The following is a 121,896-nucleotide window of genomic DNA, read 5'->3' on the forward strand; positions in this document are numbered from 1 at the left end:
ACTCTCCAGTGAGCTGCTGCCTGTGATACGCATGGGGATGCCAGAGAGGGCACCGGGCAGCACAGGGCAAGGGCACAGTGTGCCCCTGGTGTTGGTGGCCGTGTGGGACACAAAGACAGGAATGCACAGGAAACAGCAGCAGCAGAAGGCTACAGGGAGATAAGTGCTACAGAGGAGTTTTATTTATTGCCTACAGCTGTCTTCCAGGGACTGGAAGGAGGTTCCCATGAACCAACAGAGCCCCTCCTCAGGCCACACGTCCTGGCTGCATGGAGCACCAGGAGCTCTGTGGAGCTCTCCCAAAGGGACGGAGCAGAAACCTTCAGTTTTGAAACTTCTATGTGCATATGCAAGGAGGTTTAGGGGATGAGGTCAAGAGCCTTCTGAGTTGTCAGATAGAAACTGCTAAGGCAGCCTAGCACCCACAGCCTGTGCTTGGCTTCTACTTCCCTTGGCAAGTTTCACAGCTGACAGAAATTAGGCTGTGCTAGAACACGACATGCCAGATCTCACATTAACAATATACTGTATTACCTACACACAAAAATATAGAATATGACAGACCTATGACAGACCACTAGGATGTTTTCAGTTCTTGCAATGACCTAGTTTCTGACTGTTAACAAAAGCAGACAATATCTATTTTAATCTGAAACAATGATTTTCATATCATACCTAAATAATTAATCACACAACAAAATTATCATCTAAACATATTCATCTACAAAGGTACATGCAGCCGTATATATAAAAGTGAAATGTAATTTTTTGTCTCTGTTCTTAAAAAAAAAAAATCCCTTTGATTAAACTGGAACAGAGGTTGTATAATTTTTTTTGTCAGTTTTCTATTTATAGCGAGGGCATCGGATAATGAGCAGAATATTCTTCTTTGTGAGTAAGGAAATCAGAATTTAGCCATGAAGGAATTAATATCTGTCTGTTTACATATAAATTATGCCCATACATAAATACTTAAATAGAACATTAGGGAGATGTCTGTTCCCATACAAGGCCACATATATACATATGGGTATGTATGTTAAAAATTCTTTAATGTGTTATTAAGCAACATCTGATTTCCGGATATGCTAACTCTGTAGAACTTGTGTACTCCAACAGCTGAATGGCTGTATCTAATCCTGATTATTCCTAATCTTAAATCAGAGGAAATCCTCCCCTCCCCTCTGCAATCACCTGATCTTGATTCCTGGATTACCTTATAAATACTTAATTGCTTATTAACATTAATCATCTCCTTCTTATCTCTATTCTGTATAAATAGGTTGTATCTTTCATTTTTTTTCAGTCCTAAGCATTGCTCTCTTGTGCTACTATATCTCCTAGGTCTTCAAGGTATACTCCAGAAGAAGAAACAGCTGGACTCATCTAATTTCTGAACGTTTTTCTCCTGCTCCAAATACAGAGCAGATACAACGTCACAGATGTGGGAGGACCTGCACCCACTCAGCATGCACACCACTGTGCTGATCTTCCTCACCCCTGAGCTGCTCTCTCTATGAGTAAATCAGTGCCTGGGACTGCTGCCGGGCACTGGAGCTGAAGTGTCTGTATTGCTAATTTGTTGAGGGAGTCTTTGGAAGAGTTTTCCCCAGGCACATCTCTCCCAAGCAATTTCCAGTCGTAGCTCAGGAACTGGTGAAGGCCAGCGACCATTTCCAACAGGGCGTGCATATGGCCACCCTCATTTAGAAAAAGGGCAAACACTAGCTGATTTTGTCAACCCCACAGAACTACTAGTTTGTTTAATTAATTGACTAGTGAACCCATTCCTTGATGATTGAAATGTGACCTCATTTTATTGTGAAAGCTGAGGATGCCTCCTAAAAGAAGTTCCACCCTAGGTCTGGTAGAAGGAATCCCAAGCTTCCCACAAGGCATGATCTCCAGGCAGACACCATCTCTTCCAAAGGCAGGCAGTAACAATGCTCCATGGTATCTGCATGGCAGAATGGTCCATTTTCCTGGGTAAACCAACAGAGAAGAAAGAACAAATAGAAAACTGAATACTGTGGGCAGTTCTGCCCCCTCACCTAGCTCAGAAAGGATACAAAAAGATGTCAGAGATGGCTGAAGTTATGAAACTGCTCCTATCTCATGAGTTTCTAAATACTCAAAGATAAAGCTGAGGATGAGGAGGAAGGTATAGAAGTCAGGAACAACACAGAAGAGGTGCACACAAAGTGACTGTGGATCAAGTGAAATTTCCAGGCAGCACTCTGAATATGAACAAAAGGAAGGATTATTTCAGATGGCTCATAGGAAACTGGAATTCATTGCCACAGGACATTGTGGTAGCCCAAAGTATAGATGGGTTCAAAAAGCAGCTAGGGAAGGTCCTAGAAAAAAGTTCATAAAAGGCTGTCAAACACCAAGTCCTGGATACAACTCTGGCTCTAAAATGCCAGTGGACAAGACCAGGAGAATATACGAAATATCACTATACGCTTTACGTGCTTTAGGGAATCATGCTGATTATCGCTGAGATTAGGATATTGGGCTTTATGTTTAAATTAGTAAAATCATTCTTATTTTCTATTCCCCAACAGAGTTCATTACTTAGTTAATTACAGAGTTAATTGTTAATTACTGCCAGGCCATAATTTGTGTTGCCCATTATATAATGACTTCCCACTGGCAGTTTCATAACCTGCCGGTCTGTTTTAATGAATTAATGCAATTACAAATTATAGTGCAAACACTATTTGCATATTTTTCCCATGACTCAAACATTTGCTCCTTAAACATGGTTAATCAGAAATGTATGTCTCCAGTCTATAATATAATCATCTCAGTCAATTAATGTTCATTACCTAGAGCTTAAACACAAATGAAAATTCAGGTTGGCCTTATCCAAAAAAATCTTTGGTTTGGATCTTTGCCTTATTTAAGCTACTAGATAACTTTGAGGAAGAATGATCGCACCCCGTCAGATATTGGGCTGTCAGATATCCAAGATGTGCACCTGAATACATCCTAGGGACAGTTTTAAAAGAGAGTAAAGCATCTTCGCCTGTTGTTAAAGGGATATATCATTATTACTGTAGCTCAGAGCTGGATTAACTTTGGATATACAAAAATAGCTTCAGCGGCTGTGTAAGGTTAGTTTTGACTTCGAAGATTAGTGTTTCACAGGAAGAAAAGATATTCTAATAGTCTCTACTCACAACCATGTCTCAGGAATTAATCATTCTGAAGTCAGGCCAACTAAGCTAATGAATCACTTCAGTAACAATGCTAAAAAAGCTTGACTTTATGTAGTTATGGACCCTATTTCTGCTAAATTAGACCCTTAGTAAGTGAGTTACGGAAGAACGTAGCAAGTAAGGGAGTTACATCAACATAGCAAGTTCTAGGCAGTCACACAAAGTTTCTGTATTTCGTATCCTGACAGACTACTCCGAACAGTCTTCCTATCCCATAAGCTGAGCAGTGAGAACAAGTTTGCCCTATTTTTTTCCATCTGTTCATCATACATATATTTTTCTTTTTTCATATTTTTCCTTTCTTCCTTAAAACCCTGGCAGAGCATACATGTTACTGAGTCCAACAAGAAAAGCACAACTATCTGAAAGGGTACACGGCAAAGCAGTTGTTTTTGCTTTGTAACCACCTGAGAGCTTGGCCAGTGAGCTTGTGCAGATCTGTACTTTTAAAGCATTTCCCCTTCTGTAGGATATAAGTTTAAAGTTTTTGAAGCTCTAAGTAATATTGCTGTCAGCACAACCTTAGACTTAGGTCTACAGCAGCTCTCAGTCAGCTGGGCTTTACTGTCTCAACTTTCTTTTAAACAAATCTGTGCAATTACTGATTCCTCAGCCCACAGTAGAATAGCCTGGGATGGACGCATAGAGTAGTTATAACATGTATTAGTGGAAGATACCTTGATGGAAGAAGTATTCTCCTGGTAAAAGGATAAAGAGCATCTTAAATGTAGTCCTGTGAGATTTTGGTTTCCAAATATGGCACGAAAAGAGTTCCTAGGAATGCTAGAAATGAGTCGTGTCGTTGTAACCGGTTCGTAGGATTCCTATACACAAAGATCACCCAGCACATGATATTTAAAAGCACAACAGTATTTATTGCTCTGTTATAGCCTTGCATAAGCAGTTACTAGCATAAGCAGCTACAGTTCCTAGCATGAGCAGTTACCAGCGTATTGTTTTCTCTTTGTGAGAGTCTTACCAATCCAACTAAGCCGGAGACGCCGCCGAGCAGGAGGATGATGATCAGCGGGGTCAGAGCAGAGAAGGGAGGTAGAAGCAGCACCTTCAGGGCGTCCCCTGTTGTTCGTAGAGTGTGCTCTGGGTCTTCTCTTCCCCTCTGCTCCGAGCCGCCTCTGTTTATCCCCTCAGCAGGTTCAGTGGCAGAGTACTGACCAGGTGTTGATGCACACGTGGCCAGCGCATGCAGCAAGGCCTGCCAAGTACGTGCCCTGCTGGCTAACAGCGGTTCCCAAATAGCAGCAACACACTGCTCAGTGACAACCCTCCTAGCTCCCCTCTCTGAGATAACAACCCTCCTAGCTCCCCTCTCCAAGGTCGCATTCTCACAGCTGTGTGCAGCTTGTAATTTCCCGCAGTGGCCCTACACGGACCATCACTGAAATCCCTCACACAGTCGTTTATTCCATTCTTGAGCTCATTTGTATATTAGTATCTTAAATAATCGTATTAGAAAAATATGTGTGTGCCAAATTCTGTGCCCACAGGTGCTGAGGGCAATGCAATTTACCACCAAGTGAGATAAAAATGCTGGCTAATTCAGAGATGGAGGGAAAACTGTGGAACTGGCAGAATTGCCAAAGAGGACAGCTAGCACAGAGTTACAAGAGGGCAGCAAGATGCACACTGTGTCTTGCAAACATGTGCAGATCTCCAAGCGTACTGCCTTGACATCCTAAAGGCATTAAGCTTTCAACTCCCTTGCATCTCCCTGCAGCACGTGCTTTTTTCTCCTCCCTTCGTCTTCCGTGCTGCGTAAATCAGTAGCCATCCGTAAGTGCTTGTGTGTAAATGAGTCTGTGCAGGTGGTGTGCTCAACAGCACAACCGAATCTTCTCAAATATGCAGTCACGGAAGACCTGTCTGTGGATAATTTTTCAGATCCTTTTTGTATCTCAAAAACCAAGTAAGAAGCCTTCCAGGTGGCATCTTGTAGACATATGAGTTTCTTCAAGGGGACTGGTGTAATGCAGAAGATGTAAGCAGGAAACTTAGAAGTTTTGCTAATGTGAATTTGAAAGTTGCTTTCCACATAATTTTTTTTAAAAGGAGAATTATCAGCAAATTTCATCACAACTCCAACCTCCTCTTGTAAATTAAAAAAAATGTTGAGGAAGGGTTTTCTGTTTGTTTTTTATGAAGGAGAGCTGATGACCAGCTTCAAGAGTATGTGAAAATCTGACACTACAGAAAGGGTAAGAGAGCAATTTCAAAGTTATGAAATATATTACTGCTCACCAGTTCCTTTCCTGTTGAAATTAACTATTTGGTAGTTGAAAAATCTAATTCCTGTAATATTTTCTTGCTACGTGAAACAATTATCAGGCAACAGCAGAACAAAAAGTTGTTTAACACTCCATTTGAAGAAAAAAATAATTGAAGTTGGCACTGATCAGTGTCACAAATGATGGAAAGATGTCTTTAAAAGAGAAGGTTTGGTGGCATTTCCTACTCTGGATCATCCTCTTCTCTGGAAGTTTGCTCTATCTCTGTACCTCTTTGACAGAGAAAGTTTTATCTCCAGCCCTTCCTTCCTTCAACCAGAGCTTTGAATTGTCCAAGAGGAGGACAGCTGTGGTCATACTTCGAAGGTCAGGGCATAATCTGTAATGCAGATCACATTTGATAGATGAATTGGTTCAGAAGTCAGGGGAACAATGGTACTTTATTTCATGAAAGTTTGCCACTAAGCACTTTGCTGTCTTTTATATGCATAGCAAGTGGTTGTCCCAAGTTTCATTTGCTTTGTGCTCTGTTGTGGTTTTGTTTGAGGTTTTAAGAGGACAGGAGAGTAGGTCTGCTGGTAGACTCCTCCTGGTTAGGTAGAGTTTTTTGGACAAAAGTGAATTGATTAGCAACTGTTACATAGCTTGCACATCGCTTTCATGAGGATGGCCTGCTGGTTTTTCAAAGAACAGACTTATTTGGTAAGTACAAGTGAAAGTCAGTAGGAAGAGTGTCCAATTTCATTTAACATAAAATCTAAGTAGGAAAGGGATAAAAGATTATTTAGCTTCTTCAAAGTATATTAGAGAAAGGCTCTTCACTTGCCTTGCCAAATCCCGGGGCAGACATATTGGAAGGCTGAGACAATAGCAGCATTGTTTGATAGAGTCCCTGGAGGGAAGGGACAATTAGCTTTACACAAAATTTGGAGGATGTCAGGAGTGCCCTGGGGTGGGGGAGGAAGGGGGAATGAGAGAGCAGCTTCATTTCAAAGAGTTTGATTTGCTCCCAGCCTACTTTCTTCTGTGTCAGCAGGGATTCAGCAGGAGCATTCATGCAGGAGAGAGCAGGTGACAGGGTGGCAGTGCTGTCACATCTCTGGCTGCCGTTGCACATAGCCCTCCCCACTGAACTCAATTTGTGGTGATAAAGTCATTTGTTAGGAAGATGTCAGATCCTATTTCAGGTTAGGCTCTACTTTGCCTATTTGTTAAAATAAAAATAATACTTTTTTTTTTAAAAAAAAAAGCAAAACTTTGTGATTCTTCCTGTGCTGTTCCTCACATTTAGTAGGAGCTCTCTACTGCAAGGCCATTTCATTATCCTTTTTCAGGTAGGTCCCTTACACCTCTTCTATAATGCCTGCAAAATATATGACAAGTTAGATTACTGATGTGCCGTGATCACTGTTATCTCACTGTCTCCTGATACCTTCTTATAAATCTTCATTCTTATTTTGAGTTGTAAACTTTTTACTGAAGTTACTCTTTGTTTTTCTCTTTTTGCATGAACACTTACACAAATAGACTTGACGCTTAGATGTCAGGTAGGAAAAAACCAAGCAAGAAAAAGAATTCACTCCAGATATTCTGATTCATCTATTCTCACCCTGCTCCACTCACTTTTTAAGCTCTAGGTCCCCTTGAATAAATGAAAGTTGTAGAAGACTCGCATGGCTACAGTTCAGCTTTCATGAACAGAGCCTGAAGGATGAATCAGCGCAGGAGGATGCAGGCTAAGTTGAAAATCTCTTCTGTTTTTAACAGACTGCTTTTTTTTTTTTTTTGACTGTAGAGATAATGAAGGGATAAAGCCTTTATCTTCTCCTTTCCTTATTTTTGCCATTTCCCTCCTCAGAGTTGCTGACTGGTTAGTTAAACAAAAGAAAAGAAAAAAAAAAGGAATCCTTTTTTCCTCAGACTTCCAGCTGTGTTAGTATATCTGTTATTTAGATGTTCCCAGGTCTGGCGCAGCACAATAGGATGGCTCTGCAGAGCTGTGTGAGACTTGTCTCCCCTTATTAAGTGTCAATTTATGGTTGAATAGCAGAGGAATTTATAAGCAGAGTTAGAGATCCAGACCTAGGAAGGCTATAATGAAGGGTAGAAAGTGTTCTTTATCTATATCTATTAAGGAGTTACAGAAAACTCCTCGTTGTGGTTTGGTTTCCATTTAATTTTCCTCTGAGGGCTCCACTATTAGCTGTTAAGTAGCATACACAGCATGTTACCAAACTGAAGTATGTAAATCCCAGTATTTGTCACCTATACTAACGAAATGACGTGCTGAGGGAGACAGTTCTCTAGGCTTCCTTGACGATTCCTCAGATTGGCAATGATTTTTTTTTTAGAAATGCAGTGAGAGTTGTAGTTAATAAACTTTGTGAAAAATCATTTCTCTAAAGTCTTTCATTAAGGCATGTTTTTATTCTCCTGATATGAAAAGGGAACAGTGAGGGAATCTGATTCCCAGGGGAGAGAGAATTTTTAACAGGCAGAATGGATTCCCCAAGTTTCATTTGGTTCTACATTTAATATTGTCAATGATTCACACAGTGATGCTGTGTATTTTTTTCTTTTACATCTTAATTTTGTTTCCCTAGAGTGAGGCTAATATTTTTCTAAGTACTGAAAGTAACTCACTAGTAGGATGCTAAGTGACAAGTAGCACTGCTACATAGTGTAGCATGTACAATTAGGAGAACATTGATCTTACCTTATGACCTTAGAGCAGTAATCAAGAAATTTAAAAAATAAACTGCTTAAGCCATAAAAAAAAAGCTTTTTTTCAGTCATGCAAGGACTCTTAAACTACTCTCATGAAGCACTCAAAATGAACACTTAATTGTGATGAACTTAGAGCAGTGAATTTACTTACTTTTAGTAACTAAAAGTATCTATTATGTTACACCTGATCTATAACATTGGAATACTTTCCTTTCTTAAAATTGAATTTTTTCTTCAAAACTGGTCAAATATTCACCCCAATTTTCTTGATGTAGGATATTTCTTTAATGTAATTCTAGTGATGTTCGCTCCAGTTCACTTAAGACATCTTGTGTTTGATATGTTTGTGTTTAGTGCACTGTAAATGTTAAAATTTTCTAAAATTTATATCATATTACTGGAAGTTTTACCTCTGATCATAATCTGATGTTACACTATCCCTATAGAGAAGCCAAAGAACTAGCAAATCAGAATTTCATAAATCAGTGGTGTAGAAGTTATAACAAAGTGTATACATATGTATACATTTTTTTTTTTAACGGAAAGGTGATGAAAGCTGCAGAAGCTTGTCAGATCTGTGATCCTCCTGGGCTTAATGCAAAACTGAACAATTTCTTAAATGTAAAATTCTACCCATGATGTGTTCAGATGTTCCCTTGGAGCAGCATTCAAACCTGATGTTTTATTTATTCAGATCTCTGTGATCTATAGTAAATCTTTAAATGTTCAGTTGTTTCAGCTTTGCTAATGAACTAATTAACCTCTGAATTTGTATAATCAAATTTAATTTGCTTAAATTTTTAAGGTTTTCGTTTACAAGAAAAAATAATCTAATCAATCAGCTACTAGGCTAAAAATAAAGTGATTGTAGTTCGCTTTCCAACTCAGGAATATAGCCATTAGCAACAACAAGAAATTACATTTTTTTAGTACACATCTCCTATCTGTAAAATTGGAAAAACACTTATTTTTCTTTCATGGCTTTCATAAGAAATAAAATTATTAATGGCTATGAGGCATTCCAATCCTGTGATGAGAAACATAAGGATACAAATCCGATATTAAACTGAACAATGCCAGGAGATGGGTCTGAACAGGGAAACTTACTCATCTACGCAAACGCTGAACCAGTTAGCTCTTTCCTCAGCGATTCTAGGGCACAGCTCAGAAGTTCGCAAATGGCGACACACTGTTTCCAGTTATGAGGTTGTATCTGGCCACTGTTTGAAATCTAGAGAGTTTAATAATACAGACCTTGGCTTGGCTATGCATTCTAGATGCTCTTCCTAAAGCAGGCCAGGATACTGTTGCCCCTTTTTGCAACAAAGGCACATTGTTGACTCATGTTCAACTTGGTGTCCACCAGCTCATTTACTGCCAAGCTGCTTTCCAGCTAGTCAGCCCCCAGCCTGTGCTGGTGCCTGTCCTGTTCCTTCCCAGGTGCAGGACTTGTCACTTCTCTTTGTGGAACTTAGAGGATGCCTCTCCGCCCATTTCTCCAGCCTGTCCAGGTCCCTCTGAATGGCAGTGTTAACTATTGGACCTACCAACCACTCCTCCTAGTTTTGGATTAAGAGCAAAGAAAAAGCTCTTACAATAGTCTCATATCTGAAATTCATCTTCACAAAGCTTCTCATTTCTCTAAGACAATTTTTAGTCTTTGTGCAAGCTCTTTCTTGGGTTTGTCTCAGAGAGAGAGTAGAGCAACCCAGCTCTCTTCCTGTGAAAACCCCTATCAAAGCTAGCATGACTTAAAAGGAGAAAAGGGATAGGGATAGATATTTTTGTTGTTTTTTCTTTATGTCTGTCCCCTTTTGTAGAATGCATCTCAAGTTTACAACTCCATCAATTCTGGGATACACTTCTAGAATGATTTGTTCTTCAAACAAGATTGTTGCAAGCTATAAATCTGTCTTAAAGGGTCTTTCGTTGCACAGAAGGGCTAACTGATGCCAGGAAATAAAAGCTTTTCTCTTAGTAACTCTCTCTTCAAAAGTAAAACAGAACTTTTGATAAAATCCTGCAGGCTCAAAGGAATTTAGTAGAGACTAAGGTATTGCAAAATATATTTGCAGTGTTTTTTTAGGTTTTCCTAGAAACAGTGTTTGAAGAGATGCTGGAAAAGGCAATAGCTATCTTCTATATATGGCAGGTTCTGAAGCAGTGAAGCCTATCAGTACATTTCAAAGGGCACTGCAAGCTGCTAAACAATGTCAGATATTTGAAGTATGCACTTAGACCAGGTAATTGTCACCTGGGAAAGGCATATGTTTCTAAAAAAGTAGCCAGTTGTGACTATTCACTGTGATGTTATAGTCTTGCATATGTATATAATAAGTTGAGCAGATCCAGCAAAGGGTCACTAAGATGATTAAGGGATTGCAGCACCCATCACAGAGGGAGAGGCTAAGAGAGCTGGGGCTGTTTAGCTTGGAGAAGGCTCTTCTCAGTGGTGTCCAGCGACAGGACAAGAAGCAACAAGCACAGATTGAAATACAGCAGATTGCATTTAAACATAAAAAAACACGTTTCTGCTGTGAGGGTGGCTGAACGCTGTCACAGGTTCCCCAGAGAGGTTGCAGAGTTTCTGTCCTTGGAGATATCAAAACCTGACTGGTTGCGCCCTAAGCACCCTGCTGTAAGTGACCCTGCTTTGAGTAGAGCTCAAAGGTGATCTCCAGAGGTCCCTTCCAAACTCAACCATTCTGTGACCCTGTTCAGGAACTGTTTTGTTGAATGAGGACTCAAGCACAGTTTTAAGGTACCATAAAGACCTCTTCTCATCAAGCTATAGAGCTACACTGTCTTACTTGAAAGGGAAGCTGAGCAGCAGATGCATCATGACAGAATGAAGTAAGAGATCTGTGATACTCTCTCACCCGAGTCTTTGTCTCATCATGCCGTTGTCACAGTGCAGAGCCTGCTGTGTCCACAGCAGCCTTCAACAGCTCTGTTCCTGCCTTATGAACTTGGCAAGCCAGGGACGGAATCAGACATGACAAGTGGGTTTTTCCCCTCTTTCCATGCAACTCACTCTCATTCACTTGCACAGTGAACCACAACCATGGGACTTACCCAGCTGAAAAATCATCTGTCTGTAAAAAAATATCTAGCTGAAAAAAAGGTACCTCAGCCATTCCCATTCCCCACGCCAGCTCCCAGAGAGGGAAGGCACCATTTCTGCCAGAATCAGCTTGAGGCAGAATACATTTTTTTCAGTGGCCCTTCCAGCTTAGTGAATGGCTCAAATTTTGATGTGTGAGAACGTATCCCTATATAAAGAGACTAGACATGGGAAAAGAACAAAGACCTACCTCTGAGACAGGTACCATGTCATCTAGGCTACATCCTCTTCTAAATTGTACTCTTATTTGTGAAAACAGACCTTCTAGGTCAGGACCAAAAGATGTTGGTGTCTTGCAAGAACCCAGCTACTTCCCATGTTGCAAGTACTGTAAATCTGATTATCTTTCAGAGGATTGTCAGTTTGTAATCTTTTACTGATGTTACACTTGATTATGCAAGGAAAAAAACTCTCACAGCAAATACAAACCCCATGTGTATCAGCAAATATCTTCTGCTTTTTCCAAGAATGTCTTATCCACTACTTGCTTTTTATCTCTTCACTGTTCCAGGCTGTAGAGTTCAGTTTTCATCTCTGTTATGAATGTTCTATCTCTTTACTTCTTTCCACGCTTTTTTAGCTTTGCCCCTTTCTTCAGAAGAAAGCAAGCTTGATAGGTTTTTAATAATGATCAAATCATCTCCTCTGCACTAACTATAACGCATGTATAATTAATGATAGAAGCAAAAGGTTGAGTAAACCAAAGGTCATGGCAATCGAGGCTGATTTAATTAGACAGTGTTGGTATGTTATTGTTCCCAATGCAGAAATCTAGGCTTAAAGGAAGATAATGCGTTCACGAAACTGGGCCACAGGAAATGATCATTCTTCCGTTACTTTTGGGTCTCCTGCAACTATTACTTTAATTAGGGTCACAAGCAGCCACTGCTAATAAATAACCTGAAAATTATATATTAATAGAGCTATGAATGTCCTTTCATCAAAATAATTTGCAAAATATTAGATTCTTCCACACTTAATTATTGGGTAAAATTTCCCAGTATGAATAATCAATCGTATGTGTAAGGGTGGAAAAATCTCTCCACTGATTTATGCATTTTCATCTCTTGGTAATAAGAGAGGAACAGGAAACTTGGCTCCATGTGTTTTGATAAATTAAAATAGAGCTAGTATTAGGAAGAATACTTTATCACATGAAAACTGAAGCAAGGTACTTAAAGAAACACACAAAAGGAGCAGCTTTCAGCTCCTTCGATGAAAGATGTGTTTCTGAAGTGAAGATAAACTGCTTGGGGAAAAGGACAGGGTTTAAAGTGAGAAGTTACACACTTGGCTACTTGAACACACATCCGTCTATATAAATTGCAGGATTGGTAGTCAGGAATAACTTCTTCAATACTTCCACTGCCTGCAGTGGAGTTTTTCTAGCAATGGATATAGCTCTGCACTTTAGTAGCCTATATTATTAAGCCTAATAACTTCAAAGCACTGATCAAATTATGCTAGTGCTCTGTTCCTGAGAGAGAAAAATGCCGAACACCTGGATGTTTTTTATATATTCACAGTTCATCACCCAGCTTTCCAGCTGCTGAGTGTCAGCCCTGCCTCCCTTCTTCCCCCATGTCCACCTGGCTCTGGCATGGAGTCCTCTCTTCAGTGGCTTCATTAACCAGTCAAATAGTGCCGGTGCTCACGCGACTCGGTCCTTCAGTGACTGTCAGATTTTTGACGCTCCAGTTTCTCTGCCCTCCTTTTCATCATCAGTAATTCTTCCCCAATGGCACAGAGAATCCTTGCTTCCATTGCCATTCTGTAGCTGATTTGTTTGCTTTTATTTTGAGTCTCAGACGTGCCTTCGTCACTTACACTCCAGAATCTGTTGGAAAAAGAGAGATCTTTCTCTTCCCACAGCAAACTGATCCTCCGCTTCCTAGCTCAGCTTTTACTTTGGCCAAGAAGCACCTCTTTTTCTCTTTTCATTCAGTGTTTTTTATCTCTGGCTGTTATCTGTCACTTTTTTTTTTTTTTTTGCATATCTAAAACATTAAATAAGTAGGATTTTCTAAGATCTCCATCCCATGCTTCCTTCCCCACTCACATTTTAACTTGTACTCTGTCTGCTTAATTGTTTTCCAAATTAGTTCTGATAGCAAGTACAATGGGACTTAAACTATACTGACTTTTAAAGAAAGTCAGAAAATAACTCAAAATCTATTAAAACACCGTGCTTCTATTTCCATTGCCTTTTCTTAAAAAAAAAAAAATATTTTAACGGGTATGGGAAATATGAAGGGAGACTCTCCTGTATGAAAGCAGTCTCCATTTGAATCCGCTTAGCTTTCAGCCACCTGCAATGGTTTACTTCTGCAGTTAATCTACGACTGAATTCTGATTGACTCAACCTGAAGTGGCAGAGGTAAGCCAGCAGCAAAACAAAAATATTTTGAGACAATATTTTTGAGCACTTTAAGCCTTGCTTATCAATTAAGGTTTCACTCTTAAAATTTGTGATTAACAGTAAAAGCGATGCTGAAAATGAGTGCTTGGAAATTATTATTCTAGTTGCATATTATTCTAATCCAGTGGAGATGCAGAGAAGCTCCTTCTAAATCATGTTAACTTCTCTACCTGTTTTTTCAGTATTCAATAGAATAAAGAAATACTGACCTAAATGACTGTAATTAGTTCTTGTGACTGGAGTAATGGTAGATGAAGAAACAAAGTAAATGTATAAACCAACTGTGGCTTACAACCCACAGACACATGAGGCAGGCACTTTCTCACTCTATGTCCCCAGCTCCAAGTAATCATTTCCTTTCTTCACCACTGTATACTTTGAAAAATGTTCTGTAATTTTTTCCTACCAGCTAACAATTCAATTTTTTGAGGCTGCAGTTCCCCGAGGAAACTAGTTCAAACTCCTTAAATCAAGCTGTTATGAGGAGCCAGACAGTTTGAGCTGATGAAAAGTGCATACAGAGTAATGCAATAAAACCCACAGACCAATCTCGGTCATAACAAAATAAAATTTATTCCTAATGTTAAGCTAACATTTTCTTATGGTTCTTATTCTTGAAAGCTATACATATTGATTTTAAAAGCATTAAAATGTTAATGGTTAACCAAGTATATGTCACTGAATTCCTAAAAAAGTATTTGAACATGACTGTGGTCCTTCTGAAATAATTGTTTAAGTCTGAAGATCTTGTGCAGTAACTCAGCTTTACCATAAATCCCTCATCCTGCACCAGACTTTGCTGTTGCTGTTGCTTTTGACGAGCATTAGACAAAAAGCTACATATTATTTTTCCTTTATAAAAGTACCACAACCACCACTCTGATAATTGTTCAGTAGAGGAGCATGCTGAAACTTTTCTGTTTGAACTGGACTGAACAGGAGTTGGAATCCTGGGATCAGAAGTAGAATAAACATTTAAAAACTTGTCCGCGAACTACCACTTTGCATAGTCAGCTGGACACAAAGAAACTGGAGCTCTTACTCCCTTCCTACTATCTTTTTTTTTCTTCAGTCATGGTGGAATGTAAAATATAGGAGCAATTCAGACCAGCAACCAATCAATTATTAATCTCTTTTTGGAGCTGGCTCTTACAAAAGGGGTCCTCATAGCAGAGACCTCCCCTTCCTCTCCTCCCACTAACCTCACTGGGAGGTCAAGAGCCAAAGGCCATGTCCATCCTGGTAAATAAAACCATACAGGGCTCATTTTCTGACCCTGTCACATCTATGCCATAGCCTGGCACATCTCACAACCACATAAGGCTTTAAACAGTTATCCCTGCAACCAGGCCAAAAGTGATCTGCATATTAGGGTTTGGCTTTGGCTTATGTGAGTTCCCCGACCACAGCCTGGTACCGATTGTTTCGGCGAGGCCTGGACGGCACAAAACCACTTCATGGACTGTGCACAGCCAGTCCTCTGGCATTTGCCCTGGCCCTGTTCACTTTGCCAATTCACATGTGGCCAAACAGTCTTCATATCCCTGAACAGCCAAATCAGCAGCAAGGACTCAGGCACAGGATTGTCCATCCATGAAACAAAACATGATGGGGGGAGCAGGCACATCGAGAGCAGTAGTCCAATATACTCTGCTTTATCAGGAGCAAAAATATTTGTCTTTTTCCTTGATGTAAAATCAATACCTGTGTGACACACACGTCACATGCTCATTCGCATTAAGAGGAAAGGCCATGATAACAACACTTTTTCTGGAGTTCTGCGCGTGGCCTTGCTCTAGAAAGCAGGATCTGCGCTGATTGAGAGGATTTGCAGCTTCCTCTTTGGCTTGGTCTTCCTGATCAACCCATCACCAGTTGATGCCATGGCAAGTTTCCAGATGCATACAACTCAGCTTAAACAATGAAAATAACCTGAACTTTCAAATTAGTGTATCTGAGCCACTGAACAAGGACAGGAATGATCAAGCATTTGAAGACGGCAAAGTAGCTACTCATTTGTAATTAAATGTAGTTTTGTAAAGGTGGTAAATATTGGTTTAGAAAAGGTGTGGAGAAGTCAACAGTTAAGGCTTGGCAGAGTGCTCTTACTGAGCCTGTAATAAAGGCTTGACTGAAATACAATTGACTTGGCTGCAACTAAATAAATGTCTAAAAAGGCATTTGTGATAAAATACTTCTCTCTGATTACCATATTGAATGTTCATGTGCTTAGATATCTGTCTAGGTTTGCAAATGGAATGTTCTTGAGAATCTTAAAATTTAAAGCTTCATAAAATGCTGCATGGTTTTCACAAGGCCACAAAATAAAGCAGAACAGCATATTTTGGCACAGCTTTTCCAAACTAACTTAAAAAAAAATTCACTTCCTTTCTTTGGCCCCACTGGCAAAAAGCAAATAAAATAGGAGGAAGACAGAAGAGAAATAGGAAACTTCTCTGTTACTAACATTTCCATTGGGTCATTAAAAAATTACAACAATCCCAAAGGGCAAAAAATGAGACTAATGGCTAAAAAACGAAAATAGAAAGTTCTGTAACTGCATACAGCCATTGCTAGGTAAGAGAGAGAGCAGTTTGGACCTTCATCAGGCATGACCAGTTCTGGGGGAAAGAAAACAGGAAACAGAAGAGTCTCACCAGGGTCCTTCTATAGCACATTTTGTATCAGTTTTGCTGCCAGCACGCAGGGAACTTAGCTTTGCAACTGCAGTAATTTTCCTTTGATTGAGTTTTACAGTACACTTGATGTGTTTAAAAAACAAAAAATGAAAAGGAAGTTAAATGGAATATATGGTAGTCACATGTTTTATCACCAGGCTTGAGACCGTTAGGGTATGTATGTACCGGCTATACACCTTCCAAAGCTGAAAGAGCAATCCTGTACGTTACTGCTCCTGAGACCACAGGTGGGAGGAGAAGCCGTAGGGAAAGGTCCACGGTGAGTCTGCAGTGCTGGGGGCAGCGAGGCGAGGGTGCTCTGCTGGGGAAGGGGAGCCAGGAGCCACGGGTGATGGCACGGCCCCTTCTTCGGTGCAGAAGCCTCACTGACAAGGGCGCAAAGCAAGTCGGTTGGTAGCAACCAAGGCCAGCCAAGAGTCCAGATGACCAGACAAGCCCATGGGGATGAGGCAGGTCCGAGGTAAAGTCTGTCACCAGTCAGGATCCAGATCAACAGGCAAGGCCACGGCTGCAGTGCAGCTGCAATGGAGCTTAAGTCAGGAAAAGAGTGAGAGACTCAGCTTAAAAACAGCTCCTGGGGGAAGGAGCAGCAGGCCCCCACTGAAGTTTCTTCTAGTTACCAGCTACGCTATCTCTGAGGCAAATCAGAGCCTAGGCAGCCAAAATCCCAGAAGAGGGGAATGCACAGAGAAGCAACCCCACCAGCCGTGTATACTGCTTCCACTCTCAAGTTTGGAAAAAACAGTTTGTTTCTGTCCTGCCTCCACCTACCACAGTTCCTTATCAAACATATTTCCATACTCTTGTAATCCCCTCTTTGCAGACAAGCATCTAAATATTTTTTTCTTTCTCCACTGTGTTCCCAGACCCTTTTGTCTCTTCCTTCTTTCAGTGTATCCTATTTGCCCTCTAACTTCCCACGCTTCCCCCATGGTTTTCTAGTCAGTCTCCCCCACGCATACTCCCAGTCCCAGCCCCTCACAACGAGTAGGAAAGATGCTGCTGCTTCCCACAGATCCATATGACAGCTCTTCCAGCCAACAGTAACCCTGGTCTTCATTAACTCATACTTCACATGTTGTAGATTACGCTATGCTGGCAAATAAACATGCTGATATGAGGTGAAATGCTCTTAGGCAGTGAGTCTCTGCCTCTGCTGCCCAATTTCTAGACATAGCTTTTTGCCCCTTGAACGGTCCTGATCTCAGGAGACCCTTCCTCTTAATCTATTTTTTTTTTCCTCATCCTGGCCTGGCATTTGTCTTTTTTTTCCACTTGACTCAGACAGCTTCTTCCTTCATGCTTCCAGGGTGTTAGCAGTAGGGTCACTAAAAGGACAAGAGGGAGAAATTCCTTATTCTTAGTTCCCAAATGAGAACCTGTTTGGGAAAAGGAGCAGCTAAAAGCATCCATGGAAAGTTTACCCTGAGATTCTGTAGCCTGAACAAGGAGGGGGAGTACGTATGGGAACTGTACTCACTTGCTGTAGAAGACCTGGTGCACGTAGGCTGCTTGGCATTCAGTATGGGAAGTGAATTGGGTTTTTGTTGGACTCAAGGCATTAGAGATTTTACCTGTTAAGAAAGTCTCTCAGTGCGTGCAAACTGTGGTTTGGCAAGGGCTTATAGCTCAGCCAGATCTAGTCAGAGTACCCACATGAACACACACAAAAAAGGCATTTTCCTGCCTTTACACCAGATTTGAAGTGCCTGCTCTAAACGTGGGACCACTAGATTATTTTAAAGAAAATAGTATCTTAGCATCGACCAAACATATTTTTAAAATATTTTTTTTCCTGGAAATGACTGGGAAAAAAACTTAAAATAGCCTATAACAGGAGGCATGGAAAATTTCATACCAAAGAGCTAGCTTGACAAAGATATAAGCAACTGGAAAATTGTCTTATAATGGGAAATTTTTAGACAATTTTAGTAATAGCTGACACAAACACACCTACCTATAACAAATAACAGGTCATGGAAATATTGCAGATAAACCTATACACAATCCCCAGAAATGCCTACTCATACCCCGATGAAGCTGGTAAGATTATTGAAGGAGCTGGCAACTGGGAGATGATACCGTCTGAAACAAAACATAGTGTGATCGACACACAACACCAAGAGGATAAACGTGGAAGGACGGGAAACGTGAGGCAACACGAAGCTGTTGGAGCAGAAGACTCTTTCTGTAGCATAAAATGAGGAAGTGTAATCTCTGGTCTGAGTAGCAATGGAGGTGGAATAGGAGCAACTACTCTCAGTCTAAAACCTCTGACTTTGGACCAGTTTCTGAAACCCAGGAACATGCTGGAGAAGGTGTTACCTGGAACCTCAGAAATTCCCTCCCTGACATCCATGTTTCAGATCCTTCTTTTCAAATGTTCAGTGAATATTTCCCACAGTTGGAGACACCATTACAGAACAGAAAACAGCGCTATTTACTGAATGTTTTTCTTTTTTTTTTTTACTGAAGCGAAAAAGCTTTAGTAGATCTCCCTAGAGAAACAATATATATAATGATTTTATGACATATTTTCATGAACTCTTCCAGAAATTATTTCTGATAGCAGCACAACACAAGCAGACTAAATATTTTGTTTTGCTTTGGGTGGAACATATAAAAAAATATGAAAAATTAGAAGTGCTTTTTCAAGCACTATTTTTCTTTTTTCAAAATATCTTCAGTGCTTTTTCTTTTTCAACAGGGATGGCAGGTCACTTTAACAGGTCACCCTAGGAAAAAATCTCATACCTCATGAAAATGCCTAGAACTGTTTAATCTGCATAGGAAGAAACAAATTTTCCACCAAGTTCTCAGGGGAAGCCCTATGAGCAAGCCCAGGGAAAAAAAAAAAGCTGAGAAATGGAAATAGAAAAGAATGTACAGTATTTTCACAGCCTTTCAAACTGTTTGCAGTTCAGTTATTTATTGAAATAGTTCCATTCTGCTTATGTTCTGTATATAACTTGTTTTATACAAACTTGCTATAAAATTAGATTATGTCATATGCTGAGGGTACACAAACAAAGCAAGTGGGTAGGTTGCATTTTCTGAAAAACTATCTCAGCACAAATACCAGGGACCAGGAAGGAACTCTTCCTCATCTATTAGAAATAAATTTAAAAATTAAGTGAGAAATCAAGTTCTGACCATGCTTTGGTTTTGTTTGTTTGTTTTTCAGAAAAGATCATGCATTCTCAAACTATTAGCAAAACACAGCTAGAGCTGTGTTAGGGTAATATAGGTATATATTGGGCTAGATTTATTTTTGTGAATACACACACACACACAGAGTGCACACTAAATTTTAGGTAATATAGTCAAACATTAGGAGTATTAGAAAAATGTGGCTACTTAAATCTCATCTGAGAAATATAAATGAAGTAACTCTCCAGGGCTGCGCCTAGGTAAGTCTAAGTGGAATGGCATCATTTGTTGACTCCCTGCACAAGGCTCTCTCCTCATCCTTCAAAATATTTCTCTGTCTGGCACAAAACTTTTCTCAGCTGAGTAGAGCACAGTATTTGAAGGCTCGAGAAGCTCTGTAGCTTCTTTAATCACACGCTAGGATGACACAGCAAAACTCTGTGTAAAGCTTTTTTTTTGTGAAAAAAAGGAATTAAAAAGCTATGCACACCAAGCATTTTAGCACTGGCCCTTAACTGCACTCAAAAAGTGCTGATAAATTCTTGGAAGTCTTACTGGAGCCTCAAAAATTAAATCCACCAAGAATGGGAAGCTGTGATGCAGGCAGGCATGCCAATGCCTCGTGATAGAAACCTATGTGAACTGGGCTCACTGCAGAGTAGGAAATGAGCGCTTCCAAAAGCCATCCTTTCCTCCTGCCGCATCTTCATCTTGGTCTCTTAAGAAAATGCACTTGCATTCACTATCCGTCTCTTTGCTCCCAAATAACTTTTGAACCCAATTTCAGCCAAATTCAACATAAAGGATCAAAAAATATGAAGTGCCATGAAAATCAGTGGTCGGGTAAAAGAGTCTGCTAATCAGTGTACCCCACCAGAGGAAAGATGCTGTGACTTCACCAGGTACTTACTGCTTGACTTACCAGTTGGCTAACCCTCAGCACAAGCGCCTGGCGAGCCTGTCCGCGTACACACTGCCAGGAACCATTTTGGTAGCGCACGTGGCAAGCAGGGACTGTTAGAGCCTACAGGCATGGGTAGAAAAAAAGACGTGGAACATGAATCCATAGGTGGCCAAGCTGTGTTAACCCTGCTGTTTCTAGAACAGTATGTGCTATACACACTTGGGTGAAGTATGTTCATGACGGTATGTGAACTACCATCTGGGGTGTTCTGTCTAGAAAAACGAAACTTTGGGATTAATAAAGTCTCATATGCCGGGAAAGGAACCTGACTGCGTGCAAGGCAAGCGGGAACCGACAAGCTCCGGACGAGCCATTTGTACAGCTAGCGGCCTGCCTGCTTTGGGCATGAGGGCAGCCCATCGTGGGACCCACCACCCACAGGTCACGGCTGCAGCGTGCCAACGTCTTGCAGCGCAAGAGCCTCTGCGCAAGAGCAAAGCCGCACCTGCCGCACCTTTCGGGGGTGGGCAGCAGCACAAGCGGGCTGGACGTCGGTCCTTGGGGCGTTCAAGCCGGACGCAACCGCAGGAGCCAAATGGCCTCCGCAGCGGCGAGGAGGATGAGATGGTCGGTGGGATGCGGCCAGCGGGGCCCGCCGGGCTGGCTCGCGAAGGAAGAGGCCCTCGACCTCTGCGAGCGGGCAGCCGAGGCGCTGTGAGGGCGGCTCGGGCCCCGGCGGGAGGGGATCGGAACGGACGAGCAGGGGCCTGCGGACCGACGAAGGCCAGGCCGGCGGGGCGGCGCGCAGCGGGCCGCTCGCAGGCACTGGGGCGCGGCGGGCGGCTGGCGGGCGGCACGGCACCGCCCCGCCCCGCCGGCTCGCGCTGCCCTCGAGCGCCCCCGCGCGCAGCCGCCGGGCGCCCGCCCGCCCGCGGGGAGGGCGGCGGGCAGGTGCGCGGCGGCTGCGGCGTGAGCCGGCGTTGGGGCCGTGTCTGCCCGCCGCCGCCGCCGCCAGCACCGCTTCCCTCCTGCCGCTGCGGCTCGCCGCCTCCTCCTCCTCCGCTCCGTCCTTGCAGCGGCTCGGGAAGGCAAAGCTCCCCCCCGCTCCCGCCGGGGGTGCCCGTCGGTGGGCGCGCGCCCCCAGCCCCTGCGCTCGCCTCCCCACCGCGGCAGCCGCAGGCGCAGCCCCGCTTAGCCCGGCCACCATGGCGCGCGGGAGGTAAGCGAGCTCCCTCCACCTCTCCTCCGCCGGGTCTCGCCCTCCCGCCGGCGCCGCACCTGCCAGGGCGCGCGGGGCTCGGCCGCAGGGCGGCTGCGGGGCGGGGGCGGCAGGCGGGTTTTTTCCCCGGTGCCGGAGGAAAAGTTGCTCTCGGGGGAGGCGAGGCGGCTCCGCATTGTTGTGTCTGGGCGCGGGTGCTTCCCTGCGGGCGGCGGCGTGGCGGGTGTACTTCCGGGTTCGCACCTTTTTCTCCCCCCCCCCCCCCCCCCCCGCCCCTCCTTCGCCGCCGCTGCCCTCGAGCGGAGCCGCCGCCGGCTCTCGGCTGTCAGCACCTGAGCCGCGGCTCCCAGTCCGCGACGCAGGGGTAGAAGAGGGTGGCAGTGTCGCTCCGCACGTCCAGCGCGAACGACGACAGCAGCTGTAGTAGGGGAAGGGCGAAGGGACGGGGGAACGGTTGGGCAGCAGCCGCGGGAACGCTGCGGCAGCCGGACGCCAGGGGGCGGCTCACTCTCTGCCGCCGGATGGCGGTGACCGCTCGGCAAGGCGGTGTGGCGGGGGCGGGCGGGGACCGGCCGCGGTTGGGGAGGAAGGGAAAGGCCGGGGAGCGAAGCGGACGGGACGGCGGCGCGGGACCCGCCGGGCGGCGCGTCCGCCGTGAGGCAGGCGGGGAGCGAAGGATGGGGCCGCGGCGGCGCGGCCCGAAGGGCGCGGGGTTTGACCGCCCTGTGGTAACTGCGGCGGGTGCGGAGGGGCCGGGGCGGGCGCCGCCGGCGGGTGTCACGCGCAGCGCCGTGTGCGCGGTGCGGGGGGTTTAAACGTGAGTGGTGGCGGGGCCGCCATTTTGAATGGTTCCCTGCCGCGCCGCAGGGAGCGCGGGGTCGCGGCCGGCCACGCTGCCCGCCCTCGGCGGCGGCCGCCCCGCGGGGAGAGGGCCGGGGCGGTGCGGGGGTGCGTCCCCGCCGGCGGGCCCTCCGGGTAACGGTCACGCGAAGCCGCACGGCTGGCTCCGAGGCGGAGTCGCCGGTGCCGACGGGACGCAGCGAGAGGGAGAACACGGAATAAAGTGCAGAAGTGCCTGCAAAACGCCTCGTTTCTCCTTGTCTGGTTTAACGGCGGAGGGGGGAGAGGCGGCGGGGCCGGTTTGGGCGGTGGGCGGAGGCTGGGGGGGGTGGGGAGTGGGTGTCCGCCCGCCGCGCTGGGAGGGACAATGGCAGCTGAGCCGGCGGCGGGGCTCCTTCTGGCCGCGTCTGGGTGGGCGTTTGTGGCCCAGCGCCGGTACCCTGAGTCGGCTTGCGGTGGTTAGACCGGTAAACCGTGCAGCGGATCAGATAAACGGCGAGTAAACTAGGAAATTAATTTAAGCGAACGTCTCAACAGCATACGTTGTCCAGGCTATTACAGAACGTGACATTGGCATATCTAAATAAATCTGAAAAACTCTAGGCTAATTTCAAATATCTCTTTTGCTTCAACACGAGGGAATTATCCATTTTAATCTGATAAACATGTTGCCTAAAGAGATTTGGTGCATTTACTTGTTTCTCTCTTAGCAGTTGTTAGCTTGTTAGTGGTTGTGAGTAAATTACGTATGATGTTCTTACAGTGATGGGATGAAATAGTAGTACACTCTGCCAGTTTGTTTACAGACTTTACCCTTTTTCCTTATGTAACTGGGTCTTGCTGTTCTTTGTAAACAGGCCGTACACAGGGCTGGGTTTTTTCCCCCATCTAGTAGCCTGTTTTGGAATTTCACATCTTGCATGAAAACACAATTAGTAATTGCAAGTACAGAGAAATGTCCTGTCATGAATGAGTCCTCAGAGACTAAGAAAATAATTATAATTGAATTTGGTTGTAGTTAATTTAGATATAGTTGTGTATAGTTGTAGTGGTATCTGGATATGATTTTCTACTGAAATGCAACAGTGTATGTTTACTTTTAGATTGGTACCTGTATGTTTTGCTTTACAAAACTAGAAGTCATTTATTTTTTTAAAACTCAGTTAAAAAAGAAAAAACTTAAAACTTCAGGGGAGACAACAATGACAAGCTGGTTTTGAAAACTGTCTATAAGATAGCGCAACTATGCCATAGTTCTTTAAAGAATGATTATGCTTTTTCCCCTTGGTATAGAGTAGTAAGAATCAATATTGAATTAAATTATGACCTTAATTATTAATACACCAGGAAGCCAAGTTTTCTTTGCTGTAGTGAAACGAATCATGTAGGTAATGGTAAAAGTAGTGATTATGGCTGGTGTTTGCTCTGTGTAATAGTTGCAAAAATGCAGCAGTAGTAAACACTGCCTGTGCACGTACGAGAAAAACAGCTGTCTTCTACTCTGGTTTTAAAATACATTCTGCAAAGGCCAGGTGCTGCCACCTCAGTTTTATTAAAAAAAAAATTTAATCTGCAAATGTTTTGGCTGGCATGTATTAAAAATTTCACAGGAGGAAAGATGCCGATAAATAAATGAAGAAGGGAGCCCCAAACCCTCTCCCTCCTAGGCCTGAGCAGCTGCTGCCTCGGCCACGGCTGGGGTGCAGCGGAGGGTCACGAGCGATGTTTCGGCTCGCACCCCCAGGCCCAGAAATGCACCTGAAAGCCCCAGCGGTTAAAATATTTTGTTCTCCTTTCCGTGGTCCGGTGGCAGTCCGTTGTTTGAATCGCAGCTCCAAACCCGCGGCAGGCGGCGTGGTGACCGAGCGCACGGACGAGGCTCCCGGCGAGCGGGGCGGGAGGGCGCTTCCGCAGGAGCCGTTTTGCCCCGCGGTGCGGTGCGGGGCAGGGCGGCGGGGCCCCCTGCGGCGGCGGGAGGCCCCGCTGATGGCCGGGCGCGGCGGGAGAGCGGCGGCCCCTCCTCCGCCCGGCCCGGCGCTGGCCGCGGTGCTGAACCCCGCCGGCCATGTTGGCCCCGCCGCTCGGCCGCGCGTCCGCGGCCCCGGCAGGGTCCGGTGTCCCGGGCGCGGCTGCAGGCCCCGCTTCCGTCCGTTCTCTGCCTCGTGTAGTTTCGCGTCGTTCACAAGGGGTGACGGTAGAGAAGCGCTGTCACCCAAAGCCTTTCTGCAATACGTTGTATCGCTGTGGCGTTGAACGCTGACAGTAAAACCAGTGACAGAAACACTGTAGCACGCTCGTCTGCAGGAAGAGAGCCTTTCCGGCAACAAAGATTTTTCGTAGACAACTTGCCAGGAATAATAATGTTACCTATATCAAATGGAAGTGGGGCTGAACCCGGCAGCTAGGCAGGAACTTGCTATTTGCTTTTTTTAACCACAGGTTCAGTTTATGAAAGGACATTGTGAAAGCCGATACCAAAACAGCATGTCATCAGCAAGAACGAAATAACCACTGATAGTATGGGGAAGGTTGAAGAAAAAACAGATATCCATTAGCAGCAATTCGAACGCAGACATGAGCTTTTTTCCTTTCTTCCTCTTTTTAAGAAAAGACAGTTAAATTTCAAAAGGTGTGCAATCTAGAAGATTTTTTTTTCTAAATTCACTTTAATGTGCTTCAGCATCTCTAGTACACTAAAAAAAAAAAAAGCTTTCTTTTCCACCACAGAGACAAGTGTTCATTTTCTGTAATTGCACGCTGGGTGTTTCAAATGCAGTTGCATAATAAAAAGCAAATATGCTTCTCTGGTTTGATGCATAGAGGCTAAAAAAAGACAAAACCAACCTGATGTGTTTGGTGTGGGAGGGTAACAATTGTAAAAAAATACAGACTTCTTCACATTCTGCTTCTAAAAATAGAATGAATTGATATGCAGGGTCTTCAAATTAAAGGTCAGAGGTGACAAACCAGGACAAAGGTCATGCAGCTCATTTTCAAGCAATCAGTTTCTAGTTTTTTCATGGTTGAACAAAAGCTTAATTATACAGAAAAGTGAGGACTGTAATATTTAACTAGTCAATTGTAACAGACAAATAAATAAGAGGTAGTTTCACAAAATTCCCTCTTTTCTTGAATGTGGTTGCAATATGGAATTTTTGATGCTAATGTTAATGGTTAAAAAATAGGTCTGTCTGAATTTAAGTGTTTAAATACATTTCTTAATTTAACATTTAATAATATATAACCTGTATTTGGTATTTATACTTGAGAACTAAGAAAAGAGTGTGTAGCCATTTTCTGCTTTTTCAGTGATCTTAGCAAACAAAAAAAAAAGAGATCTATCCTGATGATACAAACTATGATTTCAATGAAGTTAAATTGCAGGTTCATGCATTTTGGCATTCGTGCACATAATTATTTCTAGCAAAGCACTTTCCTTCCCCAAAATCCTACTTCCAGTCTGCAGTATACTCTGTGTCACTGTGCAGTAATTACACGAACCTAAAAACTGACTGTTTGACCAGTACATGTATGTCATTATCATTTTATTATATGCAGTGTAGTGTTCTCCCACTAATTAAGATTCAGGGTTCTTTACAACTTGAAGGGATTTTTAAAAAATGTTTTTATTAATAATATCCCATTTGCACTAAATTATCTTTTTATAAATATTCTAAAGTTATTTAATAAACATTCTATAGGTAACATTTGATAAATATTTAGACTGCATGCAGTATTGCAACACTTAAGGATAATGCCCGCAAATTATGTTAAAATTTGTGCAATCACTAGTGGTTTTTGTATTGCATCATAGGTTTTTGCTTTTCTCTCAGACACTGTGTCTCCTGTACCTATTTCAAATACTGATGTGTGCACTGATTTTAAAGATTTTAATCTTTCATTTTAGAGATGGTGAATTTTTTAGTTATATATCACTTATATTCCTGTGTAGTTTTTGCTGGTTTGAATTAATGACCTATCTGTACTAAAGTTTATTTAAAAAAATTACGATTACATTACTGTATCTGTTCAGTTGTTTTAAACAGTGGCTTGGTCAGAAGGTATGATATACAGGACTGCTGTCCACTCCAGTTAAAATGAGAAAAATGTCATACACCCTCTAGTATCCATACTTCTAGGAAAGTGAATATTGGTGTTTAAAATACAGACACTCATCTGTTGTGTTACTTTTATAACCTTTGATTTGATTGTTTTAATCCACAATATCCATAGCAGTATTGGGGGAGCATGTTACAAAATACAAATGATAAAAAAAATTTCCATCTTTATTAACGCTCTCAAGTAATAATCCAGGGATTAAAAAACAAACAAACAAACAAAAAACAACAAAAAAAACCCAAACATGAAAGAAGATTCTGGGTTTTGGAGGTAAATGGCATGTACAAATAAAACAAAAATTCTGTGCAAAGGAAAGGATATGTGAAAGCTGTATAAATTCCATGAAAACAAGTATTAGACTAATATAAAATATGTCAGAAAGGAGGTCTTAACAAACCATACTAAAGATGTTATAAAAACAAATAGAAATCTATAGAATATATTTTTTAAAATAAAAGTTGGTGTAGTGCCATCTCTTGTGAGGGGATGATGTTAAAGGCTTAATCAGTTAGAGTATTTTTATAACCTAAACAAAAGTTTTAAGTTATACCATTTGTTTATAGAACAGATATAATCTTGGCTTAATAATGGTTTTGCATTGAGGAAGAAGCATGTAAAAATCTGGATTGAAAATGTAAGATCTCTACATTGAATGTGAACAACACACGTTCAATTTAGTGTAATCAGGGAGAATGGAAAAAAAAAAGGATTTTTCTTTAAACTAAAAACTTAAATATTTAATTCACCTTATTGCCATAATGGTTCTTTCTTAATTTGGCCTTTAACATGTATCTTTTTAGGGCTTCATTTGGCATTGTTCTGTTTGCAAATAGTTTTCAAGTGGGGAAATAAAATCTTACAAGGTACAGATATAGATAGATAAGTAGATAGATATAGTTTCTCATAGAAATAAATAACTACAAAATAAATCCGTGATCAACCTCTGAAAAATATGTTGATCTGCCTATGATTTGAGAATTGTGACTTTTAAAGGTTTTTTCCTTACAAAGTACTGATACTAATTAGTTTAAAAAATACAAAGAAAAATCAGTCTGAAAACAAATGTAAGGAGATCCCAAGGTAGTTTTCTCATTGTTTCATTTTCTGTATAGCAAATCAATGTGTGGCAATTTCAATATGCCCATGCTAACACTAAACTGGGAACAAAATACTTAAAATATAAAGGAAGAAGAAAAATAGTAGTAGTAGAGGATGATGTTGTTTATTTATAAATTATGTATTTTTTTAAAAATCTTTTTTGAATCTTACAAAATATTGTTTGAAACATTTTACATTGCTTTTTATTAAATAACTATCATAGTTGCTTAATATATGTACATTCAAATGCAGACTATATGAAATTGCAGATTTTACTAAATCAGATACAGTAAATATGAGACTTGCGTATACTTAATTTCAGTCCTTAAAACAAAAATAATCTTTCAGGATTTTCCTTTGGTATATATTATTAAAGTTTTAACCTAAATAAATCCTAAGTAGTTTTTAATGCTAAAATAATTGTCGGCATTAATATAATAGTAGCAATTTATTTTGAAGAAAAAAATTGATCCTATTTAAATAATTTGCAGGCTTTCATTGGCTCCAATTCTGATACGGTGGGTTTTATTATTCCTTTTGTATCGCCCAAAAGAATCAGATTCCTAACAACGGTGGAAGCACATTTTACATTTCTCTGTTCCTGTTCCCACTGTAGTCAAATGGCATTCTTACAAGTAGTTAAAAGGTGCATGACTGGATGTTTGATTTTAAAAAATGTGTACTTCATTTCTTAAAAGCTAGGGTATGCTTAGCCTCTTTTTATGTTTGAGAAAAGCATACCTGGACTATTGCCAAGCTGTTTTATTTACTTCAAACTGTAATTGCCCTCCTTTGGATCAGTGACAAAATTGGGTGAAATTAGTAAAGAAAGACTTAATTTGGTAGTTGTTCAATTAATTTTCTTGAATCAGCATCTTTTGATGTTTTGGCATCTCACGTGCACTTGCTTTTAGCTCCACTTTGTAGAAAAATATTGTAATAGTGTAAGAAGAAAAATATGGGAGAAAAATCAAATAAAATTATGGCTAGACTAAGAATAAAATTGTGAGGGCTTTCAACTTTCCCCCCTTTGTAACTAGATAAGAACATTGACACCTGAGTGTATGTTTCAGGAAATTTTAATTTTTCTTATTTATGCATTTCAAACTAACTAAATTTTAGTGACTTGAAACAAAAAGAAAAAGAGAATTAAAACAATGAAAACATCTCAGGAGGAAATCCATTATTTAGAATTGCACATTAAGGAATCCATGTACATACTCTTAAAACAAGTTAATTCAGAGTATAAAACAACACTCAACTGTGATACTTGAAATAAAAATATTATGTGCATAATGCTTCTACCTGCAGTCAAGAACTGTAAATGAGAATAAAGTGTTAATTAATTTTTACTGACTAGTTCAAAAGATAGACAGTGAAGTTTGTTATTTACAGAGTGTGTTTTCTAAGTTAATATATTTGACTGATGTGTGTTTGTGTATGTATATGTTTAAAAAGCTGATGTTCTGTGCCCTTTCTATGCTTGGATTCTGTACATAGTTTTAAAATTTTGTATAAGCTTTGCAGCTCTCATATATTTAAGTCTTCACTCCTGATGAGTTAACTAAAAGAGGTTTTCCGCTCTTCCTTTGCATCCTTGTCATACTTGTTTGTTATGAAAAAAAGTATTGGTGGGTTTTGCTTTCTAGTTCTTCTGCACTCTGATCGTACTTAGGAGTATTCAGCATTCTTTAAAAAAAACCAACCTGTTAGCTTTACTCTGTGGAAGAAATCAGTCCCCTGGCTATGACTGACTGTGAAAGAAACAGGTTTAACTTCTGAATTTTTCCTTTCAGCTTATTTTTGGAGGAAAGTATATGATTTATTTAAATGTGGTAATTATGTATGTCTGCTTTATTTTCATCCAAGCAAATTATGTTTCTGAATCTTTTGGCAGCAAACTTGCTAATGAATTCAAAGCAATCCTTATCAAAGAGAATTATTCTCTTTTTAAAAGGTGTAAAATTACTATTATTTTCCACTGACCAGTAAATTGTCAAAAAATGAAGTATATAAGCAGTTAAGTAAGTTGAATTACAGAATGTGCTACCTGCAAAGAAAGGTGGATTACCTTTGTTGGATGTCTGTCGGTGTTTCTTTAACTGATGCTACTCTTTTCATGGTCTTTCCTGCCCTGCAATAATTCCATATGCTGTTTTGTTGCATTATTTTTGTGCCTACTGTTACAGTATCCTTCCACACACTGTGAATGCATAGTTAAAACAAGGATTGCTTTCAAAGCAAGCAGCTTTTTCTCTAAAAACATCTTGCTGCCTAGTAGATCATTTCTAAACAGGATCTACTTGGTTATGCGCAGTTAGAAAGTTCATGTAAATGCCAAGATCGTTTCAGAACTAACATGCCAAAATATTTTTGTTTTATTCAGCATAAGGAGGCATAGAAGAGTTCACCATGAGCCACTTCAGAGCCCAAACCTGCTTCCATTTAAGTCAGGGACTGATTTCTTATGGCTTTCAGTACAATGCAGTAAAATACATGCCAATTAGTTTCTCATTTAAACTATCTGGTTTAAATGAGTTCATGGAATGGGAATGCCCAGGCTTTTCTACGTCCCTTCTGCCAAGTTTTGTGTATCATATTGGGAAGCTTTTTATAATAACTACTTTATTAAAAAATTACATCTCTTTTTTTCTGCTTAATAATCTGGTCTGTTTATGCGACACTCTAAAATATGTGATGCTTAAAACTGTGTTACAAAATGGCGATACTTGAAACATGAATAACTTGAGCTTCTGCTGTATTCTGCTACAATTTTTAAGAACTGTACTTCCCCTTTGAGTCCTGACATCACTCCCCCAAATATTTATTTTTAATCCCTTCATAAACTGAAGCAGACTACGTGCCAAAGCTAAGAAGGGATCCTTTGCTCTATGCTTGCATATTTCATTATGTTGCATAAATAATGCAAGTAAATCCGAAAGACACAAAAGCCACATAGCCACAGGTTGGCAGAACAAAGAAGCGGACACAAGAGTTTGGGCTTCAGTGCTTGAAGGTGTAAAAGCAGAGCTAGGTTTAATACAAGGCAAAAGTCCACACAATTCCAAACGTAGTTACTATGAAAGAAGAGGAATTGAATCAGCTTGCCAGTGTTGTTGCACTGCATCCATCCCCTTTTCCGATTCCTGTTGGACAGGACTCAGGATAACTGACTGTAGGGGAAAAGGAGTTAGAGAAATTTGATTCTCATTTGTCTTTGGTCATTCTTCTTCTGGCTTTGCTCACTCCTAGTGGACTACCCCATTTTTTTTTTTCAGTAAGGGAGCAGGATAACTGTGAGGTTGTGCTCTTAAATTGGAAAAAGACAAATCTCAGATTTCTCTAAAAGAGAAGAGGATTGGGTTTATATCAGAACAGGAGGATAATGACATTCCTTGTTTGTTTGGGGTGGGTTTTAGTTAAAGTAGGTTATTCAAAAAACAGCAGAGGGTGACAAGAGGACAGGCTTGTAGCAGGTGAGTTTGTGCATGCTCGCTCCTATCTATTCATCTTTCATGTATTAAACAAACTGGACAGCCTAAGTAACAAGCGTACTCCAAAACCAAGGTCTTTTCCTTCATGCTTCCAACCATCTGTGGTACTCATTTTCTGTGATATTTTTATTGTCATTATACAAAATTAGCCAGGCCTTGCTCAGCTATATCAAAAGTACACCTTTCATGCAGTTTCAATCAAGTCAGACATCTATATTTCTACGACTAATTTTTTTTTTTTTTCAGATTGAGACCTAGAATTTAATAGTATTACATATTATGCTCTGCATTATTATAACGGATGTAATGGAAAGCATTTTTCTATTGATACTCATAAATTGACTTTGAGTTACAGTTTTGATCATGAAAGAATCCTGAAGAATCATTTTTATTAAGTCATACACAAGGTATGACTGATTGCTTATTTGTACAATTTAAGCATAGTAAAGACAACTCACTAGTTCTTAGGTTACCTATTGCAATTAAATATTGATAAAGGAAAGAAACACCTTGTCTTGCAAATCAGTGTATTTTCCCTCTGTTGTCATCAATGGCTTTTTGTAAGAGACCAATGAAGGGGGCAATGCCTTTATGGATGCTTGGGGAAAAAAAAAAAAAAAAACAACCAAAAACAAAACCACACACACAAAAAAAAAGGCAGCTGATTTTTCTCTTGTGCCATGGTTATCTCGTTGCGGTTCTGATGAGCTAGGTAAGTCTCAGACAGTTAATAAGTTTACAGGTCACTTCACAGAGTCAATGCCCTGGCATTTTATGGCCTTCTAATGAGCCGTTAAACTGGAGAAGAGTTAATTAAATATGGTACTCTGGTACAGTGTACACAGTACTGACTCCAGCTCTCTGATTTTAGGTTCCTCAGAAGACGATGAGGTCATTCAAGAAGGTCTCCTCAGGCTCAGGTCAGTCTTCTCTATAGCATCTTACACGGCTGACTTTGTATCTGTAAAACGGAGCTACTGCAGCACTGGTGTCCCACTGGCTCTGATCAACTTAATTATTGCGGGGGAGAGTGTGGCGGGGGAAGAATCATTAATTGCGCACGAGCTTCAGAGTTCTCGCTTTGATGCGGTTGGAGTGTTCAGCTTCTGTCAGTCAAATAAAAAACTACCTAAGGAAAGTTCATTTACCGTAACCCACAGTCAGATGCCTGTTGTAGGAGCCCACACGTCTGTAGGACTCCCGCCACGGCGGCCGCACCGACGGCCACGCACCTCTCGGTCGCGGACTGCGCTTTGAACCCCTCGAGTTCCCGTCGTGCCGCTGTCACTGCGTGACGGCCGCGCAGCCCCCTCACATCGCGTCGCCGCCTCTCTCCTGCGCAGCCCAACCGGCACCACCGCCCGCCTGCTCCCGGGGGCCCGCCATCCCCGCCCGCCGCGGCGCATGCGCGGGGCGGCGGGCAGGGGGCGCGGAGCTCCCCCGCCGAGCGGCGCTGCCTGCCCGAGGGAGGGAGGCGGGCCCCGCTCCGCGGCCGGCGCTGCGCCCGGCCACCAGCTCCCCTGCAGCGCTCTTTGCGACGGTAGACTGGTGCTGGCGAGGGTCTGGTTTTACCTGTCTGCTGAGATGCTGCCCTTGTCACCGCCGGGCTTGCCGTGCGGCGGGCGAGAGCGCCTGGGCGGCTGCCCGGCGGGCAGGATGCACGTCCCGCCGGGACACGCACGGGTGCGGCTGTCCCGGGCGAGGAGATGGGCTGGGATGAGAGCGCCTGAGCTGCCCGCTCATCGCCCTGCGCCTACACCGCGGGAGGGGGTGCAGTGAAACCGGGCCGACGGCGCCCTTAGTAAGGGCGGACAGCCGGTCGCACTCTGCAAGGGGCGGTCGTCCCCGCGGGGCTTTAGCCCTGTCACGACGACTGGCTAGAGCCTTCTTAAATCCGCCGGGGAAGCGGTCGCCATCGGTTGGGAATCCACAGCTGAGAAACTGTTAATGTACGTGAGACCACATCCTGCAGCAGAGCCCTTCGAGTGGGTGCCGCCCGCGTCCTCCTGCCCTCGGATCACGCGCGGGATTAGAGCGATTTCCAGTATTTTATAAATTCCCTCCACTCGCCAGCCGCTGCCGTTGCCGGCAGTGATCCACGGGTGGCAGGGTGGACCGCGCAGGAGGGTGGCACCGACAGCCGCCGGCGTTCCATTTCCACCAGAAAACGCCAGTAAACCGCTCTCGGGCCGTCAATTAAAAAATAGCGGCACCTCGCAAACTGCGGCGTGATCCTTCTGCCAGGGTCCCTGCCCAAGGCAGAGGCGCGTTGCCGGAGACGGGGGACGGGGGTGACAGCCCCTGCTTCAGGTGTAAGGCGGGGGAGGGTTGGGGGGACGTGACCTGCTGCCTCAGGCGCCGCGGCCGTTGGGCGCCCGACTTTCGCCCTCAGCGCCCCGGCGGGCGACGAGCGATTGGAAACGGCCCCTTCTAAACACACACACAGCGGGAGGGGCACGGCCGCTGCCGAAAAGGAAAACCCGCCGGGCCGGTGACAGCCCCCGCACTCCACCCGGTCGCTTCAGAGCGGCGGAAAGGGAAGGCGGTTTTGGCGCCCAAACTGTAGGTGAGAGGGTTTTGGCGGGAAGGACTCAGCACTGGCAGAGACCCGGGCCAAGGGTCTCTGCCCTGAGGAAGCGGCCGGAAAGTGTGTTCCCCCCCCCCCGCTCCCCTCCTCCTTAGGAATAACCGGTTTCGATAGAAACCGTGTAGGAAACACGACGGGCGACTTCCCCGTGGGCCGCCGCGGTCGTGCGTGGGGCAAAGCAATCAACCCCAAGGAGTGAAGGAGAAATGGGGGTTGGGGTGAGGAGGGGGGGTGGGCTCTCCGGCGCCGTTCCTGCTTCTCCCGCCTTGCCCGTCGGCGAGAAATGTTGGCTGTGCTTTGAAATGGGAAGTCGTGGCAGCACCCCGAGCTCTGCTTTCAAGTGTAAAACGCGCGGGTTTTTTGGTGGGATTTTTTTTTTCAAATGCACGAACGGTCGCTTCTTAGGCTTTTCCTCTCTTGTTTTCTTTTCTGTCTTTCTTTTTTTTTTTTTTTTTGGAGGTGAGGTCTTTTCTGTTTTGGGGGAATACAAGAAAGAAGAATTAGGACTTTAAAAAGTTTTAGGAAGGTGACAAACTGGAAATCCAACACCGCTGGTTTTGGTTACGTAGTTTCAAGTGAGCTCTTACTGTGCATTTAGAAAAAGAATGATCGAGCTTCCTATAATTGTATTTACCAAAATTAGCATCTAGTCAGGGAAATGTAAGGATAGAAATATCTTTTTTTTTTTTTTAATATACGTGAATTACTACCGTTAAACTGTTTTTTTTCCACCAACTGGCTTGTTCCGTAGGGCTTTTCCTCCCTTTATCCTCTTGGCTCCCTTCCCCCTCCCCGATTCTTTGCGAATGAAATTTTGGAAGGGTGTTAGTGGGTTGAGGGCTGGTTTTTTTTTTCTCTCTCTCTCTCTTTTTTTTTTTTTTTTTTTTTCCGGAGAGTTCCCAGCTGGCAACAGCTCTCTACCTTCCACAAAACTTGAAAGGCTGATGTCCCTTGCAGGAAATGAATGAGTCGATAACATCTGACACCAGTGACCAGTCCAGTGACCCCAACCTTAATTCCACTAATACTGGAGGCCTGAAAAATCTCAGTAAAGACCCTTTGCAAATCCCCCCCCCCCCCCCATTTTACAAAATCTACCTTTATTTTGCAATGTAAGAAATATTTTGCAATAAATATCTTTATTTATTTATGTGGGTTTGTGGTCTCTCATTTACTAATCGAATAAAGTATTATACTGTATTTTCTTTTAACTGATATTTGCTAACAAGACATTTTTTCCATTTAATGAACTCGATCAACCCGTTTGTGTCTGTTTAACCAATATTCCAGCCTCTAAGGATTTTTTATACCAAATATCGGTCGAATAAATCAATCTGAAAAAATAAAGACCTTTAAAACGGTATTAAAGAGAGTATTTTCTGTTTTTTCGAAGGGAGGGGCAGAGAGAGCTCGTATTTTATAAATGTGCTGTTCTGCTACAAGAAATGGAATCCTGGGCACTTCAAGTAACTGGTTTAAGCTTTTTTTTTTTTTTTCCCTTCCGGTAACCTAAATTTCTTGTTCATAGCTGGGTTTTCACGCGTGTTAAAATCTTGTGCATTTATTATATATTAGCTATCGTCCCAGTCATAAGATCCAAGCATATAAAATTACTGGCGATTTAATATTGTAAAATAATCGCTATTGTAAAGGGGGAGGGAGGTTGCGAGCAAAAAGCAGTGGTGTGCTTGCAGGAACGGGTAAGGCAGGTCAGTGTAGGAAGTCGACCTCCACTGTTGAAATAACCTATAGGAAATTTACGGTTGAAGACTGCGAAGGAATTTCAGGATTTAAAGCTTCTGCTCCACTTGCCAGGCTGCTTGTATTCGTGCACTTTTGCCCACCCTCGCTTCTTTCCAGCAAGCGATCAAACCGAGCACCTTGGTGTTTCACACAGAAGCGAGGGGCTAGCATGGGGAATTTACGCTTTCCTGAAAGGCAACAAAAGGAGTAAACAGGCCCATCGGGGCAAAGGCGTCCCCCTTAATTGGGCAGACTGATCGACGCCGCTTCCAAAACAAGAGCAAGTGCTTTGCAAATTCACAAACCCTTCGTGTTCGGGTTCTGCACGGGTCGGTTCGTTGCTTTGGCTTTTGTTTGTGTGTGTCCTTGGGATAAGAGAGGATGCTGGGGGTGGGGTGGGGAAAAGGAGGAAGGGGTTTTAATGAGAAAGTAATTGAGCCCAGGTTTTAACAAGGTATAGGCAACGTCTAGGGGTTATACAATACTGGATGTAAAGCAAGGTTAGATGCGAGTCGGTGGTGGTGAGGACACAAGAGGCAAAATCCGATGTTTTCATACCTGCATCTGTGCTTTTACACGAAAGGAGATAGGGCAGATGGAAAATAAAACGGACTCTCACTTAATTCGGGGGAGGAAGGGTACTTTTTTTTTTTTTTTTTTTTTTTTTTTAATAAGCATTTGGCTGTAACCGCAGCACCAGCAAGGGCTGGCCAGCCCGTCGGGAGCCGGTACCTGTGCGGGCCGAGGGCAGTGCCTCTGCCGGGGGCGCGCCCGGGCCCCTTAAACCGCACCCGGGCACTCCGAGCTGGACCCCCCCGCCCCCCGCCGGCAGCGAGGACTTCAACCAGCCGTCCCCGGTCAGCGCTATTCCTCCCCTTTGTCTTCCTCCTCCGGCCTTTTTTTTTTTTTTTTTTTTTTGCCTTCCTCCTCTCTAGCAAATCCGTTTCTCTGTCAGCCCTCCTCTCCCTCCTCCTCTCCCTCTCCCTCCTGGGGAACAATCGCTGCTGATTGAGGTTCACTCCAGTGCTATGCTTGAAAACCGGGCTCTTATTTAGGAAGTCATTAATCACATCCCCTCCCCCGGAAAGAGATGGCGGAGAAACCTGTGAAGTACAATTCCTCGCCCCATCCCCCTCCAGAAATGTTTTGAAACGCTAAACCCCCCGCACTTTCTGGGCCGTATTAAGGTGATACCGCGTTTCCGGCGCGCTCTGCATCTGAATGCGAAATCGGTAACGCGCCGCGAAGGCGTGAGCGGCGCCGGCCGCCCGGGATCCGCGGCACACGCGTGCACGCACACGACACGCACACGCGTGGGTAGGGAGAGGCAAATTCTACCCCATCCCCCCCTCTTCCTCCGGCTGCTCCGGGAGAAGAGGGGGGCGCCAGGAGGGAGCGGGGCTGCGGGGGCTTTGGGCGACTTTTCCTCAGGTGGAAGCGGCGGTCCGGTTATCCACATGCCCGCGGTTTGCGCAGCCGGTAACGCGGGTGCCTCCCAACGTACCTAGCGCCTGTCTACAGACACGCGTGGGTCGCATTGGTAAGCATCTCGCATTCGTGGGTGGACGCGTCCGGCGCGCGCAGATAGCCTAATATCGCTATCTGCGTATCCGCCCCTGCGTGTGGGTGTCGGTCCCTGGGCTGTGGCTGGAAACGCAGGGATCTTCCTACGTATTTGTGCGTGCACGGGAGTGCAGAAACCCCAGAATAATACGTCATCTCGGTTTCCCGTAAAGACGCGTGCAGTTAGCTGTCGGAAAAAAAAAAAAAAAAAAAAAGGAAAAAAAAAAAACCGCGCTGGAAATTTCTTGTTCATTCATAAATTATTTCGGTGTGTCAGCCTAGTTGAAATGGCGATTGGCTGCTCCTGCCTCCTGCCAACCCCTTAAGGATCCGATGTGAAATTAGTAGCAAGAAAGCATGTAATTGAGCAAGTCACGTGTGCGCAGGGGGCCAGAAACGGAGCGAGAGAGAAGGGGAAAAATCAAAAGAGGGAGAGCACATTAGACCATGCGAGCTAAATTTGCGAACGTTCAAAATCAGGATGTTAGATTAATGCAGAAGACCACTTCGATCCACAGGGAAAGTTTTCATCTCACGAGTTTGGAGCAGAGGGCCCGTGGGGCAACATGGCCGAAGGTTAATTTTCTTTTTCTATTGTTTTACTATGATTTTCGCTCGCTCGCTCTCTCCCTCTCTTCCCCCCCCCCTTCCCCCCCCACCCCCCTTTTAACCCAACTATGCATTACCCTTTTTTAGCAGCTCGCGCAAGGGGGCTTTCTCCAAACCCATTGTTACCCAGCTCAGAAACTGTTCCGTACCGCCCACACCGATTCACAACTTGAAAAGCTTTCAGGGGGCTATTGTTTGAATTGTTCCTGTTTGATTAAGCACAGTTGCAGCGGTGGGATGAGAAAACGGCCGTACACCTGTCCCAACTTTAATCGAAAGTTTATTCCAAGGAGGGATGGCTACACGTTGGAAAATAGTGGTTTCGGCGCTGCATGTGCAATAAGCAGTTGTGCAATCTACCCAATTTCGCTTATTCTCTCTCCTCCACCCCTCATCGGCCGGGCTTCCCCCCTCGCCCTCCCGGTTCAGCGCCTTGGGAGGAGAGACTAATTGGGCTGAGAATTTCTGTTGAGAAATGGGATCGGTCTTAAACCAGCAATATTCAAGTAAAGTATCGCGTTCCGTGCTGTAATGTGGCTGAAAGATGGAGTTAAATGGAAAAATACACGTATGTACAGCAACGTGGGCTGCCCTGGGCAAAGAGAGGGAGAGCCTCCGTACGCAGTGTTTCCTCTCTGTAACCTCCGGTGATTTTTTTTTTTTTTTTTCACGTATTTTGGGGAGAAGGTTGTTTATTTTAGCATTTAAGGGGGGGGGAAGCTCTCTTCGCCGTTTGCTGGTTTGATTTTGTTTTGTTCACCTTTTTTTTCCGCTTTCTCCTGTAGTAACTCCTTTATACAGTGGGCAAAGGATGTTACCAGAATTTAACTCTTTGCTTTGCATCTTGTCCCCCCCGTCCTTCTTTTTCTCCCCCCTTCCCCCTCCTCCTGTCCCCGTCCCCCCCACCCCCCGCCGCCTTTCCCTCTTCCTCAGCAGGGGCGAGTAAAGGTGGAGACGAGCCCGGGAAGTTGCCGGAGCAGGAAGAAGAGGAGGAATCCCAGGTTTTGCACGGGACCGGCCATTGCAAATGGTTCAATGTAAGAATGGGGTTCGGGTTCATCTCCATGAGCAACCGAGAGGGAAGCCCCTTGGAGTCTCCAGTTGATGTCTTTGTACACCAAGTAAGACCCGTTTTTGTCTTCCATCTCAGCCTGCCACATTTGTTTGAGCTCAGTGGGACTCTGGTTTTCACTGGAAGAGAAGTAACCTATTTTCCCTAGGTATTTAGGTACATCTGTAGTTAAAAAGTTGTCTTAGGTACTGGTTTTGTTGGCGGCGTACAATTTCAGTAAATACGGCGGTAGATTGTGCTTAGTCTCTGTGGCTGGAGATTTGTGCAAAGGGATAATGTTGTTTCCTCCTATCTTCCTCCTCGGTTCTAAACTTCTCCAGTGCTTTTTATTTATTTTCAAATGCCACACGCTTCTTTTTAATGGGGTTTATCATTTGTCACCGGAGTGATCAGGAGGAGCAGATAAGCCTTTCCTTGGAAAGTGATTCAAATTAAGCTCGGAAAAGGAGAAATAAATGTCGGTTTTCATTCAGATAACATTTGAATACAGTTCGGAACGCTTTTCTTGTAAACATCGAATGCCTTTTTAAAAGCTCATCTGAGATTAGTTAGTGAAATTAAGACACAATTATAGTGTTATTTTGCAGTAATTCAGACCTGAGAGCGTCCCCGTGGTGATACACTGAAGCGTGCATGTGGTATGGTTGGTTGAATTTTAAATATTCCTTCCTAGGAGAAAAAAAAAAAAAAAAAGTGCAACGATTAAGGAGTAAGACCAAAACCAGCGTCTCTGTAAGGCGGTTCGGGAGAAAAGGCACGCGTGGCCGTTGTTTTTGTTTTTAAGTATAGCAGCGTGGATGGCGTTTGTATTTTGAACGTGGAAGCCGGCATGAATGCCTTCCTGAAGGGCGTTTCACATGCAAGATGCGTACAAAATTATGAGGTTAAGGGAGCTTTTCCCAAGATCTGTAGCATGGTTGGTGAAGGAGGAGCATGTATAGACCTTCCCTGGTCCTCCTGTCTCCAGTTGCAACAACGCTATTTTGCATTTTACCCGTCTTCTCTGTGATCTGAGAGCCGAAGAGCAGTATCAGGTAAAGAGACCATTTTGGGTTCGGCTAGGGCCATGTTAGGAAGGCGAAAAGGCATCTTAACTTTTTACGTGGTTGTCCATTTTCTATGACGTTTGCAGTGACGGGGCAGGGGGGTGTTCCATGATTATCTAGTGATTCCCTTTTAATGTTCCATTCGATGGCCGGGCCTTACTTTGTAGTAACTTTCATCAGGCTTTTTTTAAAGAATACACCTTTCGTTAGGTTAATAAAAAGGTGACTGAAACTTAGACAGAGTGCTGCTGCTGTGGCATGTTGCCTTGCTCCTTGTGGTGGTGGAGTGGATTCCTGATCTTGCTGTCTTACAGCAAGCCCCTGTGCCGGGGGGCCTGCACTTGGAATTAGGTACAAAGTGGAGAACCCAATAGCGAAGTTCCTAAATTCTCACACTTTTCCTGCTTTGTGCAGGCAGATGAGGTGCCCTCCTCCTTGCTACTTTTTATTTTTAGAATTGAATGAATGAAATACCAAAGAAGGGGCAGTCTTCCTCCTGTTTTGCCCCCTTTCTTCCCTTCTTTGTATCTTTCTAAGTCGTGAAATTGCTCTTTACAGTTTTATAAATACATTTATACATAAAAAACCTTTTTCCTCCTTTGATTTTGTGTTAATACATGTCATTTTTGCTTCTCAAATAATAGAAGATAAACATTGGAAGCATTGCATTGTTGTTAATAAAAGAACACATTTGGAAACAAAGATATTCTTAGAGCTCTGGAAATAGAGAAGTGTTGGACTGCATGATAACGTGGTACATTTTAAGTAATACTAGACAAGGTGTGCTGTTCCATAACAGAAAGTAGTCATAAAAAAAAAAATAAAGTATGTGGTAAATTTGTCGCTATTCAGTTGTGTCCCCTAAAGGAGGAGACAAGAAGGAAATGTTAGACATGTTGGTTTACACTTTAATAATCTACAATTTATCGATAGGTTGCTAAGACATATTGCAGTGTAAAATGCAGTGAAAAATAGCATGTTTCATTGCATATAAGCGCTGCGCCTCAGTCATTTTGAGTATTACTTCGAGATATATCTTAGTGATATAGTTACTAGTATTCTGCAATGGATTACTCTTACAACAAAGAAAACGCATTTCCCACCTTTTTCTTTCTGATGAAATCTAGGGTATATGTAAACTTAATGGTGACGTGAATCTTCTTTCCATCAGACAAAAGCAAAACTTTTCTGTTTAATGTAAGGGGGAGAAGCGGTATCTATTTTGTTTCAGAGTACATTTTAGATAATTCATCTGGCTATATAGAATGCTTTGTGTCAGCTGACTAGCTGACCAGTGGTAACAGTAGCAGCCAGAGCATAGAATTGTCTTTAAATCGGTAATGTTATTTAACAGTGCCTCTTGTACAACAGAGTCTGTTGCCTGAACAGTGACTGGACCCTATTCCTATTAGTTTCATTACTTTTAAAAATTTAGTCATGTGAAAAGGCCTTTTCAAGGCAAAGATGCCAGTTTATTAATCTATTTAAACGAAATATTGCTGTTCAAAACTGCTTTGAAAACACTTAATCATTTATTTAAGCGTGTGCACATAGTGTTGCATGCACTCACTCGATCCGCAATGTTTGTAGCTGCTAGTATCAGTATCATTTTATAGAATCAGACAGTCTAAGCAGAGGAAAGAAGCTTGTCTTACTTAGTCCAAGTACTGTCAAAGCTAGCTTGAAGCCTGCAACAATATTTTTTACTGCCTTATCTTACCTTTTCTTGATGAAGTTATGCTTAGTTTATAAGAGCTTGCTAGGAGCAAAAACTTACTGGATGTTGACTCAAAATTCCTGTAGTAGTTTCAGATCATTATACTTAGACTTTTGAGCTTGCAGTAAATAATTTTGCTTTCTTCTTGGAGTTTCCTCTTGGTTGTGAGCAGATTATAGTCATGTTTTTCTAAAGTCAGCACTTCACTAATTGTGCATATTGATATATTTTTTAGAGGACGATGCTTTTGTTTGGACTTCTCTTCCCCTTCACCCAATGAAAGTTCTGTTCATGAAACAGCTACACTATTGAGTTTTTAACTCTACCTTTTAAGTTCTTCCTCCAACACTAGTCATTTTAATTGATCTTCTATGAACTACTTCTCTGAACAACTACAAGTTGTTGTTTACCCTTCTGGTAATGAGTTACCTAGACCTAGATGCATTATTTAAGGTATGAGCCGTTCTATATGTGCATCTCCGTGTGTGTGTACAGTGTAAATAGGGTACACTTAACACTCTTGTTCTTTTCTGGCTTTATTCTGATACAGCTTATATCTTTGAAGTCATGTGTTTGAGTCATTCAGTGTCACACAAAAATTACAGGTCCTAAAAACTATTTAATTTTTGGAAGACAAGCCATGCCCAGCTCAACAATGTACCTGGTCCACTGTGTTTCTTTAAAAAAAAAAAAAAAAAAAAGTAGCAATCTTAGTCCTTTGTAACTGTTAAATCCAAGGAATGTGTACCTTACTGAAGTTGGCTCAGTATTGTCATTTGGACTTTTAGTAGGTTAGCATGGAATGAATAATATAGCTTGCTTCTCTCTTTTATGGTGTGAATTCTGCACATAGTTATGTGCAAACCGCTCTTGTTAAATTTTAGAAAAAGATCTATTCGTGAAAGGGTAACACAGACTGGAGAGGTGAAGTGAGTGAAACCTTTTGTGGTGCACAAGAAGAAAGGTCTTCATTGCTAAGAACGAAGAAGAGCTCAAGCTTTCATAAAACCCGAGAAAAGGATGATGTTTGTTAAAATTCTTCTTTGCGTATTCAGAATTGTACATACAACTTAGATACATACTACTTCTTCGGATGCTGGCAGTAGGGCAACAATGCTGTGGATTCTTTTTTGCACACATTTTGTATGAACTGTTTTAGAAATGTGTCTGTTTTCCTTTGCTTAGTGTGAAGCCCAGATATTAAAGATGATAAGGGCAGGGTGGTAGATATACCATCTATATGCAATTAAATACATGTTTGTGAATATCAAGAGTTGTAATTTTACGTTCTGTTTCTGAGTAATGTGATCTTTCAGGATGAGATGGATTGTTCAGTTTAGATGTTGTTTGTTGAGACTTGGCTCTGTAATCCAAAATTCTTACCATGTTAAGGGATTGATACAGGATTTCTGAACTGGGACCTTAAACATCGTTCTTTGGGATCCTCTTTTATGAGTTGGGGAGAGGAAGGAAGGGAGGAGCAGCATGCAGGAGTTGGTGTATTTTGTTTTCTCATTAAAAGGAACATGGATGGTTTGAAATTTTTCACTTTCATCTGCACTTTCTTACTGTTGCTACAAGTTACTGTTATTGCAAGATTTGATAAAAGCGGAAGAGAGCATTTTTTCTTCCATTGAGTCCTTCTGCATGCACTATTGTTTGTATATTATACATTTTGCTCTTATTGTTGCAAGTACCTATAACAAAAGAAGGAGGGAAAATTACTGAGACTGTTCAGTTGTGATTGTAAAAAGAATAAATGGAAAATTAGACATGTAAGCAGCATCTGAAAAGTCCTTTCCCTTAATTTGACCGACTATCCTTTTTGATGATGAATCAGATGCCTGTTCTTTAAATTCCTAGTATTTTAGCCACATTTGAACTACTTTTTCTAGGATAAAGTTGAGCATGGCATCATATGCTGAATGCTGACTTTCTTATATTGTAACACACGTGATCCTCTGCTTTTGTAAGGATGCTTTCATTCCTCTAGCACATCTTTTTCATTTCTGCATCATTAGGAGCCTGTAAAAAGCTACTTAATTGCTCAGAATAAGTGGAAGCTCTGGGTAAGCAAGTAGGATCAATATTACATTGCTCCTTATTGTTAAATATGACATAGCAGTGCCCATTTGAAGTACAGAAGTGTCCATGCAGAGTATGGTACTATGGACTTGTCGTCTTTTGACTTCTGTTGGTGACCAGGCAAGCCCAGTCCTAATCAAAACAAAAGTGGCTAGCAGGATTTGGAGAGGGAAGCTGAGGAAGGAAGCGAATGTGGAGTAAACGTGTGTCTGCAGTGAGCATGTGTATGAGAGATCCTGCGGAGATAAGACCTACGCTAAGGACGTGGGTATCGAAGTCTGTTTGGCAGCCTCAATGCATGTAGAACCTGTAATGGGTAACTGTTGGAGATCCAGAGCCAAGCTTTGGCATTCACCAGTTTGTGTTGCAGCATACAGAGAAAATTGACTTTAAATTATGGGAATTGTGGATTTGTGATGTGGAGTAGTAGAGCCTTGTTTGGGATTTTTTATTTATTTTGGCTACTAATTAGGCCACTTCTATATTTCAAGTCCTACCTATGGACACGTAGACAGATGGCAAAATCATTCACTGAGAGCTTGATGGTCTAAGATGGTTGTTTGGAGAAACTTGTAATGTGGTATTTATGTTACGGAGCCACCATCTGTGGAAATACCTTCCATATTTCATCTATTTCATCTAAACCCAACATTACAGTGCATTTTTATCAATAGATGTCTGTAGTATTTAAGTGAATTGCAAGTCCCGTTCAACCTAAATGGTGTTGCATCAGATCAGATTTTGCTGAAGAAGTTTGAACAAAGAGCATAAGTGGCCCAAAGACAGAGGCCTGCAATGGAACTGTTTTGTCTTAAGAAAGAGATTTCCCTCTTTGGCAGAGCAGTAAGTACACCCTTTCCAGAGCATGCTATCCTCCTTTTCTCCAAGACTGAGGAAGTTGTGTGCAAGGGTTGGGATACTGGAAGGAAGAGGATATTTTGTCTGGGGCACAAACATAAGATATCAAAGCAGATATATGAACCGAAGCTGAAAGGAAATGAATTGTCAAATTGGGAAAAAATGTTGTTATTGTTGCTTGTCCTGGTTTGCAACTACATTACTGAAGTAGTAGGTATATCTAGAGCCATCCAGAGTTTGTTTTTAGACTCTTTAGACTCTTTACAAAGTATGCTCCCATGTAAATATTGTTTAATTCATTCCTTATGTAACCCATCTCAGTAAAGGCCTGTCATCTTTCCCCACTAATTATAATCAGAAGCAAAATTAGGCCCATCAGTATCTACAAAGGTGTGTATAAAAGTGACTGTAAAGGTATAATTTAAGTAAGATCCTAGCAGCCTAGAAACTGTAGAGGGTAAAGACTGTTTATGATGTTTCTTAAACACAAAGAAATAAGGACATATGATTTGCGTTTTTCATTCCCTGTATTTAAGGGTGCTTTTTTTCCCCCTTTTTTGTTAAATCAGCTGAAAGTTATCATGACTGATAGGAAGGTATTCTGTGATACTTAGCTCTTTCTAAGGGACAGTTACTTGGGACTAGCTAGCTAGTTCTGCTTGGACTAGCTAGTTTTGCTTGCTGGATATGACTGGTGAAAGCAATGAATCCTTAAATTGCTTTTACATCAGCAGAGTATCAGTAAACACCTCTGCATGGAAAGTAGGGCAGTGCTTTTGATTGCTTAAGCATATCTAGTTGGAGAAATTGGTGCCTAGGCTTTTCCTCAGATTATTATGAGTTAAAATGGGGGGTTAACTCCTTGGGAGATGGCTAGAGGGAATTCCAGATCCCCACTCCAGAGACTCCTCAGCTGCTTGTAGAGCAGCTGTGGAAACTGCTGCAAGTTTTACAGTCTGCTGTATTAAGGAAAACTGGCACTGATTTTTTTTTTTTTTTCCTAACATGCAAAGCTGTAACATGCAGCAGGTCAGCAGCTGCTCTGCAAGCAGCTGAGTTGGCTTTGCAGTAGCAGTGTGGTGAACAGGTGGAGGTTGAAACTGGTACAGCCACCCTTCTTGATGGGAGTCCTATGGCCATGATTTTATTTTTACACTTAGCAGCAGTGTTGCTGCTTAAGTAAGCTTCAGGAGCTTTTATAGCACTCTCCCTGTTGGGCTAGCATAAGTGCTTGTGAAGCTGCATAGCAAGTTTTTGTTTTCATATCTGATTTTTATAATTTTTCATATCAGAGAAATGCCATGGTCTCCACAAACAAGGGTGGGCAGTGCTGGCATCATGGAAGGGTGGCCAAGGATGCAAACAAGCAGCTGCCAGGGTAAGGTGAAGGTATAGGAGGAAAGAGAGCTGGAAGTTACTGTTAGAGAAATGTGAGAACTGCGGTCTCCTCTGGTGCAAAATAGCAGAATACTGGTGTTACTTTCAGCTAGGGATGGAGAAACAATGAAAGTGTTAGTGACTTTTCAAGAAAAAAGGCACTTGTGGGTATTGGAATGAGTACAGGCATCTGAGCTCTCCTTGGAAGTGGAATGTTTCAGGAATCTTTTTTGGGTCACACTTCAGTTCAATCTTACATGTTTCTCCCCCCCCGCCTTGTTTTATTGATTACCGTTAAGCTGTGGCACTGAAATATTTTGAATTGCAGTTTTCAAACAGCATTATTTATAAAACAAAACCAAAAAGGAATTTTTGATTCGTGACAATAATGTGTATTTCTCAGTTCTACAGAACAGAAGTAAGTCTATTTACAGAGCATGTTTGTAATAATTTGGATATATCTTTTTAGCAGATAGGTGAGAGCTTAGTGGAATTCCTTGAGAATAATCTGAAAAGTGTAGCTCCCTAATTGTTACATATGTATAACTTTGAAAATCAAATACATCAATACATTTGAAAAGTTACCTGTCTTAAACTATGCAGAATATCCTTGTTCTAGTATCAGTGCAGAAGCCAAGAAATGACACAGAAACTTTCTATTCCAAAGTTCTAATCTAGTGCTGGAGTTAATTTTTTAGAAGGAGGGAGGCTGAAAGGTTTGTTTTGGTTTTGTTAGCATCATAGATTATTATTTTCTCCTGTTAAAATTGTTTAACGGCTAAAATCTGAGTGAATACATGTATAATTAATATTTGGAGTGTATGAATTTGTTGACCAAAGTCAAAGTAATATTCCATGACTTCTACACGTCTTATGATGCTCTATTAGAAAACACCACTGTTGTCAGTACATTCATAAGTGTGTACTTCTCATGAACATAGCTGATCGTGACTTTCCCATCAAAGATACTCTGTTCCCAGAGAGGCCCTCTTCTAATTAGTCATGGTAATTTATAGGTGTGCAGCATTGAGGGATTTTTTTTTGTTTTGTTTTTCTACATTGCTTTTATTATAGTGCCATTTGAGGCTACTTTAACATTTGTGTTACAACTTTATTTGTTTATGGTCACATGCACCAAAATAATCTCTGGCCTGAAACTGAGAGTGAAAGTAATAGCCCTTGTGTACTTTAAGTAGACTAGAATAAACCTGAACTTTTTTTTTTTTTTTTTTCAAAGTACAGGTGTCTTTAAAATGTCTTAATAGTGCACATGTGCTATAATTTTAAAAATGTTTTATTTCATTTTACAACTGTGTTTTGCAAGCTAGTAATCAAAATCTTGGTTGCTTTTATGGGCTATTTGTAATAATACAATTTTAGTGGAAATACAGAGTTTTAAAAAGCCTCTGCTGACCATGTGTAGTAATTTCTGAATATTCTTAGACTCCTTATATTGGAAATACTAGAATTATGTAGAAGTTTTAATCTAGAATGTACCTAATAGACCCAAGCTAACTTCTGTAAACTTTGGATTAGACCCCCAGCTACTCCCTGTATTTAAAAGGTAGGTATCGCTATCTTACCCTGTTTAATTACCTGGCCTCAGACACGTAGATTGCACATCTTAAGAATTAGCTATTGTTGACACTAAAGTGTAACAAGATCAAAGAATTATTCACAAACCTGTTTGCTACCCTCTCCCCCAGGTATTAAAAACAATAGTACATCAGGTGGATGGAAATTGTGAGAATTATTTCAACAGTAAACAAAAATTCCTCCTTAATGTAATGAAACCATGACATCCCTTCTTTTCTTGTGGATATGATAGACCTGATGGGCCAAATTCTGCTCTGTTTTCTCATGTGAAGTGGTCCCAGTGACCTGTGAATCTTGTTCAATAAACTGGACAGTAAAATGGATTTTAAGTCTTTTATATCAATGCTCTTACTGGACATATGTAGTTTACATCATTTTGGTTTTGTAAGTGTGCTTTTTGTGCTCAAAAACTTAAGGGCTGCTTTGTGATCTGATTTGTTCCCTGTACAGTGCCTAAAATGTAGAGCAGTAAACTAGGTTTTGGGCCAGTGCTGCTTAATAATAAGTTAACTGAAAATGATACAACTTAACATAATGTGTATGCATGAACTTGTCATTTATGTAACTTGTATATACTTTTCACAATAGGCTACTTTTTTTTGTACTGTGCATGCATAATATTTAATGTCTTACCTAAATTCACCTGACCACCAATCTGCCAGTCTGCTTTGATGCAAAGCTCTTGGGCTGATAATACTGTGGGTTTTTTCATCTCCCTGTTGAAAAATTGCTGAGCCCCAAGTCGTTGCCTCACAGGAGGAAAGAGTGGTAGGATGTGAAATGCTCCCAACGTGAAAAAGACTCCTGCCATGGGTGCAGGCAGGTTCTGGTGAAGGGTAAAGTACACTGCAAGTGAAAGCGCCTTGGGATCTTGGGACAGCAATTCAGCCATGTAGAGACTGTTGAGGCCACACCTGTACAGGGCTGTGATTTCTGGCAGGGTTAATGGGATGTGGTAGCTATTGGGGAAACTTTTGAAAAACTTCATAACTGCAGTATTGTGTATCTGTGTTCACAAGAGGATGGCGGGAATCCTCCTGGCTGAGCCCTTCACGATCTGCCTTTTTCCCAGGCCCCTCTGTTAGGGCTGTAGAGACCCTACCCAGATACAAGGGAGAGCCACTGACGTGTGGGAAGGGGGAAGGAGCTGAACCCTCTGTCCAGGCAGGAGAGCTGGACAGTTTACACATTTGGAGGCATAATACGGTCCTCAAACATTTGTAAATGCAGTTAGTAAAAAAGTTTCCGTTTCAGCACAGTGCTTAATAGCTCTCTACTACAGTGATTAAATTCTTGTTTGGCTGTGCCAAACCTGCTTTGTCTGTCTGTTTCATTGTTTGGTTTGGGGTGTTTGTGTGTGTTAATTAAAGAAAGCATGTTACATTTGTAATAGGTGTTTTATGAATCAAAATCACATGTGTTTTGTAGCATGTTTTGCAAAAACTGTTTAATGGATGGGAAATGTAGAGCAGAAGTTAACCCTGTAAGGAATGCATGGTTTCTTGTACAGGGGTCTGCGTGGCTGTAGCATGCACACTGATTTTAACTACCAGGACATTCAGCAGGGCATCCTGTTCATTGTGTGTGATTCTCATTTAGAAACTATTGCAACCTAGAAACAAAGATAAAGGTAAAATAATTTTTAAGTGTTTGTAATTGGCTTTAGAAATTAGTAATAATTGTTAAAGAGACATTATTTGTAAGGTGATTGATCTGAGTGTGAAGGAGATGCATGAATAAATAACCATCAGAAACGAAGAATTTTGTAGAGGATTTTGTATGTCACCATTGACTTTAAAGGACTGGTCACAGAGAGAGGACTGTGGGACTGAACTGGAGATAGTAAGGGAGCAAAAGATCTTAAAGGTGCGTTGTCAAGATGAAAATCATATTCAAGATTTTCAGGCAGATATATAGTACATCTGAAGAGAAAATCTTTGCTCAGACTAATTGGAATAGGATTTTGTTAGTGTTAATTCATGCTTTTGCAAACAATGCACCACTAAATGCCATCTCTTTCACTAAGGAGTGCTTCCTTTTCCTGCACTACAGTCTCTTACCTACACTAAGAAAGTAGCCTGTCAGATTGTCCTCCTAGCAATGCCCTCTTTTCTTCAGGAATTAAAAAAACACCTACTAAACATTCTAAAATCTGTTCTATCAGATCTGAAAATGTTTATTTAAATTCAAAACATTCTGGTTCTACCACCTTAGGCCCCCCCTCACTAAACAAAATCACAACATAGGGTTCCTTTACATTTCATCTATATCTACATTGCCTTCAGTAGAAATAAGCAAATACTTGTAAAAAATAAAAATGCATTTTCCATTTTATATGATGTCTTTGCATTTAATGACTACATAACATTTTTGCAAGACAGCAGATACTTCTAAAAATTAATCTTCAGTCTGCTTTGAGCAACAAAATCTCTTTATGTTTAATAATGTAATTGGTGGATTTAGTTTACCCAAATAATTTTTACATTAAGCTTCATTATTTTTCATTAAGCAATTACATTAATACATTAATATGGCAGATTATTTTATTTTTGTAAGATAGTTTACTGGAAAGTGATAGTCCATTCCATGCTTACGTCCGTTTATCTTCTTCACAGAGATAGTACTTCTTGCTTGGATGATCATTTTTTAAACTGGTGACAACTGTAAATGGACCAAGATTAGATTGTTAAAATGGCTACAGTTGAAGCATTGTCCTTTTGCCAAAGATTAATTCTTTTTAGTGTTTATTATTCAATAGTATAATCAATGTTTAACATTTTCTCTGATCTCCTACATATGAATATAGGTTTTTTTTTTTCATATGGGAATCAGTAATTGTTTTTAATTATATGTACAGCAATACGATACTTTTATAGTTACAATTTGTTTTGCTTTTATCCATGTGCAATTTAGTATTCATTCTTTATTAATTGTATGGCCATTACATGGAGCTGAACCAGCACTCACCACAATAGGTGTCACAAAATGCACCTATCAAGTATAGCATATTCACTTGAGAAGTATTGAGGTAATTGGCGTTAAATGATTTATTCTGTTCTAATACTTCTGGTTTTAGGATGATGAATATAATCTATTTGTTACATTCTTAAAAACTGGTAACCCTGAGCTTAGTTTCTGTTTTCTCCCTCCATTTGACTTGTATTTTAAAAGCACAGTATATTTTAGCTACACTTCAAGGACCGAATCTTACCCAGAGATGAAATGTTGGGCAAAGTGAAATAGGGGTTAAGAAGTTTCAATAGGCATGCACAATTTCTCAAGGATATTTCTTTTCTGATAGTTTCATTTTGGAGCTTATATACTTCAAACAGAAAAGTTTGATTAAATAAATGTAAAGGGGTTTTGTGTATATCAACTATTATTCAGTGTACTGTTTTTCACTATGTTTGTAAGTGCTTTGCAACCTTTAAAATGCCCCCCAAACTAACTATATAGCAGCATTTTTTCTATGAACTAACCATTGATGAACGTTCATCTAAATTTCTTGTAGCACTTTCAGTTGAACCACGTACCTTAAGAGAAATGTGACTCCTCTTTCTTTACATCTTACGTGGCAGAAAATGCTCCATTGGCTTCCTTTGTTCATTTCCACCGAGGTCTTCATTAGTTAAAATGCAGCTTTGCCATGTTGTGGACAAGTTTGAAATTCCTGGCATTTCAGGTCTAAAAGAGGACTAACTTGGCAGATAATTATTTACTGATAATATGTAAGAGAATAAATGTGTACTGCTCTATGGTTTTATCTGCTTAAGTTAACATGTAGAAAGTTTACTATGTTTTTTGTTGTTGTTTAATTCCAACAGTTTAACAAAGTTAATCTGAATTTGTATGTCTTGCCTAGCACATTGTTCTTCTGGGCACAATTGCATCTCATTGCCAATTATTTTAACATGATGGGGAAAAAAAAGCAAAATATTTCCTTTTATTAAGTCTATGAGGAAGTAAATTATCAAACAATAAAAGTACATGCTAAATATATATGAAAGAGAGTAATCCTTACTTCCTTTTAAAATTGCTTTGTTGAAAAATACTGATTACATTATTGTAAAATAATGTTGACACATTTACTAGACAAAATATTTTCTTGTCAAAAACATGCTCAGATTTTGAAATGTCCAATTTCCATGAATTTGACTAATTTTATAAAGAGCTTTCTGGTATCAATGTTGCTATAAAATGTTACCATTTGAAAGTAATGTTCAAGCATTAAAAATGAAATTAGCAAAATTAATTTAGATGTTATGCAAAAACCCACAATGAAAATACTCATGAATTAATACAAGATCTCTTAAACAACTGCATACAAGCTTGTTTTTATCTTCTGCAGTGTTCATGCCTATTTCAGGAAACATGTTTAGCAATGTAGGTTAGTTTGGATTCTGCTGCATAAAGGAATGGCAGAGACTGATGCTAGTTGTCACAGTGGTTTTTACATTTGTCAGTCCACTTATGGATCAGTGCATTGCAAATCCATATAATTAGTATCTAGAAGGGGCCAAAAGTAAAGACTTTGAGTCTTAATTTTTCCGCTTGCCAACAAGATTTGCCAGTCGGATATTGACTTCTCTGCCGTGCTGCAGTTGGCGTGGATGGAGGAAATCTCTGGTCTGGCAAAGAATGAGGTTTGTTTTTTGGTTTTTTTTCTTGTATAGATGTTGTGTTTATTTTATGTTCAGTTGGTGATATTACAAGTAGGGCAGGTTGCTTCTAATATAAAAGTTGTCTCTGACTGGTCTGGTAATGGAGGGATTGTAGGATAAATGCTGTTAGTACCTCTCTTCGTTGAAAACGTGCATGAATGGAATCACTGCAAAATTTTGTTGTTGTTCTTACATCTATTTTTGTCTAAGGTCATTACGGTGAACATAAGAGCAAAACATTACCACTGCAGCTAACAAAACATCTGAAATCTTGTTCTTAGTTATAAATTTATAAAATGTAGATTAATTGATTGGCTGATGTAAAGATGCATTATTCTCTTTTTCATGCCAGTGGCAAAAGAGGCGGGAAGACTGAGGGGGTTTGTATTTTTAGTGTAGCAGTGTAAACCCATAACCGGTTTTAACGCTTAGCTAAATAATTTCGGCGGATGCCTTTAGGGAGGCAGTGAGGTATTTGGAAGCGGGGTATAGCGCTGTTTCGGAGGTTTCTTTTCCACCAGACCACGTCCCTCGCAGCCCTGCCGGCACAGGCCGCCATGGCCGCCACCTCCTTAAGGGCGGGCGGGCAAGCGAGCGGCCTGACCCGCCCGGCCCCGCCGGCTCGGGAGGAGCCCTCGCCCTCCGGGCTCAGGTTGCAGCCCCTCCGCTCACAGCGGGGAAAGGCAGGGTCAGGGCTGTTCGTTACCGATCGCTTCCTTGGGCCATTTGTAACCCAGCCACCCCCCCCCCGGTCGTTAACTGCGGCCCAAGGAAGTGATTGATGTGAAAGACTCAAAGATGTTCGTTTTATTACTCTCTTAATATGGTTTAAATGTTCTTTTTTTTTTTTTTTAAAGAAAAGCTAATTTAGCACACAGTACAGAACTGGAAATGCTGGTTAGTATCTTTGAGAATCGAAATGATGATACATCAAGGGGGCCACAGCCGGGGGCCTGACGTCTTCGAGGGGTCGCTCCTGCTGCGGTCAGTGGATTCAGGGCCGCGCCGCCGCTGCTGGGCGGTGAGGCGCGTACTTGGCGTCCGCCAGAGCGCGCGCAGGGTGCGGCGGGGACGGTCACCGTTTCCCCACGCTGGGAGACCAGTTTACCACAGAGCAAATTTAGTCTACGGCGAACGTGAATTAAGGAGTGAGCAAATAAAACAGCAGCGCGCTCAAAAATACTTTTTTTTTTTTTTTTTTTTTTTCCCCAGAGGTTTGCTACTATTTGTGCTGGCACGTAGTGCCATGGTAGCATCTGTTCATAGAGGAGGCTACTGAAGACTTTTAAACTGAACCGGGGTTAAGGCGAGCACCCAACGCTTTGTGCTTATCTCGCCATCCCACGCAGGGGGCCCGACGCGCGGGAACCAGCCGTCGCCACGCACCAGGCCCTACCGGAGGCGCGGGGGCTGCCCATCAAGATGGCGGCGGGGCCGGCGGCCCGGCCTGGTCGGGCCCTGCGTATGCGCCCCGCCGCGGGCACGACCTCTCGTTGGGTTTAGCCGGGGCCCAGGCCCGCAGGCCCCACCCAGGGAAGGCGGCAGGCGGCCGATGCCCCTCTTTGTTTCCGCGGCCACGGGGTCCTGCCCCTTCCTCCGCCCCACGGGAGGAGAAGGCGGCGGGCAGGCCGCCGGCGCGGTGGCTGTCACACGTGGGCAGCCGGGCAGGCGCACCCGCGGCACCGGCTGTGCCGCTCGAAGCACGGTGCCTCGCCTGCCCCTTCTCTTTTAACGGTGTTGAGGGCAGGTAACTCCAGAGAGGATCTCCCACCCCGCCACCCCCCTGCGGCGGGAGGCCTGCGGGAGCCCCTGCCTCCCCTCCACCGAGTCCTCGCTCACACCCGGGGCTCCTGGGGAGGCCCAGGCGGACCCGCCGCCCACCCAGCCCCGTCCCCGGCCTGGGGGCCCGCCCCGCCGGCAACAGCGGCACCCGTGTTATAATGGAGGGGTTGCAGAGCTTGGGAGTGGGGGGTGGTGATGTCTTCCCTACCCCTTCACATTCAAAACGACTTTGAAAACAAATGCAGCCTCCTTTTAAGGAGCATATGAAACCTGAGCTAAGTGTTGCGTTTGTTGTTTGCTTCGTTGGTGCTTGGAGGAAAAAGAATACTGGATGGAGAATTAAATGCGGGTATGATAGAAAGTTAGACGTTTAGTGATTTTTCTCAGCCCTCTCAGTAAATAGCTAACTTTCCCTCTTAATGACCAAGCAAAACGTGCTGCTAAATAGCATGCTGTGTTGAAGTAGTTGTATTTACAGAAATACTTGAAATTTTGAAGTGAATACATTTTTACCAACAACCAATATTTTTTTCTTAAGCTTGTTAGAACTTTTCAGCGGCATCTTACCTTGCGGCTTACAGTTGCTCTTAATTTAACTTCTGAGTGTTATAAAGCAACAACACGAAGGCTTTGCAAAGTATTCTGCAGAACTATCTGGTTTTGTTTGATTTGAAGGAAAGCATAGTCCTTCACTCTAAAAAGTCATTCAAAAAGATTAATGATGGTAGGTTTCTGATCTTGCAAGCAGCTTGCTCCTTAAAGTAAGAACTATTGATGTAAATAAAGGTTTCAAGACTAGGACCTTAAATATGCAACTTTTATAACTATTCACCCCTTGAAATGATCTTTGCTTTAGTCTGGACAAAGTTCCACATAGACTCAATGGGATATTTTTTTTCCTCATGTAAGAACTATAGTTTAAGTACTTAAAATACTTTTTTAATTGAGGAAAGGATTGATAGTCTGTTGCTTTTCTTTAAAAAAAAAAAAAGTATGTGCATATGTGTACTTTATATAGTATGTATAAAATATGTATATATTCCACAACAGTAGTTCTGCTGCAAAGGAAAAAAAATCAAGCAATCTTTAATAGCACTGGTCTCAATATGTTGATTTTTCAGTCTTATGTGGGTGAGTTGTGTGAAACTGTTTTACAAGTTCTCTGACTGTAGTTCATAATAGTATTTTTACATTTGAAAATGTAAAATGCACTTCTAGGCTGTGCATAGTGTGTAATGATTCACCTCTTTGGGACAGTCTCTCCTATGGGCTGAGTTTGATATAAAGCCCTTGACTACAGTACGTTTGTATCAGTTGCTCCATCAGCATCCAGCTCGCTGGAATCTCATTTTTTCTGATAACATTTTTGCTTGCAAACGATTTTTTTAGATGTGTATGTTCTGAAGGGGATTTGCACTGACAGAACCCTAAGGTTGCTTTGATTGTTTCAAAGTAGTGCAGGGGTTAAAGGCTGCTTTACTTCTATTGGTAGCTTCAAATAGGTGTCATGCTTTTTGAAAGTGTCAAGCAGGAGTATTTCACATTTCAAGTAGAGAAAACTTTGTATCAGATCTTCTGTAGCTTTGATTAATTCACGTGTGTTTGGCTGCAGGTTTTCAATTAAACATAGGGTGGTTTTTTTCAAAATCTACAGGTTTTTTACTGTACATGTCAGATAATTGGAATATTTAGATAATGTTTCCTTTGGGGTTGCCAACTTATTTTAACCTTGCTATGTACAATTCTTTGTCTGTTTTTAAGGTTTATATTAAATGTTTCTTTTACAATCCTAAGTGGTAGAAGTACTTTTCAAAATTGTCACTCTGTACAGCAGTGATTTAACGACATTTTGGTCAATACGCATCAAACTTTTCAGTGTTGAGTTTGTGAGCCCCAGAATTATACTACATGGTTATTTTTAAATTAAGTAAGCATTTCTATTAATCTTGAAGAAAAAATCGTTTGCTGAAGATGTGATAGCATTCTAGGTGTTCTGGTTTAGTCTGTTTTTTTTTTTCCTGGACAAAATCCTTGCTTGTTAAAACCCTGCAGTTTCATTACTGCCTTAAGCCGCCTAACTGTAGATTTTTGCCAGAAGAGGCAATCTGACCCACCCCTTCCTCTGTTGTGGCTTCATGTTCCCATGTAGACTCCTGTCTCAATTCCGCTGTCTTGTAGCTGCAGAAGGAATTACAATCCTTTGCTCTTTGAGCTGAAAACCAGCTATTTATTTTGCATATTTGAATTTAATTTATATTGGCAAGCTCATAGGACTTTTGTTTTGCTACATGAAAAGTGGAGCTGACTTGAGGAAAGCAGTGGAAGCGTGCAGCCTAAGGAGATGCAGACTACGACCATTCTGTTTGGTGTCAGGGCAGTGGTAGAGTGTAATTTTCAAGGAACTGAGCCAAAATAAAATGGGAGGTATTGTTCCCTGAACTTCTCTTCAGTCTCACTGATTTAATTTGCTAGCTAAGAAAAAATGACAGAGCAAGACTTTGCACAACTGCATCTTGCAGAACCTCCATCTTCATTGGCATACGCTCATCATGTCTGCACCTTGTATCAGTGCTATGCTTGGTCTGGCATTCATTTCCTTAGAAAGAGATGTTAACAGTCCAGTCCTGCAAAGAGTAGATGTGTCTATTTCTGTAACATTTCATATTTCAGAGTGACTTTCCCATTGCCATTGGTGACATTTAATTTGTGACTGCCCTGCTGGTGTGTAACTAGCAGATATAATGGAGCTGTCTCCTTTGGCACACTTTTTACTTAGTATTACAGGAGGATCAAGTTAAACTCTCTTGAAGAGTCTTCATGATTAAGACTTTCCTAGCAGACCCTACGCAATGTATATTAGCTGAACTCGGTGGCTACCTCGAGTAAGATTCAGGGCCAACCAGTGCTACATCAAATAAGCCATAAACAGCTTCTCTCCTGATGCACAAGCTGTGCTTCAAAGCAGGCTGTGGCAGTAATCATTGTTTCTCTTTTAAGGACACTTGAAAGATATTTTTGCCAAAATAAACCACTGAAATGTCCAGAATGAGCTGAGAAGTGTTTTTAAAGAAATGCTTCTTATGTACATGCACATGTTTGTCATTCATGGTATTAGTTCAGTGCTGCAAAGCGCTGGTTACCTTAACACCTAACAGAGTTAAGAAGTCACTTGGACTTCATTAGACTTGGCTGATGATGATCAAGGTGCTGAACTGAGCTCTATGCAGGACTCCCTTGCCCAGCAAGTTGCAGGACAGGCTCTCAATTTGTCTGAGAGCAGGGAGGACTGAATTCTGTCTGTGCAGGGTCAATTAAATTATGCTGGGTGCTGCATATGCATAGCCTGGGCAGATTTAGTAGATCTGCTGAAAATTTTGAGGTCTGGTTAATGCTAATTTAACATAAAGTCAGGAGGATGTTGTAATTAATAAAAAGTTAGAGTGATGATCTTGAATTTTTTTATTGATAGAAGTTGCACTATTTCTGGCTAAGGTGAACCATACTACAGATACTACTGTTCATTAGAGTGCACCCTTCTTTCTCCCTGAGGGGTGTTTGGTGAGGAGATAATACAGAAATACGTAAATTGAAGGAGCCTTTATTTACATGTATACATACATATATAATTTCTGTTGGGGTGAGCGGCCTTGGGCAGCAGAGGATGGGCAGAGTAGGAGTGTAGGAGATCTGGCAGCTCTTCAGAGCACTGCTGACAGTCTGTACTGGGCAGGGTTGGTGTGGTTTGTGAGAAACTGCTGCGTGTGGCTGGTTTTAACTGAGGAAAAAAATACATCCTGAATTTTTGGGAAGTATTTCTCTTGCACAGATAGATTGCCATTGATGAACGGAGCCTATCCAGAAGCAAAGCTCTATGTTTAATAGCATTTGATCAGGATTCTCAGAATAAAGTTATCTTTCCTATGTAAAATTACATGTGGTTTGAATTTGTAGCTGCTCTTCTTGTAAATGCATCTAGGTATTTATTTTGGAAAGAAAATGCCAAATGCCACCAAAAAAAAAATTCTGCTGCAATAAGTAATGGTGAGGAAGTAGTTACATTTCTTAGTAACCTTCATTTATTGCATAGATAAATGGTTGATCAAAGTAATTTGGCATTTTCTCTTGCAAACAGTAATTTGTGCACCTTGTGCACTGATACTACGTACACACTGGAAGTGAATCACAATTATACACTGTTGCCTTAATATAAGACTGACCAAAGTACATATGGCTGTTTCTAGCACACAGATGAAGAATGAGGAGGATATCAGTATCGTGTATTGTAACAAACTGAATTATTTGGCACATTATTCTAGCAAAGACTGAATTAAGTGAACAGAATACCATTTATCTTTATTTGTAGGCTGTTCTTTAAGTCATTATTGATTTCCAAATTTCAGGTAGTTATAATAAGTTGCCACGGTGACATTAACAGTAAGCAATTTATCTTTTTTTCAGTGCTTAGGGGAGGGTATTGTTGCAAACAAAAGGAAAATGTAACGTAACAAAGAACAAGGTGCATGTGAGAAAATATTTTTAAAGGGAGTATTGGCTGTGAAAGTAATGTTTGAAAACTTAGAATGATAAAATGTAAATTTAATTTCCATTTAGAGGTATTTGCATAGCACAGGATTTTCTTTATTTTACAAAATGAAACAATATCTACTTTTTCTTTCTTAGCAAAAATAAATAAATCTCTAATTTCACAAAGAGGAAAGTTTAAACTATTTTTTATCCCATCAGCTTAGCATTTGTGGGTCAGCGTTTTACCACAAACTCTTTATTTCTTTATAAATAGGATATAACCTATAGTAAAGTATATTTCAGAATTGCCCCTGGAAATTTAGGGAAGTTGACCAAGAACGAGTTTTTCTTTAACACCTGTTATAAAATTCTCTGTTAGTGATACGGAAAGACTACTTTGGGAGAGCTGAGCAAAATGCAGTGTATGCTGTAGGCATTTCTGCTGGCTTTCCTTCATCTTCTGCGGGTGCCCCTCCTCCATTTTGTTTTCCTTTTTCACAAGTTTTCTGGTTGTGCTCTCTCTTGACCCTACTGTGTGAGCTTGTAGCCACACAGGGCACTGTTAAGATCAGAGGCTACTACTGCTGGATTAAAACAGGAGTGCACAAGTCGGGGGGAAAAGACTGCAAAGGCAGCAAAAGGAAAGAGAAGGTCTGCAGTTTTATCTGTAAAATAACACAGTAGTGTTAAGCCAGCGCTTGAGGTTTTGTACAGATTGTTGAACCTTTAATACTGAAAGATAGCACAGCTGTTTGTAAAAAATCCCTAAACAGATTTCGTTAAGATCTGTTTTTCTATTGTGATTTGTTACCACAATTCAGTAAAAAAATAAGAATAGTTAAAAGTACTCTCAGTCTAAAAAGGCAATCAAGCGCCAAATAAAATGATTATTTCCTTTCTGGTTTTCTGTGTTTCAAACAAGTTTCCCTAAGATAAACCCTTGTAAAACATGTGACACTATTGAAATATTAGTTGATCCTTACAAATTAATGCCTGTTATTTATTTCTAAGAAATTACATCTCTAATCTGTGCCTAAATACACTTTTTCATTCAGAAGTTGACCTTAACTGAGTGTTTAGTAATAATATTTTAAAACTTTTTGTTAACGTATTTAACCCATTTCTTGGTGTTAGTGTTCTAGGTTCAGTGTTCTATAGAACAGTGAATTCATTTACAGAATATAAGCAGAAAATACAAGTATTTTGTGATAAAGTATGCTTATATCTGGTTAGCTGAGTAGGTGATAAAGCTATTTAAAAGTGTTTTAGAAAGTACATCTTTAGACAAATGCAAGAAACCTGAATTACTCTTGTCCTTATGTCTCCAAAGTCATAGCCGTCTTTAGTTTGATTTTCATCTTTCCTTTAATAGGATTTTAGCACTGCCATTTGTTAACCATGTCATACACCAGAACACCAGGGAATCTGTTCTGCAGTTGGTATTACATTTCTGTGTTTATCAGCCATGATTCTCCACATAGGTCAAGGGGAGGCACTCACAGTTTTTGTGAAATATGTGTCTGTTTGTAGAATCTCCTAAATACTCTGGTGACTTTAAATAGTCTTTAAAGAGAAAGTACCTCATTGCATTAGTTTGCTATTTTTCTGTACCTGTGGGTCTGCTTTTTACACCTCTGACTATGGATTCAGTTTCCTGGCAACTGCTTGTTGATTATATTAAAAAAAAAGTTGTGCAGAGATTTCTGTCAGGATCCAGAGACAAGAGAGGAGTACTGCTGAGCTGTGCTCACAGATACCAGGGTACAGGTGGTTCTTGCTTAAATTAAGGCGTGGGCCAGCTGAACATAATTGCTGCAAACACCTGCCTGATCAGTAGCAGAAAGTCTCGTTTATTAATTGAACCAGTATTGCTCACTCTGTGGGCTTTAAGACTGCATCTAGTGCTAGATGAACCATGGTCAGGAGCAGGCTGAGGCAGTGGAGTGTGATCATCTGTGCTGTGAGATGTAGCATGGTGTTCCCTGTCAGGTTTTTTCTCCCCCCAGCAACTGCTACTGCATCTGGCAGAAGAGCACGTGCCTGGTGGCGTTCCTCTGGTCAGCAGCCTGAGCGCAGCTACCCTATCTTTTGGGAATGGGGCAGAGATGGGGAAGGAAAGAATTTTGCCAGATGGATGTTAAATTGTGCTGTGCCACCTTGCTTCAGAGCCAGGGAATGATGCCCGAGCTGTTCAGTTAGTGACGTGTATGTAGCCTGAGACACAGAGGGATGGAGAGGCAGGAGAGACTGAAATGGGTGCATATGTGGCTGCCAGCAGATGTTGTCAGGAGCCCATGAGTCACAATGTTTGTGGTAACAGCTGTAGCCCATGCAGTTTTGTTGCATTTTTTAAATTATTTTGTATTACTCATTTTCTCCTCACCTTTTTTTTTTTTTGTTTCATAATAATAGATTGCAAAGACGGGTATTTTCATAGAATCGTAGAATGGTTAGGGTTGGAAGGGACCTTCAAAGCTCATCTAGTCCAACTACCCTGCAAGGAACAGTGACATCCCTGACTGGATCAGGTTGCTCAGAGCCTCATCCAGCCTGGCCTTGAACGTTTCCAGGGATGGGGCTTCCACCACCTCTCTGGGCAGCCTGTTCTGGTGTTCTACAACCCTCAGTGTAAAAAATTTTTTCCTAGTATCTGATCTGAATCTACCTCCCTTTATTTTGAAACCGTTACCCCTAGTCCTGTCACAACAGGCCCTACTGAAATTTTTGTTCCCTTTCTAAAAGGATTAGGATATTGTAAATTTTACAAGATGAGAGGCCCTACAGTGGGTAGGTAAACCCACTCAGGGGTTAGGTTGTACCTGGTTAAGGACAGCTCTGCAATAGATCTGCCCTGTGCAAGTAGGATTAGAGGCATTTGGCAGCAGTGTGGTTTTGTCTTGGCTTGCACCGCAGGTGAAAGTGTCTTGAGCTGCATACTGTTTAATGTGATTGAGTGAAGTACTTGTGCCATGTGGGAGGTAACAGCAATTCACTAAGCACACGTGCAAATGCCATGTGTGGATGCACTGACTCATGTTAATGTAATTACCTCACTGTAATTGAGTTAAGTACAATTGATTTAACAGTAGTGAAGATGAGCCCACAGTTACAGTCTAAAATGTGAGTTCATATCTGACTGTCAGGGTTACTGATTCTTCCAGGAGGCTGAAAATTTTCTTCATAATACAATGAATGAGGAATGTGCTTAACTTTAGCCACGTCCACAGTCCGAGTGGAACTTACCCAGGAAGGTAGTTTCGTTTCCTTGCGTGTATTTTCCAGATACTCTGTGAGCTATCAGTAATACACCTCTTGCAGAGTGGGAGAGATGAGCACGTCGTGCACGGCACCGTTTGATTAGGTGTTCTGTAGGCTGAATTCAGATACTGAGGTAGAAATATCTTTTCTTGTCACTTAATTGCTTTGGGGGGGGGGGTATCACAGCAATAATTTTTAAAGCTCTATGGTTCACTGCTTTGCAAGCTTGATCTTTTCTCGAAAATGTTTTTCATTCCTGTTTTATATTAGTTTCCAGTTACTGAGAAGCTCAGCTGTTTACCTAGACTTACTCCCAACAGTAATTCTGTAAATCTCTAATTCTGTATGTTAGCATTTACTAATCCGTAATTTTGGAGGCAACGGATGTGTGAAGATGACATGAGAAAGGAGCTGAAAAAATTTAATTTCTTGATTGGCTCATCAGCTAATGAGCTTATCAGATATGAATTGTATAGATTTTATATATTATGTTAATATAAACAAATGCAGTTCCCAGTGAAGTGGTTTTTTTTCACTTTGAAAATTTTTCCTTTTTTTTTGTATAGAGATCTGTACTGGTCTTTTTAGTGACTGATATAAAGGTTTTGTCCAGTTTTCTGTGAAGAGTTCCTCTGTGTCCCTCTGAGTTCTAACCATAGTGTGTGACTTCTTTAATGAAACATCTCACAAAGAAAAATATTTTACTAAACTTCATCTATCTTTTAAAAGTTTAGGTGGCTGGTACTCTCAGGGTCTGATTTGATGTGACAGTTTAGCCCATATAGGTTAACTGCATCGGAAGGAGCAGTCTTATCTGCTTTACTCTTCTCTGCATTGGCTCAGGCTCCAGCATGAGTCAGTTCAACAAGCTAAACCTGTTTAAAAACAAAATAACCCCCCTTCTTTTTTTTTTTTTTTTTTTTTAAAGAATAAATTTTGCTACTTAAGCTAGTGATGACTCAGATGAATGCCAAACCTGGTATGCAGGGTGGAGGAAGGAATCTGCAGCTGGGAATAGCAGAAGGGAGCTGCTCCCTTTTCCTGAAGAGACCATAATCTAGATTAAAAATTATGTTAATGAGTTTGTATGAGTATTTCTAACATTTTAGTTTTGTTGTCATTCCAGAAATACTTGGTTTCTGGAAATAGGATACTCTGTATCCTGTTGACATAGAGATATCAGTATCCCTGTCTTTGTCCACACATATTCTTAGGAATTTAGTAAAATATTGTAGATTCAAGCTGTTATTTGAAGACCTAGATATTTTTATTTTATGAACAGTTTGTTTGTAATGCTTTGGTTTGTTTTGAAGAACCAAAATGTCATATTTGGCCAAAAAACTTAACTGGATAGCTTCTCATATTAAGTGAAATGGAGCGAAAAACAACAGGGACAGCACTAAAATAGTATGTGCAGTTGTGAGTACCGGTTTTTTCAGCATGAAACGCAATGGGTACATGTTATAAACCTAAGCACATTATTAAGCATATTACCATTTCTTTATTCGAAATTCCAGTTAAGCCCTGAACTTGAAGCGTGTTAAGGAAGCTGAAAATATTCCTAATATTTAGATAGCATATGATTGAGTCAGAAGATTTTCAAGACTTGGGGGCAGGCTGTATCAGAAATTATGCAGTGTTGCTGTTTGATGGAGAAAAAGGAACACAAACCAGATGCGGCAGAGGATGTTTTTATATATAACAGGTCATTAATAATGCATTGTGGTGGGTGAGAGTTTTTCAAATTTCAGAACACCAGCATTGATGGCCATTTATCTAGTAGTGGTAGTTTAAACTCTTGAGACTTGGTGAGTGAAGCTCACCTGTTGGCTAGGCTGAGTTTTACCCTGCTTTGAAGTAGGAGGCATTTTGACCAGTAGAAAAATCGGCTAATCCTATGAAGTCAAGAGCTCAGACACCTATGGTTGTTCAAACATCAGCAGCTGTTACTGAGACCAAGCCTTCTCTGAATCTTTGTATAGACGAAACCAATGTTTCTGTCTTTATGTTCTATTTTTGGGGTGAGGAGGCAGAAAACCAAAGCGACAAGTGCAAGGAGGGTGTTGAAATAAACTAGTGACAGACATTTGCAGTGCAGCAGGCAAGCTCTGGGCTCCGTGTGTGCAGAAACTTTTAACAGTACTCAAAACCCTGTCACAGCACTGAGGCAAGCTGCCTTGCTAGCCAAGGCTGATCTCTCCAGAGCTGAAGCCTCGACCCAGTTGCCTCCTGGCCCGGAGTCGTCCTGTCTCTTGTGAAAGGATCTTGCAGTGCTCCTGCTTGGTATCAATCCCAGCAAGTGCAACTGGGCTCATAAGCTGCCATTTTATTCCCTTAAGAGCAGTGATGTGGTAATCAGTGACCAGAAATGATCTTCAAACAGAAGTGTAATTTTTAAAGACCAAAAAGTAACAGAGAGAAAAGGATCTGAAAAGCCATAAGCCGGGTAGCATGTGAATGAAGTACGCTATGCTATGTAATTTCCTGGGCTAAGTAAGGCCCAGTTTCTCTAGGCGGCTGTGGTGCAGTCTCTTTGGGCCAGTCTGTGTTTCCGGTTTCTGAACAGTGACTCTGCCCTTTCCGTTGAGAAAGGCCTTTCTAACTCTTCAGTGTTGTTTTTTAATTTCCAAGCAGAATATCCGTGTTACTTCAGCCTGGATTCTAGCATTTGTCCTAGCAGGTTGTTGCTTGCTGCGTTGCTGGACTGTTCTTATGTGGAGCACTGCCAGAGAGCTTTCTGTCACTGCCCTGGCTATGTGCTTACTTCAGTGATAGTATGTAGCCATTTCTGTGTCCCTTTCACCAGACAACAAATGACTTTGCTACTCGTTTTGATTTTGTATGTGATATGCCTTCATTCTGTATTATGATACAGGCAATGAAAAATGGATTGGATAACCGTGTTATTTCCCAGGAGAGATACCTGTGGCTTAGGTGTCTGTGAGTACATTCGTAAAATATGTTTTCTTTGATGAGAAAGAAAAGTCTTTAGAAACCTATTTTCCTCTGCACCCTTTGGAAGACAGGGCAGAGGGATTGTTAGTTTTTAAAAGCTGCACCCAGGGGACAACAGTCAATCCCCATTTTTTATCTCTGATAAAGCTTTTAATTCACTTTAGGTTATGTCATTTGAGAAAAAAAACAGATCTTAAGCTGTGCTGGGGTGTCCATTTGGTGGCTTATACTTCTTTAACTCTCTTCTAAATCAACAGCTAAAACGAAAATATCAACATTTTACTGATGCAAGACTAATTCCTGCATCTTCAGTAGTTCCTAGTTTTAGTTGCTTACAAGAGGGAAGCCTGAGGTTCTTGAGGCTGTGGAGAATCATGCATCTCCCAGCTCCGTATGTGTTTTTATGGTGTCTCTTTTCAATGCATTTAAATATCCTAACTCTGCCAGGAGCTATCCCCTCCCTGTCTTTTAAGTTTCTCATGCTTGTTGTCAGCCTCAGGGGCTTAATTCTCTGGAAACACCGAGGGTGATTAATCAAACTAATTTGTGTTAACTTTAAAAAAAAAAAACAAAACAATCAGTCTGACTTTAATTTCATGTAGTCTTGACTTTAGATTTTCTTGTTAACGTTTTCTTGGAATTCCTTATCTTAAAAATATCTTGCCTGTCTACATAACAGACATTTATGCACCTGATTACTCTGAAGAATATTCCTGTGTCCATAGAACAAAGCCAGCCGTAAGAAATCCCACATGGTATAAACTGCAGAAATTTCACAGGTGGCTAATCATGAACATAATCTTATGCTTCGCTTGCATTCTTAAAATAACTATTCACATGACATAGTGGTAATGCCTGAGTGGTCTGGGAGGTGCAGAAGTGCTGTGTAGCTATAAAGAGAAAAGCTGTTTTACTAATTTGTCCTTAAGATCCGTTGAATTGAAAAGGTATGTGTTTAAGAAAGTGAGATTGATTGTGTAGGATTGGCCTCAAAATGATTCACATCTGTTCACCTGAAAGATGAACAGATGTAGGAAAGTCTTCTTGGTGGGTGTGTCCCCCCCCCCCCCGGTCCCCCCCCCTCATGTCTCTATCCACAAACACATTTTGCTCGTGAGCAGAATGTTTATTGAGCCTACATGGTCTTGTAGACCATGTTACTTATCTGTATCTTGGAAGAGGCAGCTGTTCGTCTGACATAACTGTCCTGTGCAAGTTTTTCCCTAGGGTGTGGAAGTGCATTCCAGGTACGCTCCAAGCTCATAGTGTCCAGTCTCCTGACTGGCTTGTGGTTGTGTCATAGTGCCTGCTGAGTACATTGCTGTGCAGCCTGCCAGGACTTCACGCGGTCCTTTATGCAACCCCATTCCAAACTTGGATAATGATTGTGTCCTCTGACACTGAAAAGGTGATGCAAAAGCTTTGCCATCTCCCTGCTGCGTAAGGTAGCGATCAGCTTCTGGAGCTAGTGCACTACTTCTTTGTGGATACAGCCATTAGTAGTGTATTTTCTGAATCTTTACAATACCAAACAAGCGGATTTATCAGGTTAAATGTCAGCGTGGTGAACAGAAATGCAAGAGCTCTACCACAGAGCACTTTTTTTAGACTGTGCCTGTCTAATTAGAGACATATTTATTGTGTTATCCAAAATTGCTGGAACTTTTTTTCCAGAGGTCTTAGCCTTGCTTGGGTATCAATACCTTCTTTGTCCTTCCATCAATGAAATTCTTATCTGCTCATCTATTTTTGCCTTTAATCCTACATGTGTTTTGTAAGAGAAAACGAGACTCACCATTGTTCATGTTCCTATCTGGCTGAGGCAGGCAGATCTGCTCCCCAGCTCATCTCTGTGCACCCCTGTACAACCCCAGGGCTCCCAGGCTTCCTCTCTCATGGCAGGAGGGAGACTGGAAATGTTCAACGCCAGGCTGGATGAGGCTCTGAGCAACCTGACCTAGTCAGGGATGTCCCTGCTCCTTGCAGGGGGGTTGGACTAGATGACCTTTGAAGGTCCCTTCCAACCCTAACCATTCTATGATTCTATGTACAATCCAAATCTGTTATTTCCTCCCTATCATTGTATGGAGCCTGAATGATCCTGCTTGTCCCCTTTCTTACCTGTAGCAGTTTTGAGTCTCCTCCTGAAGGTGGGGATGGTTTTTGACTGAGTGAGCAAAATCTGACGCAGCCTAAAAAGTGAGTGTGTTCTGCAGCTATCCAAGCCTGGTGGAAATAAAGCGCAGCGCGTACTCTGTGTTCTCGCCACTGGTACTTATATCTCCTCCAGTTCTATGTTAAAGTACTTTCAGGGGTCTAATTAAGGTGGAACACGAACAGCCTTTCAGGTGGCACTGCCACTGATGTTGGTGATAGTCTGCTTGCTACAACTATATTTCTGGGAAGTAGTGTGGTATTTTGGGGATTGCAGAGGACAGTAGTAACATCTTCCCTAAGGATTCACCGTGTTTGTACTCAGGGTTTTCAAGTTATTTCACATAACAATACCATCTTCCCAAACCACATTTACCAAAAGCTGAGTCATTCCCATACATAGGTAGTTTACTTCACTGCACCTCCACAACCATTTCTGTAGCTATAACTGAGAGTCGAAGGCTGCACCAATGGATGTTGACCCATGCTCAGGTGAATCTACTGGTAATCATTAAAGTTCATTTAACCAGAGCTCGAGCAATAGCTCAGTAGCCTTCCTTCTCTCGTGCCTCTTTTCCTGATTCTGCTCACTTGCTCTCCCGATGGAATATTTCTGTGGAAGCTGCTGATGCAAGAACTGCCAAGCATATGCACCCAGTGTAGGTACTGCCTGGATTAAAAAAAAAAGCCTTTGTGGTTAAATACTGCAACATATCTGTTCCCCTGTAGCATAATATGCGCAAGAGGCGTTTGCAGAACTCAAGTTACTAGCAAGTAAGTTTTTTCTGTCAGCAAGAGCTTTCTAGCTAACCTTTTATTATACTTTGTAATGGGCACCTTGTGTGGCCTAGTGTTTAATTTGGCCTCTGTTTGATTTATCTATTTGATCAAGCTCAGTTATCAAGTTGTCTTTAAATTACATGTGCGTTTGCACATGAACACACATGCGTAGACATTTTATAAACTGTGATAAGGGAAAACTGAGTTTGTACAGTCAAGCCTAGAACATACTGAAGCTGAAGTTGCACATATAGCTGCAAGTCTAACACTTTTTTATTTCTCTCACTTTAATTTGTTCTTACTTGATTTTATGATCACCTACTACCCCCGCCAACATAATGTGCCGTGCTTTTGGCTACAAATGGCTGCATCTTACATAGTAACCAGAAAATAAATGTGGGCATGAATATGGTGATAAGAGATGTCACTGAAAGGAGTCTAAATAAAGAAATAATACACACAATTGATTGTTTCCCACAACTCAGCTGTGTCTCTTGCATCACAGTTACTATGCAGTGTACCTCTGATTTTAGCCTTTGGAGCTTTCTCTTTCAAACAGTCCAATAAAAACAGAGCCTGGAATTTGTTTACTTCTGGTATTAAAAGCAAACAGCTTGGGGAGCAGGCCAGTTTTATTGGACCTGTAAAGGAGTAATATAGATGGTAGAGATTTCAGGCTGTATTTTGTTTTATCATGGGTTTCAGTTTTTTAGGGGTACTGAGCTGTTGGTGTGAGGAGGGGAGTGTCGGCAGCTTTAACTGATGTTAGGCAGTTTGTGAGACCAGACCATTGCATTAATGCAGCAAAAAGACTGGAAACATGTCTAGTGAAAAGACTTCAGTTTTTATATGACTCTGTTTTTTCTCCTATATTAAGTGTAACATTATGAGGAGGAAAAATATTTGGCCAGAACTGAAAGGAATCAAATAATTATATAGCAAACTGTTTTAATGTTCTTATAGATGGGTACAATAAAAATAAACTTCTCAAAAGTTAAGAAAACATAACTACTGTAAAGCCAGTGTCCCTGGTCTTGCGATACCTTGGCCTGGAAAGGGTATTTGGAGGAGGAGATACTTGTTCATTGTTCACTCTCCCTTCGTCAGCCAGGATCTGTAACCCCAACCGGCAGTGGAAACCTAAGCGTGCCATGTATGCCACCAGTGCCCTACGAAAGGATGTGCTTTTAGCATTGAAAGAAGGATAGGGGAGAGTCTACAGCTCAAGTCATGGTGTTGAAAGGATGTTACTAGATGATGCAGTTGAACTATGTGTGTTTGGAAGGAATTTGGCTTTTGAGACGTGTCTGGCATGTCTGAGGTGTAATCAACCCACAAAAAGAAAAGAAAATCAGAGTTAATAGGCTGATATTTCTGGGTCTGCTCTCCCTCGTAAGTGTTGATGAGAGCTGTGTCAGCAGATTGTAAGAGGAAGGACTTGTCCTTAAGGAACCCCTTTGTGTCTTCCTGCTGCAGCTGGCCTGACCCTCTTTCAGGAGGCCTCAGAAAACATTTACATTCTTTGGCTGAGCATGCTAAGATTAGGGCATAAAAATGACAGATTCAATATTGGAGTCTTAAATAATATTTAAGTCGTCTTGCATTGTGTAATCTGAGCAGAAGCCATCGTTACTGTCATTTGATTAATGCAGTGTATGCGTGATATTCCAGTTTCACAATTACTTCTTCAATAAATACATCTATACTAGTAAGAGACTATTTTAGAAGTAAAGTTTTTCAGCTTTTCCAAGTTCTCATTTGTGAGTATCTCCCGAATATCTGTTCTAATAAATTTAAACATAAATTTATATTTTATAATTAAAATCCTTTGTCCTATTCCGTAAGACTCATGTTAATCTGCTGCCCATTTGCTTTAGAAAGATTTTTACCTTATGTGCTATTTTCTCATTGTATCACGGTAAATTCAAAAGTGTTTCATTGAAACATGGGACGTGTCCTCTGTAACAGATATAGCTTACGTTTCGATAACAGAAGTGGCTCTGAACCAACCATTTTTATCGGCTTTTAAAATGCAGCTCTTTAGAGAACGAGTTCACAGTAAACTTACAAATCAAATACTTTCCAAAATAGTAACTTAAAGGTGCTGTAAGCACAAGTTACTTTTTGCGTCATCAGCACCATCTCCTCCTACTGCTACCTACTCCTAAAAAAGAACTTAATTTGAAGTTACCCACTCATTTCCTGTTGTGTCCAGACTGTTAGACATTTATTACTCGTTTCACTGCTCTCTAGTACCTTAACTGTCATGTGTTTAGATGGTCTAGCACTCCCTTTCCTCAAAAAAGTGGTGAAGTTTTAAAGTGTAAAATAACCTTGTGCTCATTCTTCCTCCAAGTCGAAAGTGTTGTTTTATTCAGATATCTGCATATCTAATCAATATTTGTAATTCTGATAAAATTGTACCTAATTAAGATATAGTTGACTGTAAGTTGGTAGAACTGATGGGATACTAGTTTAAAAAAAAAATTAAAAATTAGTAAGTGCATAATCCGCTGTACAGGAATAGCTAAGGAGGATTAATCATAATTAAAAAAGCATAGAAATACTAGGGAACTTGAATCATAAGTCAGAAATTGTTAATACAGTATTTGATATTTTGATATTGCTTTTATAGTAAATGAAAAAGTATTTTGGTTTTACAGTATAGATAATGTGAAATAACTGCAACTTTAAAAATAAACCAGTCCCAATAAAAAGTTCAGCCTATTTATCACCTCTTTGCTTTATAAGCAATGGAATTTCAACCCCAGCAATTTTGTCAGTTATTCCTGTCTTATTTTTGTGTGCACAAAGTCTTATTGGTTACTTTGATTTTAGTAGACAGGTATTTTAACCAGTATTTTATTTTTGTGTTTCACTTATATATTGCAATTTTAAATAAACAGAATTAAAAAAAAATAGTAAATGTAGGTTCAGACCTCCAAATGATTTAGCAGCGTTGGCGTGTTGCCCATTGATAAACCGTGCCTTCTCGTATCATTTGTGTAGGACCTTGCATGGTGCAACGTGAGTCCTCGCTGGGTACCAAGGACACCTGTACTGTAAAAGTAAAAACAACATTTGTCCAAAAGCCTGAGAATAGCTGGAGAGAGGTTCCTGTTTACAAGATAATGGATTTTTATCTTGGGATTGCTTAGGGCATAGTTACTCCCAGTTGGCTAAAATATCATCCGTGCTCACTTCCTCCCTCACTCCTCGTCTCACAGTAGCTTTCAAGCAGATAGCTTGCTTCTCTCTGAAGAGTGAGAAGAGGTTGTTGAAGCATAGAAAGGCTTTGCGCTAATGCAGCTGATGATAGTTTTCAGAAAGCATCCTCCATGGCAGGGATCTTGGATTTCTGAGGCAAGCATGCACAAAGTTGCAATCATGGCACCATGTAGGGCTGGTGGGCTCTGTTTCTCAGCCCAGGGCCAGGGAGATGTGCTGATCATGGTGTGAGGACCATTCTTCAGGCTTCAGCCTATAGGTAGCTGAGACAAACTAGAGGAGAAGAAGAAAGAAAAGGAGGTCGAAGGAGTGGTGAACTGCTAGCAGAGTCCAAGTTGGGATTGGGCTGAAAACCCCCATTCTGCTTTCAGGACTTGAGCTGGTCCTGTGTCTTCACAGCCTGGGAAGAGAAGAGAGTTGGCTCTTCTGTGATTTTGAGAACCTGTAGGCACTGTAACTATCAGCCACTTTTCCACAGATTGGTTTTAGCTTGAACCATCGCTCCAGCCCATTCCTTGTAGGCTGTCACTCCTGGTCTTTTGGCATGGCCCAGCTCTTCCACTGCCCTGTCCCCTGCCCCTTGAGCAAGTCAAGTTGTTGAGTTCAGCACAATCCAAGCACCTTCCTCTCACTTGGCTCCATCCTTTCCCACTCCTATAGTCCTTCCTCAGTGTCCTGGTTTTGGCAGGGATGGAGTTAATTTTCCTCTCAGTAGCTGGTGTGTTTTGGGTTTTGGATATGAAGAACGTTGATAAACACTCTGATGATATGAGTTGTTGCGAATGAGACCAAGGACACTATCTTGCTTTCCAGGTCTCACTAATGTGCAGGTGCAGGAAGCCAGGAGGGATGGAGCTAGAATAATCGATCCAAACTGGCCAAAGACAGCATTCCATGACATAAACATACTTGGTTTATAAGTGGGGGTTGGCTGTGGGGGCATGGTGCCCTCTCGCTCCTTTGCTTGCTGGAGGTTTTGTTTCCGTGATTGCTGCGTGGGATGGGCTGTATTAGTCATTAGGACATTGGTGAGAAATTGTGTGTTGTTCATTTTGTATATTTTAGTATCCTTATATTTTGTTGTTATTGTAGTTTTCTTTTGCTATTGTAGTAAACTGTCTTCATCTCAATCCATGAGTTTTCCTTTCTTCCCAATTCTCCCCCCCCATCCCGCTGGGGAGGGGAACAAGAAGCCGTGTGGTGACTTGGGCTAAACCACCACACCCAGCTTACTGCTCACAAGTAAGACCCTTTCTGTCCTAGGTGCGTATTAGCCTGTATTTACCAACACCACCCAGCTACCCACTCTGGTCCCCCACCGGTCTGCAGAGTTGTTGGTAGCTACCTATTACACCACACTTCAGGAAGAAAGAGGCAGGTCAGGATAATCGGGATATATTCTGCCATGAGAACAAGGTGAGCTCAACTGTCTTAACAGGTTCAGGACTCCCTCTGTACTGCTGACTTGCTGAATCATTTGTTTGGAAAGCCGCCTTTTCAGTGTCATCCTGTGGCTGCTGTAGCTGCCCACAGTGTTAGCCGCTCTGCTGTTTCCTGGTGAGATGTGAACCGCTCAATTTCCTCATGTAAAGCTGTGATGTGAAAAGGTGGGTGAACGTCTTTCTCAGTATTTTCCTGGTATGCAGTTTTGCTACTGGTATCCAATTATGAAGGTTAAGGACAGCTTCCTAGAGATGGACATTAAGGGTCTGAGTAAGAAAACATGGCTCTCTTTCAGGCTGCTTCCATGCAGGGGAAGGGAAAGGTGAATGTGCAGAGAGAGATGCTGCTACACACGAATTAGCAGACTGCAGTCTGAGCCTAATTTCTTTTTAATTATATGCGGTCTCTTGAGACGGTAGGAGGTGGTAAGGGAGGTGGATAGGAAAGCTTTATATAGCTAGAACATCTCCTGGCATTAGAGGATTGTCGTTCCCATACATGCGGGTGTCTAGAGGAGCACAGAAACAAAGCTTGTAGACATCGTAGGGCAGGTGTGGAAAATTGAGCTGCTGCAGCCGTTTCTGAAAATGTGGTTAACGACACCAGAAAGGTATAGTAAATCTGGAGGAAGTTGTGGTTTAGTTTTAGGTGAAATAACTCTACCATTGAGTCTGTGCTTTCTACCAGAGTACGTTTTCAGAACTCGAAAAATGCAGCAAACTGTGTGGGTAGTACATTGCGCCTTCCTGTGCTCTTGTGCTTCCACCTGTGTTTATGGGATGATCTACATCGAATACTGCTGAATTTTAGATTTGTTAGGGGAGAGCTGTGTTCCAGTATAGTCAGTATGTTTTTCAAAATGAGTGAGTTGTAGCCATACTGTGTTCTGTCCACACTGTTAAATTCGTGGCAGAGATGCCAGATGGGAGAGAGCTCAACCACATTCATTCTGCAGGTTTCAGTGCATTTATATCCCTTGTGGAAGAGGGGATATAATTTTTTTTTTTTTTTTTTCCCCTCCTCTTTGCCAGAAGAGGCAGGGGGCGAGGAAGGAAGGTGTGACTCTGTATGGCACCTCCTTTTTCCAGGTAATAGAAGAGCTGCAAGAACATCTTGTTTTGACCTCTGCCTGGGAGGTTTGAGTTTCTAACAGAAAGGAGGCTTGCAAAATACTCCACCTACGTGAACACTACCAAAGTACGAAGCTCACCATTGTCATGATTTTTTCAGTGGAAGAAGTACACCGTGCCCACAGCCAAACCATGCTAGTTTTCTCCCTCATTGGGAAGTTTTGCACTTGACATTTTGCTGAAAGAATTTAGTGTCAGGTTCCTTGGAGAGCCTGTTCATCTGCACCACAGGTGTCATGATAGAAGAAAAAAGGAAAAGAAAAATAAAACAGTGCCTCCTCCCAGTGAAATGGAAAGAGGATAATCTTCCCTATTTAATGATTTCATAAAAGGTCATGTACATTCATTGCCATTTTTTGTAGAAAGAGCCTTTGGTTTTCTGCAAAGCTACCTTAGAGAAGACAAGAGGATTTTTAACAGCAAATGGGGCGGTTTCAGCTGCATTAAGCAACTGTGCTTGCCTGAGGGTGGAAGTGGAGAGTGAGGGAAAGGAAGGGCCCCCATCCTGGAATCCCAAAGGTGATGTGGTCAGCTGATAGCGAGGGAGCGCTTGTGAGCAGGAAGTTTGGAGGTGTTCGACCCTTGGGAGATTGTCAAGAGAAGATGATTCTTCTCAAGGGGTGGACTTCAGAGTGTATTATAAACTGTCTGGGATTAACAGCGTGGTTTCAGGAGGTCACTGAAGCAATGTAAGTGGTAAGTTGGCAAGGTGCTGCACAGGACAGCCTTACCTGCCATGGTTGCACGCTCACACGGCTTCTTTTGAGGTATGCTGGTGGTTTGGTTTTTTTTTTTGACTCTGCGTAGAACTGATTCAGGGAGCAGAAGCACAGCAGAAAACCTGACATTACCAAGAAGAGGTAAACGGTTTTCTTCCTGAGTTTGTTTGCAGACTGAGGTAGAGGAAGAGGAACCGTCCGTTTGAATTGACTAAACTGAGTCCTAAAACTGTGTCTTGTGCCTAGTATGACTGGTGAGAAAATACTTAAACTAAGAAATGAGAGAAGGTTCTTGATTTTCACATGTGATATTAAAGCACACAAGAAGGAAAACTAGGTAGATAAGAATTGCACATGCAGTAACACAAATGGTCTGTGCAAAGGAAGGGTGAAAACTAGTAGTAGAAGACTAGTTGTGTAGGTGCTACATTAATGAAAAAAACCTATACTATTTTACTATAGTGAGAAAAGAGGGTGATGTAAGGAAGGAGAAGCAAATGAGATGTTTATTATCCAGGCTCTTTTGATTAGTATACAAAACTAGAACAGCTGGTGCTGAATGAGTAACCAGATACAGAGGCAGCAGAAACATGGTCAAATAGCATTCATGGCTTGAACATTGACACTGAAAATTATGCAGAAAATTAGTAAGGTGTCAGGAAATGAAGTGGCATCATGTAAAGAAACAAACAGTACCGTCGACACAGTAGAGTATGTTCAGTCAAAATCGCTTTGGGAAAGAATTATGAAAGACCTGTTGTAGACCTCTAGCTTAGGATTTATACACAGTGTAATAGCAGTATTATGAGAGGAATACTACTAGAAATAGTAACATTATAGGTAGGCTATGTATGTAGTAGGCCAGATTTATATTTAAGCACAAATGATATAATGATTTGATACCTCTGCTCATGACAGTCAGTAGTTTTCTTACTGAAAGAGTAATTCTGAATAGAAGTTGTGTTATTTTGGACTTAGAACGAGTTGCTGACCTTATAGAAAACCTGTTTGTTTAAAAAATGAAGACAAAACATGAACTGAGTTAATTTGGTTTAAGTTAAATGGGACGATAAAAAGTCAATAATGTGGGGGTTTTTTAAGGTGAACATTTGTGAAATTAGGAGAAATGCTTAGTGAACATAGGTGAGCTGAAAGTACTGGAGGCTTAAATGGAGAAAAGGTTCAAATTTAATTCCAAGTAGCAAAAAAAGGAGAATTGTGAGAAATTACTTAATCCTTCTAGCCGAGAACCTTCTCTTGGAAGGGATCTGGGTAGAGAAAAGGTAATGCGAAAGGAAGGAGTAGTAGGTCATCAAAGGAAGTAACTTCTTGGAAGTTGTGGTGGAACAAGAACTGAAAGTATTAAGCTGAGTTAGAATTTTACTTAAAAGATCTTAAAAGTTAAAGCAGTAAAAGTCTCTTTACATAGATAAATAAATTGAGGAGAAAGGGAAAGTGGTTTTGAAATAGAGCGCCTTTTGTTGAAATGCTAAATAAATACCTTTGTGCACTTCTCAGTAAGGAGAGTCAGAGTATGGGGACAGCGACAGGGTGATAATGGGAACAGGGTTATGAACGTGGCTATGGTTGAGGTGGAAATTCAAGCCAGAAACAAATGCCAAGTAAATAAGGATGTGAAATTGCAGTGTACCAGCTGCATTGTGGTAGCTGCCTACATACCAGTTCTTACCCTACTGTAAAGTTAGTTGCAGTAGCTCGCTCGAAACGTTAGATACATGGGGTGTACACGGCTCTTCATTGCCTAAGAGCTCAAGTGCAAATCTTTGAGGAACAGAGTGGTTTATATTTTTACTTTTAAAGTAAAGGTAATTTATATTCTATTGAGATTTTTTAAAAAATTGTAATACTGTAGATTTTTCTTTTTTACATAAAATATTAAGGAACACATTCTGACACCAGAAGTTGCCATTTCCACTGTGTATGTCCTGGAGCTCATTGAACCTTTCTGTGAACAGATTTAGCTCACTGGAAAAACAAAAATCTATCCCTGTTTCCTCTTCCTCTTTTCCTCCCTCACCCCCCTTTTTAAAACTGAGTTTGTTTCCTGTCAGATTAGTGAGTTAAATTGGCTTATGGGGAGGACTGAAAAGTGCCAGATTTGGTGCAAGATAAGCCTCCAGGAGCAGGAAAAAACCTTTCAGGTCAGCGGGAGCAATGGCGCGTTGCCTTGCGGGTGCCTGGCCTTTGAATTGTGTATTAGTGCAGCAGAGCTATGCGTTGCTCTCGGAGTGGCAGTTGTTCAGTGTAGTGGGTTTTTGTTTGTTTTAGCAGTCAGTCTGCAAAAACACATGATCTTCGTAACACTGCTAAAATGAGCTTTTGGTGGACAGCACAAATCCTTGTGGTAGGACTTGTATCATGCAACTGATGCTATTTTGCAGTGTGTCCCCTAACATTGCAGTGTACAAGAGTTAAATTCTAGTTTTGACCTAATGCAGGTAAAAACGCTAGTACAGATCCAGTGTAAATTATGTTACTTTTGTGTCCTCTTACTCTGTACTCCTGCTTTACTCAAAGGTTGCTGGCTCTGGATGGAACTGTATGAGGTTGTTTTGGAGAGAATTTCTTAGAATGTTCAGTGCAGTTGGACTTCAGGATATGCTTTCCTTCATGTCTGGATTTAATTGAAGATAATTTTGGAGGGAAAACCATTTTCTTACTTTGGGAAACGCAGCATACTAGTGGCATCTGGTCATTGTACCAAGCAATCAATCAATCACTAGATAAAAAGGGGCAGAAATGAGAGATACAGAAAATAAACGATGTAAGCAGAATGCCCTCGAATAATTCCCCCCTGACCCCCCGCCCCAAAAAAAAAAAAGGTCTGTGACAGCAGTTGTTCACAGCCCTGACTCGAAATGGCAAAGAGGTTGTGAGGAGATGGTTACTGGGACCCAGTTCTCCCTTCCCTCCCCACACATTAATAAAAGTAATGCACTGTAATGAGTCTTAATTCCAAACTTCCTGTCTTTTGTAGAGCCGGGTGAGAGTTGTAAGCCATCCCTGGTACTGCCAAGGAAATGGTACTTTTCTTTGGGACCATCTTGCTAATACAGTTTATATTTGTTATGTTTTGATTTTTGTTTTATTATAGGAAATGCTTTCCAAGAACTTGTGATTATGGATTTTTTCCACTCTTAGTTTGTGTTGTTGCTGTTATGAAATTGCCAGCATTTTGGACCAAGCCATTGTTTGTGACAGAGATGTGTGAGATTTTACATTATAGGCTAAAATACCAAGAAATAATAGGATACCTATAAAAAAAAAAGAAATGGCCCAGTCAAGTTAAAAGAGAAAAAGAAAAAAAGCTCTAGTCTGACATCACCGTATTGACTGCTGGTAAAAATAACAGCAAAGTCTCTGACAGCTGAAAGAGAGAGAAAAGAGGAAAAGCATGTTGCTTTTAAGTTTTTCCCTTTGTTCATTGGCGGAGTGCCCATACACCCCATTCAGGGCTCTAGAAATGGTTCACTGACTTGAAACTCTGGCTGCTTTTAATTGTGTGGGTTTTATTTGTTTAAGTAGTGTGAGGAAAATACTGAGGTAGGTCTCTCAACATTAAATTATCACCTTTACAGACATTTTTTTGTCCAACTCTTCAGACAAGTTAAGTGGGATTCAGGTTTTAGATTTGTTTTGCTGGTTTCCAAATGCTATTTTTTTCACTGTGGCTTTGAATTGTTATTGCACCCTCAGAGAATCTCACCATGAGCTGGCTGACAGCATGGTGGTATACATTTACACAATAAGTCAGACAGCACCAAATCCATCTGTAACATTGAAAAGCTGTTGAGGTGTATTCAAGGAGAGTACTGTGCAAGTCACTTGGAGTGGGGTTTTTTTTTAACATTTTCTGTTGTTAAAAGTGCTTGACAAAACAAACATGTAGGAAAATGTACACTTGCATAACATCTGATTTATGAAGGCACAATTGTTCCATTACTTTGCCTTTTAAATATATTTTAAAATCCCTCTTGTAAATATAGTGCCGTGTTTGGAAATAAAAGTTCTGTTGGTAAAAGTGAAATGAGAAAAACAAAAACATTTTAGAATACTAATAATGCCCTGGTTTAGGTTGCATTTTAAATAAGTTCTTATTTCTTTTGAAGTGAGGTAGAAGACAAAATGTTATGCACCTATCAGATGTCATCCTTTTGGCATTTGTTTTATAACAGTGAAACTCAGAAAGGGAAAATGCTTAAGTCTTGCTGAGACTTAACTGTATCTTCATTAAGTTGTAATTAAACAAAAAGACAAAAGCATCCATGCCGTGTTCACTACTACAGAGAAATAAGGGCTAAAGTTTATCTGCTTGAGGTTCCACTTGTGGTTAGTACCCATCTGTGTTGTCGTGATTGTCTAGTTTTGGAACATTTAACTATATGCTTTAGTGTGGGACAAAATGCATGTTGTTCAGTTCTTTCCTGTAAACAGGATTTTCCCTCCTAGCTGGAAGAGGTGTGGATGGACCTAGGGATGAATTCAGGCCACAGGCAGAATCTGCAGTTTTGGTTGAAGAGTGGTGGTGTCTTCTTCGGGCATATTCTGACCTTGGATGTTTGTTTATTGTGACAAAGATCCCCTATTGCTATAGGACATTTCAAAGTGGAGGGCTTGCTTGAAATAATACTGCCTTCCTAGATGTTTTCTTTCATTGTTTTATATAGAATTACTGTCTCCAGTTGTATTAGTGAGAAAATTTGCATATTTCCTTTTTCATACCTTGTATTTTCACTTAAAAAAACCAGCCAAGCTTATGATTCAGGGAACAGATATTACATATTTTTTCATTCATGTGTGTCCCCACCTTGTGCCATACCTCCCCTTTTCAGATAGTGCTCAACCTCTCACCTAGAACGTCAACTGCTTGTCTCATTCTTCACACTGTTACAACTTTTGGTGGAAGAGCCACATGTACTAGAGCTGCACAACTGGATAAGCAAAAACAGCCTTCATCCTAACCAGTGGAACTGTGTTCTTGCTTACTTTTTGCTGCTGGAAAAATTATAAACGTCTCAGTCCATTTATGAATGGTTGCTGCTGGGTAGACTGTAAGAACTCAACTGGTCTGGTACTTGGGGTTTTGGGAAGCAAAAGTGTATGTGTTTCATTACACGAAGTTACATTCACATGGTCTCATTACAATAAATATTCCCAATTATTTTCTAATTTTTAACTTATTCTATTAGTGCTCTGGGAAATGGACTTTGCAGTGATGTTCCTCTTCAGTAAGACAGGGAGAAGTGACACAGGTTCCCCAAGGTAACTGTGCTGCAGAACCAGGAACTGGAATCCTGTTTTGCAGTCTCACCAGGTGTGACTCAGCTCTGGATATCTGAATCACAGAAAAGTGTAGGTTGGAAGGGACCTGTTAAGATCATCTGGTCCAACCTTTTGCTGAAAGAAGGGCCTAGGGTTAGGTTATTCAGTGCCCTATTAAGCCGAGTCTTAGCTACTTCCAGCAAAGGGAACTATAGTACTTCTCTGGGCTTCTCTGTTTAATTCATGTCACAGTGAGCAACGTCTTATTTCTGGATGGAGTTTCCCTGAAGCAGCTCAAGCCTGTTGCCTCCTATTCTGCTCTCTGTGCATCCTTGTGAAAAGACCACCTCCCTCTTTGCATATGAGCTATGAACTCTGTAGGTGTTCTTGTGCTCTGCTAAAATAGTGTCTTGGTGCTGCAGCCCTCCCGTGCCCATAACGTGAATACAGGGAGCCCGTATCTGGATTTGCCGTCTGATTTGAATACATTTCCTAGTTGCACTTGTAGGGTAGCAGATGTGAGTGGAGTGTCGCTCAGCTCTTTTTGACGTGTGACTGAGTGGGATGGCACCTGCAGTGAAGATTCCCTTCTTGACTCCATGGTTCGGCCAAGTGAATGCTGGACAGCGGAGTAAGAATCAGTCAGGACACATTTTTCTCTTTGCTATGAAGAGTTCATGAGCAAAAGAAGAAAACATGTTTCATAAATCTCCTGCAAAAACTACAAGTGTTTGGAAATTGATGGATTTTGTAATGTTCTCTGTGAGTCCAACTGATCTCATTCATGTAATATGTAACTTCTAAAATAAATGTTTAGTGCAACCAGTGTCTTATTATCTTATCTTTTCCCCTCCCAAAAAACTTGTCTCACTTAAGTTGATGATTATTTTATTTAAGAGTTTGATTCATCAGATTTGTCTTGAGATGTAGATTATTGTACATAATTTATTAGGAATTTAGATGAAAATTTTGATTGCATCAGAATCAATGGTGATCTACTGTTGACTTCAGCTTGTCCAAGATTTTGCTGCTACAGTGTAACACCAAAAGATTTATCAGTATTTATTTCACTTGCCCTGATGATAATAATTTCCTTTTCTGTGAATGAAAATACAAATCCATACCTAAATCATGCTAGCTAGATTTCTGGAGTAGAAACCAGAAATTTAGCAGCTCACTAGGGATATTTGAGTTGCCTGTTTCAGTGGACTTTGTTCAGAGTGTCTTCCTCCTGCCTCTCATGCTCGTTGTATCTTTGATTCATTTTCAGAGCAGCAGAGCCATGTCCCAGATATAAGGAATACAGATTATGATAATTTTGATCGTAAGTAGATTAGCTCTGAACTGAACATTTGTTCTTTTTCCATTTTGTTAAAAAAGCCTTTTCTTTTCCCGGTGCCTCTTAGACAGGGGTTTTAAGAATACAGCATTTTCTCTGCTGCTTACATCTATAGCATTCATCACAGAAAAGGAAAATGTTATTTCAGTTCTGTTGATACTGAAAATAGGTTCTTGTCACTTGTTTAGTGTTGAATAGTGTTTTCAGTGTAACCAGGACTATAATTTGCAGTATCTTCTGCTATAGCTCACACAGAGGAAACTGTTATTCAACCTGTATGTATTCTAGGATACTGAATGGGATAATTTGTCCTGTTGATTCTGAATGTAAATACTGTTTTTAAGGCAATTATAACTAAGAGTATTTTTCCTATTTACAGAGCAAGCTTTACATGGAAGGATTTAGAAGCCTAAAAGAAGGAGAACCAGTGGAATTTACTTTTAAGAAATCTTCCAAAGGCCTTGAATCAATACGGGTAACAGGCCCTGGTGGGAGCCCCTGTTTAGGAAGTGAAAGACGACCCAAAGGGAAGACAGTACAAAAAAGAAAACCAAAGGGAGATAGGTAATTATCTTACTTTGCTATTCCCCCCCTTTTTATTCTTTGCAAGTTTTTCTTGAAATTATGTTTTCAGCATTTATTCATTTATGAAAGGAAACCCTTCTATGTAAATTTGGCTTTTACTTGTAGCCTAGTAATTTGATTAAACTTATTAAGCTGTATCTGTACAACTACATAAATCACCCACTTGATTGGTTTTACTTGACAGTGTTTTATTGAATTAGAGGGAGCCTGCAAAGGAATGTAGTATTATTTTGAAAATATTACTGTTAGACTGAGCAGAGAGGTCAGTCTGGATACAGGTGAAACAACGTCATGTGTAGGTGAGAACTGTGCGTGCTACAGAGACTATTGCCTGCAGTGGGGTTTTAAACTGTGCATCAGTAATTTTGTACAGAAGAAAGTGTAGGTGGTGCAGTCAGGGTTGAGATGTACATAATTTGATTAATTATATTTTTTACTTAGTGAACAGAGTACCAAGTGTTTCCAGAAGTTTCAATGCATGGTGGTCTGAACAACTGTTGTAATAATATTTTATAAATTCCAGGTTAGCTGGAGAGCTGCGCTTCTTTATATGCAAGTGCAGCAGTCTGACTTGCACTGTTTTACGTTCTGCCTCTGATGACTTGAAGAAGTTCTGTAATCCTCCTCACTACAAAACCATGTGCATCCGGTTCCCCAAGGACAACCTTCCTGCCCAAAAGTGCTTTTGTTTAGGTGAATCTCCCTTTTTTCCTCATGATGTTGCCCAGCTCAGCAGCTGTAATGACTGAGATCAAGGGGAATGTATCGTGTGTGAAGGATCCCAGTAAGAACATCCAAACAGCCAAGTTTTGCCTGCAGTATTTCGTGTATGGCATGACTGAGAGGTGGCTCCCTTCCATTGCAAATTCTGAAGCAAAGTAGCCTGGGGAAGAGGAGGTCACCTGTAAAGGCAGTGTAGCCCAGCCTCAAGAAACAGGGGATCAGAAGCCTGTGCTGGCTACAGATGAACTCCATTTGTACCCACCTCCATTAAGACTTTTTTCCCCCTCTTTTTTTCTTTTTTCTTTTTTTTTTTTTTAATTAAAGACTGAAGACAACATGATAGCTGTCCCTCTTTCACCTTCTTTGTAAAAGCTAAAGGCCATGAACAAAATTTATTGCTGCTGTAACAGATCAGAGTCCATAACCACAACAAGGAGAGACTTTGTAAGCCGGACAAAGCTTTCTTTTTGATTGCTCACCATATCTGGCCTTTCAGAGTTGTGTTGCATGCAATGACTGTGAAAAATCTTTTTTTCTTTTTTTTTTTTTTTTTCTCCCCTCCTCCCGCACCCCAAGCTACACTTCCAATATAGTTCTTATTTAAACCATTGGTTTAAATACTAATCTGTTTAGGGTATTAGCATTGCCATTGTTATTGATGTTTCATACTATGGCAGCAAATAAAGGCCACAGTCATGCCAGTCATGATACTGTTGTCCTGTTTATTGCACGTATATATGAAAGAAGACAGTCCTTGCTTCAAAAACCTTGAAATTTAAATGGACAACTTGTAAGCAGACCAGGAAAAACTACATATTGAAGGAGACAGGGATTTGAACAAATGTAGATATCTGTAGTGCACAGTGTAGTCAATGCAGAGGAAGCTGTACTTTCAGAGTGTAATTCATCTCGTCCTAGGAAAGCATCTAAAATATTGGAGATAAATCTTGCCTTGTGGCTGTTTCTCTTCAGGAACTACAAAGGAACCTAGCTCCAATGCTGGAGATACTTCCCTTACAAATCTCTAAAGTTAGGCAAGATGAATCCTGCTTTCAATGATGTTTTTTCATAGCTAAAGCATAGAAAAATTTGAACAGATACACCCTGAAAAACAGCACAGGGGGTGATCCATGAAACAATGTACTCTTTCATATTAATTTGCCTTTAAAGAAGGAAAAATTCAAAATTAAATTGAATTAATTTAAATATGAAAACGTGGGAAAAAACATGTACACACTTCTGTCTCAAAATTCTTATGCTTAAGTCATAAGACACAAAAAAAGTCTGAAATGTGAAATGTCTGAAGTAGCATTGCCATTATCACTCAGCAAGGAGCACTGTCTTTGCTTGAAGGAAAACCAGTTTTGATTGAACACCTAGCCAATGAAAGAAGTGCATCTCCAGCGTACATAGTGGAAAATTTCTTGAAGACTGCTGTTGTAGTGTGAGAACTACCTCCATTTATGAAAGCTAAATCCACGTTCTTGTGTTTATCTCTTTTGTACATTATCAGTGTAAGAGTGTGAGGGCTGAGCCTCACTGCATCTTTTTAAATGGATCCCATTACTCTATTAATGATGTAGGTGAGATTTAAGGCAGAAGGGAAGTCTGACAGGAGAAGTTAGAGATAGCAAAGGTGGGAAAAAGAAAAGGAAAAGCATCAGTATGTGCAGAGGGCTGGGGGGGATGAGGAACGTCATGACACTGGGGTTACCAGATATTGGTGCTTCTTGGTAGATTTTGTGGTGCTTCCACAGTAGTCTTGGAGTCTCTGTGATTTGCAGTGTTATTGCTGTAGGGACCTTGCTATGATAATATTTCCCCTTCGGGCTTAGAGTGAGCCGCATAAATTTGATAACATGGGTGGGAAGGCTTTGTAATTGCTGTTGGTGATACTGGCCACTTCAGCGTCTTTCCCAGTCAGCATGCCTAGCTCGCGCCAGTACAAGGAAGGGAAAGTCTTTTGTGGTCCGTGTGAAATGAAGCTGCGGCTGTAAGCAGCCTGCAGGCTTTCGGTTCCCAGACCTTACTTTAAGCTGTTGTAATATCCATGTATGTTACATATATGGGGTTTTTTTTTTTGACAGTGTCTAGAATAATCTGGGCTAGAGGGGAAGTTTCTAAATGAGACTGAGCTGGGATTTGCGTCTGACAAGGGCTGAGTTCAGATGTGTTTTATGGCAAGGTGCAGAATGGCAGCTCTTGGGGCTGGTCTCTACCTAAGTAAGCCAGGGGATTATTTTGCAGCACATCACACTGCAGCAGGTTGTGGCTCCCTTCGTAGGAGCTCTTAACACATGCCAAACACCATGTGTTTTGCTTAACTTTGTCAGTGAACTGACACAAAAGTATGCTATGCTGCTCTCTAGGAATGACCGCAGGGAGCTGATGCAGAAAAGATAATGTACTCTGAGTTCACACCTAAATCACCTGCTCAGTAACTTGTAGACAAGTCTGTGAAATCTTGATATAGAGTAGAATAAATGAAATCAGAACCTCAGAATAAGGTTTGGAGGAGGGAAAAGGGAGAAAGGCAAACAAATACACTTTGTTTTTCTTTAAAAAGTGTTTGTATGTGATCTAAAATGAAACTAGGTAAAGGACCATTTTATCAGTTGTAATTTTTTATTTAAGATTATTTTTATAAATTTATATAGCTGGGAAAATACTCTTTAGTGCAGTATGTATCTAAATACATTTGACCCACAGACCTTTGGCGCAATATTAACAAAAAAGATGCATGGTGCTCAAGAGGACTAGAAGCTAGAGTTATCTTTGGGACCTAGTGGTATTATCCAGTATCTGTAAATACTCTTTGTAGGAACTCAACGTTGGATACTTTTTCAGCAATGTCTGTAGTGGTGTATCTGGTCAGCTTGGCACTTGCTCCACGTAGAGCTTTTCAGGGGCATGGGGAGGATGATAACTTTTTTCTTTTTTGATTTTGAAATATTTACACCAAATTGTAAGCAATGAAATAAAGCAAAAAGGAAGGGACACAGAGGAAATAATTAAGGGTATAGCTCCATCTTCCTGTTCTAATTTATGACGTTTCAGTCCTATGCTACCCTCCGCTAACATCACACTTGTGGCAGGGAAGCTTTCTAGCATGGGTGACCTGTGTCAGTAAGTGGTTTGGATTTAAACATGTAATAAATAAGCAGTATGTTGTGAGATTTTGGGGTTTGACGTGAAACATTTCTCTGACTTGGTTTATAGCACAGCCCTGCAAATAAAACTGTGAGGGAGGGAGTTGGGAGCTGCTGGAAATGAGGGAGCTTAACAAAGCATTGTCAGTGGATAAACGGTGATGCTGAATTATGTTCTGGGAATATGGCTGGGGAAATAGCTGTGTATTTCTAGCTCGGTTGGCTAAACAGTAATGGGCACTGTAGCATCAATGTAACGCTTCAAAACCTTTTTCCAATGTAGACATCTATGAAGGAGAGACAACTAGAAAAGAAGTGGTTTTGTGTTGAGATGTAATAAATGGTATTTGCCGGTAACTCTTGGACGTGACTAAAAGCATAATTTTCAAATTAAGAGAAGCATACTTCTAACCCACCAATTGGGTGGAAATAGAACCACTTAAGGAAGGGGGGACTGTAATTAAATAATATAATACTTCTCTGATGAACTGTCACTTAAAATTAGTTTGTGTCTGAGTCAGACAGAAAACAGATTTAATACCTGAAGGCATTCTGCGGATGATCTGAAGTCAGACTATAAGAAGAAAGTCTTACAAGTTTTCTTTAAAAGCTCGTGATCTGCACAAACAGCCACTAAACCAGTGCGACGCAGGCAGAGATGACGGCATGGTGGAGTGCTGTGGAGGACCTTTAGATTGGAGTTAACAGGACTAGGAAAGCTAGTTTAGGACAGCAAAGTTACATGATACAGAGTCACTTCAAACATGAGATTATAGAAGTTCCATCTCTACTGACTCGATCATGCTCAATTGTATAATTTAATTTTCATAGAAAAGCCTCGTATGGCTTGAGCTGAGCAGATTTTTGTAAGAGACATGAATAATGGGAATGGTATGGGCTGGGAATGAGAGCCATGAACCAGTACCAAAATGGGAGAAGCTCCAAAAGCCCTGCTTAACAGACAGGTGGGGCCAAGGTGGATGGGAAAGTCTATCAAAGTCCCTTTGCCTGAGAGCTGAGAGGCAAGGACATAGTGGTGGTCACCAGACACAGCTGCGATGCAGGGGGCACATCCACTCCTGCCCTTGGCCAGCCCCAGGGACCCGCTTGGGGCAGGTCCTGAACAGCACCGGGGCAAAACGGGGGGCAGGCAAAGCAAGAGCACCCAGCCATCCAGAGAAACAGCTGAAAAGTTCAGGGAGTTGTAGCCTTTGGCACAAAATGGTGTCAGCACATCCCTGTCAAAGGCTTGAATTTTCCTGTTCCTCTCTGAGGTAGATTGTGTTCACAGTTCTGCCGTTTTCTAAAGAGGAAGCTGGCACAGAAGTAATGCAGAAATTGCTTTGACACAGATTTCTTAAAACAGCCTTGCAAAAGGTCCTTAATCAAGGGTGGTGTTCCAGAGACTAAAATGTGAACCCCTCCTCCATGACTCTCCTTCACCTAGTTTTAGATGGTAAGAGTTTGTTTCTTTTCAGTTTTCATTCTTGCTTTTCCTATTTTTCAAGTGTAGGGCTTTTCTTGGCTGTTTTCCCTGCTTCACAGTGATTCTTTTGGGTGTTTAGTTCCTCTTTCCAGTGATGTTTGAAACCCCTCTTAGGCTTACAGACTGCAAAGTCCACCTTTGTTCTTACATGAAGACCGCCATGTGAAATCAGGTCCCTCTGGCCTACTATACTCTTTCCAACAGGAGTGTGTATTTAAGGAGAGACTGTAAGAAATAGGGAAATACAGCTTTCCAACTCTGGCAATTAGTGGTTTAGGCATTTCTTCAGTATCAACACCTAATCTGAAAAAGACAATGAGATGATGTGTTAAGTACTGGAGTTGCTGGACGCAACTTCTTGAATCGTTAAGCAAAATTTGAGATCATTTGTGCAGTTTTATGTAGTTAATAATTTGCACACTTAGAGAATAAGCTAGAAAGGGGGATAAACACCAGTCTGAGATGTGGTTTGTTACATGATCTTGTTATTGGTATTTGCTGACTGTGCCATAAATGAGCCACTAAACTAGTATGAGATGCTCATAACAGGAGCAGCAGAACATTGCTAGATTTTTTTTTATTTTTTTAAAGGCAAAAACCAAAAGCCTGAGAGCTTTGCACTACTCCAGTACTGTAAGAAGGTTATGTTTTTGCTGGACTGCAATCATTAAGGACAAATGGTTTATGGTTTGGGTTTGTTTTTTGGTGTTTTTTTTTTGTTTTTTTGTTTTGTTTTGTTTTTTTTTTTTTTTGTACTTGCTCTTTATTTCATGCTGACAACTTTTTGGAAGGTTTAGCAACAGTTCAGATTTTTCCAAGAGTGGGATAAAACCAGAGGGCTTTATTAATAGGGTTAAAAAACAGGTAACTTTTAAAAATAGCCAGCAAGATGGTGATCAGAGGCTTGAAAGCTGACTTGGAGATGGATCCCTAGGGCAGGGGGTTAATCTTCCCTCGTCTGTGTGCAGACGCCTCCAAGTTTAAGTTAGAAGCCTCTGAAAAGTGTTACTGCATATATTCATTAGACGGCCCTTGTTAAAATCTACATCATCCATCTGTGTTTAAGGAGCCACAGCCTTCCTGCATACCAAACACATGGTGTGCTTCCAGGACTTGGTTCGTCCAGCCTGATGAGAACGGAATCAGATCTTCAAGACCCCATGTATTTTCTTCACCAAAAGATGAAAGGAAGGTGGCTTAAAGGAGGAAAGACGAAACAACTGCCACTGACTAGTGTGTGTAGCACCTCGTATCTGTGGATTATGCACTAGTTGGCATGATTTCATCTCCAGCCTAGAGTGTAGCTAAACTTCAGTCTTCTGGAAATACCATAGCTCTACACCTGGCAGAGTAAGTGCCCCAGAGTGAGAGCATAAGCAGGAAAGCCTTGCCTTTCAGAAGACAGTAGGCTGTGGCTAGTATAGCTTCTGCTCCCAGATCCAGCACTCAGCATTGGGAATTGCCTTCCTCAAAAGATAATGGCTTTCCCTTCCTGCCTACTTCCATGGCTCAAACAGTCGGGAGCCAGGATGCAGCTGACAGGTTAGTACTGGAATGTTTGAGCTAGGTGTAGGAATTGTTACAGTTCCGCATAACAGTATGTGTAATACTAGAATAAGAGGGTTTGTCTTTCAGAAGATGCATAGGAAATCCTATTCCAAATTTCAAATATAGAGAGCATCGTTTAATTTGCAAAACCAAGTGCCTGTAGTTAGTTGCAGGCTACAAAGCTTTATTTGATCCCATATTGGCTTCACTGCTTTTGAGAGCAAGATCAGTTAGAGTTCTTTCGGGGTACTCAGGCACGCTGTAGTATGCTGGGTGATATACAGGAATTCCTCGCTCATTTGAAAGGCCGTTTTCTGATTTCACACAATTCAACTACCCAGTTCTTCACAAGATAACTTGAAAGTAAGGGCTCTTTCCAGATCCCGCGTTGCTGGTGAACTTGCATGACCACGCGGTGTTTCAGTCTGCTCACTTGGGTGCAGGTGGGAATTGGGGTTTGCACTTAAGCATACAGATCAACGAAACCCACAAAAATATATGCTTCCTTTCCATCAGATATGCCTTCTACTAGGGCTATTCACGTGCTTCAAGTGAATGCAAATTTCTGTGCTAAAGTAAGGGCTGGGAACCTGGTGGTGATGATACCACTGTTATCCAAGCCTAATCTTCTTCGTTGCAAGCTTGTATTAAGAACAGAGTAGAGCCTGAATAAAGTTGTCTTTGGTGTCTGTTTGTATGCATGTACAGTTAAGAAGTGATAGGATCCAAATTTTTCATAGTGTTTATAATGAGAAAATCAAAATTTGATGCTAAAGTAAGTAGACAGAATTTTGAAAATGTACAAGGAACAAATGAAGTGAGTAGGAAGGTGTTGTTTTTATGCAGCCTCATAAGACTGACAGAGTAAAGCTGTCCCTGCACAGCAGATGGATTTCTTAAGTACATACGCTGTTTTCAGAATGCAGAATATTTTTCTTTAATCAGATGTCTTCTCAGGCTTTGTGTTTTCTGAGTATTTCATCCTCTTTCATCAAGGGATGAGCTCTCATTTGCAGTAAGGTACCAGCACATGTTCAGGCCTTTGCTGTGAGGTACTGATATGTCTAATGATCACGCTGGAGTCTTACCTGTAGTAATGATTCCCTATATCTGAAGGAATTTGGAAAAGAAACAATTGAAAACGTTGTTCAATTTATCAGACATTATGCATAACTTCAGTAGAGTATATGTTAAAAGCATTTCAGTAAATAACTTATAAAACATCATTTCTGTTTCTAAAACTCTCCCTAATGTAACTGGCATCTTCTTCCTTAATTCAATTTTCTCTCTCGCTATTTAATTTCTTACTAATATACTACTTTAAAGTAGACAAGAATAAACAAAAAAGTGCATACATTTTCAGGGCGCAACTCAGTAAATACTTAAGCCTATGCTTTGAAACTAATGGGGAAGAGGGTATTATTTGAAAATATTTCCCTGATTGTGGAAATTTCTTTTTAAGTTGATGTTGACCCTGACCTCAGACTGTGCTGCTTTTTACTCATGTGACGCACCATAGCTATCAATGAACTGGGAACGGTACTGCTCGCAGGACAAACTGTTTTTCAAAAAGATCCATACAGTCTGTGCTCTGTTTTACTACAAAAATATTAGTGTGAATACTTAAACCCCAAATCCCTTTTCCTTGCTTTTCTTGATGTGTTGCACTCCAGCATCACCTAGCAAACGTACTCAAAGCACGTAATAAATATATAACACTAAGGAAAGATTATAATGGTGATTCCAGATGATGGAAAAATTTGCCATATATTTTGGCTTGTTGAAAAAGATACCAAGAACTTGAAAGCTGGAGAAAACAGAGTTACGGCATGGCTGCTAAATCAAATATTCCCAAAACATTGCCTTTGATTTACAACTGTTGATGAATCTGAAGCTCTTCAGAAGGAATAAAAGTTCTAGAGCCCTTTAACTTCAAATTAATAAAAGTCTGTGCAGCAATACAATTCCAAATCGCTACAGCTGTTTCTTTTGTTAGCTGTGGCTTCATGTTTCTGTCCTTGACACTTAAAGATCAAACCTACTTAAATATGAATCATTTAAAAATGAGAATTTACTTCAATATCTTATTTTGTCAAGAGGCTCAGCAGCTCATTATATAAGAGGAATGCGTCACGGAGGTAGTCATCTCGGTGGTGGTGGTGGTGCAGGCGCGCGACTGCTGTTCCCGCTGTGCGCACCCCACACCAAGTGCACCTACAGTGTGCTAGAGCACTTCTCAAGCAGGTAATAAGACACAGGCTATGTCCTGAAAGAAATCGTGGGTTTAAGTATGTATTTCCACCGGGAAAGGTAGGTTTATTTTTGAAAAAAAGTAGTCGTTTAAGCTACCCCTACACAGCGATGTGGCATCCTCCGTCTAGGAGTAGCAGGACTGAGTGGGACTTTGCAGTTGCTGCTTCTGGTTATGGGAAGCTGTTCAGAGAAGAGACAGTGGAGCTCAATAGAAACACACCTGTAATATCCATGATCCTTCAGGCAGGGTGACAGGAAGGTATTTCAAGGACAATGGATAGGGAGAAGATTAGGAAGGAGCAGGAATATGAAAACACAAACGGGGGAGATCAGGAAGGAGAGGGAAAAGAAGGGCTTGGGGAGGGCAGGATGGACCATGGAAAATGGTGTCAATATGAGACGTACAGAGTTTCCCCAGTCTCCAAATGATCACCTCAAAGCTGGTAGTTCTGGCATTCTTCAGGGAGTGCAGAGGAGCCTGAGTCCCCTCAGGCACAAACGGGGATTGAATCAGTTTTTCCCCCATTTTGAAAGATTGCTGCGAGTTAAGAGCTGACGCACGAGGAGCTGAAGTGTAGGTGGGATGTAAGCTCCTGCTTTGCAGCCCTGCAAAGACTGAGGCGATTCCAGCAGATCTGGCAAGGTTGATCTGAAATGAGACTTTTTGCAGGAGTCTGCTTATTCTGTGTTCCTCCTTTACCAGGTGACAAACGTGACACATCTGGAGTTTGTTTTGCAGAACCAGCAAATGCTCCCAGCTGTAACAGTTGCTCAGTTTGAGCTTTGCCCTAAGCATATCGGGTACCATAAGATATAAAGTGCTCTTGGGCTCTAATATTTCAAATTGGACACCTAGAATAAGGCTCCTCTGGAAAACAACTTTGGCTTTTTTCCTTGTGCTCCTGAATCCTCTGCATTTCCTTGACACCAATTAAACCACATGATTTCCTACAGCTATTGCAAAGTAATTAATATTTGTAATACATGAAGATATCTTAGTGAGAGCCCCAAACAAATCAGTGCTTCTGTATTGTGCTCAAGATTTAGGTGAATTTAGTGGTGAGTCCAAGCATTGAATAGAGTAGGTGAAAGAAGAATTGTTCAATAACTTGTCTTGTATTTCGTGCAACAGATGAGAAAAGACCGTGTAGGAGAGCTCACATGGCATCATGCAGTTCACGGATTGTTACTGCAGTGTGAATTGTTCCCTTCTTTTTTTAATGCTGAATTTGTAGGTAATGGGTAGAAATTAGCCTGACTCTTCTTCTGACTAGCAGCTAGGCTTGGGGATTTGGGCTGGTTTTTCTCTGAAACTGTACTGTGACATTGTAGGATGAGGATGAAGGGACTGGTTTCGCTGAAGAAATTGCATGTACGTGTGCAAGAGAGAACAAAGGTGGCTGTGGCTGAGCTGGACGGATAGCGAGCGGAGTCCGGCGTTATTGATGGAGTAGAGGGAGCTGGGTTTGCTCAGCAACAGACCCGTGGAACAGTTAAGGAGGAAAGAGTTGTGAAGGGTCACTATGAAATATGGGAGTGAGTGAAACAATTTCTTTTCTTTGATCTCCATTCATTTATAATCATATTGGTGTTGAGTCTCCTGGCACTAGAGCTTTTACAATGAATAGTTGAAAGTACAAAAATTGATTTAAATTGCGCTGGTCTTGTGCTGAATGGCTTTCTGTAGCTTAGAAGGTACTTGGAATTTTACTCTTTTAGCTGTTGGACAGTTTAAATGCTGAGCATTTAATTTGCTTCAGACAGCTCTGAAAACAATGGCAAACCACAGACTGCTCTTATTTCATTGTCTGCAATTAATGTTGCAACAGCCTTTGCGTCAAAGTTTAACCAGAACGCTTTGATTTCCTCAATGATGAATGGATATCTTTTGACCAATACAAAAAGCCAAAATAGTTCAATTTTTCAAATTCAGCCTCAGATTTAGTAGTGTTTTAAATTAGTAACTCTGTCTTTTTGTTGTGCTAAACTAATAATGTAAAACAAAACAATGGTATGTGTGTGTCAGTCTGTGTCTGCATAACGAGATGAGTTGTTCCGTAAAATTGTGCAATGTTGCTTCTTCCATCAATGGGAGAGAAACATCAGTAGTTGGCAGAAGGATTAGAATTGTATCTAGCTCAGATGTAAGGAAAAACCTATTTGTTTACTTTTTAAAAATATTTAATTTTATTTACATTCTTTTTCCTGAGTTAGTTGTAAATAACTTCTTTCTAATAAGTATATGAAAAATTGTTAAATTCCTATTGTACAGGCTTGGTTTTCCATGTTTTTTGTGCTTTGATATATTTTTGGAGAATCATGGTTAGCTGTTCACGTAATTAATGCTAGGGATATGTGCCTACATCTCCTCATAATAATTACTTAAAATGTGTGAAGCACTGTAGTTTTATAAGTCAAAAAAAACCCCACAGAATGTTTTAATTTCCTTTTTGTTAAATAGTTCAATGGGATTTTATGTTATTAAATGTGGGAGTATCATTAATCACTTCACTTTTAGAATTTTTGTCCTTATGTACATTGTGTAATGTACAAATTTCACTTAGAGCCCAGAAATAATTTTATCAAATGGTTCATTCTTGTTATCTCTGTATTTCTAACTCACTGGAGCCTCATGAGGTTATCTTTCTCCTTTACAATCTATACATTTCGTTTATGCATAGAAAAGAAACATCTGGCATTTTTTTAATTAGAACTGTGTGCTCATTGACCAAGCAAGCAGCAAGGAATCTGTTGTATGGCTGATTATGGCAAGAAAATGAGGTAGTAGTCTCACTAATAATCAGTAGAATTTGTATTTTCTGAGTTAGCTAATTAGTTAGTTAGAATAAAACAAATTGTGTTTTAAAATGCCTGATGTGGAAAAAATGCTGCTTTCAAATGTAGAGATGAGAAACATTTAAAACATAGGTATCTGTGGTTAAAGATACCAACTTTTAATTCTCTCCTCTCTAGAGCTTTCCTTTTTTATCTTTGAAGTGCAGTCATTATTCTGTGTCAGTGCCATTGGTTTTACTTATTTTTGTATCCTACAGAAATTAACTCATACTGTTTAGATTCAATCTTTTTAGAGTATTTATGAACGTAACATATCAACAAGTTTATATTTTATGCAGCCTGTGGAGCTGGATTTTGGAATTTGCTTTTTTAGTGGTTCTTTTGTGGAAGAGAAATCTTTCAGGCATGAATTGGTAGTCCAGATCTTTTGAGGTCTGTCTATGCTAACCTATGACCTCTGTTCTTAGGAGGTCAACATCTGAGGGCAGGAGATTAAGGCAGTTAAAAGATTGGAATGGGAACTGGAATGGAAAAATTAGCCAGCACATTTTGGGTGGAAAACATCAAAGTCATCAAACAATTTGCTTATTTTAAACTCAGTTTAAGGGTAACAAGCTAATTGTACTGTGTTTGTTGATGCAAGCAATTTATATTATTTGAAGAAATTAACACTGAAGAATTTTTTTTTATTGGAGAAACATAATGCCTGTTAAGTATAAAAGCGCTATGTATTTTGTATACTAAATGCTTTTGTGCGGCATTTTTTAGGGTAATAATTCAAGATGTGGTCATATAGCCTATATGTACTTAATTAGCTATATTTCTTGCAAACACCAATAGTAAGTGTTGTGGAACCTGAATCTTGCTTGTGGTCTGCAAGAAGACCCCTTGCTTTCGTGGGAGAATGAATGCAGGTGCTCTCAGTACATGGGAAATTTTAACATCCTGACTATGATGCTTAAAAACATTTGTAAGCATCTCTTTTTGTTACAGCTTTTCATATGTGAATACCTTTCCAATGCAAACTTGTCACCAAGGAATGTTCTTTCATAGATTATAAATTGATTTAAAAGAAAACAGCATTGTCTGTCTGTTCTTGTCTGTCATACTTTGAAATTCATTAGTATGTGTTTTTAGAAGAATGAGGACTTCCTCTTTCATCTGTACAATTTATTTCAAAGGTGATGTTACGTAGAAAAAGACACCTTTCTACATCTGAAAATTACGCGAGTTCAAGGATTTGTGTAAGCGATCACATATTCGTCTTGCTTGTTTAAAGTGCAAATAAAAATAGTTTCAGTATCACATGCCAAAGCCAGACTAGTGTTTAAGTGTGCAAACCCACCAAGCAGGGAGGAAAATGAACAGTCATGGGTATCTGATAGCTCAGGCTCTAACAGTGTATGGATTCTGGTACTTCTCCTATAGGTATGGCTACTAATTAAAGTTCTGTAAAATACAGCTAAACTCAAGCAGATGGCTGTCTGTAAGCCTCAGTCTAACCTCCACACATTCTTATTGTTCTTTTGATAGTGGAGGATAGGAGATTTAAACCCCCTTGCAAGCTTATAACTTCCTAAACTATTGCTCTAAAGGCTAAAACCTCGCTTTTGCAGCTTTTACCCCTGACTTACACCTGAGAGGAAATTGAGCAAAATGATCACCATCGTTTCTTTCTCCTTCGTGGAAGGAAAAGAAGGGAAAGCAGGAGTAGCTGTTGTGGATTGCAGCAGCCCATGGAACGTTCCCACGGACGCAGCCACCGCTTTATTTCCTTCCTGCTGTTTCACTGGGGTGGCTGGAGAAACTCTCCCAGCTGCAAGGGCTGCCGTGGCCCGCTGCCATGGCGGGCTGTGCCCTGCATCCGCAGTGGCACTGCCACCACCAGCTGTGGCCCACGTCCCCAGCAGTACCACAGGAGTAGGGGAAACAGGCAGCGTTTGCAGGGGCAAGACCAACCCTGATGCTTGTTGTATCTTGGAGATATCTTCCCCATTTGAATTGTTGAGATAAAATGGGGTAGCTTCTGATCAGCCATTTTGTGATTCTTGCTAGTCAACCCTCTCTAGTTAAATAAAGTGGTAGGATTGATGGGTGGAGAGCTAGTTCTGTTTTACAGAGTAGCTTTGGTTACCCACTTGTGAGAACACGTGAATCACTGTGAAGGAACAGAGGATTTGTTAATTAATAAAGAAAAAAGTAACTACAAAAGACAGTGTGGCTGGCATGACTTAAGATAACTTTCTTGTTTGCCTAAGCGCTTTCTATGCCTTCCCTCTGTTCTGTCTGTTTTAAGAGTAAACTCTTCAAGGCAGAACTGGTTTTCTTCTTAGTCCATACAATACCTAAAATCACTGCTGTTTTTAATTACAACAGTAATTGTGATTCCTGGCTATTTGAATTATTAGAGAGCAGTGATAGACACGCATTTTTTAGTCTGGAAGACTGTGTGTATCCTCTTGTTTTGTGATGTTTCGTGATTCAAACATCCTGTCCACAAGCCTGCTTTTCTTAACTATCTTTTTCCTACCTTTTAAAAGTAGTCTATAGATACCTAAGGTCTACAGATGGAAAACTACTCTAGTGAAGAGTAGGGGGCTGGAGGTTTTTCATCCTTTAGTTGAAAAACTTCAACATCCTTACCATTGCCTTCGTTCTAGATGTGCTGAGAACTGCCTCCAGGTTTTGTGTGCAGTAGCTTGCAGGGCAGAGTAGACTGCTTGCTCAGTTTGCGGAAGGGGTAATTCAAAACTCAAAGAAGTTATAATACAATTTTTTAATAACTTAGAAACTATATTTGACTTTTTATTATGAAACTCTGCTTTGTTTTGTTTGATCTGTGTGAGAAATAAGTAGAGAATATATCCTCAGTTCCCTCACATATTCTTTTCACAAAAGAACAAAAAATTGCTGCAGAGCTAGACAAAACTGATTAGAATTACTGTAAATAGTATTTTCAGGCTTATGTGCTTGTGAAGGTTGAAATTTCGGCCAGTGCAGCTGTGCCAGATTTCTAACTGCAGCCTCCAGTGCTCTTGGAATCAGTGCCTCCAAATGGGCTCTGTAATTTGCCTCAACCAAGTCACTTCCTTGCCACGAACTGCCATAAAGAGATTATTTCTTCTGCTTTGCTTTCTAGGGTTTAGCTTGCACTGCCCCCCCTCCTTTTCAAAATAAAAACTCCTCAGAAAATACCTTTTGTAGTAATGCAGTCGAGTTCAGAGAGTTTCAGAAATCTGGAGTATTGGTGGCCGTTTTTGTTGAAGGGACTATCGCTTTTTGTGTTCCTCATCTGCTTCTAGCTGCTAATTTGAGTGAGAAGCCAGCAAAGAGGCATGTTGGTTTTCTTTGTAAGTAGTAGTTATAGTTGTTCCTAACTTCCAGGTGAATGTGAATGTCTATTATATACTTCAGGTTATAACTATCCATAAAATCTTTAGAAGTATATCATAATATATCTAAGTTGTTACATCTCATTTTTCTTAATGACCCACTTTTTCTTGCTTAATTCTTGCATAAAATATGAATTAGTCAAATTTGAAAGCTTTTGAATTTGGCAGAATAATAATAGTCTTTACACTAATGTCAAGATGCATGTTATAGAAGATTGACTTCAACTGTGAAGAGCCAAAAAAATGTATTAAATCTGTTGTATACCTATGTGTTATATACGCGTTCACAATAGGTTTATGGAAGGTTGCCTCGGCTGCATTAAAGAAAGTGGGTATCAAAAGGAAGCTGACTTAATAAGAGATCAGTTCAGAATAAGATGTACTTGTTGATGACCTCATCATTTTAAAAACGTCGGTTTTGTAGTTGCAAGGTAAAACTGATAGGAACTGGTTAGTGCTTCTTTCTTATGCTGACGGTGACGCTCCCTTTCTATTCCAGGCTTCAGCAGGTGAGCTTGGTGCAGGTCATGTAACAAAGTGGTGCTGTGGAATGTGGAGGATCCTGGCTTTCTAACCCAATTTAGTTCATTGCAGTCACTGGTAGCTAAGACGCTGCACGACTGGCTTCTTCTAAAAGACGCTGCATGTGTGGCATTAGTAGGACATCTTCCTCTAACCAGGCAACAGTCCTCAGTCTATGTCTGTGTAGTCAGCATGGCCACAACATGTACTCCTTTTTTCCTGCTTCTCCTTGCTGGTGCATCCTAGAGTGCATTCCTTTACGTTTTTCCCCTTTTGCAGTATGAGATACGAGACAAAATAAAGCTATACCAATATAGCTGTGCTAGCTTGCTCTCGTTAGGCCAGGTAACAACAGAAGTAATGATCTCACGACATGTGTTTTTCACATCTACGGTTTTGCCTATGTAAGAAAATCAGTTGAGAGTTTTCACAAACTTGAAAATAATTATTGAATTACAGATTATGGTTGAGACTGTGTCACTGTAGTGGAAACACCCAGCTGCTATAATGAGATACCACCATGTTCCCTTTCTATGATAGCAGGTGGTAAATTTGCTTAAACTTGCATATTTTGTTACACTGCAGAGGACTACAGTTTCTGTGTGGCATATAAATCCATTCTCATTTAACTTGGAATTGTTTTCTTAAAGCAGATTCTCATTTAGTTAAAAAATAAAAGATTCTACAGGGACAGGTTATACGTAAAGACTTGAAACAAATCTGGCTTGTGGTTTTGGTTTTTTTTTTTTTTTAAAGACACTGCTTTATTAAATGATAGTTCAAGTTTGTCAGTTTAAAAATCCCTTTTTTTTTTTTTTAATTAAGTTGCCAGTTGTGACCTCTGAAATGGTTCATGCATATCAGTATGTAAAAGCTCAGTGTGCAGAGCAGAATCGGGATGGAGGTGAAGGTGGAGGTGTGAAGAACTGGAGGTGAGGAGGAAATGGGGTAAAAGAGGTCGCTACATATGAACTAGGTAGTTTGTGGGTCTGGGGCTGACTGGATGAAAGAGAAGTGGTGGGTGGGCAGCACTCACCTCTCCGTGGCACATGGAGGCAGGGCTCCTCCTGATGCTTTCTGTGGACTGATGACTTCCAGTGCCTGCAGACAGATCTTCAGCATACTTCTGTCCCAAATCAGGCAGGCTGTAGCGCTCACCTTCCTTTTGCCCCTATTTTCCCCCAGAAAAGGTGAGGAATATTTAGAAAAGCTTATTTTAACTTGCATATTTCACATGATTCAGAGGAAGTGGAGTTCCAAACGTGGGTCAGCCACAAGCTGACCAAGAGACGGAGAACAGCACAGGTTGTAGCTGTGTGCTTTGCACTCGTGGTCCAGGGTGCCTGACCAGCCAGGGCGCTCGCCGGCTGGGAAACAGCTCTCTGCCAGCGCAGGCTGGGTGCCTACACCCTGTTGTAGCCACCCAGGGGCCCCAGGCACTCTGTACGAGCGTGCGTAGGGTGTGCATGATCTGTGAAAGTCAGCACACATGAAGATGCGTGCCACAGCTGTGGTTGCACTGAAGTTGCACTGAGTCTGGCAGGGGAATGGCTTGGCGCTGAGTGCCAGGCTCCCTGTAGGTGTGCTGTGCCTGGTGTGTAGCCCTGGGGAGCGGGAGGGCTGGTTTTCCCTGGATGTGCACAGTTTATTTGAGGAAGGAGGCCAAGTATGTGGCCTGGAGGTAGGGGTTCAGCTGCTGCCATGTGGGATGTGGATGAGCAGGCTCGGGTGGGCTGCACAGCGCTCGCTGTAAAAGCACAGGCACTTTTGAGGTTCCCTCTTGGTATTTCAGACAGGCAGCACTTGTGACACTGCCAAACACACCCACGGGCTGAGACCGCTGAGATGGTCAAGCAGTATTGCCAGGAGAGTTCTCCTGAGGATGCTGTAATAGATGCAGCCCTAGAGACCTCTTTGGCAGAGTCTGCCAATAATTTAATTCTGCATATGCTGCAGTCTCTTTCTACAGAGGAAAAGAACCTCTCTGGAAGAAAGATGAAGTCTGCAGTCTGATCAGGTCATCGTTCCCCTGCCAAGTGCAATTGGATGGTATGTACCCCTCAGCAGATGGGGAAAGTACAGAGATGACCTTGGCCCAACCCCAGGCCATACTCTTTCTCAGGGGGAGTTCAAGACAGATTCCTTCAGATTTGGGGGTTAACTTAAAATTTCTTGTGTTGATAATAGTGTTCTTAAACATGCAGTAAATGTATACATTTAGGTTATTGTCAATGTAGACATTGAACATCCTGAGATTTTTCTTTTCCTTTGTATGTGCTTGTAAATCATATATGGCAAATACCAAGAGCATAAAGATCCAGTGCCTGGTTCTGTGTCTCATGCCTGTGTCCATTAATACATAGCAGGGTCTTGGGACACTTCTTCACACGCTGACATCCCCTGGGGACACATAGCTAGTGTGCAGCTACATCTGGTCCGGGCTTGCCAAAACTCTCCCCAACAATTGTTGCAAAACTCTTCAGCCAAAGACTTGGACGGCTGTGCTTCACAATCTAGCTGGAGTGGTTTTTTGGTTTGTTTTTTTGGTTGGGTTTCTTTTTTTTTTGGTGGCTGACAAATTATGCCTTTCAGGGTGTTTTTCCTTGTTAGACACTAATAAGTTGAAAATGCTATAAATTTCAGAAAGCGATGCTGCAATAGTTTTAAGTATAAAGCATACTATACTATAAAGCAACTTTTTTGTTGATTTTTCTGCACTGTGCTGTACAAACTGAAGAAATCTCACAGGTACTGGACAGCATTAACAGATTGAATTGCCTGTTTGTTATTTTTTCCTGTAGGGGAACTGTAACTTTAAAAGAAATGGATGCTGCCCCTGACTCTGTAAGCCAAGTCTCTGCGAGGGTGCAGTTTCACATTACCGGGGGCAGGCCGGCTGCCATGGCCCCCCTGCACCCCCAGCCAGTGTTGTGGTCCTCTCCCCGTAGGGTCGCTGGTGCTGATCTAATCCCACAGAGAACCAGTTCAGGGAGCGTAACTGAGAGAAACTAATCTTGGGGAAAAAAAAAAGGTATAGAGGAGCAAACGAATAGGGTGGTGGCAGAGCAGGGGATGCCTCTTGATAACAGCTCTGCTTTTTTGGTGAGTTTATCTGGAGTATGAAACCCTATGGGCAGCTTGGCATGAAGCATGTTGTGTTCTCTGCTCACAACCTGGTAGTGGCTTTGTGGTCCCTGTAGTAGAAGCGATGTAAGGTCTGCCCTCATTGGTGGCAAGTGGTGATTTAAGAGCTGGCAGGATTCACTGGAGGAAAGCATCAGGAGCACAAAACCCAGCAGGGAGTTGGATTTGGTCTCCAAAAGGCCAGAGGTGTAAACAGGCGTTGGCAAGACCCCACAGAGGGTGTGGGGAGCTTTTCTATTCAAGCTTCCCTTGTTGGACTGCCATGCAGATCTGAAGTACTAGATCCCGCTGCACACCAGTTCCTCGCAAGAACGATGGTCTGTGCAGCTTGTGGTTTTCCTGGCCAGGGAAAGAAAACAGGATGAGAAAAGAAAATCCTACTTATTTTAGATGTTTTGGTGCCACCGCACTGTTAGCTTTTCTATTAAATTGTACTGTACCAGGAAGTCGACGACTGACTGGAAAGGTGAGAAGCATTCCTCAGCTCTGTGCCTGACATCCCTGTGAGGCTGAAGAGCAAACTTTAACAGCTGCAGTGATCAGGCTCAATTCACTATTAACTTCTAGTTTGGCGTTTCAGTATGGCAGAGCAGTGCATATGCCGTGGTCATTTCTCAGTTCCCTTCCTGCCTTTCAGCAGCTGCTCCTCAAAACTTGTAAAATGCAAGCGGTAGGCTTGGAGGAGTGCAGCATGTGGTGTAATCACAGTTCTTCCTTCCCCACCAGCTTCCTCTAAGCAATCTGTTTAGTTTTTTTTTTCTGCTTCTGTTGCATTAGTTTGAACTGTTATGAATGATGTGAAGACAATTGAAGAAAGCTAGCATTTCCTATTGTGGTGTTCTGCTGTTTCACATCAATTATATTATCTTAAGTATGTTACAGTTTCAGAGTTTTACTTTGGAACTTAAATGTACTAAAATGATAACCTGCCTTCTTCACAACAAGGAAAAAAAAATAACCTAAATTTCACACACAGTAGCAGGAACCATATTCTTTAGGTGTAGTTTTGCCATATGCATTAATTACAGAGTGTTTGTATGTAATACACAAGAAGTTAATATTTCATGTTTCTTAATGACTGTTCCTCAAAGGAAATTTTCTCACTGAATAGAAAGAAAGGATTATGTACAATCAGCACTTAAAGCTAGTAGTACTGTAATGCTGAAAAGTACATGTAAGTGTCAGTAACATTTTGAAACTCAGTATATAATCCATTCAATGCTGTTTTTTCCAAGCTTCCGAAAAAGGAAAGTGTATATTCCCTGGTATTTCCAAACACGCGTGTTTTCCCAGTCTTTGCCTAGGAATCAGTGAGTTTTCAAAGCATTCATAAGTACTGATCAAGTATTAAAGTATGTTTTAAATTGCTAATTTGCTATGTTGAGACAGCAAACTAGTTTTTATTGCAAATCTTTCAATTACCCTCAGTTACCAGAAAAGTGAAACAAGTACCTTAAAAAAAAAAACAACAAAACCAAAAACCAAACCAAATCCCTTTTGAAAAAATAACTCATTATAAAGCTCTACAGTGATATTAATGTTATTCAGTGTTCCTTTTGGACAAAGAGTGTGATATTGGCAGCTGAAGTCCTAATTTATTGATTACTTCCCTTTCTATAAGACAGCTTCATGTTTTCTTGTTGTCATCATCATCAGAGGAAAGTTATCAGCTGAACTAATTCATCCTACAAGACTTCATAGGAAAAATAATTTTGCAGCTGTTTTTTCTAGCTGATACACATGTGATTTGAACTCTGGTGGCGAGAGGCAGGGTAAGGTATGCAAATGCAAACAGCTGCCTCTGAAAGAAACAAAGCTTCAAGGAAGCTTAGCATGCTGAAATGAAGAGGGGCGTATAATTTCCATCCTAGGGTGCTGAAGTACCAAGCATCACATCAGTCCAGGGTTATTAACGTCTTTTGCTTTTGGATTATGGACTTAGGGCTAAAGCATGCTCATGAAAGAAAGACAAAAAAACTGCAGGCAACAGCAATCAAGCCAGTCCGATCTCAAAATATGTATGATAGCCTTGCATCCTACTAATAGAGAAAACCTGGAAAAATCAGAAATAAGTGTGTGAAGTGCAGTGCTAGTTTATCAGTTATAAATCATGCCTTACCTTTATTATTGTACCTTACCTAGCATTTGTATTTTGTTCACCAGATTGTTTTCTTAGACAATGGAAATGTATTAAAGGTACTCTGGTCTTCAAAAAGGATCTGCTACACTGTAGAAGGGGAGATTATCAGTTAAAATGAACTCCGAAATAAGTAAAAAATAGTTTACTGAGCCCAAGAGCTTCACTTGTTTTTGAACCTTCCCTGTGATTTGTGATTTGGAATTAGAAATGTTTTTAACAACAGCCACCTTGTAGCATCTAGGCAGCCTTTAAGGATGACCATATTAAAAAAATGTTCAAGTTAAAAATAACTTTCCTACGTTGCACCTTGCTATTTATGTAAAAGATAAAGAAGTGAGGGACAGGATTTAAACGGACCTTCTTGCTGTGGGGAGAAAGTAGAAGTTACCATGTCCTGCCTTTCCTGCCAGTGTGTCTTTCCTGTGGTTCCTCAGTTCATCGGTATTCTCTTTGGCAGCCAGTGATGGTTGCCCCAGAGCTTCTATGTCAGGTTATAGGAACCCCATGAAGGAGTTTTGCTGATATTTTTCTGCTTTTGGAGAGCGTATAGGGAAGTGGAAGCTGCTCTTCCTGACGATGTCTAAAGCAGCTTGGGCAAAGAAAAGAAAAGAAACAATCAAGTCCTTGGTTCCCTACTCTGGCTCATGCTACGACAAACTCGGCGCTGCTGAGCTTCAAGTGCCTGCTGGCTCCTCATCCCGAAGGGCCATAGGCCAGCCAGGAACGGCAGGAATGTATTTCCATGAGTAGCATGTCTCCTACGCCAGAAAAGGCACTGACCTGAGGACTGGTTAGGGGGATTTCCTTCTTTACTCTGCCAGGGCCACTGCAAAAGCAAGACGCTTTGAACAGGTCACGGAATTTCCTCTAAAGTATTGATTATGAATTCTCAGCCCTTTTAATAACCTGATCAGCCCCAGTGTTACAAAAGCCTCTGTGTAGTTTCTGTAATTGTTTTCTGCATCCCTCTAATATCATTCACAGGCTGTGCTAACTCCATTGACTTCAGGAGCCAGTATGTCAAGTCCTCTCGCAAAGAGGCAGACACATTATTTGGTGCTCGGTGGTGCAGTTCAGTCACTTCTGGCTGTGGTCTCCTTTTCATGAGGTGCAGTTCACTTTTCTGATGGCAAGCCCATTGGGGAGGAAGGGCTGGAGGGGCGACTTTGCACTTCTCTTGTCCTGTTCAGAACAGCATGCACCACAGCTGAAGTAAACAGGGAGAACAGTACTCCCCTCTCCCAACCTTACGGTGTCTCACACCACAGCTGGAAGCGTACTAGGCAGCCAGCCGTAGTCTTGTGAGTTTTTCACTACCTCTGTTACATTGTGTGTTGCACCTTTTCATCAGCAAATGCCTGACGTTGCTGCATCACAGCGCAGGCATTGTGAGATGTTATCTTCTGCATCACAGGCACTGTACAGATGGGTCTTGGCATGTAACAATTTGCAAACTTCTCTTTATTTCTCAAACTGAGGGGTCTGCTGTGGGCTATCTTAACTCAAAACTCCTGTTGCTTCCATCTTAATCTTAAGACACAGAAAAGGTCAAGAGAGGGAAATCTGAACAAATTTTTAGAAGGCGTGATCAGTAACAAAAATTATGCAGGCACAGGCTACCTGGATTTGGTAGGAAAAAAAATTATTTCTTGACTGTTGATGAAGTCGGTGACAGTTATTCACATGATTGTGAAGAACCGCTGGGGCAGGGTCGGAGGCTGCACGGGAGGGAGAATCTGAGACTTTTTGATGAATATTTCAGGGAATGAACCTGAGGGAATGTATTACGTGCTGCATAGGACAGAGTTAGGGTTTGGTTTCACTCAAGAACCGACAGATCAAGGTTTTAAGAAGGGCAGAGGGAGAATGGGGGAGTAGAATGGACCTGCTGCTGCTGCTAACAACCATTAAAAAATACAAAGCCAGCTGCTCTCAGAGCAGAGCTTGATCCTTTCAGTGCCTTTAACAGCACAGTATATATTCAGAGGAGGGGAATTCATGAGGCCCTATGGACCTACACCATGGTATTACACAAAAATGCAAACCTGAACAATGGGTGGCCTCAGCGGTTCCATCTGGCTCGCCATTAACAAGGTTAAAGTAAAGTGGGTTTCCTTGGCTGTGTCACACACAATTTACACTTCAGATGCTTTAACTTTGGAGCCAGACTGGAGGGAGCACCGCTCTAAGCGCACGTGGCAAGGGTTTCCTAACGTGTGGTAAACACATCTGGTATTGATGCTCTTTGAAAGACACAGAGTAGTAGCATTTAGATAATTTCTAAGTACTATTTGGAAAGTGAAGATTTTCTGGCTAAGTAATTAAAAAAAAAAAAAGTCCTGTCAACAAATTAGAATTACAGTCACATGTTGTTTACTCAAAATATTTTAAGGACATTAAAGTTACTAGATTCAGCTAACAGTAGAAATCATTGGAAGCCCGAGAAATGTTACCACAATTGTTTCTGATATGGTACCCTGAAAACACCGATCCACTTTTCAACTAAAAGGGATATTGATATGTGCAACTGTATTCTGTTGTAAAGCATTCTGCTTTCAGAGCCACCAAAATACTTGCCCAATAGCACAGTTAACCATGGCAAATGATGACCTTTAAAAAAATGTTAGTTGTAAAGAGCCAGTGGTACATCAACAGGTAAGTTGGCCTGTTAATTTCCATGCCATTGAGTGTAATAAAGCATTGGAAGTGTCACAGCATTTTGCAGAAATCATGCTCTTTATCTTGACTTTGAGATGCTTCAAGGGAACCCAACTGTACTATGGGCTGTCCTAGTCTTGCATTAAAAAATCAGTTGTTATTGAGTGAGTATCAAAGTTGATAATTCAATTGTGAAGCTGGTTTATGATCTGCAAGACAAACATTTGAGCAGTTTCTCTGTTGTAAAGATGCTAGGTAATTACCAGAGAGAGAACACGTCTGTTGTTGCTGCAGAGGTGCTCAAGGCAATCCACAGAGTAGGGAGAGTGTTTGCACTGAACAACAAATACAAGAAACCTAGCCATCTCATCTGCCTTCCACCCCAAATCATGGGTTCAGTAACAGAGCAGAACTTCATACTCCTCCTGAAGCTAATCTTGTGTACCATAAAACCAGCAGGCATTGTTGACTAACAGTTATCCTAGTGATGGCAGCAGTCTCGCGTAGGAAGGCCCCAAACAAGCAGCCTGCCACGCTGTGCTTCCTCTTTGATGAGCTATGCAGTACTGCTGTGACAGGGCACGCTTCCTTTCAAGTGTGCTGCCAAAAGGTTGGCTTCAGCTTCGGCCTCACCAGTGTGGGACAGCCCTGCAGATGCTTTTCACTTTACAGGCTTTGCCAGCAGGTGAGCCGGTGTCACTGATGATGGCCTCCCTTGGGTGCCATAAATAGTGGGGTTGGTGTGGATGGCCCTGCGCTTATTTATCCCTTTCCCTCCTCTGTTGTCCAACTCTACGACCCACCCTCATGGCCCCTCTGTGTTGCCCTTCTGTGTCTCTTACAAAGACAGGAATGTCCTTCCACGTTGCACTTCAGTTTCTGACTGCATGCAGCAGTCCTGTAATCATAGCCGTGGTTATTGCAAGATGCCATTTCACAGGCACGCCAAAGTCGCCAAGCTCCTCTCAAAGGCTTCCTGCCCTCTTGTCCTGGTTTCAGCTGGGATGGAGCTAATTTTCTTCCCAGTAGCTGCTCTGGTTTGGATTTAGTGTGGGATTTGGTACGTGAAGAATGTTGATAATACACTGATATTATTAGTTGTTGCTAAGAGATCAAGGACTTTTTGCAGCTTCCCAGGTTTTGCTAAGGTGCAGGTGCAAAAAGCTGGAAGGGGTATAACCAATACAGTTGACCCAAACTGGCCAAAGGAAGTATTCTATACCATGGGTGTTGTGCTCAGTATATAAGTGGGGGTGAGCTGGTGGGCAGCTCTTGCTCTTTCTCTTGCTACTCAGGATCATTGTGAGATAGCTTTTGGTTTTGTTCCATGATTGCTGTTTGGGACAGGCTATGTCAGTCATCAGGTGGTGAGAAATTGTGCACCGTTCGTTTTGGATATTCTATTATTGTTATATACATGGTAGTAGTATTATTGTCTCTTCCTTTGCTGTCCTAGTAAACTGTTTATCTTGACCCACAAGTTTTCCTTTCTTTTCGATTCTCTCCCCCATCCCCCTGCGGAGGAGGAGGGGGAGCGAGCAGCTGTGTCATACTTGATTGCCAACTGGAGCACCGCTGCATTTGAGGTAACTACAAGCAAAGTAAATGGAGCTGAGAAGTCATCTCATGACTAATTGGTCACAGACCATTGACAATCCCTTCTTTTCTCCCTTTTTAGCTACCAGACTGCTCTCTGTCCGTGAACGAGAAGCAGCTTTTGACTCAAGCCCTATCTTCACAATAGCATTAGAAAGAAAATAGAGCGCTATTCTTGCTGAGTCCTGACAGGTGCAATGCTTCCACACCAGGCATTGCAGTGGAAGAAAGAATAATGCAGCAAGGCAGAACCTGTGAAGGAGGTAGAAGGGAAATTGTGCAGCTGCAAGGAGCACTTGCATGTGCAGTAAGGTGGGAAATGCTCCAGCTATGCTAGGTGTGAGTAGAGGGAGAGTTCACAAAAAAAAAAAAAAAAACCGATTAGCTGACCTGAAATAGGGAAAGTTTATTTTGTAGGGAATATGTAAAAGAATGGTGTAAAACCGTATTACTTAGAGGAGGGAAAATATGCATCTGTGTGCTGTATTTAGAGTGTATTTAACTCAAAGCACACTTTGCAGCCAACTCGGCTACTTTTTTGTCAGGTAGGTTCTTTTCCAGCTCATTGTATCTAACTGAAAGGGAATTCAGCCACACTGTTTACAAAGCTAAGTTCAACATCAGCCCTTGTGTCTGGACTTCCAATGTGTGATTCTTTCATACATCCTTCACATACATGCTCCTACTGGTGTAGATCAGAAAAGTGAAATATTATGATTCACATATTCATGAAAACAGGTAGAAATCCAGTACCGATTTGTGTGAAGGCCATGTGTGTGGTGTGACCAGGGGTAAGTCCCAGACACAGGGTACAGTTCCACGTTGCAGTTCCTCTGGTAAGAGTGTTTGAGGATGGTGGGAATCTCACTGTTTAATCTACTCCCTCCCACCTCCTGCCAGTGTTTATCACACCCACAGTTGTGCCACTGCAGTGGTTTATGATTTTGTCTCAAAACTGGAGGTGTGAACCAAGCTAAACAAACACTACAAACTGAAAAAAAGCAGATAAATTAACTGAAAACTTCTGCTGTTGAGAATTGGCTACCAGTTTTAGTTACTGCATGGATTATCCTCAGGAGTTTTTGAAAGCAGATCATATGTCTTTGGAAGTATTCTTCTTGAAAAGGGGGCTGTTTATTGGGGGTTACCTTCCATTTATTTTCACATTACCAAATAAAAGCTATGAATAAAATGCGAAGTAGTTGAGCTGAAGCCCTGGTCACTGCTTACAGTTCCGGATGGCTTGCAGCAATCGAGCAGGATCCCTGGCAGTTCCCTGCTTTCTGCCTGGCACGGCGTACCGTTGCTGGCTTGTTTCACAGTATGGAGTGTGAAAACAGAAGGGCACCCCAGGAGCTGTCGCTGATGCTGCCAAGACAGCGAGCAGTGGTGGCACTTTCTGTGCAAAGCTTTGCGGGGAAACTGGTATGAAAGATAAGCACAGTAGTTTGTTGAAGACATTCTGGTTCAGACTTTTGCACCATGTAGAAAGTGTGTTTTCTGTGTCTGATTCTCATTTTTGTGCTGCTTGCCAACAGGGAGTGAAGAAGACCTGTGGAGGGTTTTTCTGCATTTGCGTGAAGTCCAGTTAGCTCTTGATAGCCCTCATTTTCTGTGTAATGTTTGGATTGTGGGCATAAGTGAAATGACTTTTCATCCCAATAGTTGGACAGTAGTGAAATAGCTATAACAAAGATGACAATTTCAAAATCAAGTATTTTATGCATTGTCCAAGATGTGCTTGATTCCTGCTGCAGTTCAGTGAATGCCAGTTAATTTGTGGCCTGATCACCATACTGTTGTGCTCTGTTGTACCATAACTTTTTTTTCTTTGTCTGACTTTACCAGATGTAATCCCAAGGGGCACAGACTCAGGTCCTCAAAGCTATGAGGATCTTGCCTCTGAAGTCAGTGAGACTTAGGCGTTTAAGTAGCTGTAAACGTTTGACTGTACACAACAGGGTCACACAGGCTGCCAGTGACAGAGAAAGAAGGTGATGCCATGCTCTCCATACCCAGCTTCTGAGCCTGGGAAGGATGAGACTTCATGAGGGAAATTTATGGGTTGTGCTTGAGGTCCACAGTCCTGAGTGGGGGACACAATCTCTCTCCACTCTGTGGTTATTTGGAATTGGGTATTTCCAGGCATTTTGGATATATAGAATTAGAAGGTTTGTAAGGAAGAGGGCCAAAGGGATCTTGATTTAGGAGCAAGGCTTTCTGGCCTTCTAGGTATTCAAGAGTGAGGCTGGTTTAATAAATAATTGGTTTGTTCCTGGAAGTATCCCAGAACAGTGTGGGAAGTGTCAGACTTTTAAAGGTCTGGTCCCTTGTCCTCTACGACTAAAACTGTTCATGCTTTGGGTTTCTAGATTTGATGTTTGGGTGCTGCCAAGAGCCTCAAAACTTGAATTTACTTGCTGTCTGTGTCTTGTATCAGCTGGGGTTTCTACTAGACAACCAGGAACTCAGTGCTCTAGCTTACAGCTGAGCCCCGCAAAATTATCAGGTTGGCCCCTGGGTCGTCCTCATCACCTGTATGGCCCAAACTAGTGAGCAGACTTTAAGCTACACAAAAGGTCCCCGAGGGTTCACCACATACCTCATTCAGTGTGAAAGACATGTATGGATGCAAGTCTTCCCTCAGTCAGAAGGTTGCTGTGATCTCCAGATGGTTGTTCAGCCTTTTGAAGAAGGATTAGTAGACTGTAGGTAAGAGGCAGTGTTTTCTCATCTTCACTCTCTGGGGAGCATGGGTGGACCATTTCCAGGAGGGTTATACCCAGTGGTGGAAGCAGCACCACGAAGTGTGGGAGGAGGCTGTGCCTGAAGAGGGCAGGCAGAGACAGAGGCTCTGGACAGTACAGGGTGAAGAGTTCAGCTACAAAGCATACAGCAGCTCCCGAGACTGTGTTGCAGTTTTTACAATGGTGGAGTAATACAGATACCTAGTACTGACACCCGATACAATTTGTTGTTGTTGTGGTGGCACCCGTACTCTCCCTCAGGAGCAGCTGTGAGGAAGGGTTCATACAAACGGAGGATGCTGACTTTGGGGTAGGGGGCCTGCTCCAGCCTGGTGCTGAGCAGCTGGGCTCCCTCGGTCTGCCTGCCAGCGAGCTCCCTGCTCCCTCTAGCCGGTGATGGGCATTTATCCAGAATGGAAAAAAATATAGATCCAGTTCTCTGTCTAGCTGTGAGTTCAAATCTACTGCCTCAGCTGGTTCAGCTGCAACATTTTAAGGTCTTGTGGAAGAAGGATGCTCTCAGTTTTTTCTGTGGAAGTTTTATCACTGTAATAATTAACTGCTCAATGAATATTAAGAGTTGTCTCCGTAATCTCAGAGCAGTATGGCCAATAATTGCTAAAACAGGAGGAAACTGGGTTTCAGTCAGAGCTAATGAAATCCTATGGATTCCACATGTTATATGTTCCATTCCTAGCCACTGCAGTACACCCATCACCTTTCCATGTCTTCTAACCTGCCCCCAGAGCCTGGTATCGGAGGAGGGCAGACAGGCTACCAGTGTAACTGAGTAGTCCTGTGTTTTGCCAGAAGCCAGGATTTGCACTCCAAAATGGGAGAACTTGTAACCATTTCCCCTACAGAAATTCAGTACCTTGCTGGCTTTTGCACACTTCATGTAGGTGGCTGCCGAGACATACATGCCTTCTTCCACCCCAACCAGAGGTCTGATTCATCATTAGCAACTTCAGCACTTGAATTAAAAATGTGTTGCCCTTTCCGCCTCTGTGCACTTCCAGTCTTAACGTACAGTTTTCCTGTCTCACACAGTGGATGCTGCTGATAACTGGAAGTGGTTTGGTTTAGAGTGTAGATGAAATGTTAAGGCACAGACATGATGCGGGCATTAATCACTCTTCTGGTTTGTGACTGCTTTCAAAATTGTAAATTCAGAGCTGCCATAATTGAAGCTGTGGCTTAGGTATGAATTTCTGATCAAAACTACAGATAGCTGGCTGTGCTGTGCTCGGTGAGCATGTCTGCTGCGTTTTTCTTTGGCCAATGCACTCAGTGCCTGACTTGTAATCTGCTGTCCCCTTGCATTGATCACGACTGGAGTGCCCTTATCTGAATTGTTCTTTGCTTTCAAACATTTTATTTAAGTCTAGGGTTCCTACTTTATCTAAAAGTCCTGATGCAGAGTTCATCAGTCATGCCAGGAAAATTGATTCTTGGCCTGTAAACATCCTTACTTTTGAAATTGTTCATTCGTTCATTCTTAACTTGAAAGGCTGAGCATAAATGGGCAGAAGAATCAAACACATCACTCCTCTGCCTTGGCCATAATTTTTGTTTTCTTTTTTCAACTTTGTGATTTATGCTGCGTTATGCTTTCAAGTGTTTCATCAACCAGCAAACACAGATTTAGAGGTGGAACTGAGGGGCTTCAGGTTGCATTGCTGTGTTACCTCCAGCTTGTGTCAGTCAGCCTGACCTCTGCAACCAGCCTTGGCTACTGCAATGTGACTTTTCAGTATTCGTACACTGTGGGAAATTCTTTTCTCAGTTACACTATTACAGTGAACTCAGAAGTCATCAAAAGTGAAGTCATCACTGAAGTAATCAAAATTGCTCTGGATTTATACCCATGTGACCAAGAGCAGAATTAAGACCATTTAGTTGCTCTGTTTCTGGGAAGATGCAATCTTTTAAAGATGTTTTATTAACCTCATTGTTATCATTTTACTGGAGTGATACCATTTAATCTACATTATCACAAGCAAGAGGGATAAAGTGATCTAGTTTGCTACATATAGTGAAATGCTTTCAGTTATGTTTTGTTATTTTAGCTGTACATACAGTTAGCAGAATTCAGAGAAAGAAGTATTAAACTCAAAACTGTGCATGACATTTGCCATCCTGAGGCCAAACTAAGAAAAAGGAAACACCGAATTTTGAATTTGCAGTGTTATTTTTATGTGCACAAATGTTGTTTTTATTTTTATGTACACAATTGTAGAGAGATTTAGCAACAGAGATAAATCTGGTGGTGAGACAGGGCATAATTGTGGAAAATTGCATTATTTCGCTTTTAATTCTCAGGGATCAGGCAAGTGTGGGACAACAGAAGTACCTGCCTCAGGTGGGAATTAAAAGCTTTAACATATGAGGCTTAATCCTGTTGCAGCTGAAATCCTCTTTTCATGCTTTACTGTTACTTCTGCATTTTGGTGTAAGAAGTTTAAAAATGAATTTTTTTCTTTAAGATATTGAAAGCCTTTTTAAAATGTGTTATAGAAAATGCTAAACACAACCATTTAGCAATAATGTCAATGTATGGAGCTAGTCCATTTTAGACATTGTAGGATGCAGGTTTGGAGAAGTGAATTAGGAACTGCTTGCTTTTCTCAGTCAGTGCATCACAGTGATACAGATCTCCTTACCAGTAAAATATGACTATAGAGCATCTGAATGGCTTAATTCTTCTTTCAGGTACTGAGCACATGAACTTATAGGCGCTATTTCAAGGAAAACCAACCACCGTGTTTGATGTCCTTTTGTTACACAGTTGGGAAAGGAAGCCCTGTGTGTGTTTCATGTGACATGACTTAACTATCGATTCCATGTGGCTCTGGAAAGAACCCCTATAGAGATAGCTGGCATGGCCTCCTCATTGTGAGTGTGTCAGACAGCAGCCGTCCCTTTATTTCTGAAGAATGAAATGAAGATGTGAGTTGCTGATAAAATCCTGCAGTCGTTAACACTTGTGAAGCCTGTATTCATGCAACTCATCTGATTCAGCGAATGTAATGCAAGAATTCATTTCAAGGCTAGGATCTAAGTCGATCCCTACTGCTGTTGCCAGATATTTCTGAAACTTTGTGCATGATACTGATTTATAAGGGATACCTAAACTCATATGACTCTAAACTGGTATTTGGGGAAGAAGAATAGGCTAGGAACTTCCAGAGCAGCCTTCCTCCTCCTCTTCCTCTACCACTACCTGCTTCAGTGCTCCAGCCTACTGCCAGGATGCCATTTGCCATTTCCTGCTGTTGTGAGGATTTGGTGTTACTTGTATTTGCTGCTAACGTTAGTGATAAAATAAGGAACAAAAGGGAAATGGCAATTTTAAACAACTAATTCCCAGTTGCCTGCTACCCTTTTATCTCATCTGTGGATTAGCTGATCAGTGGATGTAGAAACGCTGGCACTGGCTCTGCTGAGAGGCAGATAAGGTCAGGCATGCCTCTTAGCTCATGAACAGCACCTCACTGACCCAGAAAGAGTTGAGCCGGTTTTATGCAGCGTGCATCCTTATCCACATGGCCAGGAGGCTCAAGCCACCTCTGGCGAAGACTTCTGGTGTTACTGAACTATGCTTCTGTAAACAGGGGCGCCGAGGAGTGGTTTCAGACAAAGCCAGCCAGGGTCTGCTTAGTTTTGGCCATCCCCACGCCTGCCCAGCGGTTCACCCCAGCTGTCTTTGGCAACAGGCTGCAAATGTGGGTACACACTGCCGCGATACCCAGAAAAAATCTTTGTGGCAGCCTTTCCACCAGTGTGAGCTATGGAGCTTACTGTTTTTAAAAGTACTGTGTGCAGAACTCTTTTAATTTAAAATCCTTTTTTATTATTATTCTCACAGAAATTAAGACTTACAAGGGAGATTTGTGGTTGAGAATATTTGTGTGTGGTTTCATAATGTAAAAGGATTAACAGTAGTAGACTTATTTGAAATCACAGTCTAACATTTCACGTTTGAAATGTGTGATATACAGCTGTTTAAAACGTAACTTACTTAAACCATCACTGATCTTACATCTGCTTTATCTGGATGGGTTAAAGACATTAAAAGATACACATTCTTTCCATGCCATATTGATACTATTGGAGCAAAACCATCTTTCATGTTATTTAGAACAAAAGACCTCACTTTGTAAATTGTTATTTCAGGAGTTCTTAACTCTCAATATAAAGAAAAGCCTTTTGTTATAACAAATGAAAGTACATCCAAAGCATTCCTCCGTGAGGATGCATTTCATAAGGATTTTTGTGTGATTATGTGAAAAATAATTTTCCTCCATGCCTGTAAAGAGGGCCGAGTGGATAGCAGAGATAAGGTTTCATGGAAAGGAAGAAAGCATGGAAACAACATCATTGAGGTTATTTTTCTAAGAGCTACTGTCTGTGTAGTCCTTTCCATTTTTGTGGAGAAAAGGACTGCATTTTGTGCATTTTGAACCACCTTCTGGTTCGTTGTTGTTCTTGGTTCCAAAAAAAAAAAAAAAAATCCACCTTCCAGTAAAGTCGTGTTAGTGGATTTTAAACAAATGCATTTCCTCACGAACTTTAGCTAAATTGTATCCCGACAGGCCTGATTTATCAGGCAAATGCCCCACGTTGTTTGTCAGGTTCTTTGTTGGGGGGTGAGGGGGAGGGGAAACCCCAGCAACAAAAGACCGTAACCTATTGATATTACTTCTGCAATGCACTGGGGAAAATAGATTGATTTAGAACTAACCACAGAAAACTAGTCGATCTGATGAGTTTACAAGGGAGCATTTTTATTTATTTATTTGTAACAAGAGTAAACATCATCAATATTCGACCCTGTGTTATTGGAAGCCTTGCAGACGGTGGGTTTGTGTCAGCATGCTGGGGCTATCTGTAAGATGAAAGAAGGAAAGCTTAAAAAAATGGAGGTACCTTGTTTTTCTCACAAAATTGAGAGTCGCCGATCTCTTGATACGTTATCATGTGTTGTAGGATTTGGAGGAGAAATAGATAGATGAGCATTTTTATTTTATTTCTTCAGGAGGTTATATTTTTTTTTTAATGATATTTGTATTAATCTCAAAAAGCTAGTAAAGCACAGGAAATTTTCAAACTGAATTTTACTGAAGAACAACAGCCTGCAATTAACTTTCCCAGCATGTTGCCACTGCACAGTATTTTGTGTGAGCAAGGGGCTTCAGGGTAGGAAATACTCAGAGGATCAGCAGAAATCTAAATGTGGCCCCAGTGTTCTGCTTTCTGAATTGATAATGCACTATTTTCCAACATACTTGGCTAAAAATAATTACAGCTTTAAAACTAAACTGATTTTTTTTCCATGGATTTATAAATTAGTGCTATAGTGAAGTTTTAGTGTGACCCTGCTTGCTGGAGAGCCTCTGAAGAAGGTGCTAAATGCTCCATTCTCTAGTTTATTTGCAACAAGATAATTTCACTTGACCTTAAATTATTTTGTCAGTATTATTTCAGTATTTAGTATTTTGAATACTAATACCTTATTAGACCTCTTTCAAAGTTACCTATACTACTGTTTAAAAATTAAAGGTTAATAAACAAAATTACATAAAACCCAGCAATGTGCATGTGAGAAGAAACGTTCCAGCAATTTCCCTCTTGGAGGGGACGGGTGGAGCATGTAGATTCAGTACATCTCGAGTATGTCTCATTGACTCACCGCTGGGTTTTCATCCTTTAAAAACAAAAAGCTGGGCTAAATTTCTGCGGGTTAATTCCCTGCTGGGTGTGGGGAAAGGGGCAGCTGTGGGGCACGGCTCCATGGCGAGGGAGCGTGGCCATGCACCGCGGCAAGGCTCCCTCCTGCGCCCCATGATTTTTTTAAAAAACACAAGCTGGCTTTATTTCTCCTGGGATTTAGTGCTGCTTAAAAGGTTCAGGGAGTGAGCGAGGAGGGGAAAATCTCCTGGAACAATGCCTGCAAGGGAATCCCCCCAGTAAAAGCAGTGGAAGGAGTGAAATGCCAGAGGAGCTGGGGTGCACGGGGGTCCCTGCTGCCTCCTGCTGCTCCCCTGCCACGCGCTGCTGCCGCTCCTGCAGCTTGTTGCCCTGGCAGCCGACCAAACTTTTTAGTTTTCTGGAGACAGTTGGTTTCTGTTTTTAAGTTGCAGCCACTGCAGCCTCGTACTTAGTTTCAGCGTTTCTTGCTCTAAAAGGATGAGATCTGCATGTGCTGTCTGTTTTAAGGCATAAGGGTAATGCCCTGTTCCAAAAAATACTCAAACCGTTTTTCACTTCTAAGTGTAATCGTCTCGGCCAGAAGGGTTTTCATATTATACCTGTATTAAGTAAAAGTGATTAGTCATTTGATAATACAGTAATACACAAGAGGTGCCTGTTCAGCAGCAATCGCCAGCGAGCCTGTCAGTCTTCAGAGTGCTGCTGTGACAGATTTGATATCAAGGATTTGGTTACTGGAATATTTAAGTAGTCCATTTAAATATACTTGTATTTATCTTTAGGACAATTTGAAATTAGCAGATCTTCGGCAGTCCAGAAGCCACTTGCAGTGCTGCAGAGATGCTGGAGGTGTTTCTCACTTGTCCCAGGTGGTGCCTCGACAAGCACAGGCGTCCCTGAGCTTTTCTAGTGTTCCCATCCACCAGCCAGAAGTGGCCCCTTGCACTGCTCCACAGCCAGATTTTCAAGACAAGCTGCTGAAGCTCTTGAAGAGTAAAATGCCTCAGTTTTGTCTAAGATCCATATTACTGCAATTACATCCCTTTACAGCAAAATAGAGTAGTTCAAGCGATCTGCTGCAGGTTCGGTCTGCAAGAACTGGCCTTTCTTTAGGTAGGTTGTGAAAATAATTACTAAAAAAGACAGTACATTTCAGTACAATTTTAAACATTTCCTTTATGCTTTAACTACTTAGTTGGCATTCTATGTATTTTCAAAACATCATGCTTGCACATGCTGTTAGAATACCATGATATTTTTCAAAGTATTTACATTGCTAGATGGAGCAGTGGAGATGTTGGCCAAGACGCAGTTTTTTTTGTTGTCTGATAGTATTCAAAAAGGAAAAATAAAAGACAAGTTAGTGTGGGGAATATCCTGAATTGTTTTAGTCTACCTCTGGCTATACCCCCTTTCTTCCTTTTGCTATCCCTGTTAGATATTAACCCCTCCCCTCCTTCCCCCCCCTCCCCAAAAGTCAGTCATCAGGGTAATTTTAAAGCTTTTTCTCTCAACAGATAATAGTGTGCAGCCACACAAGTGATTCTCTACTTGTCATATATATTGGATTATCATCTAAATCATATTATAAAGCAGCATGAAGAAGCAAGCAGTTGTGCTTTCCCTCCTTACTGCTTAGCTCAGCTGAGCTGTTATTGTGGCGGAGGTATTTGCAAGGTAGGGCTATTGTCCTTTTAAAAGGGATAGAGCTAGGGTGTGCTTCCTAAGTAGGAGCTGACTGCTGGGACAAGGAAAAAAAACTGAAGACCAAAGACTATTTTATTTTGCATTCGGATTTGGGTGTGAAATTGCCTACTTGTAATACATTTCAGTCATAGTTTATGTTGGAATCTGCTTGTTCGTGTTTCCTTTAGTATGTATAGTTCTGTGCAATCACAAATCCATACCGAAGGAGAATATAGAAGTGTTTTTTAACCTTGCTGTATGCTCTCTTCTTTCTTCATTAATAGGTATTTGTTATGCGTATTCATTATGAGTATTGAAATACAATGCTAGACGAGTTCCTCAAGGTGTTCCTTTATTCAAATGTTCCTCTTTTTTTTATATCAAAAAAATCACCCAGATTCACCTTCCTGTGAGTGCTGTAGTGAAGAAAGGATTCCGTGTTAGGATAGTTGCCATCTCTTTATTTACTCTGTTGCTTTATTTTTCGAGCCTGAAGCTGCCTAGTAAATCATGGGAGCCTACTGTGAGAAAGTCCTATTTTAACAAATCCTTCTTGGTGTTGCTTTTTTGCAAGGGTTAGTTCTTCTATAATTGCACTTTTAAGGGCATCATCTCATGATGTAATTTTCATCTAACCTTCTTTTTGTTGTGTTTAAGCTAACACACATTATTTCCATGGTGCTTCTGAAGTGAAGAAATACTTGGTATGCTTGTGCTAATCTAGAGTTTCTGAGAACATACTCAAATGAGAATTTGCTAATTTCTTAGCAGGAGCCAGCTTGTATATTGTGCTGTGTATTTATGTACATAGAGATGTGGATGTATAAGTTTGTGTGCGCGTATCATACGCTATCAGGTTTCATTATGTTGTAACGTAAGTATATATAGCAGAGAGGAGCAAAGAGTTGAAGCGTTGTGGACAAAAGGGTTAGTGCCATACCTTAATGCGCGTGGATGATGCCATGTGGTATCATTTGTGAGCTCTTGAGGTGGCTGACCATTTCCATTTTGGTGTAAATCCCTTGAGAGGGAAGGCATTTCAGAGCAGGGTGTGATCTGTTCTCTTGGTAAGAGTGATTGACAAGGAATGAATAAATACTTAAAAGAACTGAATAAATACCACCCTCCTGTTTAAGTCCAGGCACACCCCGGCTGGCACATATATATTCTAATGCGACACTTTAGCCAGATGCTTGAGTTGATTGGTAACAAAAAACATTCCTGAAAAGCCAAATCATAGTTTAATCACAATTGCATCTGATAGAGCTTTCTTTTATGGTGACATTTTAGTGGCAATTTGAATAAATGCAGGGAATTACAATATTTTGCAAGTAGGATGTATTGATAAATATATATGCAAAAGGTGACGGAGGCCTCTCGAGTGGAAGCAGGGGCCCTGACAGTAGGTTCTTGGTCAATTGGTGAGGTGAAATGGTTCACTGAATTGGATAACACAGTGCATACCATAGTGACTGATTAAATTGATTTGTCCATGGCTACCGCCTACCCTGCTACTGAGGCCCTTTAACCTATTTTGAAACTTTTTTCTTTCTTAAACCACTCTAAATATATGTGATACTAAGGGAAGGAAGCAAGTGCATATGCGTTCACAGCTATAAAATGCTGTATTCTGAATTAGGATAAAATGTACAATTTCCAGAAAGTCTGCACACTCCCATGTTATACTGTATTATACTATGCTTAGCCCAGGAAGAAGTTGGCTGCTAGAAACCAATGAATAAGATAATAATAAACATCATTCTTTAATATAATTATAAATTATAATAAATACCACATTTGTGAAATCTTAGATGTATTTATTGGAGGGGGAGAAAGTAAAACACTTAAGGATTTTTGTTGTTGCCGTTCTTTTGGTTTTTTGATTGCGAGTTTTGTTTCCTTATTTTATCCAGAACATGTTTAGACAGCTTGTCTGGGAAACATAAATGAATGCCAGTTAAGAAGACTGAATGCTGCTGTTAAGTGGGGGGCATTAATTTGAAAATATCTACAATGATTTGGGAAAAAATAGTCGGATTAATAACTTAAAATGTCTTCTTTTTTTTATAGGAGGAAAAAGCTTGATGTTTTGGTCTTAGATCAGGATGTTTGTACTTTACAACATATTTATTATGTCCTTTCCCTTCCTGTGCTAGGTTAATCAATACTAAATGACAATGGGGCTTGTACATGTTATTTTCTTGGTTCAAGGGAAGCTTTGTATTCTGTGTCTCTTCATGGGTTATTCTGTAGCATATGCAGACAGAGTAAGCGTAGTCTTCAAATTCCACTGAAAAATGACATACAACTTCAGTGCAGCGGTGACATAAAAAGGGAAGCAGTTCACCTTAAAATATTTTATTGCAGTTGTCATAGAAGTGTAGAGTTCAGTATAATGGGTTTGGTTTCTTGTTTCTTATTAATTTTTAGGGAAGATACGACAATTTAATTACAATGTTTCATGAAAGGATAATGAAGTTCTGTTCATCATTTAGCTTCTCTAAATTATAGGTCAGTCTTGTAGGACATGACAGCATGCCATGGGCAATTCAGGCTGTTTTTTTCATTTGTTAAAATAAAGATACGGTTAGTGTCTTGCTAATAGTGAAGAAGAGATACAAAGGCGGAGGTGCTGAAGGATTGTTTCTTGGAGTGGATTTGCAAATGTTAACAGCCATTTTGCAAGCTTTTGAAAAATTACATAGGTTTTTTCAATAGCATTTATTTGGAAGGTAAAGAAAATCCTGTAGGTGAGACTCCAGCTCTACATACAGCTTTGCAAGGATTAAACTTCTTTGTTTTGTACAGACTAGTAGTGACCACTAAATACTAGTTGAAATAGTGCCTTGTTACTTTCCAGGAATCTGAAAATTTAAAATATTTTTATGTGGGCTTGAGCCAGAACACATTGCACTGTTTTGTACATATAGTTAGTTATAGTTACACTCTTTTTTAAATCTTCAGTTGACTCTCCCAAGTCTAAGTATTTGTGCAATTGTTTTTTAAATTAGTTGATGGTTAAGGAAGAGAAAAAGAAATTATTTGTTTATTTCTGTCCAGCAGTGTATTAGGTTATAATAAATTAAATGTCTATACATTCAGTGCAAGTTTTATACAACAAAGAAACAGAAACCATAGAAAAAATAGCCAAAACTGAAAGCTCAGTGGTGAACATGACAGGCGTTAGGGTCACTATGCCAAAAACCTATAATTATTTCTTTGTGTCACGTGTTAGAATAATATAATCCAAGGACTGGTGTTCCTGGCGTGTGTTACAAAGCAAGAGGGTTCAGTAAGGAATTGCTGGAGATTTCTTCAGGACTCCCCTGCCTAACAAGGTTAATAGAAGAGTATTTAGTGGATTTTAGCCGTTTTTGAGAACTGGGGAGGCTGCTGTGCCCGTGCAGTGTGGAGCAGGCTCTCTGCAGCCGTCAGCTCCTGGGCAGCCCTGTCCTTTTGAAGATGGCACCCTGGGTCACCACCACTTGCACGCGGTTTGGGAATTTCAAGAGAAAACAAACAAACCCTGTTTTGTTGACCCTTGCCAGGGCTTTATTTTCTTTTGAATCGAAACCGTAAACGGCCATTACGAACCTCCTGCAACTTCAGCAGTGTAAGAGTTTGGCCCCCACCCCTGCTCGCCTGAGCCGGAAGAGGCAAGGTGCCGGGCCCTGGGCAAGAGCCTGGCTAGTGACAAGGCATCCTGTCCCTCCTTGCACGTTTGGGTTCCCCTGTCTGAAAGCAGCGTGTCCATGAGGACACGCTTAGGTCTGAGGCTGAATATCTCTTCTCTGCACGTTTCATTATGGCCCCGACCCGGCGATGGGTGCACGCAGGGTGCGGGGGCCTCAGAGTGAGGAGGCCTCGCCTCCTCTCCTCGCCCCGCTTTGCCGTGTTGGTCCTGTCAGGCGGTGAAACGCTGGTGCTCGCAGGTGTTTAACGCTGTTTAAGGCGTTTAATACCGTTCGAGGCGTTTAATACTTGGGTGAAGAGCGGTGCTGGCGGCGGCGGGATGTTTGAACGCCTGGTGCCCTCTAGCGGGGCCGGGTGCTGGGGCCGTGTGGGGAGAGCCGAGCCGGCAGGCCGCGACCCCAGCTAAAGGGTTCCCGCTCCCAAGGACAAGGTGTTTTTCTGGCACCGGTGCAACCAGATGACTTAAAAAATGTACCCCAGCCTGTGGCAGTGGGATATCGGTGCAGAACCCCCCACTGTTTTGTCATCAGACTTTGCACACGCTCATCCTGAGCTTACCCGAGGTGGAAAATCTGACTGTTTGACGCTGCGTTTTATAACTAACTGTCTCTCTTTCTTTTTAGATGCTACAACTGTGGTGGCCTCGACCACCACGCTAAAGAATGTAGTCTACCTCCGCAGCCAAAGAAGTGCCATTACTGTCAGAGCATCATGCACATGGTGGCTAACTGCCCCCATAAAACTGTCTCGCAGCAGCCCACTAGTTCTCAGGGAAGATACGAAGCTGAACCGCAGCCTTCCACTTCTGCTTTCCCGAGAGAAGGGGGAGGAACGCACGGCTACTCGTCTCCTTCGTACTCTCAGGAGGGCAGGTCGGAGATCTGGGAGCGCTCGGGCAGGTCACCACAGGAAGCTTCGTCGAGTAAGTTGTCTGCATCACCCGAAGAACTGAGCAGAAAGGGGCCTTCTGTTCAGAAAAGGAAAAAAACTTAAAGCATTTGTCGTAACTTTCTATTTTCTTTATCCTCTTGGGATGTCTACCTCATGCAAGTACAGGGGAAATAATTTCATTATCAGTAGCTGACCTGGAATTTTAACTACTGTTGAGGAACTGTGAATTTTTTTTTCTTTGATAGACAAATCACTCCAAGCGAAATACATTTGAGCAGGGTGCATTACGTTTTACCTTCTGTATGTGTGTGTATGAGTGTGCACGCGCGTGTGTGTATGTGTACGTATCTATAAATATATATTTTTTTCCATCAGACCACTCTCCAGCCTCCACGCAACATTACTG

General features: G+C 41.4%; 1 protein-coding gene across 2 annotated transcripts; it reads left to right on the forward strand.

Annotated features, from left to right (window-relative positions):
* The first annotated feature begins 21,695 nt into the window (after positions 1 to 21,695).
* Positions 21,696 to 121,592, forward strand: LIN28B (lin-28 RNA binding posttranscriptional regulator B). Of its 2 annotated transcripts, XM_086745292.1 has the most exons (5): positions 21,696 to 21,709; positions 32,132 to 32,180; positions 38,699 to 38,883; positions 81,149 to 81,333; positions 121,223 to 121,592. In XM_086745292.1, the coding sequence occupies exons 2-5, from the start codon at positions 32,147 to 32,149 to the stop codon at positions 121,590 to 121,592; spliced, it is 774 nt and encodes a 257-aa protein (XP_086601418.1). In that variant the 5' UTR covers positions 21,696 to 21,709; positions 32,132 to 32,146. The 2 variants fall into 2 exon arrangements, with proteins under 2 accessions (XP_086601418.1, XP_086601417.1); XM_086745291.1 differs by lacking the exons at positions 21,696 to 21,709; positions 32,132 to 32,180 and adding an exon at positions 38,294 to 38,330 and having other exon boundaries at positions 38,696 to 38,883.
* The last annotated feature ends 304 nt before the right edge of the window (positions 121,593 to 121,896 follow it).

This window comes from Chlamydotis macqueenii, chromosome 3, assembly GCF_036417535.1.
Source record: "Chlamydotis macqueenii isolate bChlMac1 chromosome 3, bChlMac1.mat, whole genome shotgun sequence".
Classification (NCBI taxonomy): Eukaryota; Metazoa; Chordata; class Aves; order Otidiformes; family Otididae; genus Chlamydotis; species Chlamydotis macqueenii.

Bases quoted from the DNA above. Each gene is read 5' to 3' on its own strand.
- LIN28B (XM_086745291.1), top strand. From the start codon at position 38,294: ATGTGGCTGAAAGATGGAGTTAAATGGAAAAATACAC. The intron at 38,331-38,695 runs GTATGTACAGCA...CCTCTTCCTCAG, and splicing joins AGTTAAATGGAAAAATACAC to CAGGGGCGAGTAAAGGTGGA. The intron at 38,884-81,148 runs GTAAGACCCGTT...TCCTATTTACAG, and splicing joins TTGATGTCTTTGTACACCAA to AGCAAGCTTTACATGGAAGG.